Source organism: Saccostrea echinata, unplaced genomic scaffold (assembly GCF_033153115.1).
Source record: "Saccostrea echinata isolate AGI-Se365-2 ecotype Australia unplaced genomic scaffold, CSIRO_AGI_Sech_v1 ptg000030l, whole genome shotgun sequence".
In the NCBI taxonomy this organism is placed as follows: Eukaryota; Metazoa; Mollusca; class Bivalvia; order Ostreida; family Ostreidae; genus Saccostrea; species Saccostrea echinata.
Genome location: NW_026889779.1, coordinates 4,049,472 through 4,193,650, shown reverse-complemented (window position 1 = coordinate 4,193,650; position 144,179 = coordinate 4,049,472). Strand labels below are relative to the sequence as shown.

The following is a 144,179-nucleotide window of genomic DNA, read 5'->3' as shown; positions in this document are numbered from 1 at the left end:
GCTTGACTTGGGTCTTAATTTTACACTTTCTTTTTAATTTGTAGAACTAAAAATAGCGCTTCGGAGGCATGACAATGATTTTTAAGAATCAACGCACCACCTAACCATCCCCTTTGGTTTTGATTGTGTTCATTTTGTTGGTGATGTCCCCGTTACGTCAATTTTAAGTCCTCGTAACGTATCTCTCGTCATCGTGTTCACACTGCGTCCGTAAGGTCTTCTCTTTGTTTTGCATTACAATCTCGATGGTTGTTTCAATCAGCAATGCGGACAGATCTTTAGTCAGATGATGTCGGGAAATTGTGAGAGGCGTGCAAGAGGCGTCGTCATTGGCGGTAAATGATGTCCATTTTGGAACTACCGCCAGTTATACATGCACGCCGTATGGTGACTGTAACAACATATCAATCCTTATATTTGTTATCAGTGTATTACTTATTTAACTTTAATTATTCCTGTCACAATTTATTTTATAGGTAAAGAAACATATACTTTGTTGTTTTATTATTATTTTTTGCTGTATTTTTTCCACATCAATTGTTCGTGAGCAAATAGACTCAACTGTTTTCAGTTTAGACATTTATTCCAGCTCTTTGTTATTTTTGTTCTTGTAGAGTCAAGTAACATCTTGTTATGTTGTTATATATTATATTTGACATATCGTCTTAATTGGACGATGAAAAATGTATTTTGCTTGCCATATGATCATTGTTTTCGCAGGTACATTAATTTATTTCTTACCATCGGACGTTACTTGTGCCCTTTCATGTCACCCAGATTCACCTGTATTTATTACGTCCATCTCGCTAAGGAGGTTGTGGTTTTGTTTGTTAGACATTCTTCACGTGCTCAAGGTCTCCATGTTTTCATATATCTAAATATATATATTTTTTCACAATTTTTCTTCTGCTTTGATAAATGATTCCAATAAATATGTATAAACCAAATATTTTTTGTTATTGAGTGATATTTTAGCTTTTCACAGTTCTATAAATAACTAATATACCAGGCATTAAAATTGTTGCAATTTCATTTAAAGAAAATATTTTATAACTAGATTACAATAAACAAAATAGCTTTTCAAAATAGCGATTTCGAAATGCAATATCTCTTTTACATTCAGTAAGTGAATAAATAATTATCAATAAAATTAATGACTTGTACAACAGTCTATCCGAACAAGACTTCTAAAGTTTCCATAAACATTTGCAAACTATTCCACCTATTTGGAAAATGACAGCTATGTTCATCTTCTGTATCAACAAGGCGTCCGTTTTAAGAATAAATTACTCTATAACACACGTTACTCTACTACACGATGACCCCTTGTTGTCAACTGACCAAGATTTAGTGACCGAGTGCTGGTCATTTCAAGACGCTAATATAGCAGTGATATATTAAGTATAAATATTTCTTCTGTTGTTCACCAAAACCGAATATTTGTGATTTTATAAAATCAAAGCATTTTGAATGCATACTGCAAATTTAAGATCATAATCCTATGTTGCGAAAGGAACCGTGTACGTGTGCATTTAATTGAAAATCGTTAGACTGGACTAATTGAAACTTTAGGGTTAATTTCTCATCTGCTTTAGATTCATCCAAATGAAGGTTTATCACGCCCAGCTGATAAAACAATTTATGTTTTAATGGATGAAAAATCTTGTTAACCGGATAGTGGGGGTTACTTTAAAAATGCATGGCATATTTACGACAAAGTACGAATCAATTGTTGTGTTAGTTTTCTTAAATACTATCAAATAAAAATTATTTGATATAATTCATATTGAAAATGTAGAGCTTTGCAGGTCTATGTCAATCAGCGGAAGAAATAATACAGGACCATAATATGTTGGTAATCGGGGCATAGGAGGTGCCAGAAAGTCTAGCTAACTTGGTTAAAATTACGAATGACATATTATTTCTTTCTTTCTCAAGACTCCTCCCAGAATTTTAAAATACCTTCCAAATCCTTGAACCTTTGTATATTTATGCATGGACAGTATATAAAAAAATAACGGCAATGGTTGTAACAAAATAACAAAATAAAGAAAACGGCGGGTCCTTTATTGAGTACTTATTAAACTGGTAATGAGATTCTATCTCTATCTATATGTACTCAAAATATGCATAAAAATTGTCTGAGTCTCTCAGATTTGGATTTGATGTCTTCATGGCATTTGTTAAAGAATGAAAGTTTCAGACAATGACCTCACCTCTCTAGCTAGCTATAGATCCACACAAGCTCCACAAGGCAAAGTAAAAACAATTAAAGAATAGTGGTGTGAACGTATCTTTCTTGAAAAAACATTATTTTTCATTCTTAAGCACGTGTTATGTAGAAGAATCAAAGACCTCCAATGAAGAGAAATTATTTTATTGATTCCTCAAAATCAAGAGTTAAAAAAGCATGTGTTTCAGGAACTAAATCTGTCACAGTTGATATTTTTAACGCATACACCATTGATAAATTATGCTTGGGTGCTTCAATACTACAAGTATTTAAATTTGTTTGTAAGGTAGTGTTTACAGATATATCAAATCACCATTATGCATTTCTAAAATTTGTATATTTATCGCAAAATATTATATATTTTTTTTAGATAAAACTCTTTTTTTCTTCACATACGACCCACCCTGGAATCTTGAACACAACAAGACGAAGCTTTAAAACAATTATTGTACATAAGATGTTTCAAATCATCCCTAGGCGGTGACAGGTTATCACCGTAGACATGAAATAAAATCATATGCAACTGTAGTGTCAGTAAAGAATGTTCCGGTGCGTCATGACATTCTGGGGAGCATTTAGAGGAGACATAGACAAAAGAAATGATAAGTTAACGTCTAGTGAATTCTTCGGTTTACACGTATTGAACCCTCTACAGAATGGTTTTTATACAATTATTGTTACTGATAAATATTTTTCACATATTCTGATATCCGATATATATTTCAGTGTCCAAAAGTCTAAAAGCATAGTGTATTGTTTTTCCTACCAGATAAAAAGACAAGAAAATATATTCTCTGAAATATTCTTTGACGGGGAAAATATCTTAAATTACAGATTGCCCAGGTGTTTTTTTTGTTGTTGTTGTTGTTGTTGTTGTTGTTGTTTTGTTTTTGTTTTTTGTTTTTTGTTTTTTTTGTTTTTTTTTTGGTTTTTTTTTGTTTGTTTGTTTGTTTTTTTTTGGTGATTAATGCCTATGAATAACTATTTATAAATGTTATGAACATACCTTAAAATATTTCAACATATTGTATTTCTTAAATTGTATAAATACAATTTTCATAGTTGAATCTTTTTTTTTTAATTACTTAGGGCATAATTCATCACGAAAAATTTATCTGACCTATTTAGGTTCAATGAATTGTCGTATTTACATGTGTCAGTATGTTGTAAACATCTCTGATTCTTGACTTCTTAAATCTTGATTTCTCTCTTAGGGCCACAGCTTATAATTGTCAAAAAGCGTTTTTGTATCAAATAATTGATTTATTTTTCAATTACTAATCGTCAATTCAAGAGCCATGGCACTCTCGAACGAGATATAACTGAGGGATTAAGGAAAAGCGTCATTTGAAAATTTGAAAAAAGTTGATAAAGAAGCGAAAAACATTTACAAATACACAATTTAAAATATTTGGAAATACAAGTTTTATCTTTTCAAATTTATCAAAAACCATGTCAAAGAAGTATTATAAGGATGAAAGAAGAGCTTTAGTTTGTATGAATTTCCATACATGGTATTTCAAAAATTACTTCCGCTATTATCCTCATTAAAGACGATATAAAAAAAATGATAATAGAGGGAGCCGTTGTTTCAACTATTAATAAACTGCTTTGTTGACTTATTCCTATAAAAATTTCTCTTTTTTATGTTACTATGTATGTTTTTTTCTGTGTTTGTTGTGGAATTCTCCACTATACGTTTTTATATCTCCAATTAACCTAAATCCAAAAATGTCTGAGAAATATACATGTTGTAAATATAAATTGTTGTAGCTAATTCGTAGTGAAAGGAGGAATTACAAACTCGCTTCAACATGAATGAATGTCAATATTAGCTATAAATAAACTGCTACAACAATTCTAAAGGCAGAAATGTCCATAGAAAAACTAAATGAAGTTTGATATAGATTTGATATTTCTTATCCACGAAATCATATAAACGTTTACAATTAAAACTATGGTAAATTATGGAAATATTTTTCTTTTAATATAAAGAGTCCTTTTTAATTCATAAACCACGTGGTTGTAACATTGCAGAAAAAAAACATGATTCGCATGGGCGAATTAATTCTTTTTGCCATGGTTGCAACCTTTCATCCCTGTATAAATAAATAGACATTTTATTGTTTATATCTGTATAATTTATTCACATAAAGTGGATGAAAGAATGTAAAAATACTATATCATCGATGCATTATTCTTTAATCATTTTAAAACGATTTTGTTACAGGAATTAATGCTTGCATCAATTTTTCGAAAGGAACAACAATTCGATGAAAGAAATCAACATTTAATTATGGATATATTGAACTGAAATTATATGATTAAATTTAAATAGCCCCCCCCCCCCCCCCCAAAAAAATATAGTTGTCTGCATATATCGAATTGATAAGCACAATAAATCGATTGAAAAATGCAAAAAAAATTAATTTTGTGGGCATTAATTGAATCATTAATTGCTCTCTTCAGCATTGAATTATCATTAATTTTAATTGTTGATGTCATGAATTTATTTGAAGATAGTAACAATTCAATTATTGTGCATCAATTCAGTAAATTGAAAAATAATATCAGCAATTAAATTAATAAGCGCAACAATTCAGAATTAATTAATTGATTGATTGATTGATTGTATGTTGTTTTACGTCCCGTTCAAGAATTTTTCACTCATGAAGGGCTTCAAATTTTGACCTTTACTCGGCACTCAGTTCCAATGAGCAGTGAGGGTTCTTGCCAACGCCTGTCGTGACACGGGGTCTCGGTTTTTAAGGTCTCATCCGAAGGCCCCGCAACTTTCACTTCAAAATGCCTAGCGCTTGACGAAGGAACAGTTGCTACTTATTTTTTATCGACTTAGGTCAGTCGCGGCCTTGATTCGAACACACGACCTTCCGATCACCCAGCGAGCGCCCTACCGACTGAGCTACCGTTACGGTCAATTCAGAATTGAAGATTTAAATTAGTTTCTTGAAGAGATCTCTGATTGAATTGTTGCACACATCGAATGAATTGATGATATCTTCAAATAATTAAAGACTAGATGAAATCCCGCGCAAGCGCGGGGAATTGAATTTATACCACTACCGACAGAAAATATATTGTAGTTCTCTATTGACAGCCTACCGGCTTATAGCAGGAAAAAATACTTTGTTCAGCATGCAGGAATAAATACTTTGTTCAAAATCCCGCATGAAGTAGATTTACCTGTCCAATCCCCCCCCCCCCCCAACAACCCCCCTTTTTTTGTTTTATTTATTTATTTATTTATTTTTAAACTTGAAAAATAGCAATTTCATTAATTGACGTTTATTGTGAAACCTGTTATACTGTGTTATGGATATTGTACTTCAGATGCTCTTATTTCATTTCCGTCAAGGATAAAAGCAACGAATATGAACATTTTACTAATAAATTGATGGGGGGGGGGGGGTAAAAATTCACAGGTACTTGGATCTTGGTTTATAAATATGTTTGTACCTTATTGATATGTAAAAATGTACTTTACTTTTTTACCTGTCAATAAGGTACATACATATTTATAAACCAAGTACCTGTGTAAAAATTAGCTTTTATCGCCCTATGAATAGGCTGAGTATTTGATACAAAAGACTAAGCTGCAATAATGTAGCCCTCTCCAATTTTTTTTTTTATTTGATCTGATATTTTCTGGCCTCTCTCTCTCTCTGCCCCTCCCCCCCCCCCTCAAAAAAGGAGCGGGCTACATTATTGCAGCTATAAAAGATTGTATTTAGAAATTAACTGTGCATTGATTAAAGCGCAAAATTTTACATCTTTAATTGTATTTGAACAATACCTTATTCATTAATTTTCTCTTTTCATGTAAGCAAGTACAAATTGTACTTCGGATTCGTTGTCACGATGCGCTCAGTAGGAATATATACAAATTTTATCGATAAATTTATTAGGAAAACCTACTACATACATGTAAATGTAATAGTCTTTCGATATATAATTATATTCACAACTTATAGTGTTATCAGTGATTTACCGTTATTTCAATTATGACCATTTACACGAAAAAGCTTTTCTTCTGGTCATGTAGCTATAATCTCCTCCTTTTTTTTCTTAATATCGGGCTCGATGGTATATGATGTTCTAGAAGCTTCCGTCAATATAAAGATCGGTGAATGACGAAAATATTTTGCACATTTCCCTTTTTAATCGGTTATCACAACTTATTTCTTTTATATCATTTAAATCGAGTTCTAATTGAATAATTCAGTGATGACGTTTTATGTAATAAATAAACGATTGCTTGTTGTCAGTTTCATTAAAAATTGCCAGTAACTTAGATCCGCCAACCGGAAACGCCACCGTACTCACGTTTTAGCTATTTCATGGCTGTTTATAGAAAATGAAAGTAGACTTTTAATTTAATGTTCGATACTAACTATGCGAGTGAAATCTAAATATAGTTTACGGACATCAGCTTGTATCTAGTGTATTGTTAGAGGAGTAAGTAAGAACTCTGGTGCACCCGTTTCGGAGTTTATTTGCAAAATTTATTAATTTATAAGTATAGATTTCTTCAAATATTGTTGTCTTGTACAAATTATCATGCCGGTTGCGACAATATGGTTCAATTATATTGATGCTTTCGATGATATCAAAAATTATATTTTCAGCTATCATGTTCACTAAAGGACTAAACAATGCGTTTTTGTACATAAATTTTATCACCCTTAATTCTAACAAAGCAGATGCATAAACTGCTTTATCCTGCAACTACCCTTTGCTTTGACCTAATAAAGGTAACCTAATAAACAACTTTATTCGGTCAATGCCCTAATAAAGCCTTGTGCATGCATTCCGACGTTCTAAAACACACTGCAATGTTTATGCCATGGCGTCTTTGTTTCAACTGCAGAGATGTGCCTAAATCGGGTTGAAAATAGCTCGTTTCGGAGCTCTGATATAAAAATTTATTGCAGGATAAACAAAATACATGGATATTGTCTTGAAATATAAGCGATATTTGGACTTGGGTCGAAACCTCTATTACGTTTTCTTACCCTCGCCTAAAGATCGCTCATATTCTAAGACACTAACCATGTATTTTATACATATTACATAAATGTACAAGTTACATTGTGAAGAATGGTGCTAATAATAACTTTCTTAACGAACCCTTCAAATTAAACATTCTTCTAAACAATATCTGAGTTACAAAATTCTCAAAATGTTCGCATCACGTATATACTTCGGATGAGACCTATAAACCGAGGTCCCGTGTCGCAGTAGGTGCTGGCACGAAAAAAGATCCCTCAAAGGCCACAAATGCCGAGTACAGGTGTTTTGCAGCCCTCCGACGGTAAGTGGTGGCGTCTCAATATTGGTGAAAATTTCTCAGAGGGACGTTAAACATCAAAACAAAATCTGTAACCGACGACAATATGGGTCATTTGTTAGGTACATTTTGTATCCCCTTCTGCTGGGGGAGGGGGCTTCTTTTAGCAATATTGTCGTCTATGTGAATGTGTACCGATGGACGACAGTATGTTCAGTTAGGGTAGGTACAAATTGTAGTTTACTTTACATTGATGTAAACAGCTGGAGCTACAGATGGCTTTAAAAACCGACTCGAAGTAGTTAAGAAGTATGTTGTGTTAAATGCTTTAGATGACAGTAATATGGTTTTCCTTAGAAAAAAGGAAAAAATATTCAGTCAATATTTATATGTCCAACGTAGCTTGGTTGACACAAAAATTAGATCACTGTATATTATTTAAGTACTGACTACAAAATATCAAGAAAGGAGTTGCACCCTTTAAAAAAATAAATCCTTAGGCTTGCATTAATTAAGCAATTCGGTTTTTTGTTTGTTTGTTTTTTTTTTTTTTTTTTTTTTTTTTTTTTTTTTTTTTGCTTTAAGATGAATCCGAAGGGAAAAAGAAAGAAGTTTTATATCTATATATACACTGTATGTATGTATGTATGTATGTATGTATGTATGTATGTATGTATATATATATATATATATATATATATATATATATATATATATATATATATATATATATATATATATATATATATATATATATATATATAGGATCTCCCATGATTTATAGTTGGATATGATTTTTATCCAACGAGTTGTGTGTTTTTCATCCCCGAGCCTTGGCGAGGGGATAAAAACACACAACGAGTTGGATAAAAGTCATATCCAACTACAAATCATGGGAGATTCTTTTTATCCCATGTTTAATACTTTATAACCAATGTTTTACACTGTTTTTTATAGGAATCCACTTTATTTTACTTCATCACGCTAAAGCAAAAACCATTGTGACACCACAACTGCACTTAACTGTGGGATATGAAAAAAATATCCATGAGTCATATCCACGGGATAAAGGGGTAAACTTTGGATATATATATATATATATATATATATATATATATATATATATATATATATATATATATATATATATATATATATATATATATATATATATATATATATATATATACACGAAGAAAGTTAATTTTGTGTTGCTAAGATTAAATTAGTTAAAATATGTCAAATGTCAACTTAGCAATTTTCGTACATTTGGGAATCCATGGCGGTTGACCAGCAAAAATTCATATCAAAATCAAGACATTTTGTTTGTTGTTTGCTTTAATTAGTTAATTTGAAACAGAGGCATTGAAGGTTCATGGCCAAATAAATTCGGTAAATTGAAATCTAACGTTTTCACTAACATGCTGATAAAACCGCAAATCTGTTTACAGAGGTGGGAAAACAATGGTGGTGTCCTTGGAAAAACACATCAAACACGCTAGTTCAGTCCGTATGACGAATCTGTGCTTAAGTGGGATTGATGGACAGTGAGTATCATTTAATATAATATTTTTTTTTTTACTATTTTTTATTTATTGTGATGGCCACGGTTTCCGGGTTCTCTGCTTTCATCAGCCAGTGCGGGGGAGTGTTGATAATTTGGAGAAAAGAAAATCCACAGTTGTAGATGTCAAAACAAATTATGTTTCTTTGAGAACTTGAGATGACCCAGGGGATGAGAACACACTCGAAAAAGAATATTTTTCTGGGTTAATGTGTTTTACAGTAGACAACTAATTATCATCTTATGAATGGAATGGCAAGGATAGGAATTATGAATCACATATTTCAAAGAAGGCCAAGAAATTTGTAGCAATAGAAATATGTGCGCAGTTAAATTTAATGAATTGAATACAAAAATATTTTAAGTTTTAGAATTAATCTTATAAAAGGATTTTAGTAGAAGCTATTTCTAAATCATTTTTAGATTATTTGTATAAAGTGTAATTTTATCTAACAGAAACCGTTCTGAGTATAAATTTTTCCTCTAAACTCAAAGACTGATAAAAATCAACAAAAATAACATAATAAATTACAATTTTTAATATCATTTGGAGGTGAAATTCGAATCATTAACTTTCAAAAAATGTTATCAAATAAACAAGTTTTTTCTTGCCTTTCTTTACATTGTGCATATCATGTGTCGTTTGTTTTCAACATTCTATTGGAGGCCAATTCTACCCTGAAAATCATCGTGATCTAGTTTATGTACTCATCGAATAGAATTTATGCAATATGAAGAATTCATTCAAATATTTTAGAATAAGGTTGACTCCTTTGTAATTTTTTAACTTAGCAAAAAGGAATTGCCCAAATGTCTCAAATAATTTTTTACGAACATATTTTGCCTCTTAAAAAAATTCTCGTCTTGAAAATGGGAATAGGATTCAATGAAAACTAGACAGGTTTTTAAAATGTATATTGGTATACATTAAAATAAGCAACATCTTTTTACACTCATATGATGTTATTTATGTATTTAATATAGCACTTCTATTCATGACTATTTTAAAACAAATTACGATGGAATAAAAATAAGCCTTACGAGGTCATTCAGTTTAAAGATATCCATCAGTGTGGAATCCTTGCATAAAACAGCAAGTACGTTCCTAAAATGAGATTTTTCTCGTACAAATGTAAAAAAAAAAATTGAGAAAAAGATTGAGTGCATAATAAACAAGATGTATTTGTTAAACACTGTTGCCCCCGTATGGCAGATCATTGCAAAGATTAAAGTTTCTAAATTGCAAGTCAAAGTCCAGGTCAAGGTCAAGAGATCGAATATATTGGTACCCAAAGAAAAGTTTTGTCACAATGAATATACTGTGAAATACGAAAGCCCTTGCAGCAACCATTCAGAAATTATGGTCAAGGTTAAAGTTTTTCAAAAAATAGGTAAAAATAAAGCTCAAGGTAATGAGGTCAAAACATTGGTACACGTACTTTAGGAAACGTCTTGTCATAAGGAATACATCTGTGAAATGTGAAAGCCCTAGAGCATATATAGCGTTCAGAAGTTATGACCAAGGTTAAAGATTTTCAAAAGAAGATCAAACTCCAAGGTCAAAAGGTAAAAACTGTAGGTAAAAAAGAAAGTTCTTTTCACAAGGAAAACACATTTGAAATATGAAAGCCCTAGCTTCAACGATTCAAAAGTTAAGGCCAAGATGAAACTTTATCAAAAGTAGGTCAAACTCAAAGGTCAAGATCAATATTTTTTCTATCCAAAGGAAGACCTTGTCACAAGGAATATACTTGTGATGTATGAAAGACCCAACATCAACTGTTCAAACATTATAGCCGAGGTAAAAGATTTTCAAAAGTAGGTCAAACTCCGAGGTCAAAAGTTCCAAATTGTTTGTGTCCAAAGGAAGGTCTTCCCGCAAGCAATACACTTGTGAAGTGTGAAAGACCCAACATTAACTGTTCAAAAGTTATGACCAGATTAAAGTTTGCTAAAATTTTGCAAACTCCAAGGTCAAGAGGTCAAATATGTCGGTACCCAAAGAAAGGTCTTGTCACAAGAGATACACATGTGGACTATGGAAGCCCTAGCTCCAACAGATCAACAGTGATTGGCAAGGTTAAAGTTTTTGTAGACAAACAGAAGGACAGAGCAAAAGCATAAAATGTTGGTCCAGAATTTTTAACATTTCTTTATTTTTTAGCTGCAAAACTAAGTGACCAAAAAATGAGGTATATTTAAAACTGTTTATCTGGAATGTTTTAAAAACATTATGAAAAAGTTGCATAGAAACAAAAAGGGACAAAGAAACGAAAAAAAATTTAGCAGGCTATTTAGAGGACACTTGTTTCATTTAAAAATAATATATTTGACAACAAGACTAAATATTTTTCGTCCAAATTTAGTTACATGCATGAGAGTACTGAGTACTTTTATGTCACTACTTGGCTTTTTTCGTTCCTGGGCGTTTCTTTTGATTTGGTTTGCCTTGTAGAATCTGGCCATGGACGGATGTATGAGAAAACAAGAACAATGGATAACAAGACAAGCGGTGATCAGAGTATAGGACAAGTAGGAAAATGTAAAACTCGCCAAAGAAAGAAAAGAAACACTCTCTCTCTCTCTCTCTCTCTCACACACACACACACACCCTCACACACACCCTCACACACACACACACACACACTTTACGCATAATGTATCAAGGAAAACAACTTTGCTGCAATTTGTTAACGGTTTACATGTATGACAATTTGACTGCAGTAAAACACGGGAAATCGGAAAGAGTTTTGAACCCGTTCCATGTAACATTTACATACATTATATTATATCAATTATATATATAATTTCATATTTGATATATAGGGTGAATCAACACTATTTTATGCTAAAAACAGCTGTACTAAATGTACGAATTCTATAAATGAAAACAATGCAAACTATTCATTTTCCATCGTAATTTCATAATTAATCGTTTTTTTCAATTTTCTTGTAAAACAGCAACACCAGTCAAAAAGCTACAAAGTATACGATACGAATAAAACGCATGAAACCGTTAAAAGTTGTAAAAGCCAAGATTAAAGTTGGAAAAGCGAGCTTTAAATTTGCAATTACCAACTTAAAAAATTACATGGCACTAATACGCTTCCATACATATGGCACGGGAGGGAGGTATACAAATAATTGACAACTTAAAAAAAAAAGAAAGAAAAGACAGAAAAAAAAATGGTCGCAGTAGCCTAGTGGTAGGGCACTTGCTTCGAGATCGGGAGATCCTGGTTCGAATTTTCGTTCCCGGCCTAGGAGTATAACATAGGTAGTGACTGTTCCTTCGCGAAGCTCCCGGCATTAGGAGGAAAAGTCACAGGTCTTTCGGATATGACCTTGAAAACGTTAAGTCCCGTGTAACCTTAGGTGTTGGCATAATAAAGAACCCTCACAGTTCAGTGGCCCCAAGTGCCAAGTGTAGGTCTAATTTTAAAGCCCTTCAGCGGTATATATTTACATCCAATGAATATTATCATCTTTATTTCTTATGAAAACCACGGTCATTTATCAATCAGTAAACGCCACTAAGCAAGCCCTGTATAGACTTCTTGAGCAGCGGATCTTCCATCAATGAAACATACAATGACATAGATATCAAAAAATTCAATATTTAACATACTTAATTTTAATGACGAAAAAGTGCTACATTTATGGTCGATACAATGACCTTGTCAGCAAATACAATTTATCATTGAGCCAAATGCTGACTGACGTTTTTCATACAAATTGTTAGGCCATTATTTACACACTGAATTGTCGACGGATTTTTCCGTTATTACCCAGTCATGACAAGGAGCACACGGCGGGTGTGACCGGTCGGCAGGGGATGCTCACTCCCCCATGGCACCTGATCCCACCTCTGATGTTTCGAGGTCCGTGTTTGCTCTGCTCCTATTTTGTATTGTTTGATCCGATCCGATTTAGTATCAAATTCTTGTCAGGGTTATAACTTTGTAATAGAAAAACTTAAGCATCTCATATTGGTACAAAAATTCTTTTAGATGGGAATTTATGTCATGATCTTACATGGCCAAGGTTAAGGTCAAAAGCTTACCTGGTTCATATATTAAGTAATTGAAAGACATTTGAAGCGCATATATACGTACTTGGCGAAAAGAATGCCTGACCCTCGACAAGGTCATTTAGTTTAAGTCAAAAAGTGTAAGCTTTCTTCCAAGGAATAACATTGAAAAGTAAGAATAATAGGATATCATACTTGACAACGTTCAGTGATATGCACGAGCCTGAATCAAGGAACATTACATTCAAAATGCTACTCTCCCTACAGTTTTGGTCTGATTTCGCACACAAGTAGACATCATTAAGATACATCATTAAGATACATAAAGCTGCATATCGGATTTTTATATCGATGAACAGTGTTGTTATGGTTACAAAAAATAAAATTCCTGTGAAATAATTAAATACGATATTCCTCCTACAGTTTTAGTCTGATTTCATAATAACTTAAAAATACAAGTAGATTACACAATATATATATAATTCTGTGTATCTGTTTTGGACTTCGTTGAACGGTATTGCCATGGTTACTGACAATAGAAATTTCTGTGAAATACATTCAAAATGCTACTCCTCTTACAGTTTAATTCTGATTTCAATATAACTTGGCACACAAGTAGACTACACTAAGTACATAATTCTGTGAATCGATTTTTGATTTTGATGAACGATGTTGTCATGGTTACTAAAAATAGAAATTTGTGAAATGCTTTCAAAACGCTACTCCTCTTACAGTTTTGTTCTGATTTCAATATAACTTGGCGCACAAGTATTCTACACTAAGATACAATAACTCCTTATATCGGTTTTTGATGTGGATGAACGGTGTTGCCATGGCTACTGAAAATAGAACATTCTATGAAATACTTTCAAAACTCTACTCCTCCTACAGTTTTGGTCTGATTTCATTATAACTTGGCACACAAGGAGATTGCACTTAGCCACATAATTTGTGTGTCTACTTTTTTTATTTTGATGAATGATGTTGGCATGCTTACATATAATAGAAATTTCTGGAAAATTCACCCAAAAGGTTTATCCTTCCACGGTATTAGTCTGATTGCAATAAATCTTGCCACAAAAAGAAACAAACCAAGAATCATTATTCTATTTATTGCTGTTGCAACGTTTCATATCCAAGTGCTACTTTTCTCTTCCTTTATTTTAAGTACAAACCAGTAGAACTACAGTCTCCTCAGAGACTTCTGGTTTTCAAAGTAATGGGATGCAATGTGCAATACTAATAGTCCAAATTTTCAATGAAAAGAAGTTGTAATGTAATATATTACTATCTTTAGGATGCATTCCGTTTAGGGGGATTTTTCAAATGTCATTTCTTTTATTTTGGCGGAATTTGATTAATTAATTTGGGCGAGTTTTAACACTTTATTGTGCGACTTCTTTTGCAGTAAAAGACTGGATAGCAGCAAGCTGACAGAAACAAAAAGCAATCTGTGATACTTGTATTAAAGAAAACTAAATGTAGAAACGGACTAATTTCTATTAAAAGCAAAAAACTGAAGCCAAACAAGTATGCGTCCATGTAAAAGCTATGGGCTATAAATACTCAACCTAAACTTGTACAGTGTCGATTTATACTACACGCCTCAACTGCCTAAATGTGGATAATATTCATGTTGTAATGATATTTTATCATGCTAACCCTTCAGAGTACTTGTATGTAGAATCAGAATGATTTTTAACAAATTAATTTTGTAGATTACTAAGATAAGAAAATTTACGAGTCAAATTTTTATTCAGGAAGCAGTTGTCTATGAAGTCAAAAACGTGTTCTTTAATCTAACTGAGGAATGGTTGTATAAAACAGAGAAAAGTCATATGTTTTAATGATATTTATGCTTAACAAAATTGAGAATTCCAATTTAGAAAAAAGAATTCAAATTAATTTTTTTTAGAATCCACATTGATTTACACCACTCCTTGAATATGTTTTAGCAGATCTGTCTAAAGTTTCTCCTCCACAGCAGTTAATATTTTGGCGAGGAGTAAGGATAGGGTCTTGTTTGAACATTTACTAAACCCTGCAGTATATCTTTGTTTGTCAGGATTTTTTATGAAGATTTAGAATCCGGTATAGGTATGGTAAATCAAACTCACTTAGATTTGAAAAGTTATTTGCTGTACGTATTTAAAACTGAAAGGTGATTTTGTAGAATTTCATCCTCTATAAGGGAACTGTAAATATAGGCTGGATTACCAGATGTAGAATTAAAACCAAGTTTTTCTAAAATGCCGTGGTAATAATGAACCTTACAAACAAAGACTCTATTGTTACAAGCTTTGTTTGACTGGAACCTAAACATATTTTTCATGTAGTCTTTTTAATTCTTTTATCATCATGTAGATACTAGTAGATCGCATTTTGCCCTTTCATTTTCTAAAGCAATTATTTAATCTAAAACGTTTAATCCATTCTGAGAGAGTGCCCAGTTTTCCCCATCATATTTAGCCCATGTTCAATGATACTCCTCAACCGAATTCATAATAGAAATGAAGTTCTCTTGTCATTTGAAAAAATCAGGGCTCCTTGGATTTAGGACCTTATAGAATGATTGTTTTTAGGTCCTCATTTTGAACAATACATACATCACCAGTAATGATGTGTCCAGCTGGACTAATAGTTGAAAGAAGAGGAAGAACAAGAACACTTAGGAGGATTTTGTTTTAGATGGTCAATATCTACGCACTGTAAGGGTCATTTATAATTTGGGATGCAACGGTTTGGGAATATCTGTAGGAATGAAATATATAGAGATAACAAACAGTATTCAAGTTCATAAACAATTAAAACAATACAAATCTGGAGCAGAGCAAACACAGACCTCCAAAAGCATCAGAGGCGGAATCAGATGCCATGGGGGAGTAAGCACCCCCTGTCGACTGGTCAACATTTGTTTGAAGAGGAATTGTCAAAACGTCTCTGGTCGAAAATTTACAATCTTTTAATTTATTAAAGGTCTGTTTTGTTCCAAAACTGGTTATCTGAAGACTTAAATAAGACAAATTCTTTATGATCCTAGGGGCACCACCCATTCTGTGTCCCTGTAGACTCCACAGAGTGACACCTTTTTATACTGGGCCACCGTAGATACATGCTCGGTGGTTTAAATTCACTCCTCCATGGCACCCGATCCTACCTCTGATGTTTTAGAGGTCCGTCTTTGCTCTGCTCCAAAATTTGTATTGTTTAATGGACCTTTGGGCTTAAATACTGCTCGTTATCTCCAAATATTTCATGTAAAAGGACAGAATTAAATTTTTTGAGCAGCAATTTAAATTTTTTTTTCTATTGTAACTTTTTCAAAAATTTGAAGCAAATTGGTAAATATTGATTATTAATATTGCTCGAACAAACACTTGCCGTTACATTCCGATTTTTTTATTTTACCAAAAAAAAATCTGTAAGTGAGGTACATGAATGGGGGCGAAAATTTAAATCAAACACAAATAATTATTTGAATAAATTAATTCATTTGATGCGCGCAACAATTGAAGTAATAATTAAAGTTCTGTTTAATTCTGAATTATTTCACCCATTTATTCTATTGTTGATAGCATTTACTAATTGGTTGAATTGATGCAGGTAATAATTGAACTGTTGCACTCTTCAAATAAGTTGATGATATAAACACTGAATTGTAAAATCATTCCCGCAACATTTTTGACGAAGATTATGCCAAACGTTGGGCTAAATATGAAGAGAAAGATCTGAACATTTTGCCAGAATGGATTGAGTGTTTTACAAATATATTAAAGAATCGTATTAGAAAGTTAAACGATAATAAACGAACCATCTGTCCTTCCGTTTTCACTTATTAGGAGGTGATAAAAGAATTAGAAAGACTACATGAACAATAAGCAATGATTCCAGTAAAAAAGGCTTCTGACAATTTCTTCTTCGTTTGTAAGCCTTATTTTATAACTGTTTTTAGAAGAACTTGGTTTTAATTCTACCTCTGAAAATCCAACATACTCAGAGTTCACTTTCTGAGGATGAAATTCTTCAAAACTACATTTAAATAAAGAACGAGGGCGCTTCTGATTGGCATTCGGCAGGAATCTGGGCGCACTTGAAAAGTGAAAATTTCATTGATCTGTCACATGAAGTTTTAGCATTCTTTTGAAAGAGGAAAGGGAAATAATTTCCCTATATTGTATTTTGAATTGCTAAAAAAGAACTTGAAAGTTGGCTAGATGAGTCATTTGGTACAAAATGTTACATTTTTAAACACGTTTTTCTAAAAATTTGTTATCTCTGGGTCATCTCTCCATGATTTTGAGACTTTATTTGTGTGCATTTTAATTCAAAGAAACTAACAAACATTTGTAAAAAATGGAGAGAAGACCCAGAGACGATAAAAAATGAACTTTTTCCAAAAAAATTCCAGTGTGTAAATGCGGTGCTTCATTATTACTTTAGAAACCTTGGAGTGTGTGTAGCGGTGATAGCTCAGTAATAAGAGTTATCCGTCAAGTGCAATGAAAAAGAACTATTTTTGGTTCGATCCTCGCATGGAGCGTTAATATTTTTTTTAGTACAAACAATCAATATTTTTGTCAGTTTAATTTTATGAACTGATTTATTTTCAAATGGATAAATTCTGGTTCTGTTTCACCGAAAGCGAAAGCAATTCTTTCAACCTACTGATTCTTTAATATATACAAGTATGAACTTGTAATTGCATTTAACTATACCCTACATATGTATTTATTATTTATGTGAAGTGTTACTAAGTTTTAGATGTAGTAAATATTAAGATAAGCGGACTAATATATTAAATTTGGCAAAGTATTTCAAACTAAATGTAAAATTTTCCCATGTGCGTAACTTTGTAAAGTAGCTGTAAAGTATGTCCAGCTGTGGTCAACCGACCAAATCGCAGACATTTAAACTATAAATGTTTCGTACGTCTTATTCCTGCAGATCACACGCCAAACACGCCCGTCTTCTTTAATATTCCAACCAACCTATCTATACTGGATTTCTAATTTTCGTAAAAACAATCTTCCAGAGATACATTGCCGGGTCCAGCAAATGCTCTACTAAGCCTGTATTTTAATACTAAATGTTGTAAAGGAGAAACTTCAGACGTACCGTGCTACAGCATTTTCTAGAAAATTTGGATTCTCAATTTTGAAACTATCTCAAAAACTTTTTTTTGGTCAAGCATATGAGCTTTTATATATTTAGAATATTGAATTGAATTGATACAGACATTGTTTCAAAATTCAAATCGCGTTTGGAAATTTGATATTTTGGATATTTGAAGTTAAATTATAAAGTGTTTTTGTTATTTGAAATTCGAATGTTTGAATCAAAATTCTAAATATCAAAAATCTAAACCGTTTTTAAAGTAGAAATTTAAAAGTTTGATTGATTGATTGATTGTATGTTGTTTTACGTCCCATTCGAGAATTTTTCACTCATATAGAGACGTCACCATATACCGGTGAAGGGCTTCAAATTTTGACCTTTACTCGGCACTCAGGGCCATTGAGCAGTGAGGGATCTTTATCGTGCCAACGCCTGCCGTGACACGGGGCCTCGGTTTTTAAGGTCTCATCCGAAGGACCCGCAACTTTCACTTCAAAGTGCCGAGCGCATGGCGAAAGAACAGTTGCTACCCATTTTATCGACTTGGGTCTGTCGCGGCCGAGATTCGAACTCACGACCTCCCGATCACGGAGCGAGCGCTCTACCGACTGAGCTACCGTGAACGGTTTAAAAGTTTGAAGTAAATTTTGAAATATCAAAATACGAAAAATGGTGTTGCATTTTAGATTGTTAAGCGTAAAGCGTAAAATTCCTGAACATTAGATATATTAAAAACTCAAAAGTTTAAAACACAAAAATCGTTTTGGAAATTTCAATTTTGATTATTTAAGGTAAAAATCTAAAAAATTAAATTTCTAAAACCTGTTTGGAAATATGAAAATTCAGGTTTTTAAACTAAAATGTTCAATTTCAATATACGAAATCAGTTTGAATTTTTAAAATTTAGAAATTTGAACTAATATATTAAAATTCTAAAATGTTAACTCTAAATTATTTTAGAAATTTGAATTGTTATGTGTTATACGGACCCTGTGGCCTTCAACAATAGTCACTTCCATTCATATGCCGACTAGATATATCCCAGTGAACTCGAAGTAAAAGATACCACAGATTCTGCTATATCTTTTTCATATTTGCATGTTTTACTGACATAGACGAAATGGTGTTAACATCTTCCAACTTATTCGATACTCAAGAGCATGCCCTGAGTACGATTAGGTTTTAAACCAAGGCAGGTTACTGACAGATGAATCGATGTTTCAGAGATTTCAACAACCTTGTTTTAAGTCAGCATTTCGTAAATTCTATGGTTGTTACATTGACTTTGTAAGCAAAAACTTGACATATAATGATTAATATATTAAATATTGTATTTTTAAAAGAAATAAGGTTTCATTTTTAAACATCTATCGGGATATACAAGGGCTTTGTGGTAAATTTGATCTCGTACCAACCCGTACTTATATCCCGATAGATGGTTAAAAATGATACTTTATCACTTATATTTACATTTGAGACTTATTTATATTTTATATTTGCCTGTTTATAATTATTAACATGTGAAGTGTTTTATTTTTTAACCACTTCTGTGCCACAGGGCCGATTTTGGGCCGATCACACAGTTGCGTAGAGTGCCACGGGGCCGATTTTGGGCCGATTTGTGACCATGTATTTCTTTTACTTTTATTCACCGTAAATAATTGTTAAACCTTTGCACCTTTCTATTGCATAATACTAAAGTTTTTCATGACTTATTTGTAGAATATCATGAAATTCAGGCAAATATATGGATAAACGGAGTAAAATTCATACCACTGATGACTCCATGAAATTTTTCAGATAAATGAGTTGTTATTCATAATTATCGTTATTGAATATACTCAATAAGATGTATATTGTACACGATTTCATTTCAAATGTATTTTTTCGAACTATTATAAATTCAATTTATGAGGTATACTCGTCTATTTTTGCAGCAACGTTTAGAATCAACGTCATTTTGCGTAAATGACGTCATAATTACGAGTACGTGTAAGCCAAACCTTGAGAAAGGTTCCGAGTTTATCGTTCACCAGTAATTCAGGCCGTTAGATTGATTGATTGTTTGTTTATTGTTTAGCGCCGAGTCGGCAATATTTCAGCCATATTTCGGTGGCAGATCCTTAGAATATTCCACAAATACGACTACGCGAGGAGGGGCGGTTCGGACCCCCCTTTACTTACTTAACTTATATAAATAAATGGCGTCGGACCCTTCAAGAAGCACAGACCACATACGGGAGTGTAAGATATATAATAAAAGTGACTCCCCCCCCCCTCTCTCTCTCTTCGTGAAATAGGATTTTGTGATAAGAGGATTTTTCCCCTTGTAAAAAAATCTAATTCGGGTATAATAGGACATAAGTGATGTGATAGTGTCAAGTTTATTTATTCTATTTTGTTACATATGTAGAAATTGCACATGTAATATTTTAAAAAGAACAAATTAAATATCGTTCCCTGTATTGTCTCGTTTCCTGTTTTCGATTGCATTGTATGTTCGATCTATTTTTTCTGGGTGTTCTAGAACACAGGCATAGAACGTATGCCTATATGCAGAAATTACACGCTGCTTAACTAAAAACACCTAATAATTAAATATATTGTAAAGATAATCAAAGTTAATAAGTTCATAGGTTTATTTTTGCTATAATTTTCGTCTGAAATTCTCATCATTACCAATACTTTTTTTCTGTTTTGTTTTGTATTAACTTTACATTATATATAACTTTTAATAATTTAATTTTGTTTGTATTCTAGCCTCTGATTGGTTAATATCCAAAAAGGAACACAAAATATTTCTGTATAACCTGGTTTGGTATGGGGAACCCCCCCCCCCCCCCCGACAACCAGCTGAATCATTTGTATCCATACAGTCCTCTCATTTCCAGTCCTCGGGATTCATGGAAAATTCCAGATTTAATAAATGTACCTTTAACTTCAAATTTACCACGTGTAAACAAACAACATGGCTACTAGGCCTATGTATCAGTTTTTACCTCCCTTCGCTTCCCATCACTTCCGTTACTACGGTTGTATTATTGAGCGGCAAATTTTAACCAATAAAAAGTAACGAAATTTTACACCCATAGTTATTTAATGATTTTAAAATTAAATTATAAGGAATGACTCTAATTCTTGGCCAAATTATTCGAGTATAACCTGGTTTGGGTCAGTTAACGCTGCTTTATAATCCGCTTCGCGGATTATAAAGCGTAAACTGACCCAAACCAGGTTATACTCGAATAATTTGGCCAAGAATTAGAGTCATTCCTAAAATATTCCATAGATTTTATTTTAGCTCTGTCAGCAAGACGCATGAATACATAAATGTATTACAGTGAAAGGGGTAATCAGATAATTTTGATATCCATGCTTGATGATGTGACTTATATGATCATATTTCTTCCAGAATTTAATGAAAAATAACAACGTAATTTTATTGAAATCTCCTAATGAGGAAATACATGTGCGGCCATGCAATGATTGAAATTGGTCTTATGACAAAATTTTTTTTTTAATTTTATTTGTTTTGTTATTAGGCAAATGATTTTTTTTCTTTGTGTAGGATATCCTAAATATATTCCCTATCAATTTGACCGGAAGTACAGATTATTTTAGATTTTTGCAAAGGAAATTGCACCTCCCTCTGATGATGACTTACAGATCAAGTTAACATGTGTACAAAATACAAAGTGTGGTTATATATTTTGCTGATTTTTTTTTTTTTTTTTTTTTTTTTTTTTTTTTTTTTGAAATCATGCTAATCATGCATCAGGTAATGCTATTTTTGGGACTATGTTCAAGTTCAGTTTATTCAACCCGTACCAAAATTTTGGTACATGGGGTACATTAATAACATATATACATTATATACAAAACTGGTCAGAGGTACATATACAAGACAAAAATCATGACAGAAGATTGAAAAATAAATAAATAAATAAATTATTTAATAAAAGGGAAAAAAAACCAAAACGATTCAATTATTTGAAAATCTAATTAAATCTGTGGTAGAGACTTTTCTTAAGCGCACTCTGGTGAAAACGGAGGGAATGGGGGAGAAGAAAATGAAAAACAAGAAACAAAAACCATAACAAACAAACTGAAAAAAAACAACTACAAACCTCTTTCATTCTGAGGTGATTATTCAGATCATTCTCACTCTTGTTTTTGGCTTCAACACAAAAAGGGGGGGTGTCTTTGAATAAATATATATATATATATATATATATATATATATATATATATATATATAAATTAAATATGTAGCAAATGACTATTACTTAAAACTTGGGTGTATCTCGATCCACTCCCCCCCCCCTTTCCACCTGTTAGTACGTACCTGCAACGAAATACGCGTTTTTAAACATCGCCCTTCTCCTCACAAGCACGTGCAATTTCCACATACATTCGTATCGCACATTTAAGTTCAGTGTTGCATTTTATTTCATTGTTATTACTTTTTTGCATTTCGTTCAACGAATTCTTTCCAACTTCTATCCTTTTCAATCGATCAGTTTTCTATAATTCTGCCTCCACTACACCATACTGATCATGATATAGTCGACATGATTTTCAATATAATATTTTGTTCAAGGTACAAAACAGTGTCTAAGATTTTTAATTTTTTAATCGCAAGTGAAATTCTTAGATTATACCTTCTCTTTGAGTGTTTTTCAAATATATCCGGAAATGCACATTTAAGTTTAAGAAAACATGAATGGAATATGTACATGTACATGTGTGTTCGTGTACCTATGAAAACGAATAAACAACTACAATTTCAGAGAGAGAGAGAGAGAGAGAGTATAAACGCAGTTAATAAAACATAATACAGTTAACACTTGTGGAAGCGTACCTAGGTTTTTTATGACCAAGCTTACAATCATTAATTGTGTTTCCATAGATAATTATTTTTTGTTTAGATACAAAATATGTCGACTTTTGTTTTAGTTTTTCTAACGTGAATGTGTGTGATTTAAATTATAATATAATTTGCTGTTGTAGAAATCTTTACATTTATTTGAAATATTGATTACGCCCAATATTCGGACACTCGGAACAGGGTTGAACCGCACCAATTAAGAACCGGGTCCAAAAAAATTAATGTAATTTTTTCTCTCCTATTAAAAGATTGCAAGTTGTGTAAGCAATTAAAAATTAAATTAAGAGATGAATGGACTTCGTTCGAGTATTGTAAGTTGATAATAAATCCACAAAAGTTTTTTTTTTTTTTTTTTTTTTTTTTTTTTTTTTTTTTACCAAAACTTAAGACAATATATATGAATCTTTAACTTTATTGTACACTTCTACACTTGACCATCCATTAAAAATGCAGTTTTTGTTTAATCTTGTAACAATAGTAGCATGAAATCGGATACGAAGCTTAAGGATTGCAGGTAACCTGGGTTGTAAAATACTAAAAACGTATGTAGGATTCATGGGGCGAGGGTGGGGGTGTTCACTCCTTTTGAAGTTTTCCATTGCATGCAGTTATTAAATTTCTATGTAAAAATAACGAAAAAACCACCCGTAGGAAATACAGAGCCCGCTTAAGAGGTAAGGGGGAGAAAGTCATGTATTTGAAAAAAGAAAGACTTTAAGACCCCCCCCCCGTTCCCCTCCACACACATACACAGAATATTTTTTTCAGGTTTGAGCAGGTTGATTTTTTTTTTCTTTTATGCTTGTCAAAAATTTCCGAGACTGACACGTTGTATCTCCCTCTAGAAAAAAAAATGAACCCGCCCCTGATTTCTGAGAATATTGTAAATTATATACAAGGGCAGGTCGCTCTATGAGGCCAGAGAAGCGCTGTTTTAAAGGTGTTTAATTTTTTTAAAAAAAGAAATTACGCTTTAATTATTCATTTTTTCAAGTTAAAAAAAAGAACATCGGACATCGCACACGTTAAATTTAGTATGTGTATCCACTTCACTTAATAATGTAATTGCTGCATAATGATTTAATATTGGCATTTCTAGCAAAAATCTATGTATATTAATTAACGTTTATGTACTCTATACAGATTGAAAATAAAGTAACAATACTTAAAAGGGTTGAGGTAGGACTCGCACAATTTACTTTGGAAAAGAATAGAGGCATGGAATGCGAGGACTATTCTATTTCCCACTCTAAATTTTCAAAGTTCGTACTAGAAAACAAGTTTTAGAAAAATATGTAGTCAGAAATGTCTTTGACACATTTGATTTGTTATTATTATTTGGCATAAGTTAATGATAGAAATTTTATTTTTAAGTTGTTTAAAGGTATGGTGATTCAGGAAGACAACAAATAAAATCCTGACAGTATTTAATCTCTCTAAAGCACAATTTTTAGCAATTAAATACACGCGTTTTGTTTTAAGTTTTTAATTTTTTGATAAAGGCGTTAACCTCTCTACTCTGCACAGTCTTCTTATCAATGTAGAGTGTCAAACTGGTTTATAAGTAAACGAGTTTGTTGAAGCATATCATTTTTCTTTAGAAAAAAAAAACAATTTTCATACAGAGTATGTTCAGATTCCTTTTTTTTTTTAAACAGCAGGCATATTTTACATTCGTTTTCCGTCATTTACATTGTAAATACATATGCAAAATGGAAACTTAACCCATTCATATTCAGAAATAATTTTTATGGTTTTAATATACCCATTTTCCACTTACATACTTAACAGTAACTTTACCAAAGTATCAATCATTAAGTCATTCAATTAAAAAAAAACGAATAGAGCGTGCAGTCGCGTACGTATTGGAGATGACATTACAGACAACACAGATTACTTTGTATGAGATCATGCGCTAAAACAAGGGATTTTCCTTGCCTTATACGCCCTCATTTGTTAAGAATTATACATAACGCAGGTGCGATTTACGTCATGGATACAACGTAAACCCGCAATATTGTTATTAACGTCACAACTATTGTAACGTCATGTACGTATGACGTTACTTTTTGGCAATTCAAACATTTACGTTGGCAAAGAAAGGGTTAAACTCAACGGCACGTGTTTAATCCATTGATTGCGCGTCAACCCTTTATGACGTCACTGAGAAATTGCGTCGAACGTTTATGACGTGAGGAACCCATGATTATACGGATATAGATATGCATTGCTTTCAATGGTGTTATATAAGGGAAAACATTTGCAAATGTAAATATTTTGTAATATAACCTATCATTGGGTGCTGACTGTAATCGTATATTGACGTGTTTCATACCAATTGTTACACCTTTGTTTTTGTCCCCGCTTTTGCAAAAGCGAGGGGGCATTAAATCTCATTCGTCTGTCAGTCTGTCCGTCAGTCAGTTTGTCTATCAGTCTGTCCGTCTGTCACAAAATCTTTAACTTTGGTCATAACTTTTGAATGAGAAGAGATAGGGCTTTCGTATTTCACGAGTGCTATGATAATTGACCCCGTGACCTTCACTTTCAAGTTTTGCTGACTTTTGAAGGGGTGAAGATAGGGCATTCATACCTGATACGGACATTACCTGTGACAAGCATTTCCAAATTATTCCAAATGCTATAATTTTGCCATAACTGCTATTAATTCAATAATTCATGTCTTTATGTATGATGCATAGACAATACAGGACACACAAACAAGACAGTTACAATATGCCATAAATAATGGCATCCCGTGAACTAAGCCACAGAAAGCGGGGGACCAGATTCTTTGAATTTGCTTGTTTACATTACATTTCTCTGCAACTCAACTCGAGTCAGTCAGTCTGTATTTTACTGGTCCCTGATAGTTCATTTGATGGACAGTTGATTATTTTTAGGTTGACATTAAGTTATTTTCCATGCTCCAGATTCTGTCTTTATTCTTAATTCTTATTTGTCAGTACATTATATTCCTTAGTCATTCCTTAGTCATGCTAACATAATAATTATTTGCTGTCTGTTCTTGTGTTCTTTCCCCTCATTCAATCTAGTGCTGTCTTTACCTGCATATGGGTGAATTAAAAAAAAAATGACCACCAAACTGAATTTTTTTGGCAAAATTCAACTACATATAACATATTTTTCACTTATATCATCATATTGCACATGCATTCTAGTTTAAAATCCTAAAGTGGCAATAGAATAGACAATTGGATGAAAAAGTTTCAGAATTTTTATAAGTAAAATTTCTTTTGAAAAAAGAAAATATCATTAGACCTTAAAAGACTTTCTAAAATACATAATCACAAGAAATTATAGTTTTTTATGCATCAAAATGGTAAAAGGGGTATAAATGATTAAATCTAGACCTTGAATGAGTATCTTCTCTTGTACATGTGACAAAAAATTGGCTTTTTGATTGTTATTTTACATTATTTTTTCAATTCTGGTTTGAAAAGTTTTAATATGAAAAAAATATGAACCAATAAAATTCCCCAAAATTCACTTTTTTGTTCGTTCAAGTCAGTTCTTTAAAAATAAGCCAAAAAAGAATTGTTATATACGAGTTCTCTTACAAAAAATACTAGATTTTGAAGTGACCCTATGTAACATTATTGTGTTGCACTCCTGACATCTGATATGTATTTTACTTAACATTGTTTTAAAAATTATAACACACAATAACCCATTCTTTCTTTGTAAATCAATTTGTCGTGTGGATATTTTTCATCGTTTACAGCAGGTTTTTCATATTTTGAAGACCTTAAAACATGATTATTTTCAAAGTGTTAGATATATAAATTGTATTTCAAATATATGTGAAATGATGAAAACTATTCCCTTAATTGACTGTAAAATTTCTGTAATTTGTTGATAGACATAGTGTTTTGAGCATCAAATAGTATCAAGCATTTGTTTCAACTTATTTTTTTTTAGTAAAGATAGTTAAAAAGCATCAGTAATTATGAAGCAGTTTTGTTGCACTCCTGACTGCAGTAAAGTTTAAAATTAAAACCATAGAATACAAAAATTCATAAAGTGTTGGCAACATCAAGTGGTAATGAAATTGTGCAATACTTATAGTCCAATACTTCATAATTAAAACAGATGAAAGTATTTAAAAATCCCAGTTTATCTGGAATTATACCCTATTTTATGCCAAAAATCTAGCTTAAATGTATATTTAGAAGATAAAATATATTTTAAAGCATATTTTCCTTTAGAAGACAAACACAGTAACCCACCAGAAAAATTCTACTCATCATTTTTTCTTTATTTTTATTCTTATTGGATGATTTATAATTCTAACATATTTGTTGCACTCCTGACCAAAAGCATTGGGGCCTTTAAAGTAGAATTGTGAAGTGAAAATTACATAAGAACTTGTTCTGTTGTTTCAGCGAAGTTGAAGAGGAATTACTTGAATTTTATGACAATGTTTCAGTGTGTTTATTTTTAACGTTCATTAAAAAAATCACAAAAAAGATAAAAACACATCTGAATTGATAAAATTGAAAAAGGAAGGATTTTAATAATAAAACTGTCAATAATTTAGCATTAAATTATATAAAAAGATCATTATTAATTAATGAATACTTCTAAGCATGAATAGAAGTCTTTTCATCACACAACTTGAATCTTTAAAAAAATGTGTTGCACTCCTGACCATAGAAATATGGATCTGAAGCACAGACAGATCCTGTAATTGATAAATCTATTTGGTAAAAATGTTCTTTGTGTCTTTATTTTCCAAAATAAAAATCAGAAAATCATATAATGATAATAGTTTTTTCATGCTTGGGAGCAAAACATCAAATGTTGCACTCCTGACATTTTTGGGTATGCACATATACTTGACTCTCATTAATGCTGCTTGTGATTTATATAACATTTTTAAGTTTTAAAATGTATATCAGTTATTATTTTACACTTCCAAAATTCTTTTTTGTCTTAATTTTCTATCAGAATTTTACAATTGATGTTTTTTTTGGCAACACTACATTTTTTCTGTTGCACTCCTGACATGGTATAACATTTTTTAAACATCAGCCATGACCACAACCTGATTAAACAAAAGTTATAACAGTCCACATTTAAAGCTCAATACTTTGAATATTATCAGGAAAGTCTTTATTTTCAACATGAAGCATTATTTTTTTATTTCACAGATCTCCAAAAATATTGAAATTTCAAAATGTCACAAAAAGGTGTTGCACTCCTGACAATTTTAGCATCATTTTTGGGCATAACTTTTTTGTTAATTGAGATATCAACAAGATATTTGGCAGGTATTTAGACACTACCTAAAGACATATGCTGAGACATAGAAATCTATTTTCATTCCTGTATTTTTAGTGTGGGTAGATAAATATGCGTTTGGTCATTTTTTTTTTTAATTCACCCATATAGTTCCCAGAGAAATCATTCTGATATGTGCTCTGGATTTGCTTCTTTGTCAAGGTACAGAGTGTGGAATGAGCCTCCTGACATTCCATCGTTTATCAAATTTTTGTGAAAGGTAAAAAAGAGAATACATTCAAAAACATTTTGACTGTACACACAAGTACTCCGAAGTTGATATTAAAAAGATGTTTGAGTTTCTGATTGACAATATCTATGGAGTTTTTGGAGTTCAAGTCTTCCAATTATCTTAGGGTATTCACATTCTTGGTGTGTCTTTCAATTCAACATTCAGATACCGGTATATCAACGACGTTTTATCAATTAACAATATTCATTTTCGTTTTTACGTTAATTCGATATATCCCTTTAAAATCAAAATAATAGATACCACAGAGTCTGATACATTTGTTTCATATACAGTATGTATTTTGATATTTTATTAGATAAAGACATTAATTGTAACCTAACAACAAAACTTTATGACAAACGTGATGATTACGACTTTTCTATCGTCAACTTCCCTTGTTTATGTAGCAATATACCCTTATTACATACCCTTATCCATATGGAGTTTATGTCTCCCAGTTGATTCAATACACAAAAGAATGTTCTATGTACAATTTCTTAAACGAGGCAAGCTATTGACAAACAAGTTGAAACAAGAATATCAATAGACCCGTTAAGAGTCAACATCTCGCAATTTTATGGTCGGTACAATGACCTTGTCAGCAAATACAATCTATCGTTAAGTCGAATGCTAACTAAAAAATTTTCATACAAATTGTTAGGCCATTATTTACACACTGAACTGTCTGCGGATTTTTCCGTTTGCCCGATCATGGCAATTAACTAGGCCCAATCTACTTGGTTTGCGCATACGTTTTCACGCAGGTTGTTTCAGACGCGTCACAGTACCCTTGATTGCCGTCACAATTGAATACAAAAACGTCACAGCTAAAATGACGTCAAATTGCGCGAAAATATTTCGCTTTTCTTGCGGCATTCCTGGTAGGTCTTGACCGTGCGTGTTGAAAGCTCACTCATTCTGGCATTCCTATCAATATTTGTATTTTAATAAATAATTTTTTGATTTAAAAAAAACAACTTTGTAACATAATTTCTAAATAGATATTTATAAGTTTTATCTTATTTTATTTTAATTTTTGAGTTTAAAAAAATGCAACCTTAAGTACACAAATTAGTCTCATTTGTTCTAGTTGGTACCTGTAGTGAATTTTTGCAAGATGATAAGGCAGAGTATTGAGTTCTCCTTGAAAATATTTATTTACCAACTTTGTTGATAACCTAAATATGCGTGCAGTAGATTGACTTTTTTAAAAAAAATTCTACGAGTCATTTAAATGCAACCAAGAAGAAATACTTTAGTTTCCTACATATAAATAAACTTTGCAATTTTATTGTTTTATCCCCCCCCCCCTTCCTCTTCTTTTTCCACGTAAAGCAACGTTTTTTTAGACAAAATAACGATTGGAGAAAAAGTTCTTTCATAATGTATGGAGCATTTAATTTTGAGAAGCATATTCCGGTTTTTGTTTCCGGATCATGACAAGGAGCACACGGCGGGTGTGAAGGGTCGGCAGGGGATGCTCACTCCTCCATGGCACCTGATCCAACCTCTAAATTTTGAGGTCCGTGTTTGCTCTGGTCCAAATTTGTATCGTTTCATTGGATTTTTGAGATTGAATACTGTTCCTTATCTTCACATTTCGTATACAACACAACAATCATTTCTTGATATTATGTAAACCTACTGCGACTTATAAAGTATCTTAGATATAGTTTAAAGTCCTATTTCTGAGTTTTGATATGCCCTCTTTTCACTACAATAAAGGCAACCCCAACTTCTCTGTTCATTTTTTAAAGGAGGAATGCATATTGCACAATATATGTGGAAAGCAAAACATTTCACCATTAAGTTTTTTTTTTATTTATTAATTCCATTGTTGTAGTTTTAGCAAATAATTGTGTGTAAACGCATGAAAAATTGTCCATATTTTGAAATTGCCCCCATTCCACTACAATCAAGGCAAGGTAACAGAATTTCAATCTGTTTTTTTCTTAGCATGATACATAAAAATATTTATCAAGAATTCAAAATATTTGCCTGTCCGTTTTCGTAATTTCTAACTAGACTTGGCCTCATTAAGGAGCACAAGGCGGGTGTGACCGGTCCATGGGGTATGCTTACTCCTCCATGGCACCTGATCCCACCTCTGATGATTTTAGAGGTCTGTCTTTGCTCTCCTCCCAGGTTTGTATTGTTTCAATGGAATTTTGAGCTTGATTACAGTTCGTTATCTCTATATTTCATTCAAAAGATGTACAGTAGTAATAATTTACTAAAGATTGCCGGTTACAATAATATAACATTTATGTCGATCTTTTCGATCTCATTTCTAGAGATTATGAATGCAGCCTCCCACTTTTTCATTCTGGTCGCTTCTTAAACCAAGTGATATTTGTCTAATTTGAAGAATTAATTCTGTGTTGAGGATTGAATTTCTTTCAATCAAATGTCATCCTCGTAAGTTTTGTCTTCCTTTTTATGCTTTCTTAGATGTTGTTTTGTGGTGAGCTGAGCATTCTCCTTACTGCTGCCTGTTTAATCTATTTGCTCAAAATGTGCATTCTCGATCAATCTAGGTTCATTGCGCTTTAAAGGTTTTCCCCTATCTTGATATATATTATACATATGTAACTGTGATCGGGGATTTTAAAGATTTTCCTTTTTACTTTCCTGAGATTTTAAAGACTTTTCCTATATACTTTCATGTTATACTTTACGCCATTATTATGGTGCATTCTTAATAATTTCACCAAATTAGAATCAATGCTACTTGGGAGTCAATGTAATAACTGTGACCCTGCTTTTCTTCAGATTATTATAATAATAGAATGTCTCTATATGCATGCATATACGTATGTAAAATGTGCCAAAATTTTAAAAAGAATTGAATATTCACTATAGTAAGAAATTTAGATTTTAATAAAATAAATAATATTTGTAACCCTGCTGTTCTTCAGATTATAAATGATTTTTCATATGTAGTCTTATGTAAAACTTCAACCTGCACACTTTAGAGGCCACGCCCAAACCCAATGAGTGCCATGATTTGAACTAACTTTAAGTCTTCTGTTGGAATTTTGATGGGTATTAATTCTGTTTCTTTGTTAGCTGACCTGTTTCATATTGTAAACAGACAGAATTTATTTAGAAACTCTTATATGAGAAGAAGGAAACTCTTAGTGTGGCCTCCGCAGACGTAGACATATATCAACGATGTCTAATGAATTAACAGTAGATTTTTTCATTCATATGTCACTTGGTATATCCCATTGAACTCGTAATAAAAGACATCGATTTTTAAATAATAGGCTACTGGAAGGCTATTGACAAATATTTAAGTTGATGTTACAGGGCTTTTAACAATCTCGTTTAAAGTCATCATTTCACAAATTCTATGACCGATATTATGACTTTTTTTAGCAAACTCAACTTGTCCTATCGTTTGGTCGCATTAAAACTGACATGTTTCATACCAATTATTATGCCATTGTTTTTATAAACGCTAATTTTGACTACGGATTACTTCGTTTACCTGAGCAATAAAGAAGTCTCCACGGCTGGTATGACCTGCCGACAGGGGATGCTTAAGCACCTGATCCCACCTTCTGTTTTTCCAGGGGCCCATGTCTTCGCCCTGTGCAGGATTCCTATTGTTTGTGGGATCAACGATATGGATCACTATTTATTATCTACACCTTTTTTTTCATTCTGGCTCAGTGGTTCTTGAGATATTTAAGATTCCATCCCACTTTTTCTGAATATTTACAAATTATCTCCCATTGACATAGGATTTGGCCCTTTATCTGAAGAAACTTGAATTTCATTACCCAATGATACTTTATGCAAAGTTTGATTGAAATCAGTCTACTGATTCGACGTTGAGAAGTAAAAAATGTGACAAGTGAATGGATGCCAACCACCAGACAAACAATAGACAAATGTTGATAAAAATAGCTTATTTGACCATTTGACTCAGATGAATTAAAAAAATAGTTCGAACAAACCAAACAGTGGCAAAGGTAACACATTTGAGGAAAAGTTTAGTTGATGATTAAAAACTTTCAGATTTGTGAGAATTAATCGGGTAGGAAACATTGTTCCTCCCAATGTGTTCTGAACCCATTTTTTATCCTTAATTAGTAGGTGTACCTCTTAGAAAGTCGGTGGCAAAACATCACACAGGTCTACCAGACCGATGAAAAAACTCTTGGGTACAGAAAAAGAAACGATAAACAGTGGTTGTCCCAAAACACCTGGAACACCACTGAAGAAAGAACAAAACTAAAAGAGAGCTTAAACATCAAATATGTACAAAAAGGGAACATACAGTGAGAAAGACAAGGAAGTAAAGAAACTAGAGCAAGAAATGACAAACGTAATTTCGTCAATCAACTCGCTGACGAGGCAGAAAATGCTGTCCAGAGAGGAGATCTGAACACCTTATATAAAATAACCAAGGAATTATGTGGTAAAGCAAATCAAATACCACCTGTGAAGGACACTAATGGTAAAATCATTGAAACTGAGAGAGAACAGGTAGCGAGATGGCTTGAACACTCCAAAGAGGTTTTAAATAGACCAGAACCAACTACTATATTTGAGGGTATAGAACAACAGAATGACCTGAATATTAACACCGACCCATCAACAAAAGAGGAAATAGCAAGAGCCATTAACTCCCTGAAATCAGGAAAAGCAGCAGGCATAAATGGGATTCAAGCAGAACTTTTAAAGGTTGACTTGATATCAGCAACCAATGTCTTTCATAACCTACTTAACATCATATGGGCAAAAGAAGTAATTCCAAATGAATGGTCAAAAGGTCTCATTGTGAAACTACCCAAAAGGGGATATTTTGGGAATTATGACAACTGGAGAGGAATAACTCTGTTTTCCATTCCAGGCAAAGTCTTCTGCAGAGTTCTTCTCAAAAGAATTGACAGAGAGTTAGACAATATCCTAAGACAAAAACAGGCGCGCAGGTTTTAGAAAAGAGAAAGGCTGAATCGACCAAATATTCACTCTGAAAAACATCATAGAGCAATCAATTGAATGGAAAACACCACTTTATGTAAAATTTATTGATTTCGAGAAGGCCATTGATAGTATCCATAAAGACACAAAGCATACGGAGTGCCAGAAAAAATCGTAACCCTCCTCAAGTGCTTCTATACACAGTTTGAATGCTCAGTCATACTCAAGAGACAGACTGGTTTTCAGTCAACTCAGGAGTCAGACAGGGGTGCATCATCTCTCCTATCTTATTCTTGGTTGCCATTGACTGGGTAATGAAGAAAACAACACGTGATTGTAAACAAGGCGTAACATGGTTCATTTTCTCCACCTTTGAGGACCTCGACTTAGCTGATGATATTGCTCTTCTGTCATCTCGACAAGATCATATGCAAGTAAAATCACAGACTCAGCCACTATGCCAGTCAAAGTGGTCTGCAGCTTAGCACCAAGAAAACTGAAGAAATGAGGTTCAACAGATCTTCCAAAAATAAACTAGAGGTAGATGAGAATGAAATTAAACAAGTTGATAAATTTGTCTACCTAGGGTCAGTAATTAGTACTGAAGAGCAAACTCAAAAAGATATCAAGAATATACTAGCAAGAGCAAGAACAGCCTTCTACAAATTAAAAACAATCTGGAGATCAAAACAATAAAGCAGGAAAACAAAAGTGAAATTACATAACAGCAACGTGAAATCAATACTATTGTATGGAAGTGAATGTTGGAGGGTTACAAAGGCAGACATGAGATCACTGTCCAGTTTCCACCACAGCTGTCTCCATCAAATCTGTAAATTCTTTTTTCTTCGAATGTCAATCAACTGAAAATGACAAACTCAAAATGTATCATCGATGAGTTAAAACAAAGGAGATTTAGATGGCTAGGACATGTCCTTAGATAGAAGGATAAAAAATTCCAAAAGTCACCCTAAGATGGACACCACTAGGAAAAAGACCAAAGGAAAGACCAAAACCCATGCTCAAAAACGGAATGTCAGAGCAAGATTTTCCGGATTGTTCAACATATTAAACTATATGTTGTTGATTAAGTTTGGATTGTTTTTTAATGAAAAATACGAAATGTGTTAATATGGAGGAAAGAAAATTTCTGATTTTAAATAAATATACTTTATGGAAGGCTGTAATCGCCAAAACGGTAACGATAACTGGCTTAGTGAATATATCGCGGAAAATATATGTAAGCTTCACTATGCCTAAATCCATTGTATGAATCTCTATTATCTCTAAAAAGTAACATTTACTACAGCCTACATTTTGTATATCTATGACTGTATCCTGTGCCTGATATACAACATCTGCGACTGTACCTGTGCTGTACATACACACTACCACTGACTCAACCCGCGCTTGATTAATAACATTCACAACAAAAAATTCTGTGGATTTTCTCCGATTTAGATTTAGACTGAATTCAATCAAAGCGCAATTAACGCTAATCTTTATATTACCCATGACAGTGATACCGAGACAAACGATGTCAGCAGTAATTAGGGAAGGATCCAAAACTTTTACAGATTTAAGTTTAAAGATTTATGTTCAGAGTACAATATGAGCCAGGTCTTTATTTTTTTTTTTTGGGAGGGGGGGGGGGCTGGGAGCATGATTTCAATATCCTACGTGCTCAATAATAATGATGAAATTAAAATTATAGAAAATATATGAGTAAACAATAAACAAAGTAAAATAAAAGAGAAAATTAAAATAAATATTGGAATTACTTTGTAATCCTTAATTTTATGTTAGAAAGTATAAGTACGTCACAATATTATTAATTTCACCCATTTCATTGATCACGCAAGTGGTGTCAATGAAAAACACAGGTTTTTTCTCATAAATATATGTCTTACGATATATACGGGTGGAATGGGCTGATCCACCCGTTTTCAATGTGTTACATATAAACATCTCAAGTGCACCCCAGGAAGTAGCCTCCTATGCCCTGCGTGAAAAAGAATAGATCCTGACAAAAAAAACTTTACTTATTTACAAAGTACATAAAATTTACTAGGCACAGGCATCAAAGTTATAAAAATAGACTGGAAGAACCCCCCCCCCCCCAAAAAAAAAAATAAATTCTCAAAAGAAATAAAAATTAATTTTATATGCATGGAACAATTAACATCTTGACAGGTCGATAACCGTGGTGTGATACCTGAAATATGTAGGGTATGGTATTAAAATAATTGATCATATTTAAGGGAATTAATGCTATAATTATCGATAACATCCGAAGAAAATATTTGTATAAGTAAATATTTTTATTAGATCCACCTCTCTAAGATTCTGTGTACTGTCCAGACAACTCTAGAAATTTTACACCATGACTGTACCGGTGTCTGATTGACAACATCCACGACTGTACCTGTCCAGTACACACACTTTATTCTACATCCATGACTGTACCAGTGCTTATAAACAACATCCATGACTGTACCTGTGCCTTATAAACAACATCCTTGACTGTATCTGTGCCTGTCCAGTACACACACTTTATTCTACATCCATGACTGTACCAGTGCTTATAAACAACATCCATGACTGTACCTGTGCCTTATAAACAGCATCCCTGACTGTACCTGTGCCTTATAAACAACATCCATGACTGTACATGTGCCTTATAAACAACATCCCTGACTGTACCTGTCCAGTACACACACTTTATTCTACATCCCTATAATTGCGAGTACCAAATAAGTGAACTCGCAATTTTATAAGACTACTCGCAATTTTCATATAAAGTTAAATTTATATAAATTAAATACATATAACTTAAGGAAAAAGTAACTACTGTACAGTACACAAAATACAACTACAGTGTGACTTTTATTTAAATTTCTGATTTAAATCAAAAGCATTGTGTTCTGTCATATTATATAATTTTGCTACAGTTTCAATGCAAAAAAAAATCAACTCGCAAGTTTTTGCGAGTTACCTAATTTTTAACTCGCAATTTGGGAATTCTAACTCGCATTTTGCGAGTTGTATATAGTGAATTTCGAACCCTGTGTGCAGTCTAACTCTACATCCCTGACTGTACCTGTGCCTTATAAACAACATCCACAACTGTACATGTGCATATATATATACTTTATTCTACATCCCTGACTGTACCTGTGCCTTAGAAACAACATCCACGACTGTACCTGTCCAGTACACACACTTTATTCTACATCCATGACTGTACCTGTGCCTTATAAACAACATCCACGACTGTACCTGTGCAGTATACATATCTTACTCTACATCCATGACTGTACCTGTGCCTTATAAACAACATCCCTGACTGTACCTGTGCAGTATACACACTTTATTCTACATCCATGACTATACCTGTGCCTTATAAACGACATCCACGACTGTACCTGTACAGTATACACATCTTACTCTACATCCATGACTGTACCTGTGCCTTATAAACAACATCCACGACTGTACCTGTCCAGTACACACACTTTATTCTACATCCCTGACTGTACCTGTGCCTTATAAACAACATCCACGACTGTACCTGTCCAGTACACACACTTTATTCTACATCCCTGACTGTACCTGTGCCTTATAAACAACATCCATAACTGTACATGTACCTGTCCTGACAACTCTAGAAATTTTACACTATGACTGTACCTGTGCCTTATAAACAACATCCACGACTGTACCTGTCCAGTACATACACTTTATTCTACATCCCTGACTGTACCTGTGCCTTATAAACAAAATCCCTGAGTGTACCTGGGCAGTATACACATCTTACTCTACATCCATGACTGTACCTGTGCTTATAAACAACATCCATAACTGTACCTGTCCAGTACACACACTTTATTCTACATCCCTGACTGTACCTGTGCCTTATAAACAACATCCACGAATGTACCTGTGCAGTACACACACTTTATTCTACATCCATGACTGTACCTGTGCCTTATAAACAACATCCACGACTGTACCTGTCCAGTAGATACACATTATTCTACTTCCATGACTGCATCTTGCTTTATTAACAACATCCAAGAAAAGTTATTCAAGGCTCTACTTAAAGTTTGTTCTTTTTCGTTTGTGACCCGAACCCCCTCCCCCAATGCAACCCCCACCCCGTCAAAAAAAATTGAATCATATGCCTGCAAGAAAGCGTGGGATTTAGACTTTTGTTTTTAAGAGGAAATACTCCTTCTTTCGATATACTCCATCCTCGCCTTCACAACTTCTGCCAAGTTTTATTATTATTGTAGAAGAGTTTATAAGTAATGGATTAATTATTTTAAAACCAGTGTCAAAATGTTAACTGCTCATTTAAAACTCTTCTCATAAAGAGGGGGAAGGGTTAGAGAATTTTATAAATTGAAATCGGGCTTTAAACATAACGAGTGAACCAGATTTTCAAATACTCATGGAAATGGATAAATAACCATCAAATCTCTCCGTATGTTTAACTTATGTAAAAGTCAACTGACATATTAGATTCATTGGCAATAAAATGACTATTTTTGCTGCTTTTAGTCTGTAAACATATGTTCTAAACCCTCATCTACCCCCCCCCCCAAACAACTTACTCCCCTGAAACAACAAACAATTGGTATAAATTTGAATTTGTGAAATAACAATTCATAATACTTGAAAAAGGAATTCTTGTTTCAGTGAGGGGGGGGGGGGATAAAAAGATTTTCCGTTGATTTCTATAGAGATGAAGTTTTACCAAAATTATAAACTTATCTCTCTTTGTTTTCCCAAATAAGTTATGTTTTTTATGATAAAATTCACATAAATATTCGGTATATAAATATGAAAAAATCATTCCAATATGTTAACTTTCTAAATTAACTCTGTGATAGGTGGCAGAATTTTACTATCATTCTTGCTATCATATGGTTTATTCAAGCATGCGTATTAAAGCTATTGAGACAAGCCTTCTGCATTAGCAATACTAGTCCCCTACCGGAAAGTGTAATCTGGTTCCCATTAAAAATTGAAAATACTGTAATTCTGTCAAAAAATCATTGAAGCGGAACAGAATGCAAACTTGATCTATAACTCATCAAGATACACTCACATACCAAACATCAACTCAATATCTGCAAACGTTTTTAAAAAAAAAGTGTGGAAAACCCCTAAAAATTAAAAAGGTTGTAATTCCCTCAAAAATCAATGAAGCGGAACGAAATTAAAAACTTGATCTGTAACTCATCAATACACACTAACATATCAAAATCAGCTTATCTGCAAGCGTTTAGAAAAAAATGCGGAAAACCAAGTTGGACAGAGTTACAGAGGGACAGCTAGGCGGACAGACAGACGGACGGACAGACTCAAAGGAAACCTATCGTCCCCTCCGGTTTCAATTTATTTTATTAGTTGTTTATAGAAACCGGAGGGGACGATAGGTTTCCTCTGAGTCTGTCCGTCCGTCTGTCGGTCGGTCAGTCTGTCCCACTTGGTTTTTCCGCACTTTTTTCTAAACGCTTGCAGATATTGAGCTGCTTTTCGGCATGTGAGTGTATCTTGATGAGTTACAGATCAAGTTTGCATTTCGTTACGCTTCAGTGCTTTTTGACGGAATTACGACCTTTTCATTTTTTCAGGGTTTTCCGCAATTTTTTTTCTAAACGCTTGCAGAAATTGAGCTGATTTTTGGTATGTGACTTTACCATGATGAGTTATAGATGAAGTTTTTATTTCGTTCCGCTTCATTGATTTTTGACGGAATTTTGGCATTTTCAATTTTTAACGGGAACCAGATTACACTTGCCGGTAGGGGACTAGTATTGCTAATGCAATACTCTCAAAATGCTTGTTCTTGATGAAAGGGCAGATTAATTACTCTATTTGCATAAATGTACCACAAAATTAGAACTCTTTAGTGTGCAGTGTATAGAGGGCTCTTAAGCACATGAAAAAAAAATTCAACTTTTTCCTCATTTTCCTCTCCTGTTTATGTCATGTTTCATCATTGGCTTATTTCTTAATTCTTTTGAATGCCATTTAAACATTGAATTGTGAAGTGTAGATACATGTAATATTACATGTACTGCAATAATTATTTTCAATAGGTCTTTCTTTGTTAACACGATAAAATGCACTATTCCATCCCAAAATGTTTTCAACTATGAAAACATTTTTACACCTTCTTCTGTGCCAATCCCAAAGTTGCGGGGTATTATTATCATAGTTTACAACTGATTATACGTCAAACGTATACGACAAATGTTTATTAAAATTAATTAAAATTAATAATAATAATTGGCAATGAGTTGACTTATAGCTTTGAGTTTTCCACCTGTACACTGATGTATTCGTGTCTCGAACTTGATTCTAATTGATTTTCATGGTCAGATTTTAACAGTCAATGACACACTTAATGATCAAAATTTGTGAGTGAAAAAAAATTGTTTAAATATTGTTGTTTTTTATGGTAGGATGGTCGAAATACAGTATACAATACGTACCTCTTAAACCCTGAGAAGTTTATTGTGTGTAAATCTTGATTATAAGGCATAGGTACAGTCATAGATGTAGTGTGTGTCATACACAGGTACAGTTGTGGATGTTGTTTATAAGGCACAGGTACAGTCATGGATGTAGAATAAAGTGTGTGTACTGGACAGGTACAGTCGTGGATGTTGTTTATAAGGCACAGGTACAGTCATGGATGTAGAATAAAGTATGTATATATGCACAGGTACAGTTATGGATGTTGTTTATAAGGCACGGGTACAGTCAGGGATGTAGAATAAAGTATGTATATATGCACAGGTACAGTCATGGATGTTGTTTATAAGGCACAGGTACAGTCATGGATGTAGAAAAAGTTGTGTGTATTGGACAGGTACAGTCGTGGATGTTGTTTATAAGGCACAGGTACAGTCATGGATGTAGAAAAAATTGTGTGTACTGGACAGGTACAGTCGTGGATGTTGTCAATCAGACACCGGTACAGTCATGGTGTAAAATTTCTAGAGTTGTCTGGACAGTACAGCAGAATCTTAGAGAGGTGGATCTAATAAAAATATTTACTTATACAAATATTTACTTTGGATGTTATCGATAATTTTAGCATAAATTTCCTTTAAAATGATCAATTATTTTAATACCATACCCTGCATATTTCAGGTATCACACCACGGTTATCGACCAGTCAAGATGTTAATTGTTCCATGCATATAAAATTAATTTTTATTTCTTTTGAGGATTTTTTTTTTTTTGGGGGGGGGGGGGTTCTTCCAGCCTATTTTTACAACTTTGATGCCTGTGCCTAGTAAATTTTATGTACTTTGTAAATAAATAAAGGTGTTTTGTCAGGAACTATTCTTTTTCATATTTAAATCTGTAAAAGTTTTGGATCCTTCCCTAATTACTGCTGACATCGTTTTTCTCGGTATCACTGTCATGGGTAATATAAAGATTAGCGTTAATTGCGCTTTGATTGAATTCAGTTTAAATCTAAATAGGAGAAAATCCACAGAATTTTTTGTTGTGGATGTTATTAATCAAGCGCGGGTTGAGTCAGTGGTAGTGTGTATGTACAGCACAGGTACAGTCGCAGATGTTGTATACCAGGCAGAGGATACAGTTATAGATATACAAAATGTAGGCTGTAGTAAATTTTACTTTTTAGAGATAATAGCGATTCATACAATGGATTTAGGCATAGTCAAGTTTACATATATTTTCCGCGATATATACACTAAGCCAGTTATCGGTACCGTTTTGGCGATTACAGCCTTCCATAAAGTATATTTATTTAAAATCAGAAATTTTCTTTCCTCCATATTAACACATTTCGTATTTTCATTAAAAAACAATCCATACTTAATTAACAATATATAGTTTAATATGTTGAACAATCCGGAAAATCTTGCTCTGACATTCCGTTTTTGATATTAGTGAGCAGGTACAGTCATGGATGTCCGGTACCAGCACTGCCGAGTACAGTTGCGGATGTTAGCTGACAGACCCCACTCCAAATGGACCCAAATGGCGACCCAAATGGACATATATAGACTTTATACCAAAATCAGAATACATTCATAAAAGTACAAGACCTCAAGCATCTAAATACGAATAAAATTATTTATAATTTTTGCATCGTATATAAATATTGTTGAAAATGAAGTGGTGATTTGAATTAAAATAAATCCTGCTGAATGTTTTTTATATTTATTTCAAAACTCCACCAAAATATGCTATAGAAAAATTATTTCCTTTATTCATTATATCACTTCAAGCATAATGTCCAACTAAATTATTTTAAAATAAAGGAGCTTACCAATCGGAAAGAGTTTCACAAAGTTATATTTTTTCTGAGAAAATAGTTAATTCATTAACCAATAATGTTTAGTAAAATGGTTTAACCACTCAAATATTTCGATACAATTGAGAACTTAATGATGAGGCCCATTGGATCCTATAAAAACACTGTCTTTTTCAATTGTGCTTTTTACTTTGGAAGTTATCCTGCCATGCAAAGGTAAGTGCCTTAATTAGTTTAGTTTTAATTTCAATCATTATAATTAATCGAATGTTTTTTTTTCAAGTCAATACTGGATCAATTAAAGGGATTTTATCAAAGTAAGCATAATATCTATTGTCTATTTTTCACCGTGCTTGATCGTTAATTTTTATTTCTCATAGGAGACATTTGTTTATCAAGCAGAGTTTTAAGATATTTCGGTATTTGTGTCAAATAATTTATTTGTAAAAGTAAGTTTCATATCATTTAGGATCTTCCCATTTTACACAATATATAATTATACGAACTATAAAAAAATAGCTTTGTTTTAAAATTATTTCATATACGTTATCTAAATTCAAAATTTCTTAGAATACTATATTGTTTTCCAACAAAAATTTATAACATTATGAATTTTGCATTACAGTACCCACAATGGTGCGTAAACAATCACACAAGAAGAACAAGAGGCCCAAGGGCCTTAACGGTCACCCGAGTGTAATACAACAATTTAGAAGTTAAATACACTGATAGTTGAAGCTTTGTTGCCCTAAAGCAAGAGAAGTAGGAAGATCAGGATCAACAAAATAATTAGTCTAGTATTCAGTATCAACTCATAAATTCAGTTCTAATCTGTCCCCCACTTAACACTATGCATACTATTAACAAACTATTAGTGCTTCTGTACTATTTATAACCCATACTAAGACCTCTAGCATTGACCTCTGTTATGGTCTTTGAAGAACTTTTAATAAGATAAGTTATTTTTGTCTCATTTTTATTTATCTATAACTTACAGGTCTACCTGTTTATTAAAACTAAGAAAGTACTTTTTTAATTATACGATAAACATTCTTGCATAATTATCTTATTCTATTAACCTTTCAAATACATTATTTACAGTGATTAATTATCAAAGGTGAATGGAAAAGGGGAATAACTTCTCTCAGTAGAATACAAATTAATAGAGCCCTGCCCAGGACCAGAATGCTTAGACCAATGGTCCAGATGTTTAAAAATCTGGTAGAAATACGCATACTCATATCATTTAAACTTTTACTCAGTTTGCTTCCAATATGTCCAGAAGCAGAGAAGAATTTCACAGGTACAATGCATTTTCACTACAGATTCAACAAAGCCTTACCCTAACACCAGAACCCAAGACCAAGGGTCAAGAAATTTACAGCATTGGAAGAGTTACCCTCATCTTCATAACTATGGACTTCAAAGAATTAACACTTTTCCACTATATTATCAAATGCCCCCCCCCCCTTCGTTATGCCAGAACCCCTGACCCTAGGACCACAAGATTTAAAAATTCTGTTCGAAGCTCCCATTTTCATCATAGCTAAGCAATTTATTTATCAGCTCAACACAAAGGAGCAGACAGGATTAATTAATGATTAATAGAATTAATGCTTTTTCACTATATAATCAATAGAGCCCCCACCCCCTCCTCAAGAACCCCAAAAACTGAGGCCATATATTTAAAAATTTTGGAAGAGGCATCCTTGCCTATCATAATCATGCACTTAGTTTGTTTATATAATCTCCAGTAGCAGAGAAGAAGATTTTCAAAGAATCAATGCATTTTCACTATATATAATCAATAGAGCCCCGCCCTAACACCAGAACCCCTGACCCAGGGGCCAAGAAATTCACAATTTTTGAAAAGGCATCCTTATGCATCATAACCATGTACTTAGTTTGTTTAAATAATACCCAGGAGCAGAGAAGAAGATTTTCAAAGAATTAAAGCATTTTCACTATATAATCAATAGAGCCCCGCCCTAACACCAGAACCCCTGTCCCAGGGGCCATGGCTTTCACAATTCTGGAAGAGGCCCACCTCCTCATCATAACTATGTACTTAGTTTAACACCTTAATGCGCAGGAGCAGAGGAGAAGATTTTCAAAGAATTAATGCAATTACACCATATAGTCGATAGAGCCCCGCCCTAACACCAGAACCCCTGACCCTGGGGCCATGAAATTCACAATTATGGAAGAGGTACTCTTGCTCATCATAACTATATATTTAGTTACTTTATTTAATATCCAGTAGCAGAGAAGAAGATTTTCAAAGAATTAATGCATTTTCACTATATAATCTATAGAGCCCTGCCCTAACACCAGAACCCCTGACCCTGGGGCCATGAAATTCACAATTTTTGAAAAGGCACTTTTGCTCATCATAACTATGTACTCAGTTACTTTATTTAATACCCAGGAGCAAAGAAGAAGATTTTCAAAGAATTAATGCTTTTTCACTATATAATCTATAGAGCCCTGCCCTAACACCAGAACCCCTGACCCTGGGGCCATGAATTTCACAATTTTGGAAGAGGCACTCTTGTTCATCATAACTATGTACTTAGTTCCTTTATTTAATACCCAGGAGCAGAGAAGAAGATTTTCAAAGAAATAATGCATTTTCACTATATATAATCAATAGAGCCCCGCCCTAACACCAGAACCCCTGACCCTGGGGCCATGAATTTCACAATTTTGGAAGAGGCACTCTTGCTCATCATAACTATGTACTTAGTAACTTTATTTAATACCCAGGAGCAGAGAAGAAGATTTTCAAAGAAATAATGCACTTTCACTATATGATCTATATAGCCCCACCCTGGGGCCAGAACCCCTGACCCTGGGGCCATGAATTTCACAATTTTGATAGAGGGCTCCATGCTTATTACAATGATGCCAACAGTTTGACTGCTTTATGTCCAGGAGTAAAGAAGAAGATTTTTAAAGATTGCATTATTTTTGGTGGTTTTAGCCCCACCCCTCAGGCCCCAGGGGGGCAGGGACCATGAAATTCACAATTTTTGTTCCCCTTCACCCATAGATGCTATATGCCAAAATTGGTTGAAATTGGTTCAGTGATTCCAGAGAAGAAGCTAAAAATGTTCAAAAGTTTACGACCGATTGACGACGAACGACGACAGACAAAAACAGATAGCAATAGGTCACCTGAGTGACTCAGGTGACCTAAAAATGAGTGGCCCTGTAGTGGATGCAGAAAAAACTGTGTCAATTCTTGTGTGTTTTGTGCTGTGTGTAATAAATGGTTTCATAGTGTTTGTGAAAACTTATCACCAGAGGATTTAAAGTTACATTATGCGACACCGGACTAAAGCCTAAAAAAATGTTAGTGTCGAACCCTGCAGGCCATATACTATGGTAGCATTAGCTCATTTGTTTACAGTTCTATTTTCAACACAGCCTATAAATTATAGCTAAATCAGTTTTTATGCAATAATTTAATTATTTACATAACAAACTTAGAGATACAATTTTTCATTGATTTCAAGATGTATTATAAATTTACATTCATTTATTATATACCCAACTGTTTGTCACCAGTTTTACTGTTAAATTCACGCAATCACGTGACAGTGTGATCCGACGTTCCGGATCACCACACTGTGGTTTTCTGAATCCATATCACCCCTCTCTGAAACTGATGACGTAGTACACAGATAAATGACGTTTATATTCTCGCGCATCAAAAAGTTCCTTGACAAAATGGTTTGTTTAATGGATAAAAGTTATGTATATGATCCAAAAAGTTTCCTTTTATTATACTTTGCTAGTTGTAAAGGGGTATATAATAAATTTATCATTATAACAGTAACTTGATCCGAAGTGCCGTATCACGTCTCGTTGACAGGCGCGGATCATCAGATCAAACTCGACGCTTCGCGTCTCGTTTGATCTGATGATCCGCGCCTGTCAACTCGACGTGATACGGCTCTTCGGATCAAGTTACTGTTATAATAATCTATATTTCTCACAATCAAGTCAAGTAATACAATCTCACAATCAAGTCAAGTAATACAATAAACACAAATTCTGTAGAACATTTCTGGTTATTTTACCCAGGCAATCCTGTAGATAATCCGAGATTCCTTTGACTCTAACCCCTGCTTTTATATTTTGAAATGTGCACATGTCAAAATATAAAAGCAGGGGTTAGAGTCAGAGGAATCTCGGATTATCCTGTAGAGTGTCTTTATAAAATTTCTTCAGACTGAGTTTACAACCAAGGTTATTTAATTCTATCACTTTTTTTAAAATTTATTTTAATGATGTTTCTGGCAATAACTAAAAATAAAACTTTTCATTTATTCACTCATCTAATAAGCATTTATATTCAAAACAAATGTTTAAATTTTACAAAAGAGATTGTTCTAATATAATGTGCACGAAATATTTGTAGTCAAATTAGACTTTTAATATTTCTCAGATTGTTCAGTTACTACTGATAAAAGCGCATTGTTGAATTCACAGGTATCAATCTTCTTAAGTTCACATTGAATGCTTAGTGCAAAATGTGCACTTTACAAAAGTTACATGTACATGGATGTGATAAATGTATTTTGTACATAGAACTTTTGAAAAATTAAAACTTAAGGTTAACCTCTTATCTTTTCTATCAATCAGATTGTTTTCTACATACATGTACATGTTCATGTATATGATGTATACTTCAAATGCATGTACACATATCTAAAAAAAAAAAATAAATAAATGTGTTTTGTTACTTACGATGTATATATCCAACTATCCCTTTGAAACACTTGTTGCAAACAGATTTCTGAATAAAAAATCATCTAGACTTGGTCTTTAATGAAAACATTTGAAAGTAAACCTTGTAGAGTTACTTCAAGATGGGAAAAAAGTCTATTCCTTAAAGATGTTAACTTTACTATTATTTTAATATCCAACAAAAAAAACCCCAATAATTGTAATTGCACTAAACCTGCAGTAAAATAGCTTTATAAACCAAAGCAGTCCTTGCATGAAAATACACATGTAGATTTATAAATGCAAAAAGAAAACATGTACAGAGATTTAAGCAAACATTTGAAAACATTATCACTGGAAAAGAACAAATGACAACCATCATTATGCATCTCAGACTTCTATGTGGCAAGGCGTACAGTACCTCCTCAGAATGATTGTCAAAATGACAACTCCTAAAAGACATTTCCTACCCTATCAGGCTGTGGTTTATTGTACAGATCTCACTACAATTTTCTTATGTTGGAAGAGAAGAATATTTTAACATACCTTAATAAACCCAGTAAAACATACTTTAAAAACATACATGTGACTGTGTGATACGTTATATTGTTGATTAAGCATGGATAAGTGTGTATGACTCCCAACAGGTTAAACCACTTTTTGTGTACAAGTATACATATTTTATAGCACTTTATATTTGTGTGCAAGCTATACTTCGGATACAATTTCCAAATGGTATAATTTTTTTGGGGGGGGGGGGGGGGCTACAAAATAGACGAAGGTGGGTTTAGTTCTATACATTACAGACAAACATTAAAATTAAAAAAAAGAATGTTTTTTATCCACTATGTATTGCAATATGCCCATATATAATATTTGCACTATCCTTTCTCATGAAAGAAGTTCTTTAATCATGCTCAGGGTAAAGTATTTTGGTGACATGTTAACTTTATAATAGTGGAAATATATTTGGTTTTCATATAAACATTCAACTTAGGAGGTAATCTTTAGGAGGAACAATGCAGCTAAAACTCTATAAAAAAAAATATTATACATGCATTTACCAACTCAAGAAAAAAAGCATATGAACTAAATAAATCCATGGAATAACATAAAATTGTATCACAGGGAGTAAGAGTTAGAAATAAATAAACTTATAAAGGTTTCATGTCAACACTCTACAAAAGGAATAAATACCTGTATTTTAATATACATGTATGTATGCATGTATCTATATGGAATAAATGTTCAATATACTATGATATGCAAAAAGTGAGGACAAAATCGTCATAATAGCAGAAATTTTGTTAAACAACTAAAGAATAAGATGGAAAACTTCCAAAAGTTCTTAAAGAGTAAGAACATTGCAAATGCCCATCGAATTAGGTACAGGGCATTAGTACATATCATGAATTATTACTTTGTCAATCAATCTCAACATCTTTGACTATAGTCAATATTTGTTCTGAATGATAATACATTTATACACTGTGCACCCAAAACAGAAAAGTTTTAGAACCACAACTCAGCTTTCCAGTGCATCCAATACTTTAATAATTTGTTGTTTGATAACTTTAGTTGCCTCCGGTGCTTGTGGCATTAGAAATCGGTCAATGTCTGTTACTTGAATAACCTCTCCATCAACAGACCCATACTTGAATGTGATAAAGTCTGGGTGTTTTCTTTTGGATGTAATTTTTACAACACTTCCTAAAGCCCGTCTTGCCTGAATATGTGCCATATTTTTCCGGTTTGGAATTTCTCGAAGTACGTACAAATGACTGTCTGTCACCAGAACATAACTACAAAATATATGATAATAGATATTACTTCAAATGATTATTGTTTGCTTTTGGTTTGACTTAAGCCCACCCCCAATATCCAATAAGTCCATAGGACATAATGGACCAAGAGGTATATTTTGTTAGAAAGGCTTGCTGTATGCATTTTGATCAATTGTGTCTTTTAAAGGGAAAAAGATCAGACTTGCTAATCAAATCTTTTATTTACCTTGGAAACATGTATCCATTACCAATGACCTCTTGACATTTACAGGAGTATCTGACATCAGGTTTCTTTAGCCATACTTCCACATTTACAACTTCCTTTCTTTCATCATCAGATGAGTTCCCAGCTTGGTCATCACCTGGCAAGAAAAAATTTTTAAAAATTCAAAAAGGGAAACATACCATAGTAATTCCATAGATTTTCTTACCAAATTCAGTAAAGAATTTTAAAAATTGTTAGAAGGAGTAGCAAGATTTGAATAGCAATAATTTTTTGCAAAGCTGATACATTTTTAAACATGTAATTGTCATTATTATTACAATGAAAGCATATTCTTTTAATTTAACCCATTTCAACTGTCAAAATTTATCTCCCATCCTCTGCACAAATTAATGAATTTTTCTATATCTTAATGTCAGGACAAAAAATTTCCTGATATGATTAATCTTACCGTCATCATCATCACCAATAGAAAAAACATTGGCCATGTTTCTGTATCTCTTGCCCACACGGTCTGTATTACTGACATGCCTGTCCAAATAAAATCCCTCTTGACATTCTAGTTCATAAAGAAGTATTTCATAGTAATTTCAAGAGAAGTAACTCAGAATACAAACAATGATCCAGCACACCCACAGAATAACTTACCTTTCCTGTATTTGATGCTCATTTTTAATGTAGTCTGTTAACTTTTGTTTCATCACAGCTGACTTGCTCTTAACTGTAGAGGTTAATTTTCCAAAAAATGATTCCCCATTTTCCTCCCCCTACAAATTTTAAAAATACAAAGAGAATAAAACAAACATGCAATTAAAAAATGATTTATGTACTACTGGATGACCAAAACAGCCAAAAAAAATCTATTTCCAGTTTAAATTCTACTTACTAACAAAATAATTATGATAACATATATTTCAAAATGGTATGATACAATTATTAATAAAGAAGAAAAAAGGCATGGTTACCTTTTGAGTTCTATGAAAATCTTCCCCATTCTCCATATCACTTGAGCTGTTGCATGCCTCTGGGTTACACACAATACAGTGTTTAGGATTATGACTTGTTAGTCCCTCTGATAATCTGTCCTTTAATATTTCATGTAAACCTGACCATAAAAAGCAAACAATTTCCAAGAATTTATTCATCTTGCCAATAAAGTTAGCAAAAAATTTCAAGAAAGTTATATTTTTGCAAGTAAATATATGTTTGATTAAGAACAATTTTTTCCCCCCCAAAGTTTCAAATTTCCAAATCTGCTTATGGCATAAACCAAGAACTTTACTTAAACATTGAAAATCTTTCTCAATATTGACAATAACCATATTTGGTTACATACTTTGATAGCCTCCCTTGGCAAAACTGACATATTGATAGTGTTTTTGTAGGAAATTGGCTATGACCATATGGACATACTGATCTTCTTCTTCCCGTCCACTGCCGATAAAACAAAGGTGTTCTCCTCCAGCTACTGATCCTGTAAAGTCCAAATGAAATTTAAAACTAGTTCATAGCAGCATAATTACTTACTGTATAAATTCTTTTTTCACTCAGAATTATTTTACACTATTTTCAGGGTTACAAATTTTCCATGGAAATTTGTCACAGCAAACTTAAAGGTCATTAAAGACATATAAAGGCAGTCCAAGAAATCTGTGTAATTTCTACCCATGAATTGAGCAGAAATATTGGTCCCATGGAATTACGACCCCATGGCAAAAGTATGTTTACAGTATCTCCTTTCTGCTCCTAATTCTCTTTTTTTAGGCATTTAATACACGTAAAAGGATATACTATGGGGCCCAATAAATAATCAGAATATTGTTGCACAATGATACACTCTGGAATATGAAAATTTGAAAGGAACTACAGTCAAATCTCATTATCTCAAACATGATGGGACCGAGAAAAATTCAAGATATCAGGAGTAAAATACTTAAAGGATAAGTGGTTGGGACTTCTAAATCACTTCAACATATCCATAATATCCATAATATTCGAGATATCAGTGTTCCAGATATCAAAGTTCAACGGCACATGAAAATTCAACAGAATCAAATTTTAAAGAACATATTTGCACTTTTGAAAGAATTTTAATCCAACAATTACCAATTTGACCATGTACGAAAATTATTAACTTTTCAATTACTGTATAAATCTTTGGTTTTGTTATAGAATAATTCTACATAAAATATTTTTTTATTACACCATTTTGAGTTCACAGTATTTTGTTCAATTTACTATAACACATGTACACTGTAATTCTAATTTAAATATCTTTTTTAATACAGTGTTTATTTCATGATTTAGTTCTGTTGCAAAATTAGGCAGCCTACAGTACTGATCAGTTTGGAGTGTTTGTCCAAGACAAAATAGAAGAAAATGACCTGAGGATATTGACTGTTGTTGTGCTGCAAGCAAAGCCTGCACAGCAGTACTGAACTCTCTGGGATTCTGTAACATCTACAAAACAGCAATAAGCAATTATTAATTGAAATTTCAAATCACTTAACAGTGGAAGATCCTACCACTAGGAATATATTGAAATTGCATTACCAAAACATCACTTTTCGTGAAAATTTAATGAGTCTTAATTTTTCGACAAAGTAATTACATTACTAAAGGAACACATCTGGAGTGTGTTTTAGAAACTTACAAGATTTGCGTCTAGATGGAATGCCGTACGCAGATGCCCACTGTTGTACTGGTCAGCAGGTCGACAATCCACCACAAAATATCGCACACCATCACCCTGTCAACAAGAAAGGGATTCATAATATTTAAGATTACTTTATCTGTTCCTCTTTCAATTGTCTATTTGGAATGCAGCAAAGTTTAAAAACAACACTCTCTTAATTATACTCCTATATAATTATTATGCATATCTTTAACATGTTTAGCATTAGGTGTACTCAGTTCTTAGCTACAGCTTCTTGCATGCTAACACCTGAACAGGTAAATATGTTTACCTACACTGTGTGAAGATATAAAAATATTCCCTACAGGATTCAACTTTTTACTTGTAAAAAATATCACAAGAAGCTGTTAGCCTTACTTGAAATATTACTAATCTCAGGACAGGACTCTATAACTGTGATGTATTAATTTTTTTGAAGTACCATTTCATTTTTTCTTGATGCATATATGTTTGAGCATTAAGATCTAATAAAAAATATTGATGCCAAAGAAGGGGGAAAATAGACCCTTGGCTGTCCAAGAAAATCAGATAATTACCAGTATATCTGTATTTAACCAATATTACTCACTCCTGCTTGGCTGTTGCTCTGAAGAAGTTCTGACACAGAAACTGGTAAACATAATGCCTGTGAAACTTGTAAATCATCCTCCTTTTCTCCTGGGGTCATACTGTTACCAAATAATGGACTCTGGTAATCCTACAGAAAACATTATACAAAGATAACCTTGTTTCATAAAATTTCAATGAACCAGTAAGGAACTCTCACTATATTTACAGTAGCTTTAATGATGGTAAGTAAGTTTTTAGAGTCCTCATATACATGCAGGGTTAGAAACTCCCTAAAATTACAACTCGCAAATAATTGCGAGTACCAAGAAAGTGAACTTGCAATTTTATAAGACTACTCGCAATTTTCATATAAAGTTAAATTAATTTATATAAATTAAATACATGTAACTTAAGGAAAAAGTAACTACTGTACAATACACAAAATACAACTACAGTGTGACTTTTAATTAAATTACTGATTTAAATCAAAAGCATTGTGTTCTGTCATATTATATAATTTTGCTACAGTTTCAATACAAAAAAATCAACTCGCAAGTTTTTGTGAGTTACATAATTTTTAACTCGCAATTTGGGAATTCTAACTCGCGTTTTGCAAGTTGTATATAGTGAATTTTGAACCCTGACATGTATGTACATGTATATGTCCCATGGTTTAAATGTGTTTATATTGCATACCCTTCTGAAAGACTGTGGGGTTTTGGTGGCATAGTACTGTGCTAATGCACAGAAATCCTCAATGTCCTCTGCCTCCAGACCTGAGGGGAAGGATGTCAGCATTTCTGAACAAAGAAAATATCAAAGTTAATGATATTATGCTAAGCAAAAATATCTGTTGTGAACTTCAAAGGAACTATATTAATTTTCTTCCTCTTCATTTATTTACAAGTACCTGTAATTTGCTGCTTTGAATCCACTTCTCCTGCCAAAATTTGATCTCTGAAATGAAATTATGTCACTCGGTTACAGTCAAACCTCCTTATCTCAAACTCAACAGGACCAAGAAAAATCTTTTAAATATCTGGGAATTCAGGATATTCAGAGTAAATACAGCAAAAAATGTAAAGTCTAGTAGTAAAGAGACTTTAGAATGGAGGTATTTTAATGTGCATTCTTATCAGACATGTCAATGACTTGCATTTTTGCTGAAGAAATTTTCTCTTTCTGTTTTAATACATCAATCAAACTCATTATCAAGTTTTACCAGGGTATACTTGACTTGTAAATGTTCCATATTTTGTACCAACCTTGCATTAACTAGGATGACAAGAGCCATAAAAAATGTTAGAAATTGGTCTCCATTTTGAAAGTACACATCCCACATCACCTGTATGACTTGTAGATCACAAGGTGCAGCAAACAAACTTCTGAACTGTAAAAAGAAATCAGGTATTTTCAAAAATAACAACAAAACTTCAACTCTCTCTCTCTCTCTCTCTCTCTGTTCACATGTACATTTAATCTCCAAATTGGTACACTGTATAACTTATTTATAAATGCATATTAAAATGGATAAAGAACCGTAATTAAACAATGATTATTTCAATAACTGTAACTTATATACATGTATTTTTAACTTCCGGTACATGTCATGCATACTAGATTACTAGTGTGCATACAATCAAATTACAGCTTCTCTCACAAGGTCAAGCTTTCATCACATCACTACCCCAGTACATACCCAGAATAAGGCATAGTTGAAAATATTACTTCAGTCACCTTTACCCTTTAATAGCCCAAAAAAGTATTCCCTACATTGTCTGTATCTAAAGTCAATTTCTACGACATAAACATTGTGACACAAACATTTCAGTCCCCCAGATAAATGATCTATAAAGTTGAGATTCAGTACTTTATCTACATAATTATATGTATGTACATAAAATGCCCATGAAATAACACTAATTGGAATATTACTAGCATGTTTCAAACAAGGAATTTTAAAGTTCAATCGTTTCCCAAAATTTTTTATGGCCAAAATTATTGGAAAAATCAAGCAGAAATCAACTGCCATTAAGGGTTTTTTAGTATCCCGTATACCCATCTTCCCTAGCTCTTTTCAAGAGGAGAGGAGCGAATCATCACCCTTGGCTAGCAAAGATGACAGTATACCATGCCCCATCTTAATTTTGATTGCCATTTTGTAGATTTTCCTTTATTAAATAATTCACTTAAATAATCACATCAACAGCTTAACAATTGTCTCCTCTCTTCTTTTTTTTTTTGATCTTTGATTTACTTTAAACGACCCAATCATTTAAGAACTTGGTTGACAATGCCAAACAAACAATTTTTTAATTGTGGCCTAATTTCTCAATACTTGATAAATCAACTTTCATTATCAAACTTAAAGGTTCAGTTTTACATGTATGTAATACCAGTAATTATCAAACTTTTTAAAAGTTCTTTAAATAAATGTGATTGTTTAAAGACAGGCAGATAAGATTAATTTCTTGTGAGTTAAAGATATTTAAATAAGAAAGCTTGATAAACACTCAATCTTTGCTGATCTATACCCATGAATGGCAGTAAAGGTCGGGCATGATTTTCTTTGTGTCCAGAAATGAGCTCAACTCGGGATCATGGTACTGAAGGAGCAAGCGAAACAAATGGAATGGTTTTCCTCCTTTGACACAATCCCTGTAAATTTGAATATAAAATTAATGTCAGAAATAATATTATTTAAGGAATGAAGCTTATTTTAACCTATGTTATACGATATAACATAACTTGGGACAGTTTACGCTTTATAAACCGTGAAGCGATTTATAAAAAAGCGTAAACTGCCCCAAGTTATGTTATATCGTATAAATACGTTAAAATAAGTTTCATTCCTTATAATTTAAATTCAGTGTAGACAATAAGACAATTTTCCTCCCAAAAATGGCTTCAAATTGAGCATATTTTTAAAGGAACATCAAGTGGATTAATACGTTTTTGACGTAACTCATTGTGACGTAGGCAACTTATGTTATATGATATAAATGAAAATCTTTTATCCAATCAAATGACTTGTTACAACTATAATTAAATTATATACAGTTGCATAGTTAATTTTATGTATGATTCATATGAACATATGCCTCATATTCACAGGTAGATGTAATTAGTTTAGCCCTTCTCAATCACTGGAGACAATGCATTATAAAGCACATACAAAAACATGTGCCAAGTATATATACATGTACATGGCACTTAACATCTTCATCTCCCCTCCCTTTAGCATCCCTATCGCAATTGGGAGGGTGAAAATCTAAAAGTTCATCTTTAAATTGGGCCCACAGCTTTTTAAACACAATCTCTGGTCTTTTGACTGTATAAAAGTGCCACCTAGATTCTCTGAAGCAAGTTTGAGGCTAAAAAATCACAAAATACTTTTTGTGTCCAATATTGTTAACACTTAACAGTGCCATGACCTGTATATTCAAGAAGGTTTTTCCTATTGCTTTTATATTCAAGAAGGTTTTTCCTATTGCCACTTTGCATAGATCTCTGTAGCAAGTACGATATAAAAGGTCTAATAGTACTCTTAAAACTAAGTCCACACGTATGCAGAGACTCATTTACATATTACATACATACATACTGGTCAAGCACTAAGTCCCCCCACAACAGTTGTGTGTGTGGGGATGGGGGTGGGGTGGGGTGGGGTGGGGGGGGGGGTAACTAAATTAAAGCTAAAGAGACATATATGTAAATCTACGATTCTAAAGATAAAAGTTGGAGAAAACTTAGTCTGAAGAGTTTACTTATCAAAGGTTGAGACTTTAAAAATACATGTGGTATAGTACCCACAAAATTATTTTTGATATGTTACATGATAGGATACAGGCATGATACTACATGAACAATAGGATACATTCATGAAGCAAAAGGATCCAAGCATGGCAATAGGATAAATGGTCTTCGTGATAAATGCAAAACCTGATAAACAGACATTATGATAAATACAACACCTGATAGGATAAAAAATTGGTAAATAAATTTACAGACAATTACCTTAAAAAAAAGTACAGCACCAAAAATCAGTTCACTATATACATAAATTTGTTACATCATTATATATGTAAAATTTTAAAAGGAATTGTTAAGATTTTTTTTACCGAGGATACAAAAAAACTTTCACAATATCCATAAATTCATTGTGTTTGCACTAAATGAGTTTAAATGTAAACAGAAAACCTGATAAATGCAAAACATGATAATACAATCATAGGTAATCAGAGATTACGAAGCTCATCTCGATGAATGTTATCTATAAGTAAAGGAAATCCCAAGTGGACATCCCAAGATCAATATCCATGCAAGTTTGGTTTCAGTAGGACTTATAGTTACTTGGAAATAGACCTGCTCAAAAAACTTTTAACCTGTTTACTAATCAAAAAATGAGAAAAGCAACATATTACATATTAGTCTTATAGAATACATTAATGATTCTATTGGATACCCACATGATACTATATAGGAATCAGGCCAACAGAACACGACAGAATTGTCAAGAATAACATTGTGTGTACTGTATAGTAGTCTTCAGAAAATTTGAGGTAAAACCAGCAATACTAATAATTTCTTTTTCATTTGTGATAAGTAATTAAAAATTTCAAAATACATTTTGCATCAAATATGTCAATATACCTTGGAATAAACTTGTTGATAATGGAATAGAAGCAGTTATAGAGCTGGGATCTGGTTAATTTAAGTGCCAGCAAGGGTTGTATGACCTCAAGCCATCCGTTGTCTGATATATATTTCTCATTTCTGGATTTCGAAAAGAATGTAATGATGGATTCTAAATCACTGACCACTGAAACTTTGTCCTCCTCCTCATTTCCCAGTTTGTCTTTAAAAACAAAAGAATTGGAAAAACGTGTTTAAAATTTAGAAAAGTATTTTAATATCTATTTGAAATTGTCCATCGTGTCTTAAATCTATAGCAACAGCAATAAAAAGTGTTCTTTATGCAGAAGAAAATGTGTGCCCTTTTTAGATGTTAAATTTAACATGTATACTGTTCACCACACACTTTATTTTACTTCATTTTTCAACACTGTCTCTGCTTCAGGACTGAGGTTTCAAGATGCCTTTTATAATGCACATTTAATATACTTGAGTACAGAATGGTCATACCAACTAGAGCTTTGCAATCTTCTCTAATTAACCCTTGTTCATCAAGATCATACAATCCATCAAATGAATTCAGAGCATCTCCTTTACTCTGCACACTAAGACAAATCTACAAATGAAAAAGTATGAAAATGTTGTAATTAAAGAGATGTACTTTTCAAACTAATGTTTGGCAGTTAAACTCTGCAGAAAACACATTTCTTGAAAAATATTTGAAATCCACATTTCACATAATAGATTTTCCATAAAACTAAAAAGATACAAAAAGAACAGATCAGACACAAGTTAATACCTGCCAAACCTCTGGTCTCAAGTGATCTGGAACAGGTCTACATTTACAAATGTTCTTAAGAGTTCCAAAATCACAACTTTCAACAAGTGCTGTTTCCAAATCTGTTACCCTGCAAAAATATTATATGTAATCAAAAGGATAAAATAATAAAATTGCTTTCTTTCATCTTCAAATAGAAATCTTGTTTCACTTTAGTATACTATTCTGGCTTTGATTTGTTAAATTCTAGTGCTTTCTCCAAGTTTGATCTAAGTCAGTCTTAGTACATGCATTCTACTGGCCAGGTACACATCAGTATATGGTGATGTGACATCTCTACAGTGAAAATTTCTTGGATGGGATGTAAAACAACATAAAATCTATCAATTAATCATTCCTTCCTGTTTTCTAAATCTTCACTTGAATACTAGCTATCACAATAGCATGCTTGATTTTACAAGAAAATAAATTGCTTATGTAAATCATTCAACAAATGCTCCAGGTTTTCTAGTTTAGGAATGAGTTATTTAAATTTCAAAAGAGGTAATATTTTCAAGCTAAACTTTGTAAAATGCATCAAAGATCTACAGCATTTCAAGATTCAATACTCCACATTTGGTGGACTAATCCTTTGGGTAATCCAGTTATTGACATGTTACCTAAAAGGAATTCACCTTGCCTAAGAAAAAACTTATCCCAAACCAGAAGTTTCTGACAAGACTATAGCTCTACTGGTTTGTACTTATAACAAAGGAAGAGAAAAGTAGCACATGGACTTAAACTTTGCAAAATGCAATGATAGAATAATGCAGTCAGAGTAAAACTGTAGAAGGAGTAGCCTTTTAAAAGAATTTTACAGAAATTTTAATTTTAGTAACCATGGCAACACTTCATCAAAATCAAAAACCAATAAAGAGAATTACATATCTCAGTGTAATCTTCTAATGTGGTGACTTATATTGAAATATTGAAATCAGACCTTAACTGTAGAAAGAGTAGCATTATGAGATTATTCAAAGAAATTATTTTTAGTAACCATGGCAACACTGTTCATTGAAATCAAATACTGATATATAGATTTATGTATCTTAGTGTAGTCTACTTGCATTCCAAGTTATACTGAAATCAGACCAAAACTGTAGGAGAAGTAGCATTTTGAAAAACTGTTTACAGACAGACAGACAATGGTCACCTTACTATCGCATAAGTTCTTTTGCAAAAAGAAAGTTATCCCAGGAGCATGAGGACCAACCTCCTCCCTCCTTTATAACCCAGGGCTGTTTGCCTTCACCTCATGAATAATTTTTCTATGACATATTTATGATTTAATTCAAAACATAATTTTAAGTCCACACTGACTGCAAATACATAGAGTAACAAGGTTGGCAACTTCAGCAAATGGTTCTCTAATTTAAAGATAGATACTAACCAAGTCACTGTTCAAAATACATGCTTAATTTATGCACTTTAATACAGCTTATATAATAAACAACACAGTAGATTACAGTGTTTACAGTACACACTTTAAATTTACTGTAAATCACTTTATAATCACAGGAACTTTATTTTCATGTAATTATTTAAGACTGTCTGCTCACAAAACAGTCTGCGCTTAAGTTTTTTGGGTCACACAGGTCATTAGGTCCTGTGTACTTGAGAAACACACAGGACCAAACCTAATGTAACAAAGTGAAACACATGAAAATGCAGAAACAAGGAAACCTTATGATGCGGTTTTAATCACACTCATTTACAAACTAGGATTTGTGCAATAATTTTTTCGGCTCGTTTTTTTTATTTGCCAACAAAATCCATCGACTATGGGTATATTCTCCAACAATTCCTCCGATGCAGGAATTATTTCATATATATCATATTCAAAATCCAATTTAAACAATACAAATTATGAGCAGAGCATATGGACCTCTGAAAAGTGAAAACAGAGGTGGGATAAGGTGCCATGCAGGAGTGAGCATACCCTGTCGATCAGTAAAACCTGCCATGTACTCTTTGTCATGATCAGGTAAATGGGGAAAAATGGCCTAACAATTAGTATGAAAGACGTCAGTCAACATTGGACTTAATTAAATGATAGACTGTATTTTCAAACAAGGTCATTGTATCAACCATAGAATTTGCGAAATGTCGAATTTAAACGAGGTGGTTGATATCACTGTGTCATTAACTTATGTGTATACTCTCTCGACCTCGATTACTTTTTAGCATTTAGATTTGCATATTATACAGAAAATGTTATTATACTAGCACTTATACGTGAGAAAAACGGACAAAATAAACTTTGTTGTACCTAATGAGAAAACTTTGGCAAAACATTTGTCAAAGAGTAAGATAAATGCAGATTAACCTGGGCTTCGATTCGGAAAACTTGTGTGAGTTTTTTTTTCATAAAAATTGTACCTACCGGTAAGTACTTAAAATATTCTTTACTATGAAAACAATTAGTATTCAAGCATTCAATAATATAAATTATTCTTAGAAAATCAGACCACTTAAGTTCAATCTCCTTAGCAACGCATAGAAATTCTTTCCAAACAAAAAGTGCTCTCTTTGGTAATGGAGGTGTTTAGTTCGACGACTATCTTAATTACATCATATTTGTCAAAATCATTTTGTAAATAGATATTGATAGAGCTATGTTGTCAGCAGTGCACATTGTCAATATATTTATATGTTTCGTTTTGTTTACGGATTTATGAGATTGGTCACTGTTCGATATCCTTACAATTTACATTACATGTATTATAGTTTAAAACAAAATCCGACACTTGTTTCCATGTTTGCGATCAAGTGTTAAAAAGAAGTCTCTTTCTGTGACATTCAATTTAACAGTTAGATATATTGATGACCTTTGTCATTAACAATATTTATTTTCATTCAAACATTGATTCGATATGTCCCATTAAACTCAATAAAAGATTCCAAAGATTCTGATACATTACATATTTGGATGTTTTACTCAAGAAAGACAATGATGGTAAACTAACACCTAAGCTTAAAAGATGATAAACGTGATGTCTCCAAATCTATCATCAACTTCCCTTATTTGTGTAGCATTACATCATATTCACCTGCAATTAGGGTTTATGTTGCCAGTGGATTCGAAGATTCATATGAAAAATTTCTAAAACGACTGCGCTGCTGACGAATAAGTATGATAAGGGTATCAACAATTTCCTTAAGGGCCAACATTTTGCAAATTCTATGGTCAATACAATGATCTTGTTAGCAAATACATTTTATGTTGTTAGCTCGAAAGTTGACTGATGTCTTTCATATAAATTGTTAGTTCATTATTTTCTAACTGAACTGTGAACACATTTTCCCTTTATCTGATTAAAACAAAGGATACGTGGCAGAGGTGACCGATCGAAAGATGATGCCTACTCCCCCATGGCACCTGATCTCACCTATGATGTTTTCTGAGGTCCTTGTTTGCTCTGCTCACAATTTGTATTGTTTAATTGGACTTTGAGCATGATTACTGTTTGTTATTTTCTCATTACATTTGATAGAAATTACCCACAATGCAGATTAACTCCGTTACTGTCGAGTACCAACAAATGCAAATTAGATATAGTGACTCATTTTCGATGATTTCGCTCAAAGTGGGGATTAACAGATGCAAAGTAGATTTATATATATATATACAGGAGACAATACTGAAAGTTAAATCAGACAAATTAATTACATCATTTATACATGTACATGTATATTTATTTAACAATAAAATAATATATGTACCTGAAACGGAAAATATAACGTTCATAATAAGAGTAATAATCTGAAAGAAAATTGTGGTTATTAAAAAAAATTGCAATCGATATAACCTCTTTGTGGAAGCAACAGTTCTTGAACTTTTTCGAGAAAGCCTTTTCCAACTAAATAAATTGTATAAAGTAGTTAAAATATCAAAATCATGCACAATCAGATTGCAGAATAAATAACTTTACCCTAGTCTCGAAAAAACTTTACCCTAATCGTAAATAAATAGTCCAGAAACTTTACCCTAATCTGCAGCAAAACTTTGACGTGCATTTTCTGTTTAATTACGCTTAAGTTGAATACAATCTCCAAGCAAGCATATAAAACTGAAGATGCCCGACAGATTGGTGCAAAATAAAGATTTTTGCTAGAAATCACCAATATTTGTACAAGAAAATGTGAAGCGTTTTTGCCTATCGCCATGTTGGACTAGGGTAACGCACTTTACCCTAGTCCATTTCTACACAGTGAAAGAGGAAAATTTGCGCGTTGGACCTCCAATATGGCAACAAACGGGAAATAACTCTTGCTTAATTCAGGCCCATCGAAAACTATCTATATATATAGCCATGCACAATGCATATACGTTAAAATGGACTGAGGATCTTGATTTGGCAACAGAGTAAAATTGTACTTAAAACATGATTGTGACGTAAACCTTTTGTTTGTGTTGTCGATTCTATAGCTTAATGTTGAGCTAACTCCTCAAACAATCCATTAAGTTACCTGTCAGTGTCCATTCTTTTCGGAAAACTGTCCATTCTTTTAAGAATGGACAGTTTTTTCAAAAAGAATGGACAGTTAAAACAAACAGAATGGAGAGTTACAGGTAAACTTTGGAATGTGTTCAAGAGGGAAACAAAAACAAATATATTAAATACTTTTTAATTTACATGTAAATAACAAAAGGAACGCGGAGACCAAAGTTAATCCAGAACACAATGTCTACACAGCATCCATTCGATTTTACTCTTTTAAATTCATGAATGATGCACACTATTTCAATACCCAAAACTTAATTTTCACAAAACTTGAATTTAAATGACACAATTTCACATTTGATTTAAATTTCGGAAAAATCATTCCCTCGAGGAGAATTTATTTTCAGATAGAAGTGCGTCTAATATTAAATCCTCCACCCAGAAAACAGTTTGCACTATGAACACTGCACTGCTGCAGTCAATACATGTATTAATTACGGTAGAAAATAAATAAAAATGAAACATTTCCTGATTTGATTTGAAAAACATTTCAGGTCGAAGATTGGCTCATGGCTAATCCAACACTCAGAACACAATTTGCATCTCACCATTACACTGCTGCAGTTAATATATCCTCAGAAATAGAATTCAAATAAAACATTTCCAGGTTTGATTTGAATTTGATCATCTGTTTCTGTTGTCGAAGTTCATTTTTGGGTCAAAATTTGGCTAGTATTTCTTTTAATCTTCCTTTTCTGTTTCCAGATCCAAATATCACTAATTTTGTGCATATTTTGGTTTATAAGATATTGATTCTGTCATATACTCTCTCCATCACAGGAAAACATGTATACCTTTACAACGCAAACTGTAAACTGATTTTGAAGCATCGCATACTTGTATAAATACTAGTATCCAGCAAAATCCACCTGTAACTGTCCATTCTTAAGACAAAAACCTTTGGTTTTTGCATCTGGAAACACAATGGCTTATTCAACAAATTGCTCTGCATCCCTAGCTTACCTGTGACTGTCCATTCCGTAAACAATGAACTTGCCATTGTATGTGTGCTACCTGTCATTTTGTACATTTTATATTTAATTTTCAAAACAAAGGAAATCATGTTTTAAGTAGGAGAAAGGCCTCAAACTGTCCATTCTGTGAGAGAAAGAACTTATCTCAGGCCTACGGCCCTCGATTAGTTCTTTCTCTCACAGAATGGACAGTTTTCGGCCTTTCTCCTTTACATAAATTCAGTTGACGTAATCAGTCAGGGGTGACACCAAAATTCATCATATTGAAAAATGATTGATAATTGTCATTTCTACTAACTACATGTACATAATATACCAGTAAGTGTTTTTATTATTTTTGTAAATCTGATTTGTTTTCATCATATTTCCATCCCAAGTTAATTCTTCTGACCCATTTACTACAATAATATGATACAATACACTATCCTGCTATGGACCCATGTGTAGAGAAACATCTTGACAAACAATTGAAACCAAAATAAAGTAGTGTGCCATATAAATAATGAGATAATTAAGTGCACCCAGGCCTACCAATTTTATAAAAAATGATGAAATACAGTCATATTTATTTTCAGAAGTAACTCTATATTAATAAACTCCAAATAGTTATGACTGTTTTTCATCATTATTCTACAAAATGATAAATTTTAGTCATTTATATTAAAAATCAATTTTATGACTATATAGAAATCATCATTTTTAAAAATGATTAATTTCAGTCTCACCCCTGACTGGTAATACTGACAATTGTTCGATGGAAAATGTGTTTGTGTTAATTTTTAACATTTTAGATTTGCTAGCCCAATGGGCTAAGGCAGCATTTATGTTTCAACTTTGCGCTATGCTAGTCCGACCTCTAAATTCGGTAGCCCTGGGCGTCGGTAACTGCACATCCCTGTAGGGCTGGGAAATAATACCAATATTCTGGTATATTGCGTTATGTTGACAAAAAATATCATATTGCAACGTTTTAAACCGATGGCACTGTCCGAGATACCAGGAAAATGCTTAGACTCAGAAATTCTATTATAAAATATATAGAAAAGTTGTCAGAAAGGTTTGCAATCATGCCAAACAGTACTAAGACAAAACTTTTGTATGGGTGTATTTAGTTGAATAACTAATTCAATTGACAATGTATCTTTTATTGGTTATTTATCATAGTTATGTACATTCTACATGTCAAAGGAAATTTATATGATAAAAAAAAATACCATTTAACGAGGTTCGCTCCTGAGCTTTTGAGCAGATTTTTATCTTAACCTATATTTCAAAAATTCTGCATAATGTTTTAATTCTTACAATAAATTTGGATTCTACGACGCCAATTTAACTATATTCAGTTTAAACTCCATGATTAAATTCCATACCAAAAGCATTAAGTGGGGAACTATATTTTGTGGCGGAAGGTTTTTATCGAAGAAAATGATCATTTTTTTCTCTTTCGAAGTATTTAAAGTATGCTAAGTTTGGATTCCTATTTTTACATTCAGTGTGCACACAGAGTTATTTTGTGCAGTGGACTGTTTTATATTGGTCCTATATTATCTACTAAATAAATTGTCATGAATTCTATCATCATATTTGATAAATATAGCAAATATATTGTGAAAATGAAGAAAAAAATAGCCCTAATTTAAGTTTTAAATTAGCATTTTTTTAGTAATATCTCAAAATTAACATCACAGACCCCCACTTTTGATTTTCTTTTCTGAATATATACGATACTTTTAACCATTCTTCTTAAATTCAGTAAAATGTCATCACTTTCAAATGATTTTTTTGCTTGTTAAATTTTTAATGCCAGAAAAATGAAAATGCTTGAGTGCAAAAAGTTCAAATAATTGAACATACGCAGTAATTTGAAAATTTCTTCGTTGTCACAATTTTAATGTGTCTATTAGAGATGAAATAAGACTGTTTTTGTTCCCATAATTTATTTGAACAAAAAATATTGGAGGAGAAACTTTAAAAATTGATTTATGTGTAAGAGGTATTTACAGTGCAAAAAGGTCAAACTAAATGCTCTGTAGCGCCAAAAGAAGCGCACTGACCTACATTTTTTGTTTTGATTTTTAATAAAGCTATGCGTATAAATTCTAAAAATATACTTGATAAAAAATTCTCATTACTTTTGATGGCAGGATCCAACCTCCTTAAGTTTTTGTTGAAAATATTGCAAAACATATCTCAATACAGTTAAAAATATCGCAATATGAAATCTCTAGCCAATACCCAGCCCATCATCTCAAGCCACGGTCCGGAGTCCGCATATAGCTCTCTCCTACCCGTGGCTGTTTGATCACAAAAAGAGTTGTAATCTTGAATATTTATGCCTCTATATTGTGAGGTCATGTTCACCCAATGACCATATTTGTTTCCATTTCTTTGAAATCAACAATTGACATCAACAGTATACAAGAAATGTTTCGTATACTGTGATTGGGTATTGAAAGGTCACGTCAAAGTTCATTATCTGACTATGCTTTACTCGCATTGGTCAATATCTTAATGAGCCACAAAATATTTTCTCATTCAACCACGGCCAGAATGGGAGAGGATCGTACATTTTGGCTGTGGTTTGCGATGATGTACCCAGCCCTACACCCCTGGATGTGAGAAAGTAATCTAAAATGGCATTTTTCCTTGTGTTAATTGTTCTAGTTGTTAGTAAATAGTGAATTTTTATGTTTGTTTTTTTAACACCCAAGGGGCAAACCCCTGGCCCGTGGAGAGGGGAGCGAGTCCTGTTGAACGCTACACTTGTAAGACTAATTGAGTAATGACATTTTTTTAATCTTTCTTCAGAGTTAAGAATATTTGGTCATAATTATTCAGTAATTAATGTTGATTTTCTCAGATAACTCACGGTCACATGACCATAACAAATCACTGTCAAAAACTTAAATTTACACATGACTGTTAAGTCATTCTACTTATTTATTTCGAATAATTCTAATTGTTATTGATTTGGTAAAGATGAATCAATGTCTTTGATTTAGTCTGATGAATGTTTAACTCAAAATATTATCAAAAGTCTTGATTAAAATGTTTTACCAGCTTGTATCATCTATTCTGTCGGCCATGTTTCTGACGTGTAGTCGTAAATTGAAATGGTTGAAGTCGTAAAATTATCCATACATTTACAATCCGAGAAATGATATAAAAGTGATTTTGGAATATTTGTCGCGGTGCATCAAAGATCATAAATTACGTAATCTTACATTCAAATATATATTTTTACCCCATTTCCACATGACCGTATAACGGAAACGAGGAACATAAAAAGCGAGAATGAGGTATTGAACCAGGAAGCTGCCCCAGCAAAATGGCGATGGGACCGAAAGATCGCAATCGAAACGCCCAGAGTAAAAATTTTGGGGGAATGATTGGATCTATTCTTCAGGGAGTCTTAGCCACACCTAAACTTGTTGTTGATAAAAAGACTATCGAAAAGTCATGGAAATTAATGGACAAAGTTGTGAAATTGTGTCAACATCCAAGAATGAATTTGAGAAACAGTCCTCCTTTTATTTTGGACCTACTGCCAGACACTTATCAACATCTCCGTTTAATTTACAATAAACATGACGATAAATTAAATACTTTGAATGAAAATGACTACTTCCGGGTGTTTATAGAGAATCTTATGAATAAGTGTAAAGCCACGATAAAACTTTTCAAAGAAGGCAAGGAAAAAATGTTTGACGAAAATTCTCACTACAGACGAAATTTAACTAAGTTATCTCTAGTGTTTTCTCACATGCTTGCAGAGCTTAAAGCAATATATCCAAATGGACAGTTTGCAGGTGACAATTTTCGCATAACAAAAAGTGATGCAGCAGAGTGGTGGAGAAAGTCATTTGGGGATCGGTAAGAGTGAGAAGTTCGTTGTTGCACGTGTTCACAGGGGATCCTTCTGAAATGTTTGAATAATTTTCAGGTGTAGCTTCCCTTAGTTGTAGTAATAAATGCTAACAGAACACATAGCATGTATGCACACTAGTCCATTAAACTTTTTCATCTGTGGCAGTTAGACGGTTCATTCACTGAGGCTGGGTAGTTCAGTTATATTCAGTATTGGAGCACCTGTCTAGAGCTGGGGGCCCTGGCTCAAATTCTTGTCAGGTCTCATGTATTGTTTATTTCCCTTCCATCTGGTCTCATGTCATAGTGGTGAAGGGATGCTGATCCGTAAACCTAGTTTGAGATCTTTCATTGGAAGAAGAGCACATGCAGAATTAGCTGTGACATGCACTGGTGGTGTAATCTGAAACAACCCAGAATATTTTTTAAACATGCAATATCTCAGGGTATTCAGAGTGGGACCCTTGGCTTGAAAAATTCTTAAAACTTCAAGTAATTTGACTTATCTATTATATATACAATTTTTTTTCTGTAAACTTTATCCTTGAAAACCTGTTCATAGACAGCATATTAAATGGCTGAATTCTGAACAGAACTTTTGCATCATACCACCTGAATTCACTCCCCTCAGTCTATATTAACATGATGAGGAAGAAATACAAAAAACTTTTATTAGATGCAGTATTAAAGAGAGTTGGGTTTTTTTAAAGTCTGTCTTCTTGTTTTCCAATTTGATTTCTCATCATAATGACCACTGCCTGTCCACCCTACATTGTTATATTACATGTTATACCTGCACAGTTTGATGTTACAGTATATTGTGTACATATTAAATCAACTTTAGGATACCCTTTTAATTTATGCATAATTAATTTTGTTTTAACAAACATCTTTATATTTTATGCTGGATAGTGAACATTGTGATTATGAATTTTACATGAAGAGTTTGTAGACACATTCAGTGAGCATATCTAATTCTATATTGATTTGATTGAAGAATGGAGATTTATTAGTGAAGTACAATAAAACATGTGACATATTCTCATTAGTCATGGTAGTAGTAGACAGTATAGGTGTGCTGTATAATTGAATAATTCATCCTGTCCATATAAACAGCATCTCAGTTTCGCTGTTTTTGCTTTAGGCCACTGCTTGGTCATTATGAATATATAATGTTTAAAAATAATACTTTGGGGGTAAAGACATAAAAAAATCTTTATTTCCTATTCATTTTCAGTCTTTTTCATAAACTATTTTTTTCCCTTAGGAAATAGGACATGTACTGCACGTTCAATATGTACAAAGTTCTATGTTCATTTTTATATTTAAGTCTGTTTTATCAGGAACATACTGGTTGGTATACCTGTAATAATCAAGATTGTAAGGTAATTGTAAACCTCTGAGTTTGTAACTATCATGTACACAATGTAAAACACTTTTCTATATCTTTAATAAATTAAGTACGACAGTGCACACTTGTGAATTATATAAAGTAAACAAGATTATGTCTAAAAAACAAGGAAGTTGTGTAGATGTCATGTATATCCTGGTATACATACATGTGTGATAATGCTTTTTGTATTCTTTAAAATCAGCAACAAAGCTGTACACTCATATATAGGCCTATTGATCTGGAACAAAATTAATGCATAAATATTCAGATACATGTACCTGTGTACTGGTATTAATAATTTGTCCATGTTTTAGTACAATGGTTCATTCTGAAGTAGTGTGGCCTATATCACGCTTGCCTCTTGACCTGCAGAAATGCAGTGTACTTGTATTGAGATGAAAAGGTAGTTGTTTCAAACAGGTTTTTGCAAACCCTGCTGTCATTTTCTTTTAATTAAGTTTTAAAAATTTAATTGCACAGAATTCAAATTGAAATTTTGACATGACACATTAAATTTGGGGGGGGGGGGGGATTTAAGTTTCCAAATTTGTGTTCCTCCTTTGAAATTGTCAGTGTATGATTAGGATATGCTGTGTCCTTTGATAAAACCTACTTGACTTTTATTTTGACAATTATCACAGTCTCCAACAGAAGCAAATAATTTTGCTTCAGTGACAGTTGTTTTGCAGCTTGATGAATGTTGATTTAAAATAAAATGATGTGAACATATGTATGATTTAGCATAAATCAATATTCTTTTGGTCAGGGCAGGAATAGGATTAAGTACAGGACATAGTCACTTAAACTGTTAAAACTTCAGTAAGAATTAGAGACCTACTTGAAGATAAAGTACATAATTTACAAAATGTCATGAAAAGTGTATTGGTATTTTGTGAACATGGTGAAGCCTCAGACTGCAAGGTTCAGTCATTAAGGAAGAATTCTCAAAGTTTTCAACTGATGAATATTTATATTGAAAATGAACTGTATATAGGCAATATTCAAGTTTTGAGTTTTAAATTTTGGACATTCAACATGTCATAACATGGACAGTTATGCTTGCAAATTGAATAACACACATTAGAGTGTTATGAAAATCTGCGATTCAATGCTTAAATTTAATACATTTTTAAATTTTATGGTAGATTGATAGAATATTGTTTCTTTGAATACTAGTATATGCCTGTTGAAATGATACATGTTGCACTGTACAGATAAATTGAAGGATCAGCTGTGAATATTGTTCAATGTGAGCATCAAATTTGATTTTCACTTTTAATATGATGTTTATGGTGGTCACGTCAAAATAAAAATCATAACATTTTGACCTCCCTGTGTATATTTTGTTTGAATGCTGAAGCTTTTCCACACATTGCATAAGGAAAATATGTGGAATCTAAATATTTTAGAATTATAAGGAAAATATGTGGAATCTAAATATTGTAGAATTGTTTGATCAGAACATCCCCTTTTGATTTTGATAATTAGACTTTTTGTTGAGAAAAACCTTGAATTATTGATAGGTCAACAAGGAAAAAAATAATCTCTTTGGATAATCTCTGCAGTATGTACTTATACATGTACTAGGTAAATTAATTGGTTTATGGTGGTGAGGCCCCAAAGTCCTAAGGCAGTGCACATATTAAAAGAATTATGAATTACTCTGTGGGTTTGTTGGGAGTGGTTGCTCGATCTATACTGTAGCTACTGTTTCAAGGTTACATGTGTATCAAATCTTAACCATGAATGCACTAGATAACTTCCAATCAAGTTTCTGACATAACATGTTCATAATCATGAAGATTCCCATGTAAATTACACTTCCCAGTTTTCAGCAACATAAATTTCAAAGGCAGATGAAGGGGGAGGGGAGGGGTGAACCCCTCATAAGATGTCCGTAAAATTAAACATGAGATACATTTCAAGTACAGATGCAAGGGGAAGGAGAGGGGTGAACCTTCATTAGATGTCTATTTTAAAAGTCACACCTGAATTACATTTCATGTGCTGATGAAGGGGGATGGGAGGGGTGAACCCCCCATAATAGGTCTTCAAAAGTCAGACAAGTCATAAATTTACATTAAAATTTGTATGAAAAAATTTAATGTTTCTTCAGTGAGATTTCTCCAGAGTATTACACACACTTAATAATTCATTGGTTTCTGATGTTGAGGCTACAAATTCTCTAGACAGTGCAATAATTACAGCTGTTAACGATCACTTTCTCTGTGTGGGTTTGTTGGGAGTGGCTGATGTATACTCTTGCAACAATGCATGTATTCCAATGTATTCAAAGTCATTTCAAGAGTGCACCAGATTCTAGTCATAATGATCTTACAATATATGTACCGGTACATAATCATTTAAGATTCATATGTATCTATTACTTAATCAAATACTTCCCACTTTTGAACCAGATACATCATGGGGATGGATGCAGTGGGTAGGAGGTGATGGGGAGATCTTTTTCAGAGTGCAATGACCTCTCCCTCCTTCAGTCTGCCCTCATATCATGACTACATGTATAGATATTATTAAAATTTGATTGATTGATCTATTATGTTAAGATCTTTTGCTTTGAATAAGGAAATATATCATGGATATGTTAAATGTAATTATCATGTGGATGTAAAAAAAAAAAAAAAAAAAAGTCAATTTTTAACTGATGAAAAAATGTACACCAATCCTGTTTTTATGATAGAATCTAGTTCTAGCTAAGTCAGCTTCCTGTGTCAAATTTGGTAGCAGTATGTGGGATTGCACTGAAATTTGAAACAATAAATTTACTTCAATCTTGAGTGTTTTTAATAATCCTTGATCTTTCCCTTCTGATTTGTTGTGAAAATGAGTTGGAAGAAGTAGACTAAGTATATAATTACTAAAATTTAATGATCTGTCTACACATTAACTGATATATACATGTACATTGAAGGGTATGGATTTAAGATATTGTTTTCAAGAATGAAATGGTGTTAGGTAACATAATAAGTCATGCTTTCTCAAGTGCTACATTCACTTGTATAGGACCTATACATATTATTTTTTTTATAATATACATGATATATATAATTATACTTGTAAAAAAAAAATGAATACAGTTGCCCATAATCACAGCATATTGTATGAACTTATATCTATTCTTTTTGTGTTTTTTTCAGAACCATTGTGTCGTGGAAGGTGTTTCGGCAGACTTTGCAGGAGACACACCCAATCAGCTCTCCACTAGAGGCCATGGCATTGAAATCCACTATTGATTTAACCTGTAATGACTACATCTCAGTGTTCGACTTTGATGTATTTACCAGGTACATGTATATAATTGTAATAATTCATTTATACACTTAAATATTGAAAGGAAAATAATTGAATTGAATGTTTTAAGGATAATAATTTTATTGTAATGAAAAGTCAGATCTGAGATTTGTTATAATCTGCTTTTAAAGGAAATGCAAAAATCATGCATAAATTACTGCAGGGCTATTTTCCGATATGACTAACATTACATAAGTATTTAAGATTTTAATATTGAGAGATGTTAAATTTATCTTGATGGAGGGTACTCTTTATTATAGGAACAAATACATATTCTATGAGTGAAAATGAAAGATGATTACAGTCTGTCCCAGTGATCAACATTTCCACCTCAAATGAATTTTGAATTGTCTTGAAAGAATATACCATTAATCATTTTTTGTTACCATTTAACATAATTTTTTTGTATAATTTACAAATCATTTTAGTCAGGTTGGATACCTACAGCTTGTAACAAACAAGTACGACGTGATGTTTCAAAGTCTTTGGAAATTTAAAATGTTAAAGTCTGGCCACTGCTGTCAAGAGCATACGAGAGAATAATAAGTGATGTTTTTGGTACCGTGGGACAGACTATAACATGGCTGTATATAACGAATGTTCAATGTGTTCCTTTTAATTTTTAGACTTTTCCAGCCCTGGGTGAACTTGTTACGAAATTGGAATGTTTTGGCAGTCACGCACCCTGGTTATGTAGCATTTCTAACATACGACGAAGTCAAAGCCAGACTTCAGAAGTATGTAAATAAACCAGGAAGGTATGTACCATGAGCTACAGATGAAGTATGAAAACATAAAATTGCTTACAAATGAAATTGGTGAACAGGAAATGAAAAAAAGAATGTTTTGTTAAAATTTGATAGACTGAATACATTGTCTGCAAGTATATATTTATAGAATATATAGCTAGTATATATATATAGTATGCATTTTAAAAAGAGAGCAATTATTTTCAAGAAAATATATAAAATATCAGACATAGATCTATGTTCTCAGAATAATACTGATACACCTTGTGAACTCTTGGCTGGTAAAATCACTACCAAGCTTGTGAAAAGTTACCTAGCCAAATCAGCATGTGACTTATTGTTATTGACTTAAAAATTGCAATTTGCAACAAGGATAACTTATTTGAAATAAAATGATTACCGTCTAGAGGTACTGCAGTAATTAAAATGAAGATATTTTACAGTTATTGTGCTCAAACGTATTGCATACAGATGATTGGTAAAAAAAAAAAAACAATAAGTGAATTTATTCGTTCAGTGAATCCACCATCTCAAAAGGCTTGTAGTGAAATAAATTTTGCGCAAAATTGTGTATTTCATTATAGTCATAGTGAAATGTTTTAAAGGACAAAGAAAATGAAACATTTTATTTGTAAAAGTTGTATAAATTTTTACAGCATGATATACTTAAAAGATTCTGTTACAGTAATAATTTTTTTAGTGTATCATTCTACATGTATTACTATAAGGTCACTTTTACAGTTATGTCTTTCGCCTGAGCTGTACGAGACTAGGGCAATGGGCCATTGGGTATGTCACAGCAGAGGGCCAAATATTACAGACCATTCCTCAAAACAAGTCCCTGTGTCAGGCCCTTCTAGATGGGCAAAGGGAGGGGTTGTAAGTAAAATCAGTAATTTCTTAATGAAGTGTGCAATTTCAGTAAAAAATGGAAGTCTTTTCCCTGTAGAAAATGTTGAGTTACATTTTTATAGGAATTTAATATAAAGTTAACATTGCAATTGTAAAATTGGATTGTGCATCCAGATAATGATTGAATTTAATGAAACACTATAACATGTACATTTTAGGTTAGAAATTGCTGAACCATTTTTTGAACTTTCCTTTGTATTTGTACAGTCAGATAGTATTGAGGTTAAATTTTAATTGCATACTTTGATGAGAAGGTAATTTCTACAATCATTATTGTATTATTTTATTTTTTCAGCTTCAAATTCCCTGATGGACGCTCCATAAATCCGGACCTGAGTTTCTTGGTACAGGATTGTGAGGAGGACCACATCAAAGTCACCCAGGAGCAGTATGAACTTTACTGTGAGATGGGTTCAACCTTCCAGCTTTGCAAAATATGTGCAGAGAATGATAAAGATATCCGCATAGAGCCCTGTGGCCATCTTCTATGTACACCATGCCTAACACAGTGGCAGGTAATATCATTTGATTTCTCTGTTTATCTCCCTTGAGGCATGGATTATATTTTGTTGCAAGGTGTTCACTGGTAGCAAGTTTTCTGGCATGTTTTAATTTGTGTGTTTAGTGGTTTTGTACCATATTTTCAATACCTGGATTACCGTTTGAAAAAAGTACAGGTATTTTAGATTTCAACAATAAAAAAATTTTTGTGGGATGAAACAAGTGGTTCAATACATGTAAACTGTGATAGGTACCGGTATATACTATTTGAATTTGCTGCATGATGTTTAGAAGCGTAGATCATATATGTGATGTAGTCACTTTCTACCACTATGATCTTGATCTTGAACATTATACTAGCAAACTCTTCATGTATAGATATCTATCATAAGTCATAGATCCAAGTACCAAATCCAAGATGGCAACCTTAGTAACCACTTTGCAATGCAGTATATTAACGTTATCTGGTGTTGCTCTCTCTATCTCTGGAAATTAAATTTATATGTACACATACTGTCTGCTTGACTCTGCCTAACTTTACTTCAAAAATTAAAATTAAAATTGTATTCCAAATCACTTTTTGACTACCTTTTCAAGAGAGAGATATATACAATGTATCCAACACACAAGGACTAGCAACAAGCCTACATACAGTCCAGATATTGTATTTTCAGTACATGTGGAGTGTATGAAATTAATGTCCTTTGTTAACTGTATTCAAACATTGAGTTTTATTGTATACCCAGATTAAATTGTAACATGTGAGGATGTGTTGATTAGGGCAGATTACATGTACAAACACTCTGCTGTATGCAGACAGGAAGATACATATTAAAATGGGATCTATTTTGTTTCTGTGATCGTGTTTCAGAAATTTATTTACAGACACACTAGATGTTTTATTACCGGTATGTTACAATGACTTACCAAACAAGACTGAGATATAAGTATACAGGGAAAAAACACATCACTTGCCTTATCAGCTCGGAGCTACATGATTATTGAGCATGTTTCACAGTTAAAGTATGAAAGGTCAAAAGTCAGTATTATCATATTTCTGAAGCTTTATGGTAATGAAACCCCATAACACCTATAAGTAAGATGGAAGTATAGCATACATGTACTTTTTTCTGTATTAAAATACTATCATTTATGTCGGTCATTTGAAACATATGAAAACTATACAAAGAAAGTGTTTCTATGACCTACAACGTCTTTTCAATGTACATCTCCTTCATTTGGCTAATAAGGCTAAAACACATAATTAAATGCACCAAGTTGATTGGTAAATGAGTGCTATTTAATATATAGTCCATGTACACTAATGGCCATGATACACTGTTCTAGTTAATGTAATAATGCTGGTGACCCAATTTTGTATAATAAAACTTCTGAATTATATGAGTGAAGTGGATACTTCCTATTGGCACACAGTTTGTTGTCTAGTGATACTTTTTTGGGTTTTTTTTTATCAGTTTACACAGTATTATGCTCTGTATAAAAAAAAAGCTTGTGGAATGGAGAGCACAAAGAGATTGTGTTATTATTTGTAGAATGTTGGCAAAACGCTCTCCAAAAAGTTATTTATGTAAATGTACATTGTGCATTTGATTGATGTAGAATGTAGATCTATATAAACATGTTAAATTAAGAGCTTTATAATTTATACAACAGAATTAATTTGGAAAATTCTTATTTACGTGCCCTTTTTTCAATGCACATCATTATGCACTTTTTAAATGTTTTTTCTTATTTTACAATTCATTTTTACAGGACTCTGACGGACAAGGATGTCCATTTTGTCGATGTGAAATTAAAGGAACCGAGCAGGTTGTTGTAGACCCCTTCAACCAACAACATGAAAGGAGACAAACTCATGAAGAGCCCAAGAAAAAGCGATGTTCACGTCACATGTTTGAAGACGACAATGGGGAAGATGTTAGTCCTATCTACACATATTGATTCTGGTTTTATATGCCTATATTTCATTATACCAAAGTCTTGCAATTAAATTTTATATTACAGAACTTTTGAACCCAGACAGATTTTAGTAGGGTCATCCTGGTTGAATGAGTCAAGATTTGTTAAAAATTAGTATGCAATCAGTAAAAAAAAAATCAAAATGATTTAAAAGTTGCTTTAGTGAACTTATGCCCAAGAAGTTGTATAGTCATGTTGAAGGGACTTTCAGACTTTAATTTCATGAAAGCCCCCAACATGGAGCATGTACAAACCCCTCCAACCCCCCACCCCCACCCCCAAAAGTATAATGGAATTTTAACAAATGAACAAATAAAAGTGAACAGTTATTAACAAGTCTGTAAATACAGTAGAATTTTTGGGAGTTATTTCCCTTTCCATGTGTACTAGATTGCTTTTAAAGAGTTCTTATATGATAAACCAGATTTTAAACACACCAAATTAAAAATACACTTATTTAATTGGTTTCATCTCAGCTGTGAGTTTCTTTTTCATTATTCTTGCTACAATGCCCAGAAGTTTGCAAATGTTAGCTGACATAATACTAGTATTTAATTCACACGGTTCCAGATTTTCAATTTTATTGTCTTCTGCACTCAAAGATAATTCAAAAGAATCTACCTAAAAAGATTAAGTAATTCTGGTAAACTTTATTCTTAGTACTATATGTTTATGGTTTGTAGCCTGAAAATTTATAAGAAACCTTCCACCTGCTTGAAATGTTTACTTAAAGACTCGTGTTGTATTGATAGGACTTTGATGGTCTGGGATGTTCATTGTGCCGAGCAGAAATTAAGGCGAAAGAGTCTGTGGAAGTAGACCACCACTTCAGTTCACAGATGACCTCCAGATCGGACTCCTCCAAGGCTCATACCAATAATACCCCTACCACCCATGAGGAACATGATGACTCAGATGTAAGCTATCAATTAATTTTAAAAGAACAGTAAGCTGTGTCTATGCAATATCATGTAAGAAGGTTTGTTTTTAGCTCACCAGAACCAAAGTCTAAAGTAAACTTACCTGGTTGAAGAATGCCCAGTTTCTGGAAACTTTTTATTTCAAATTCTGATGAAAAATGACCAGGCCAGTTTGAACCAAATTTGCCACAATCCATCCTTAGGTGAAGGGGATTTATGTTCATTCAAATGAAGAGCCATGTTCTCATTCAAGGGAAGATTATTAAGAAGTTGTGAAAATATTACTGGGTACCGGTAATTTAAAAAATATATTTCTCAATTAAATTAAGGCAGTTGGGCTAGGATTGGCTCATAACAGAGACAGAGTTTAACATTAAAATATAAAGATTTTTTTTTTTAATCTTCCTCTCAAAAACAGGAAAGCTATATAATATATCCATATTTAAAGCATATTTACAGCAAGCGTCCATATGTAGTGAAAAACAAGTTTGTTCAAGACATACCTCATTACGAGTTTAAAGTTTTACATGGGAATAAATAGAAAAATAAAATCTGTGCAAATATTGTTACCAAAAATAAAATAGCAGAGCCACAGTTAGTCATATTCATAAACAAGCATCTCCATTTAGATTCAAGTTTGCTCCCTTTGGGAATGGGGGGGGGAGGGGTGCATAGGGGCAAAGGTTTACATGGGAATATGTAGAAAAAATCTTTTCAAAAGCAACGCCAAGATGATTCAGGTAAGCCCATGTGAAAGTCAATATAATTTAACTTAGTCTAGAATTTTATACTTTGACTTGAATATTCAGAAATGGATTTTTTTTTTATTTTATTAAAAGGAAAGTGGGCACTTGTCTGTTGCAAGTACATCTTGTTTTTTGCATTTATTTGGGTAGTGCTTTTTAGTGTCAACTGATTTATGTACTTGCATCTATGACTATAAGGGGCATGTTGAAGTTTGAACTCGGAGTCTCTTCCTGTGTTAGAACCTATTAAAGATCGCAAATTTATATGCATGTACTAGATATGTAAACCCTTTCTCTTCTTTTTTCTTCTTTTTTTTGGTTGTTTAATTGATATTTCAATGAAGAGCAGTTGGAACATTTGTGACTTTTTAAAACAAAGAAGTGGTTAGTTGCTTTCTGGGAGGAAAATCTTTTTACTCTAGTCATCAATTGTACAGAATAAAAAGTCTTTAGAATTCATTGTCATTTGACTTTGACTTTATGGGAATTATATATCCTAATTAGATCACTGTGTGCAATTATGTAATTTTGATCTTCACCCTGAACATTCACTACTTATAACCAATAAAAATATCAGTGAAGGAAACATATGTGAAAAATAAATTTAAAATTCAAAGTCTTGCTTTAGGTCATTCAGATTACATTTTCAGTAAAAATACATGTAAATGGTAAATTATCTGAAGAACTTTCGACTGACTGACAACAAGAGTTAGTAAAAAATTGAAATCATACAGTGTAAACATTGTACCTGTGTTACATAAGGTTGTGTCATGATCATCATGTCATTTGTTCAAAGTTGGCCTCACTGGATGATAAAGATACAAATGTAAAATTCTTGTGTATACAGGTTTGTGCAGTAGCTATGTGACAAAGTGCATAACAAGTTCATGGTTCATAAAAAAAAATTTTGACCAGACATGAAAAGGTTTATCATGAATCTGACCAAAGATTAATTTTACACGTGAAGGTGTCTGGAAGAAAAGTTGCCAATTTTTCATTGGACCATGAATTTATCATGTTTATAAGAAAGAAAAATGAGAAATCGGTAAAGTTGACCCAAAGAAGGCTTATAGCGAGAGAGCATGTGCATGGTTCATCTGTGACTATAAATGTCCATGAACATATTTTGTGTTTATGGTTATCATCATTGAGTTAAAGTTCTGATCCTATTATCTATTTAAGAAGAAAATAAACAAAAATAAAAGATAACTCCTAAAAAGTCCCTTTCAGTTTAATACACAGTATACTAAGCACCCCTTTTTTTGTTATCAGTTTGTAACTGAGTGTTTTTGCGCTGTTTTTTCCCAGCATGTTGAAACTGACAGAGATCACCAATGGAAGTGTAATAACCTGCATGCCCAGGTAGTAATAAATCAGTGTCTAAATCATGTAAGTTATTAATGCAGGGGTTCTGTGTTACTTTAGATTTCTTTTTGCACTGGATTCTAGTATTTAACACAGAATAACACATTTTACAACAAGTGGGCCTTATTCTCAATTACAGCTCATACTAACTCTTGTGTAGTTACTTGTGAGAATTATTTATGGTTTTATCTTGACAGTGAGTTTTAGTTTTACTAAATGCACTTTGAAACCAAGAAATACTACTAATCAACTTAATTATTTATTAGTTAATTAGCAAATTAAATGATTTAATAAACATATCATCACAAGCCAAAGGTATTCACTGAGATGAATGAATGTATACCCTTGGCTAGTGATTCTTGATGTAGAATGGGTATATTTTCTGTGATTCAATTTTTTTTGTTGCAATTTTTAAAATCTAACCTTTATACTTTTAGCAATACCATTCAATCAGCTATAGTAAATATAGGTGATAGCATTGAAGACAATCAGGCTTTAGATTCTCAGGCCCTGTTTTTCCAAAAAATGTTGCTGCATTGTGAAAAATGATGCAATTATATACCCTCATGTCAGTAAGTGCTGGTGCATTGGGTATTTGGTAATATATTCTGAAGTGAAGGTGTCATTTGAAAAAAATATTTCATCAATAAAATATTTTTATAAGATATATGTTGCAAAAAATACATGTATATAATATATACAGGTATTTTTTCTTTCCTTTTTTTTTTTTAAAAAATATTTTTAGTTTTTATTGTTTATTTTTGACCAGATGCAGATTTTGTGACACTGAAATTGAATGGCACTATTTCAAATTTGAGAAGCCCAATTTTGCATTTTTTAAAAATTTAAATGAAGATTTATCTCTATATTAAGGAAACATTAAATATGCTATCCCATGATTATGTTGTTATACTTGGTGTATTAATTTTTTGTCATTAAGAAAAGTGACAGGTCACAGAAATAAGAATATCTGAAAATCAGTTATTTAGTACATGGTTGTGCATATCAGTTGTAGCTAGAGCTAAAGTGTTTCAAGAGATAAGTATAATGTTCTAGTGAAATAAAAAGTCTGTGAGTGAAATTGTATTGTAAACTTGGGAAATATTTCTTTAATTTTGTTTTTACAAATCTTTTGAGGATATTCATTCATTGAGATATGAATGAATCTGTAGTAAAAAGTTGTGACTTGCACAGTTTGTTTTGTTTTAACATAATCAAGTATTTACTTAGGAAAGCCAGCTGTGCTTTCTTGTTCCCTATGGCAAAAGTTTTGAATTTGAATATATGCATGTAGTTATTTTCTGTGTTTTACAATATGAGTGCAGTTTTAGGAACAGTGACAGAAGAAGTCTGTGCAGTTTAGTAAAGATGGGAGTGCTTGAGTGATGAATATTCAAATCAAATTCAACTAAAAGGAAAAACAGTATCAGAATGTGTTTCATTCATTGAACTACTGGTATTACTATGATCTTATTGTTGCTTTGACCAGTTGCAAATTAAAAAAAATTTTAAAAAAAATAAAATTCTTCCTTGCCTCATTTAATTCTATAAATTTTGGCCTGAGAATCCAAAGTTGAATGGTTCTGACTTATGGCTAAATAAAAATTTTTTAATGCTAGATTTTGCAGAATGTAAACAACAGTTGAAGTTAGCATTATTTAATATGCTAGCTAAAATGAATAATATCATTTTAAAAATAGAACTGGCTTAGTTTCTGTGATGGCTTAATTTGTTCTAGATTTTAAAGTTTAGTTAAAGAAAATGATTGGCAGAAGAAAAAAAGTAAAAATGGGTGAAGAAAATTATTGGCAAAAGAATGAAAGTAAAAAACTGATGATGTGAATATGGATCATTTTGTAATTGATAACTAATCAATAAACATGATTGTAAAAATGCTGCATGGATATAAAACCTCTTTTTGGTGTGCTGTTATTAACACTTTGTAGTACCGGTGTCTTATTCATTTCCACCATATCCAATTAAGCTAATATATAAAATATTATACTTCAGTCAAGAGAGTCCCCCACAATTCCAAAAAGAGATTTACCCCCACCAGTCCCTCCCAGAAGGTCATCACCAGTGCCATCACCTAGTGTCTCGCCAACTTCATCCCCCAAACCTCCAAGGTAAGGAATAAATATTGTGAATGATTTACTTCAGGTAAATAATCAAGCTGTATGTTTACTCAGTAAATTGCCAAAAGGAATACATTTATCAAGGATATCATCTAAGAGTAGAAAAGCTATCTTCTTTCTTCCACAAGCAATTGGTTGTCACTGATACCATACTTATACATTGTACCATAATTCAGGCGATTTTGGCAATTTCAATATTTTAGAAATATGGAGAGTGAAAACTTTGACAATCTAATAATATTTAGCCCCCGTTCACACATAGACGCCGCTTCTACTACGATCAAAGCGTGGCCGAAAACGTGGCCGATCGTGACAAATCGCAGGAGAAACGAAGTGGAGTCTTTATAAGCGCAGTATGATCGCGGTAGGGTCTTCATGATTGGAGAGCTCTACACTCTCGCCACGCTTATTTTGAACATGCTCAAAACAAGCGTAGCGGGATCGTGGCAAACAAGAATCGGGGTAAAGTCGTAAAAAGAGCGTAGTAGAAGCGCCGTAATCGTACAAGCAGCGCGGAAGCATCTTGGAGAGATCTTCGTGATCGTGGTAAAAGCGTAGTACATTTGGGAACTTATCAAGTATACGCTCCTACAACGCTCCCACTACGTTCTTACTACGTTCCCACTACGATCTCTCTACGTTCCTGACGATCCTACGAAGACCTACAATGACCTTTCGCCGATCATACCACAACCTATCAGGCAGCAGTTTGTTTTATAGCGCTGATATTTGACCAAGCATCATCTGTCAACTACACGTAAAGGGTTAAACTATACTTGACAATCATTTGCAGTTGAGACTTGAACTTTTCACATCTTGTTACAGTTACAATTGAAAATGCCCCATAAACCCTGTGGTAAAGTTTGGACAGAAGTGAAAAATATGTTTCAAACCCAAGATATATATACATCATCGCCAAAATCGTACTAGAAGCGTAATACAATCGTAATATGATTGGCACCACCGTGGCGATATCATCGTACAGTCATCTAGGTCTGCGTAGCGTCGTAGTATGATCTTGAATGTCATAGCGGCAGCGTAGCGTAAACGCAGTAAACGCGGCCGCTGGTCGGCAATGGTCTGCGTAACATCGTAGTAGAAGCGTGTTAGCAGCGCGTTTGACCTAGGGGCATCGTAGTACGGTCGTAATGAAGACCATAATTTGCCAAAATGCTCGTTTTAGACGCCGATCTGCTCCGATCCGCCCCGACCCAAAACTTTTTCAGATCCTGGCTTGATCGGGATGATCCTCGTAAAGTCGCAGCTCTGTGTGAACGGGGGGTTAGCAGTGCTTTTTATTCAAAATGTGAAAGTTGATGAGTGGAAACTTTGATGATTTTTACTTATTTGTCAATTTCGTCAATGTTTCCACTTCATCAAAGTTTCCACTTTTACAGTATGGTGCATATAGTATGAAACCTCAGGTCAGGTAGAGAAGCAAAAGGCAGCAAATTAAATTTCTAAATGGCCTAAATAAATTTATTTCCTGTGAAGCCCATTTACATATTTTTTAACTACTTCAAATTAGGTATTTGTGCATACTTGTAATTATCATTGTTATTGGTATGGATGATGAATGAAAATATATTAAATATTCAGTCAGCATAATTGATGAGAATTAAATTCTTCTAAATCTTCATTGAACATATACAGTTTAAATTGCCTTGTTTGTAGACATCGATATTTTTGTCATTCTACCTACATTCATCATCAGAAACTATAGTCAAAATGTACGATCTTCTCTCATTCTGGCCAAGGTGGAATGAGAAGAGAATATTTCCTAACTCATTAAAATGTTGGCCAATGCAAGTAAAGGATGGTCTGAAAATGAACTCTGATGCGACCTTTCAATACTGAATCACAGTTTACGTAACATTTATTGTTTATTGTTGATTTCAGTTGTGATTGAAACAATTATTTTTATTGGTTGGACATTACATCACACAATAGAGTTGTTATTATATAAGATTACGATACTTTATATGATCAAGCAGAAGTAGGTAGGAGAAAGATATATATTCTGACTCTGGACGATTGCTTGAGATGATGACCTAGATTAGAAACATTAGTTCAATGATCTAACTGTACTTCTGAAAGACAGAAAAATTGTATTAAAGTATATAAACTATGTATACTTATTATTCATTATTTTAAATAACATTTTATTCAAATGAACTATCATGTTATATAAGATAAATTGTCCTGATCGATGCAAAAATAAATTTCTGCTCTGCAATAACAAGAAGAATCACTAATTGTATGGAGAATATGTGTGAAAATGTCTGGTGTATAAAATTGTTATTGTGTTTTTGTCTTGGGAGCGTCATCGAAAGGTACATGTACGTGGTAAATGTCATTGGTATTTCCAGACTATTCATTATAAGATACAATTAACAGTTAATGAAGATTACAAACCCACTCAAACTTTCTAACTCTCCTTCTATAATGCTAAATGTAAACAACTGCACTTAGAAGTACCTCACTATACCTACTCTTTCTCAACCTGAATTTTCATTAATGTACACAAATGTTAATTTGTTTGTTCGTTTTTCTGTGTGGGGTTCATGTTTTCATGAAATTATATAAAAATTTAAGTCCAGGTGACTTGCAATAGCTTTTTGCTATATTTTGTAAATTCTCTTTATTTAGTCGTAGACAATTACCACCAACACCCCCTGTTGATCCATCTCAGATTCCACAGCCAGTGTCAAAGGCTATCTGTACAGACGTGGTAGATGGAGTTGGTTAGTATACAATATTTGAAATTGTCCTTTTTACCTGTCATGTATTTACATGCTTTTATTAAAACATTTTTGATACTTTTCATTTTCAATCTGTGTATGAAATTATCTCTTTAAAATTAGTTGTTTTATAATTATACCAGTATTAACTGTATATATATATATATATATATATATATATATATATATATATATATATATATATATATATATATATATATATATATTCCAGACATGATATATACAGTGAAACTTGTCTAATGCAGTTTTTGTAAGCCATTAAAAGTCATTTGCAGCAAATTCAATTGTTTTACATGTTCTCTAATCTGGAATGTTGCCTTATCTGGTTAATTTCTTTGGAACCAGTGGTGTCCGGATTAGACAAGTTTTACTGTATATTCCAATCATATACAATACACCTTTTTAGCTCACCTGAGCTATAAACTCAAATGAGCTTTTCTGATTACTTATTGTCAAGCATTTGTCTGTCTGACCACCTGTCTGTCTCTGTAAACTTTACAGTGATTTTTTAGTTTAAAAAGCTATAAAGAAATCTTCACCCAAAGAGCAAGGTAATGTTAGTCATGCTGATATTGAAAAACCCCAATGTTTTGTGAATTTAAGTTATGTTGAGTCATGACCCCTTGTTGCTAGGATGGGATATTTCTGAAGTCTGATAATGGAAAAAAGAAACAGAAGGTCTGAGCTGCCTCTGGTGAGCGTTGTGGCCCATAGGGCTTATGTTTTTAAAATTGTATATTCAATGTATATGTAAACATATTTGTAAGATACTCCCTTAGCATTTCTTTTTTTTCTCTCTCTTTTTTTTTTGGTATTATATTAAATTGATAATACATGTAATTACTACTGCATACTCCTTGCACCATATTTGTATTTGACTGTATCATGACCTCCCATTGCATCAATGGCTGGTATCCACATCATTTGTACAAATTCTTATATTATCTGAGTACCATTAGAAAAGGTTTTTTCCCATATTTCAAATTTTAGTTCCTTTCCCCCACAGAGTGCTTTTTTAATTTGTATATGGTATAAATCATACAATTACTTTTAAAAACTGGCCCAAATTCCCTGAATTTGATGTTATGAAGAAGATTTATAACATTCCTTTTCTTTGCAATTTGATGGCCTGATCAGAATTACGATTTGTGTTACATTTGGTGATGGTGTGGTCCTTTTGTTCATACTTTCAGCTCGCAATCACACAGGTAATAACCCACTTTACTTTGTAGCCAAGTTCAATAGTATTTCTAGAGGATAAAGTTAGAAAAATATGCTTTAATGAAAGACCAGCATAATTTGTTCACTTGGGTAAACATCAATTATATCATTTCTTTTAAGAGACTGAATTACTAAGGCAGTCCAACTTGTTATCTCCCTTCCTTGCACTGAATGGCTTCACAATATATAACTTATTTAGAATTATACATATAGCACTAGATGCGCTTACCCCTCCCTTTTTATTTCATAAATGTATTTGTCACACATACTGCTTTCTGTTGACAGAACATTGTATATATCATTTTACTCCCACTTAATTTACCAGATGTCAAGGATATCCTTAGCACTGAAAATATATGTTAATATTATCAGAGTGGATAATTGGTTCTTTTGCAGAATTTAAGTCAAGGATGAGTGGAAAGATATTTAATCATGTAAAGGGGTTAAATATATATCTGGAAATTATGAATTTGAAATGTTCATTGATGCAGCATATGGGTACATCAACTAAGTAGTAAACTGTTAAAATGCAACATAATTTATATGTATTAAAAAGTTAAATAAATGATAAGAGGATATGATGGAAGTGCATGCCTGAGTATGTGATCATTTGATCTTCTACATATTCATCAAATAATTAACTCATCAATAAATGATATCCTAAAATATTATATTCGTACATTATAATAGTTTTATCATTGGATAGTTTGATATCATGTGTCAAATTATAGAAATGCAGATAGACCAGGTCTTTCTAATTATAAATTTTTAAAAAAGACTCTAGATTTTTAAAGCAATTCCAGTTTAAATTAGGGCTGGATCCTAAGTAGTGCACTGCATTAAAACAGAGAATCATTCAACCATGCAAAGTGATGCAGGTTGTTTTGACCTGAATTTTGGAAATTAATGGCTACAAATATCCATTTTGTGTTGTTCATGTCAATACACATATACCTTACACACTCAGACCCAGAGTATCTCCAGACTTTGCCACCTATGTTTTATTATGACATTTTGTATAATGAATATATATACATTTACATGTATTAAGTTCCAGTAAGACATGATGACCTAATTTCCTGATTGGAATATGCCATATGCCATTGCAATGCATTTCAATTCACCAAGTTTCAGTTTTCAAAATTAATTCAGTTCTGTTTTAAATTGAGATGAGAAATGAACACTGATCTGTTACAACTCACTTTGTTATCTAATATTTCTTTCATCTTTGAGAAGAAGATCAAAAAGTTCCTGATTTCTTATTCTTGAAACTTCAGCATTTTGAAATTCGTCAGACTGAGAATTCTTTACAACTTTTATTCATACTTGTTACATTGGATTTTTTTTTAAATGCATGTAACAGTCTGATAATAGATTTGCTCTCCACTAAGTTGATATCTCTGTTTGCTGACTGACTGTCTGTATGTTTGTCTGTGCTCTTTCTTTAGGGATATCCTATGCTGAACTTAGATATGATGTTCCTTCCAATATTAATTCAGTTTGTTCTGAATCTACTGCAACTGTGAACTCCTCTGAATGTAAACGTCTAGCTAATGAAAACAATGAGGCGGACTCAGCTATTCATAAAGGAGGTATGCTTTTCTGCTTGGTGATTTCTTATCATTCGTCATGATGTCTTAAAATTTTGGGTTTCTTCATAGGCATAGGTATGGCCAAAAATTTTGTAACCCAGCCAATATATATAGTTTTTCTCCAAAAATATCATGATAATATTGTTATATTTTTATGCTCACAATTTTTACTATGATTTCAAATGAATTTCCATAATTTTTCTAACAAATAACTTCCCTTTTTTTCTTTGTATATTGATAAAGCATGTTTTGATGCTAGGATGCCTTTGTTTTCCTGTGTTACAACATTTTTTACAGTGCAGGTAATTGACATGTATATACTAGGTTGTATACCAATAAAATCGCACATCCCTTTTTTTTCAACTTGCAATGTAGCTGTAAGAGCTGAGACAAATTTTAGTCTTCAAATTTAATTTAGTTTTTATGCCCCAACCATAAAATGGCCAGGGCATATAGTGTTACCCTGTTCTGTCATTCTGTCACCATTGACTTTACATTCATTATCTCGGCAACACTTGCACACATTTAACTCAAATTTGACATATGGATAGGTCATTGAAATACGCAGCCTCACAGGTCAACTTTTATTATTTTGTAATGGTCCAATGATTTTTGACAGAGTTATCCCTCATGAACTTAAAAAAAAATAAGAAATTTTCAGTTTCCGCTCTCTAACTTTTGAAGGGATGTATGTATAAGGTTGAAATATGCAGGTATTTTACCAGAAAATACAGGTCAAATTCGAATTTGGTCCAGTGATTTTTGACAGAGTTATCCCTCTAGAATTTAGAAAAAATAAGAAATTTTCAGTTTCTGCTCTCTTACTTTGGAAACAAATTTAAAATTAAATATGGCATTTGAAATTTTGGCTGTCTGCAGGGGCATTCATGGCGTTAGAACACATGTAGTTTGATTTGTGTTGTTGATTTTATTTTTAATCTTTTGATCTTTATAAACAAAGAGAATGGTGTATTTAATACCCTCATCAAAAATATAGAACATTGAGGAAAAATTGCCTTGTCCATGCTTCCATGCATTATTATGAGCTTAATAAGTATGTATATGAAGCTAAAACAAAAGCATTTGATAACTATATTTGACACAAAGTTGCTTATTGTATTTTAATTGTGATAAAGTTTGTGATCTTAATTAGAGGTAATACAAGTAAATAATATTGTATACTACAGCGTATATTATACAAAGATTGTTGAGGCTCATAACTTATTTGTAGCTGTTAGGAATGTCAACAAATAATTATTCATTTGTAGATATAATATAGTAGATTATCAGTGATTACTATATAGTATTCAATTGTTTGATTCTACAAAAGAATTATTAAATTAGGTAATGAAAGATTATTTATCTGAGATTCCTCTGATTCTAACCCTCACTTTTATAATTTGACTTGTGCAGACATGTCAAATTAAAAAAAATTGGGGATTTGAGTCAGAATCTTGAATTAGTTGTTATATTAACAGGAACAGTTTATCAGTTTGCTTCTTTACAGAGTATTTATATACTGTATACAGGGAAATTTTTGCCCTCATTTTGCCCCTTTCGCCCTAGTTATAGGTGGGCGAATTTAAAACAGGGCGAATGAATTCAAAGAAAACTTCCTTTACTAGAAATATGCTTATTGGTTACTGTTTCTCCAATAAATGTGGTGAAGTGTATAAATAATGTAAACTTTTGCAAATTATCACCATCATGAACCTGTGAATGTTAAGAAATCAATTAAGAAAAATTGGCCCCCACAGTGAAAAAAATGTGATACAAATGATTGGCCATCACAATGAAATAAATGTGATACAAATTAGATATAAAACAGTATAAATTAAACTGATTTCGAAGTATTCCTGTTAGCTCTTAGCAGAGAAACCTTCAAATATTATCAGAATTGAGAACATGCAATTAACAGTAAACTAAATCAGAAGCTTCTCTAAAGTTTTGTCAATAAAAAACAATGAAATGTAGAAATTGTATAACACCAAGGTAATTCAAATCAGTGAAATTTTAATTAAGAAATGAGGTTTTAATTGTAAGATCTCTTGGGATATGGAAAGCCCAAAGGGCTTTATGGTCAGATTTGATCCGGTAGTAACCTGTATATTCAATATCTCTGTAGATGTTTAAAAGTGATACTTGCTACTTATTTTTACATTTATGACTATATCATAATAAGTATTTGTGCGGTTATACTCTTAAACCCAGGAAATGTATTATTTTTCAAACCTCAACTGTGTTAACTTGAATGTTGAACACACTACAGTCCTTTATTATGTCTCTAAGAAATTACGTCAAACATTTATGACATCACAATGAATTTGTGGTTAGGTGACAAACCTGTATGATATGCATTGCTCAAATTGTGTTGTATATAAGGAAACATTTGGATATATTGACTGTCTTGGAGGTTTGTTCTACATTTTACAATGTACATTAATTCCTGTATCTTCAAAAGCAATTGTTCAGGGTTTCTTTTAGTCACATATTCTAATGTGCAAATGTTAAGGTTAGTCATGTGTACGTCATTTTTCATTATGCATTTTCTTCATTTGATTTTTATCAAAATACAGTACATCTACTAGATTATGAAATGCAAATTGCAGTGCCTGTGATCTTTAAATCTTCAGCAAAACCAAACAAGATTGCTTTTTGGGAATGGACTTAAAGCTTGCTTATCTTGCTTTTGCTTTAGCTTACTCTGACATATTTGCATTTACAGGTACAATTTTCTCTGTCACAGGTAACAGCAAACCCCCACTAAGGCGAGCTCCCACTGAATATGACTTGCCTCCCTTGCCAGCACCAAGAAAACCACAGGGAGAAAAGTGAGTAGTAAAGCTATTATACTTATCAATTGTACAAGCGTTGTCCTGAAATTCCGTAGACGGAGATCATATCTTTTTCAGAAATAAATGTATCTGTGTAAAATTTTCTGGGTGGATAAAGTGTGTTGTTGGTTGACAAATTCGAAGTTTAAACATGATTAGTTGGTTGATAAATTCGAAGTTTATACATGATTAGTTGGTTAATAAATTCGAAGTTTAAACATGATTAATTGAAAATAATTAGAGTGATATATATAAGAATCATAGTTTTATCATTCCCTAATCATAGTTTTATCATTCCCTAACACCCGGAGCAATCTCTGACATAATAATATGATAAGCATCACTCTTTCAGAATTTTGGGGGGAAATACACTTATTACTAGAATCAAATTCTTTAATTCATAATAAAGATTCTTGATATAAATGTAAAATATCTCAGTTACTATGATATCAATAAACATTCAAATATACAAAAAAAAAAGTATGTACCGTCACATGTACGCTCATAATCAAATAATAATTTTAAAAATCTTATGTTTCTGTGGGTTTTTGGTCTGTCTTCTCTAATGGAGTTGCACCTATTCTTTGGCTGCTTGGTCTCTTTGTTAGTGTCAATTTTTTTGCATACTTTGAAAAACTTTCAGTCATTTTCATATTCTAAGGACCAGAAAACATGTTGATGTGCAACAAACCTTTATGACTTATGCCCTCTTATGCCAGACAAGGAAATATTTTATTTAAATAGGATTCAAATGTGTAATTACACAATGCTTGTCCATAAGTTTATTAGTTATAGTTGGTTTAATCCATGTACAAAGTTTCATTACTGGTAATTTATAATATCGGGTTCCTATAAAACTACGCTTGTCTAACAGGGCTGTGTCAATATATTGTATATCGATACGAACTGATATTCAAGAATGTATCGTAAAAATTTCTTCCAATACGGACAGGCAATTTTTTCTTATAATTCTGTGAAAAAGTTGGGAATTTCCATCACCAAAGATTATATTTACATGTTTTGAATTAAAACTCTTCAATAATGATATTTAAACATTAAGGTGAGACCACATCTTAAATAACTATTACAAAATAAATAGACAACTGTATTTTAACATGTTGGTTTTACAGTCATTACAGTCAGTTTGAATTTGATGTGTATTTTGTAATGTCAGTGAGGCAAGAATTTTGAAATTGGTTATAAAACACTCAGTTTTTATAAAATCTAAGCATTAAATAATCTACAAGACTTTTTTGATAAGACTTATTAAAGAATTCAATTTATTGCATATCGCTTAATAAAATATTGTATCGTATTAAATTATTTTGCTCAGTACACAGCCCTATTGTCTAAGGAATTTTAATTGGGACAACCCTGGTATATAAAGATTCACACATTTCCGTTACAATATGAAAGTGATCTTTCCCATATTTGTCAATGGTCAAGGTACATGTATCAGTTGATAGAAAAAAGTATTGATTCCATGTAAAGATTGTCCAATAAACAATTTCTTCTCATAGATGTAAAGCATGTTATGTGGTCATAATGGCCTTTTGGAATAAGGGATAGATGTCAAGGTCATAAAGAGCATTTTTCAGGTTAAAAAGAAAAATTGATGGTGTGCAAATTTTGATCTCTTTATAGAAAACTGTCTGATCCTCCACCAGAAGAAAAAGATATACAGCTTCCTGTTAGAAACAGATTACGTGAAAATACAGACAGTAATAAAGAAAACAGTGTAGACGAGGTCCAAGTCGATCATTTGGTTGCTAAGGGTTATGACCGCTTACGTGTGGTGGATGCATTGCGAGTGGCCAGAAATAATTTACATATGGCAGAAGAAATCCTTGAAACTTTTGTACGATTATGAGTGTATACTTTTGTTGTTGTTGTTGTACCAAACAGATAAGTGCTCATTTCTATATATTACTTGTACTTAATGCAAGCAGTGTCAATAGAGGCTTGCTTTGGTGCTCCATTCACAGGAAAGACAAGCTGATTGAAATACAGCATCCAGACTTTGCAATTTAAAGACATCAGTGTCTTAACAATATTTTTTTTTTTACAGAAATGTATTGCTTGTGTAACTTAACATTTTTTGTTTTTATTTTATGAGTAATAAGTACTGTACTGTGCTTATTTGTGAAAGAATAGTGTGTGTGTTTTTGTGAAAATGTATATATTTAATTTATATAATTTAAAGAAAAGAGGAAAATATATTGTTCAAAGTATTATTAAATGTATTTTAGATTATATTTCAGCAATTTTAGCCATGCTAAGGAAAATCACAAACAAGCCATGTTTTACTATAAACCTCTACCAAACATTTCCCTTCTTTTATGAGGGGATGAGGGTACAGTTTTAGAAATGTATCTTTTTGCAATGATTTATTTTCTACCTAAAATTTTCCATATGTAAGGACAAATTAATAAAAAAATCTACATATATACTTTCCATAGTGATGAACATTCATTTATTTGTTTTAGTAAAAAAATTTGATCCTGGTTAATTAAATTTACATTAATTTTATCTCAATTACATTAGAAAAGTGGAATCATTAATGTTTGAGGGTTATCTTTACCACCAAATTTACATTCCCCAGGAATGATAACTTTGTCAATGCATTGGTTTATTGATTGGTCTGTATAAGTGAGTTATCCTGAAAATTACTTCTACACAAAGCAGTAAAATTTTGATTGCCCACAAACATTGACCCCTACGAATTAAAATGATTCCACAGTATAACCTGTCTCATTCTTTCAAATTAACATGCAACTGTTTGGGAGATACAGAGGTGATAAGACCGAGTCTGGGCAGCTTTATTTACCAATTCAAGCCAGTAAATGAGATGTACAATTAAGCTTTTTCTTGGCTTTTGTTAAATCTGTGCTTATATGTAGCTTGTACCAGTTTATAGTTTGTCTTTGCTTGTAAATAATATTGTGTACATAAATTTTATCAATGTTTATGGTTTAGAAGTTGGGTATGTATATATTTTTTGACTAGTAGGTCCCAAGGACCACCAAGTAGCTGTATAGGTTATTTTTGTTGCTTTTGTAGCACAGGGTTGACCCCAATAAGTAACCAATGTTCCATGTACTTCGTACCCGAGTCATCTTTTTTTTTTTTTAAATATTTTGTATCCTCCATTTTCTATATCAAGTTCATTTGACTGTCTTCCATTTTCTTTCTTAATTTGTATCTGTCTGCATTGGTTTAATCATTCTTTCCATTTCTGTTGTGTGCAATGAGAATTGAGAAGGGTTGTAGCAATTTGTGTTTTAGTGTGAACAATTATTTCAGTGTGTTGCAGTATGAAACATTGAAAAAAAGCTCACTTGAGCCTTTGGCTCAGGTGAGCTGAGAAGGGTAGCATTTGTCATTTTTTTGTCCCACTATAATACATTCTTGCCACTGAACTATTTTAGTTTTGTTTAGTACAATGCAGGTATAGACATTTCATATATTTAGCTGTGAAGCAGAATCTCAACCTGTACACATCTAGTATTTAGGGAATGGTGAATTACATTTGCCATTGTTACATGCAGCAAATTTTTCTGAAATGATATTGCATTTTTTTTAACACATGGTTTAATTTTTTAATTTGCATTAGCATTTTTTGCCAACAGTCATAATGATTGGTCCAAATTTAAAATATATTCACATGATCAACATTTATATACATGTAGTAACATTTTTGCATTGTACAAACTTAAAAGAGAAATTGCCATTTCATTCAAAAGGTTTTCACTAGGGATGTCAAAATATTTATTTTCCTTAGTCGATTATTCGATTGCATTATTCGAACGATAGTCGAATATATTTGGAACATTTCCTGAAAATAAAATTGTATTTGAAACTTCACTGGTACATGATTTATTCATAATCCTGAAACCCTTTTACTTAAATCTATTTAAAAAGTAACATCAAAATTTAGGCAACGTAACGCGTGGATAGCATGATTATTTGAATTTCAAAACCTAATTTTCCAAAATGTATGATTTCCCCGTCAATAGAATTCATAAATGGGTTTGTACATGCAGTCAGTTTTTATTTGAAGTAAGCAAAGAAAAAAATTCCCAGGAGATATTTTTTTTTTTTAAAGATTATTATGAAAAAAATTGGAGAAGGGGGGGGGGGGGTAATCTCACACTATCCACACGTCAAGTGCCTGTGAAATTGTTAAACAGTTAGATACTGCTTATTCGATTATTGTTTGCTCTGGCTATCAAAATGTCCTTATACAGTTTAAAATGTAAGCGAATTGTTTTGATAATTATCGAAGTGTCAAAACATGTCACACTTATGGTTCTTCCTTGCGCTTGATCAATCTTAAAATAACAAAAAATAATTGGCACATGATATAAAATCAAGTCCAATTTATAATTTTACAAGCAAAGCCTAGTAAATTGGTGGGTAATTAATTACAAAAACAACACAGCAGTTACTGATAAATAATTCCCGCAGTACGCAACTAGTGAAGCACTTATAATTACTGTACTTTCTATACGTACATGGAAAATCAACCGTTTTTTGTTGAGGAAAATTATCTTATCGACTGTCTCTGAGGAAAGACGGTTTCTCAATTTTGTGATGAGAATTCCATCACGTTATCACTCTTTTATTGCATTTATTTAATTATGATAATATTCGAATGTCGTTCCATTATTCGATCGTCGGTCCATTCGAATGATAGTCGAATAGTCGACTATTCGTTGACATCCCTAGTTTTCACATTACTTTTTTTTCACCTGGTTCCAAATTTGGTATTTTTTCTGCTTAATAGTTAAATCATAGTGTTTATTAACATATTCAAAATGAACATACACTCTATACATGTATTTCCAATCAATTTTTAGGTCACCTGAGTCACTCAGGTGACCTATTGCTATCCGTTTTTGTCCGTTGTCGTGCTTCGTGCAATGTGCGTTAACATTTGAACATTTTTAGCTTCTTCTCTAAAACCGCTCAACCAATTTCAACCAAATTTGGCATATAGCATCTATGGGTGAAGGGGAACAAAAATTTGAATTTCATGGTCCCTGCCCCCCTGGGGCCTGAGGGATGGGGCTAAAACCACCAAAATTAATGCAATCTTTAAAAATCTTCTTCTTTACTCCCGGACACCAAGCAGTCAAACTGTTGGCATGAGTGTAATAAGCATTGAGCCCTCTACCAAAATTGTGAAATTCATGGCCCCAGGGTCAGGGGTTCTAGTGCTAGGGCGGGGCTATATAGATCATATAGTGAAAGTGCATTATTTCTTTGAAAATCTTCTTCTCTGCTCCTAGATATTAAATACAGTAATTAAGTACATAGTTATGATGAGCTAGAGTGCCTCTTCCAAAATTAGGAATTTCATGGCCCCAGGGGCAGGGGTTCTGGTGTAAGGGCGGGACTCTATTAATTATATAGTGAAAATGCATTAATTCATTGAAAAATCTTCTTCTCTGCTCCTGGGTATTAAATAAAGTAACTAAGTACGAAGTTATGATGAGCAAGAGTGCCTCTTCCAAGATTGTGAATTTCATGGCCCCAGGGACAGGGGTTCTGGTGTTAGGGCGGGGCTTTATTGATTATATAGTGAAAATGCATTAATTCATTGAAAATCTTCTTCTCTGCTCCTGGGTATTAAATACAGTAACTAAGTACATAGTTATAATGAGTAAGAGTGCCTCTTCCAAAATTGTGAATTTCATGACCCCAGGGGCAGGGGTTCTGGTGTTAAGGCGGGGCTCTATTGATTATATAGTGAAAATGCGTTAATTCTTTGAAAATCTTCTTCTCTGCTCCTGGGTATTAAATAAACTAACTAAGTACACAGTTAGGATGAGCAAGAGTTCCTCTTCCAAAATTGTGAATTTCATGGCCCCTGGGTCAGGGGTTCTGGTGTTAGGGTGGGGCTCTATTTATTATATAGTGAAAATGCATTAATTCTTTGAAAATCTTCTTCTCTACTCCTCAGTATCATTTAAACAAACTAAGTACATTGTTATGATAAGCAAGGATGCCTCTTCCAAAATTGTGAAATTCATGGCCCCGGTGACAGGAGTTCTGGTGCTAGGGCGGGGCTATATAGATCCTATAGTGAAGGTGAATTATTTCTTTGAAAATCTTCTTCTCTGCCCCTGGGTATTGTTTAAACATACTGAGTACATTGATATGATACGCAAGGATGCCTCTTCCAAAATTGTGAATTTTATGACCCCAGGTTTAAGGGTTCTGGTGGGGGGGGGGGGGGGGGGCTTCTATTGATTATAAAGTGAAAAAGCAAAATTTCCTTGAAAATATTCTTTTCTGCTTCTGGTTAAAAAAGCAAAGAAGCTAAGTGTATAGTTATGATGAGCAAGAGTGCTTCTTCCAGAGTAGTGAATTTCATGACCCCTGGGTCAGATGTGATGGTGGGGCTCTTGATAATATAGTGAAAATGCATTAATTCTATTCAAAAATCTTGTTTGCTCCTTAGTGTTAAGCAGATAAACAAAGTGATTAGTTATGATGAGCAAACTTATGGTCCCAGGGTCAGAAGCTCTGGTGTTTCGAGGGGGGGGGGGGGGGCTCTATTGATAATATAATGAATCTGTAGTAAAAATGCATTATTTCTTTAAAAATCTTCTCCGCACCTGGGCATATCTGAGGCAGACAGAGTAAAAGTTTTTATAAGGAAGGGAATTTTTACCAGAATTTTGAAATCTGGACCATTTGGTCAAGTGTTCTGGTCCTGGCCAGGGCTCTATTAGTTTGTATTCTACTGAGAGGAGTTATTCCCCTTTGCCATTTACTTTTGATAATTTATCACTGTAAATAATGTACTTGAAAGGTAAATAGAATAAGAGAATTATGCAAGAACTTTAATTGTATAATACAGAAAGTACTTTTATAGTTTTAATGATCAGATAGACTTGTAAGTAGTAGATAAATAAAAATGAGACAAAAATAACTTGTCTTATTAAATGTTCATCAAGGACCAAGAGAGGCCAATGTAAGAGATTTCAACAAGGGATTAAAATAGTACAGAGTTAATATACTGTATGGTGATAGTGATAAATGGGGAACAGATTAGAACCTAATTTATGAACTGTTAATGAATATTAAGACCAATTATTTTGTTGATCATGATCACCCTATATTTCTTGCTTTTGGGCAACAAAGCTTCACCTTTCAGTTTATTTTATACTCTATGGATCCTCTAAATTGTTGTATTATACTCAGGTGACCATTAAGGCCCTTGGGCCTCTTGTCTCCAGCAGAAATCTAGAATCCCGGTATATAATAGGTTGAACTTCCTTATGGAGAACTTAGTACTACATGTATATGTAAAATATTACAAAGATTCACATCAATAAAGATCTGATGCATGGAATGGGGGTAATTTGTTTCAGGGTTAATATAATTTACCTTGTAATCCAAGACAAGTAATTAAAGCATCATATTTTTAATATCTTCTTTATTAAAAATATGATTTGTAAGATAAAGTCAAGATCTAGTAAAGGAGTTTAAACAGCTTTTGTTGTCAGATCCATTGTAATGTCATTACATAAAGAATTCAAACTTATTTTTTCTCATTCTTTACAGTTATCCTTTAAGTTTTGTGTTTACCAAAAAATTAATATAGACCTTATTTACCCAAGATATGGTATTTATGCATCATTAGAGAAGACTTCATTTCTCAAGTTTTGAGAAACCTATGGAGTGTTTTCATTTACTAGATCTTGACCTAAGTTGATGTATAGAAAAGATACCCAGATATAGATTACTTATATTTGTAAAAATAATGTCTCACAAGTACAGGTAAGCTTTAATTTGATATATCGTCTTTAAAATCACCTACATGTAGATCAGTGAATTTAAGACAATATTTATATTAAGGGATTTTCCACTTTATAGATATTTTTCAATTATGTAAGATATGAAAAATTATTTATTTGATTAAAAGATTGCCTAGATTTGGTGCCTACCAGGCAAATTAAACTGCAGTGTTTTAATGTGCATGTACTTAACAATCTAATATACAGAAGCTCAAAGGTGGGATTTTAAAAGGATGGATGGTTACTTGTTGAAAGTTTCATTTAAAATGTCATTATTGTTAATGTATATATTTAAATGTTTATATTTTTAAATGGCTTGGAAAGTCATATAAAGATAATTTATTCTTACTTTTCCAGAAAATACAGGTTTTTATTCAGGAAGTATTTGAGAATGCTAGAAAAAAGGTTCTATCCATATTTTGTTTGTACATTTTCAATAAATAAAAAAGCTATCCTATGTTAGCATTGATTGAAAGAACAGAGCCTTCACATAAATGATGTTCTGTACTAAATAAGCTTTCAGTCTGCTTTCAACTTTAAGTTCCTTTAGTTAACATTAGAATGTAAAACAAATGTTTTATTGCTGACAGTCAGGCATGCTATTGTGATCTTTGTTTGTTGCAAGTATGTGCAATTAAACCTTTAATCTTGTGATTGGCAAAGTATGTACAATGTGTATGGGACTGTATGAAGATATATTAAGCACATCTTTTTATTAGAAATTTTGTTACTGTATGAGAGAGCCCACATGTATTGTTTCTTCATCGTTATTTGTTCACTATGACATCTGACCAGTCAGGTCCTATTAAAAATAAATGAAAATTGAAAAGAGAGAGTTTGTGTTATTTTATCAAATACATGTGCTAATTCAAAATTGACACATTGAGGACACAAGGAGTGGAAAAGTCATTGAAATCTTTGTACTTAGGAATATGATCATCTTCCTTGCACACTATTTGACTATTATTTGACAAAGCTATAGATAACAAGCATCAATGAAGGAATTTATTTCTCAAATTTGAAGTATATGTAGGCTTCTTTCATTTACTGGATCTTGACCTTAATTTTGTCTCTGAGTCAAGTTTAATTGCAATTGGACAAAAACTGTGGTAAGAGTAACATTTTGTAAGAATTTCACAGATATTTCTATTTTTAGTAACCATGCCAATACCTTTCATCAAAAACCAATACACAGAATTAATGTTTCTTAGTGTAGTCTACTTGTGTACCAAGTTACATTGAAATAAGACCAAAAACTGAAGGAAGAGTATCATTTTGAAGAATTATTTATGGACAGACAGCTAGATCGTCAGGATGGACGACAGACACCTTACTGTACATAACCTCCTCTGGTCTCTTTTAAAATGAGCACTGATAAAAGATATGGAAAAGTATGAAAGCTTTCTTCAGAGTCGATTGACATGAAACTCAAACTTGCTCTATAGGTCATCAATATAAATAGATATAAGCTGAGTTGAATTAACCATGGCCTGTGACAAATAAAACAAAATATATATCCATGTACATGACTTTCACCTCATATTTTTCACTTCAAAATAAAAGTTATTCAAGTACATCTTGTTATACCTATTTACTCTAATTGTACAATAGTTGGTGCATATTCATCAGGCTCCGAAGTAAAGTCCCATTTGAATTTTTGTGTCAAGTAGTCCCGAAACTTTAGTCCTTTTTTCCTAAGTCCACTATCATTTGAAATGTTTTCTAAATTGGAAAAGAACACTTGTAAAGTGGATGTAAGGAAATTATTTTCTGATAAAATATCAACAAAGAAGTCTTCTGGTGTCTCTTGGATGTGAAAATGAAGAACACCAATAAAGTTTGAAAATAATGCAGAGTGTTTTGCCAGTGATTCCTCACTGGAGCACATTACATGAACAAGATTCTTCCATTGTTCAAAGGCATCTAAAACCTGACCAATCAGAAAGCATATAAAGGCAAACTGAATTTCTCCAAGAATTCCCATTTCACTGTCATGGTAACATGAACTTAGTATGCTTTCCAAGACATAACTTGAGTCCATACTGTATTTTGTCATTTCAGCAGGAGAGCTGCCTGGGGGATATTTCAGCTTTGGTATGGGACTAAATCTGATTTTGCTTTCTTCTCGCACTTTCATATCTGGTAACTTGGACTCTGCTTCTTTCAGAGAGGCTGGTTCTGCATTTTCTTCCTGATTCCCTTGAGTGTCATCTTCCATAGACTCAGTTTTATCAATTAAAAGCTTGGCTTTCTTGGCTTGAGAAGATGTGCTCTGGGATCTTCGGGTCTGAGTGTTGCTTACCTCAGACACAAAGTCAGTGACAGAAGATATTGTTTTACTGAGAGGCTGTAACTTGTCCACCAACTCTGGAGTGATAAAGTTGCTGAGAGACACCCATTTCTTGAACCTGCAAAGAGATTTTGTTTTTGTTTTTCACTATTTTAAAATTGTATTCTTGATGAAATTTTAAGTGTTCATGAGTATTTATTTTGCCAAATACATCCCATTTCTATCATTATTCATCTAATTACTGATTGTGCCCCCTATTACTTAGCAAAAATATCTGAGGAAAGGGGCAAACAGACCATTAAATGAAAATGCTACATACTTGTCATAAGGGTAAGGGCCTAAAAATCTGTCTAGTTCTTTCAGATTGTCCTGAATGCGTTGAACATCAACAGCACTGACATTGTCCTCTGTCAAATCTGATTTAAAAAAAGAGAATTTTCAGTTAAGTTCTGATAAAATTGTTCGATAGCATGGATTTTTAATAGGGATGTCAGATCGGTCAATTTTTGATAATCGGTTACTCGAACATTTTTCCGATCGAGTACCCGGGTACTCGGTAAAACTGTAAAATTAATACAAGTGTGTTAATTTTCTTGAGCCAAGCTCTGTCAAACCCCAAAGCTGTTTTTATCACATTTATAAACGTATTTAAACATAGATTCCAACGGAAATGATTTTTTGGTACTAAATTTATTTATCAAATGAATATAAACGACACAATTTATACCAAAAAAATTACAAATGGTTTACAGTTCTTGTTTAGGATCTATCTGAGCAACGCAAAAGGAGGACAATCTGTTATGCAGATTTGTGATGATTAAATTAGGGAAAGAGAAAGAAGGACGTTGCTGGGATCGCTAGTCTAATATTTTTTTCATATGTTGGTTGTTTCCACGGTATACACTAAACCTACTATGCAAACTGACTTTCAACATTTTTTTAAAATCTTTCATTCTTTCTAACTTTGGAAGTGGGAAATGGCATTTCTATGCATGTCTAATTTCACTGTCGTATATTAACTAAATAATTTAAAAATGATTTGAAGATAACAGACCATACTTAAACGATGTACAATGAAAACAATTATTGAAGCCATTCAAAAATTAAGGACCGCAATAGGTGAGAACAGCTGGGTGATTGGTCACTAATTACCGTATATACCCAGCCACAGGCGATAACGCGTGTTTTACAGATGTAGATGACGACATGTTATTTACTGTATGCATTATTTAAGTTATTTTTTGATAAAGTTTTGATGAAAATATATACTTTGAAATAAGAAAAATATACATCCGAGTAAACGAGTACCATTTTTAGTATTCGATACTCGGACGTTCGATCGAGTACCCGGTTAACCGGGTACTCGTTGACATCCCTAATTTTTACCACAGTCAACAATTTGTATGTTATCAGGTATGTGCAGATACCATCTTTGATTCCATCCCATTTTCTAACAATGACTCCTTTCTGTTGGAAGTTGATGAAAGAACCACTTCTTGGACATACTTCTCCTGTCTGTCTGTCTCTAGCACTGAAAAGAAAATAATCTGATGCAAGTACATTTTCATTTTCAAAATATGTGAAGTTTCACCAAGACTTGGACATCATTGCTACAAATACTGGCATCCCCACCAACTCAATTTATATGATGAATTTTAGAGTGTATATTCTTGGACATGAAATCCATACCTGCAGTAAACAAAGTGGATTCCTGGTGGGATCATTTTAACCCCCTTGAACTTTTCTCCCACTGTCCAAGAGGAGTAATCAATTCCAAATTCTGTCCCCTCTGGAACATCCAAACACACCAGTGTTGCCCCTTCATGGAAAAGAACCTGAGCTGTCTCCTGATCCATGTCAAGAGTAGCCTACAATAGAAACATTAAAATACATGTACATATTGATAAAAAAAGAGGTCATAAAATGAAGATCTTGTCAGGCTTCATAAAATTTAAAATCAAATTTTTGGGAAAAGATTTCGTAAAGAAAGGGTGCTTACAGATTTCTAATATTTTAATTCAACAACTTATTATGTTCCCCAAACAAAGTTTTGGAACCTATTGTTTAGGTGGTGTAGACAAGATGAGGTGGTTGAATTAGCAAGAAAGCATGCATGTGTGCTTTGCTCTGACTGGCTGACACTAAAATCTCAATAACCTTCTTGCTTTTTGACGAAATACTTTTAAATTTAAAACATGGTCATACATAAGGAGGTTCTACATTATGATATATATGAGATATTTTGAAAACGCTCGCATGCACACGTGTTGCAATTTATTGGTTTAAACTTTAAATGGCTTTAACTTTCTTAGTTTTCAGTAAAACAGGACGAAATTCAGAAAATAGATAGGTATAATGGGTTCCTACATTGTACTACTATCAAAATTGAATGCAAGTGCATGCATGCACATGTGCTGGGCTCTGATTTGCTAATACTTATATGGCTTTATCTCTAAGAGTTTTCAATAGAAATGTTTGAGATTTCTTACGTACATGTAGGTCTTTATTGTGTCGAGTCTTCTTAAAAGGAAGACATGTGAAATATCTAGAAAACATGGGCATGTGCATGCTCTGAAATCTGATTGGCTAATACTCAAAGGACTATACCGGCTTCGTTTTTAGGTCACCTGAGTCACTCAGGTGACCTATTGCTATCTGTTTTCGTCCGTCGTCGTGCGTCATGTGTTAACATTTGAACATTTTCAGCTTCTTCTCTAAAACCGCTCAACCAATTTCAGCCAATTTTAGCATATGGCATCTATGTGTTAAGCGGAACAAAATTTATGAATATCATGGTCCCTGCCCCCCTGGGGCCTGAGGGGTGGGGCTAAAACCACCAAAATTAATGCAATCTTTAAAAATCTTCTTCTTTACTCCTGGACACCAAGCAGTCAAACTGTTGGCATGATTGTAATAAGCATTGAGCCATCTACCAAAATTGTGAAATTCATGGCCCCAGGGTCAGGGGTTCTGGTGCTAGGGCGGGGCTATATAGATCATATAGTGAAAGTGCATTATTTCTTTGAAAATCTTCTTCTCTACTCCTGGGTATTATTGAAACAAATTAAATACATAGTTATGATAAGCAAGAGTGACTCTACCTAAATTGTGAAATTCATAGCCCGAGGGTTCAGGGGTTCTGGTTCGGGGGGGGGGGGGGGGCAGATAGATCATATAGTGAAAGTGCATTATTTCTTTGAAAATCTTCTTCTCTACTCCTGGGTATTATTGAAACAAATTGAATACATAGTTATGATAAGCAAGAGTGACTCTACCAAAATTGTGAAATTCATGGCCCCAGGGTCAGGGGTTCTGGTGCTAGGGCGGGGCTATATAGATCATATAGTGAAAGTGCATTATTTCTTTGAAAATCTTCTTCTCTACTCCTGAGTATTATTGAAACAAATTAAATACATAGTTATGATAAGCAAGAGTGATTCTACCAAAATTGTGAAATTCATAGCCCCAGGGTCAGGGGTTCTGGTGCTAGGGCGGGGCTATATAGATCATATAGTGAAAGTGCATTATTTCTTTGAAAATCTTCTTCTCTACTCCTGGGTATTACAGGGTTCTCATTAACGCAAGAATCTGCGTCCTAGACGCAGCAAAATTACTTGGGACGCAAGGTTCTTAAAATCGATGCGTCCGCGGATTCATGATCGGACGCGTCCTCGTTAGCGAGAAAATTCGGGTAATTTCAAAAACGGGGAATTTAGATGTTAGGATTTGTCAAAGAAATATTTAATCGAAACCTTCCTGTGACTATCATAAAGTTCATCCAAGAAATAACTTTTCTTGTACTTATTTCTCTTTTTTTTTTTTTTAACAGGGATTGATCATAATTAAGATACTTCATGTTTATTAGTCCATAGTCATAATAATGTTGCATGTCAAACTCCGACAGCTGTAAACACACTGCAGCTTCTTCTTTTTTTTTTTTAAAAAAAAAAACACTTTTGAATCTTGAGTGTCTACATGTAGAAACCATAATTACTGCTTGTATACACAATGCGGCTTGATTATCTTGTGAATTTCACCCAGTGCAGACTACTGACAGGATTAGTTACGCCTCATTGCACATGACACCTGTGATTGTATACAGTCAACTTTCGGGTACTAGTTGATTATGCAACAGTTAATTTTAGCTTTATAAACACCAAGTTAATTTTTATGGCAACTGATTACGCGTGTATTTTAGAATGTTGCTTGAATGCATTACCAGTTTACATGGTTTATATACTTGAATATGTTAATATTGCGTAAACAAACTGATAAAATGATAAAGATTTTTATTGATGTTTGGATGGAAGGATACTGCAATAATTTAGTTGGGACTCAACATAATTATTCTGGGACCATCAAATTTAGCTGGGATGCAACCTTCTCAGAAATCTTGAGTCCTGGGACTCAAGTTGGCAAAATCCTAGTGAGAACCCTGGTATTATTTAAACAAATTAAATACATAGTTATGATAAGCAAGGGTAGTGAATTTCATGACCCCTGGATCAGGGGTTCTGATGTTAGGGCCGGGCTCTATTTATTATATAGTGAAAATGCATTAATGCTTTAAAAATCTTCTTTTCTGCTCCTGAGTATTTTTAAAACAAACAAGTAAGTACATTGTTATGATAAGACATGATGCCTTTTCCAAAATTGTGAAATTCATGGTCCCAGGGTCAGGGGTTCTGGTTCTAGGGTGGGGCTATATAGATCCTATAGTGAAGGTGAATTTTTTCTTTGAAAATCTTCTTCTCTGCCCCTGGGTAATAATTAAACAAACTAAGTACATTGTTATGATATGCAAGGATGCCTCTTCCAAAATTCTGAATTTCATGGCCCCAGGGTCAAGGGTTCTAGTTCAAAGGTTGGGGTGGGGGGCTCTATTGATTATATAGTGAATTTCTTTGAAAATATTCTTTTCTGCTTCTGGTTAAAAAGCAAAGAAGCTAAGTATATAGTTACGATGAGCAAGAGTGCTTCTTCCAGAGTAGTGAATTGCATGACCCCGGGTCAGATGTGCTGGTGTAAGGGTGGGGCTCTTGATAACATATTGAAAATGCATTAATTCTATTAAATAATTCTGTCTGCTCCTTAGTGTTAAGCAGATAAACAAAGTGATTACTTATGATGAGCAAACGTCTGGTTCCAGGGTGAGAGACTCTAGTGTTTCTTGGTGGGGAGGGGGGGGGGGAGGGGGTTCTATTGATAATTTAGTGAATCTGTAGTAAAAATGCATTACTTCTTTAAAAATCTTCTCTGCACCTGGGCATATCAGAGGCTAAAAGATTAAAAGTTTTAATAAGGAAGGGTATTTTTACCAGATTTTTGAACATCTGAACCATTTGGTCAAGTGTTCTGGTCCTGGCCAGGGCTCTATTAATTTGTATTCTACTGAGAAGAGTTATTCCCCTTTGCCGTTTACTTTTGATGATTAATCACTGTAAACAATGTACATGAAAGGTTAATAGAATAAGAGAATTATGCAAGAATTTTTATTGTATTATACAAAAAGTATTTTCAAGTTTTAATGATCAGGTAGACTTGTAAGTAATAGATAAATAAAAATGGAACAAAAATAACTTGTCTTATTAAATGTTCATCAAAGACCAAGAGAGGCCAATGTAAGAAATTTCAACAAGGAATTAAAATAGCATAGAAGCACTGATAGTTTTTTGATATACTATATGATGATAGTGATAAATAGGGAACAGATTAGAACCTTATTTATAAACTGTCAATGAATACTAGATTAATTATTTTGTTGATCCTGATCACCCTATTTTTAGCTCACTTGAGTCACTCAGGTGACCTATTGCTATCCGTTCTCATCCGTCGGCGTGCGTTGTGTGTTAACATTTGAACATTTTTAGCTTCTTCTCTGAAACCGCTGAACCAATTTCAACCAAATTTGGCATATAGCATCTATGGGTGAAGGAAACAAAAACTGTGAATTTCATGGTCCCTGCCCCCCTGGGGCCTGAGGGGTGGGGCTAAAACCACTAAAAATAATGCAATCTTTAAAAATCTTCTTCTTTACTCCTGGACATCAAGCAGTCAAACTGTTGGTATCATTGTAATAAGCATTGAGCCCTCTACTAAAATTGTGAAATTCAATTGTGTAAGGGCGGGGCTCTATTGATTATATAGTGAAAATGCATTAATTCTTTGAAAATCTTCTTCTCTGCCACTGGGTATTAAATAAAGTAACTAAGTACATAGTTATGATGAGCAAGAGTGCCTCTTCCAAAATTGTGAAATTCATGGCCCCAGGGTTAGGGGTTCTGGTGTAAGGGTGGGGCTCTATTGATTATATAGTGAAAATGCATTAATTCTTTGAAAATCTTCTTCTCTGCTCCTGGGTATTAAATAAAGTAACCAAGTACATAAGTTATGATGAGCAAGAGTGCCTCTTCCAAAATTGTGAATTTCATGGCCCCAGGGTCTGGGGTTCTGGTGTTAGGGTGGGGCTCTATTGACTATATTGTGAAAATGCATTAATTCTTTGAAAATCTTCTTCTCTGCTTCTGGGTATTAAATAAAGTAACTAAGAACATAGTTATGATGAGCATGGCTGCCTTTTCAGAAATTGTGAATTTCATGGCTCCTGGGTCAGGGGTTCAGGTGTCTTTAGGAATACTACTATACGCGAGAATGATAATTTTGCGAGCACACTACCTCACATAATTACGCGAAAATAAAGTTCTCTGTTTTCTAATGAAAAGTATTTCTAAATATTGTAATTTTGAATCTGTTTGCCAACTTCATTTACATGTAGTTACCCGGTAACCATTTCATGTCCCGTTGTGTATTATAATAAGTCCAGTGTCACAGCAGAATGCCCCCCATGAACATTTTTAGTATAAAGAGAAACTTGCTCGCAGTTGAAATGTACTCAGTTTTACTGTGAATTTTATGTAGCCCTTCTAGGGTTAATAAAATTACTAACTCAGCCTTCAAATCGACAAAGATTGCAATGCAATTCTCTTTGAAATAATTACATATTGTGTCATATAAATGCAATAGGAATCTGGGTGATATGCCCACATCCTCACTATTTAAATAATATGTACAACAGATATGCAAATACACCAAATAGGCTCCTGGGGCCTGATTTACAAAAGAACTTATGACTATGACCAAAATTTAATTCTGCTAATAACTTTCTAATCTACATTAAATAGAAAATGGTTTTAATGTTTTTAAAAGGTATGTGGAAAGATACTTTAACACTAGTAATTTTGAACAGAATAATTAATTTTGCAAAATCTTACAATCAACTGAAGTTTTTGGTCTTAGTCATAAGTTCTTTTGTAAAACGGGCCCCTGCATGATCATGGCAGAGTCAAGTGATTTGAGGTACAAGGCTGATGGAAGATTTTCATTTTGAAATGCCAACATTCATACAAAAATATTATGAAGACTTTCACAATAATACGTCTTTAACATTTTTCATTCATGTTTTCAAAAAATCTCAGACTCTAAAAGTTGACTCCGAACTCCAATCCAAGCAATTATAATTAATTACACTGTGCTTCAATGAAATACACATAAACAAATCTGAAGAAGAAAGGCTTTTAAAATGAGAAGGCTTGAACTTTTGTGGAATCTGTAATGTTAGAATCTGAAGGTCAGTATCAGCATGGTGGGTTGGCTCATTATAATTTTATTTATATTTCCAAAGACAGAGGTTGGTTGTGCATACATCTATTTATAGCGAATTTCCTCTGCACTATCAAATATGACTAACTTGATTCAGCAAAATTGAAAAAAAAACACAATTAAAAAACAAATACAGACAAAATCTCATTAATACGCCTTGCCAGATCAAGTATAATCCATGTATCACCGCTTACCATGACTATATTTACAATATTCACAAAACGGCATGCAAACGTTTGTAAACAATCTTGGGTATTTCGCACCGATTTGTTTCGCTCTCGGAGTTCGTCCCATGATATTTCATACCATGACAGACTCAAAATATCCCATAGTCACATAAGAAATTTCATACGTATTATAAACGTTTCTGTTTTCCATTCTGTATATATACTATAGTAAATGAACATTACATACTATATCTATTTATATATATATATGAGAAAACAACATAGTACAATATAGGAATATTACAGTCATTGTACATATACTATTTGTATACATTTTATGCATCATAAAAGTTGACAGCTAACTCTCTGTTCAATATACAATTGTTTGTTTTGTTCTGTTTATTGTTATTTATGACTATGATTTCGGACATTGTTCATCTTTATGCTCCACTGTGGGCCCAAATTGGTTGAATAATATTCTATTCTATTCTATTCTACAGTGTTTACGGTAGATCCGGATCAGTTTTCATTTATACATTGGTAGTGAAAATTAATAACGAGATTAATATAAATATTTACGTACTGTTGAGAGCCCATTCTCGTACCTTTCATATAAAATGAGATTTATTAATTTATTACTCGGCTTTCGTAAGTAACCGAAGTGTATTCAACAACTAAAATTACGACAGTTTCGGATCACTTACGACAGTTGCGGATCACGGTAATTACCATTAGGTTCTCCCCAGCTTGATTGTTTAAAATATATATATTACTATACTATATAGTGTAGTAGATATATATTTTAAACAATTAGGCTGGGGAGTGCCTGTTCTTATTACCAGTAACGGGATGTTTGGCACCGGTGCATGGTTTGCTACATGATGGTTTGCGCCGATTCTCTTTAGCGCTGATATGGTTTGCGAAGTGATGTTTCGTACCGAATACATTAATATGCTTTTTATGTTGATATTTATTATAATATATGTAAATAAATATAAATTTTTTAACAAACATTTTTTTTTCACAGAATGGAATAGAAATTAAACTCTTTATCTAGGCCTTATTTAGAAAGATGAAGAAATAGTAAATTTCAACTGTTATATAAATTTGTTTGTTTGTTTTTTTTTTTATGGGAAATATTTCAATAATTTGTCATTATGTATAATTATGAATATGGATTATGCAGTTAAAGTGTGATAATCATTCATCTTTTAGGGAAAAAAAGTTAAATTAATTTAATATCGAACACCTGATCAGATTCCAACGAACATGACGAACCGGGCCATATCTTAAGATTTAATTTGAAGCTGGTGATATAAAAAAAAAAAAAGATATATATATTGGTGGATTTATTATAACCATGATAACAGAAGTAAATGTGATTTAAATTGAAATAAATATCAGACATGCATGTTTTTCGAAAAATAGATTGAAGTATAGATCGAAGCATTCATGCAGTTCTAACTGATGAATTAAGATTTTTTTTTTTTTAAAAATCGTTTATTAGTTGAATATCACCAACAATTTACAGTGGATTGTAGAGGTTTAAAAAACAATGTACAAAATGATAATTACGGAGTTTACTTTTTCTTTAAGACATAAAAAAAAATTACATAATATTTTTTTCTATACATTGCAAATCCTTTAAAATACGCAGCTCTGACATGTACATGACTGTACGTGTTTGTTGTCAGTATTCTGTGCTGGAATGAGATTGAATAACAAAAGAAATTAAATATTTTATTTTAATTTTATTTTGATAATGTGTTCACCACAAAAAAGTGATCATAAAAAATAATACAGTTAACGTGATTAAACGATGTTTGAGACAATCCTTCTTGCGGAGTGAAGTGATCCGGAACTGCACTAACGGTGGGTTCACGGTGTTTATTTGTTTTAAATATACAGGTTTAATTGATATAAGTTTCTTATATATGGTGAAGTAGAATATATAACAAGTAAACATTTTATGAGGTTCAATCAATTCCTTACTCGTCTTATGTATAACAAAAAGAACAGCTCTTCTTAAAAAGCACGTGTAAAACTGTCAAAACACCGATCTTCCTCTTTGGGGCGCTTTATTTCTGATGCAACTAAGTATCGAAATCGTGCATGGTAAAGTTCGATTTTTTATTGGAAGTAGTAATACCCCCTATTCTTCGCATGTGATATATCGATAATAATTTTTCTTCAACAATTATTTTTAAAAGAATTAATACACAAAAAAGTGATCCGGAACTACCGATGATCCGGAACTACCGTAAGCACTGTATATATATATATATATATATATATATATATATATATATATATATATATATATATATTTCGTTTCCGACATTATTGGCTTTTTGTTGTTGTTTGTTTGTTGTTGTTTTTTTTTTAACTGTTTAAATAAATCATTCTAATATGATAATCAGGAGTTTTACACAGGTCCATGATTTGAAATAAATTTGAATATGCAAGAAAAAAGGCGAATCAAAGAAAAGAAAATTATTCCAAACTACAACAAACTTGAAAAGAAACTACCACATAAAAATTCACAATTAATCTATCTAATATTATCAGTATATAAAACTATCAATGATATCTTCTTTGAGATGGCTGTGTACTGCAATCACTTGGTGATTTACAGGGATTTATCAGCCTATTTTGGGAAACGCCATTTTGGGGAAATTGGGAAAAAATTATCGGCTTTTTGATGAAATTGGGAAAAATTAAAAATGTTGCTTAAATCATGTAATCAGGTGTAATTCATTTAACATTTCAGCATGAACCAAACAGACAATTAAATATGATCCAACTTCATACAGGATCAATTATGAATAACATAGCTAGTACAGACTAATAAAAGTAAAATTGACTTCAATGAGTATAAAGTGTTTATACAACTTAGGGTAGTACATGTGTATATGAGATTCTAATTTAGGTCATTACAGAATCTGTTTCTGGAGATTATAAACCTCCTGCAAAAAATTATACTAAGTACACATTTTCTCAAAGTCCTCTTTTAATATGTATTAACGCATTGAAAATAAATTTTTCTATTTGAAATATTACCTACAGTCCTTACCATTCACTCGTAGATCAATTGAGTAGGTAGAAATAACTTAGTAAATCTATATAATTACACAATATCACCATTTTCAGAAAAACGGAGGAAATTCGGATTAAAAGTTGGCGATGTTTTTACAGTGTTTTTAAACATGTGTCATGACTGTAGCTTTGCTAAATGAGTTAAATAGATGAAAATTACAGACAATCTGACAATTTTACTTTGTGTTTTCCCAAGATAATTAAATATAAAAGCATTGTTAACCAATTGGGAAAATAAACTGCCAAACTGGGAAAAACTGAACTCATTTTCAATTGGGAATGGGGCCGAATTTCGGCCCCTGAGAAGGTACTGATAAATCCCTGATTTATAATAAATATTTAAAAAAAAACATTTTTGTGACGTCATCTTTTGTTGTACCATAGTTAGATGTGATTTCTTAAATTTTGTTAAAAGTGTAGATTATCTGTACATAACTCACATTTTTCTAGAAACTCCGCCCATCAAGCCAGGACAAAAGAGCATTTTAAGAACCAAGTCATATTTTTGAAATCGAACAACCATCTGGACTATAGATACACCAAATTCAAGAGCAAAAAAAAAAAATACAAATCATAGAAAGCATTAGATGATCATTATCAATTGAAAACTTGGATTTTAGACTTTGACTTTCCTTGACAAATGAAAAAAAAAGTGCAAAATCGCTTGCTTATTTTTTTTCTTCATTTTTTTTTCTAAAAATATTCTCATGGCCAGTGACCCATTACCATAGTATTGGTATTGATACTGTTGGTATTTCTTAAATGATTCCAATATCGTTCTATTTATAATCAAACAAGAACATTTGGTACATAAATTTAAAAACGTACTTGAATTTCTTCTAATCTTTCATTGCATCTATAGATAGTTTTCAGTAGGCCCAAATTAGCAAGAGTTACATGTATTTCCCGTTGGCTACCATATTGGAGGTCAACATGCTCATATTCCTTCATTATTCAACCAACTTTAACTTTTTATACTGGCCATTGTAGGGTAGAAAGCATTGTTTTTCTGAAAAATATACATTTGTTAAAGCTTCCTCAATTTCATAATTTTTATTCTATAAAGATTTTTCCCCAAATATTTCTGCTAAACCCTCATAGATTTGGTAAGACAAAGAGGAAAAATTACCAGGTTGACTACCAAGATGGCCGTGAAGGGAAATACCTCGGAGAGAAAATATGTCATATGAAAACTATCTATTCTAAATAAACAAATTCCTTTACATTTTTAAATGTGAACTGAATGTCTCATATGAAATATTGTAGAAGAATCCGTGGCACCGATCTTAAATTTCATAAAGTCACCGTTCATTACTATTCATTTCACAACAATATAATACATGGATTATTCACAGAACCTTGGGAACACAAAAGAAGAATCAGATGCATGCATTTCCTTCCACACAACCATTGGCTTTTTTGCTATTATGAACATCTATTTTTACACCTTTAACTATTCCGCTTACCAAATTTTAATTAATTCTGTGATGTAATTCTGTATTTTTGTATTTTCGTTCGGTGGTTTGTGACCATTTGCCCATTCAGTCCCGCGTTGTTTGAGCGAGTGTCGATCTTCGTTGCTTTATATTTAAAGAGTGGCTTGAGTAAAATCCCACAGAATCTGTGCACAATGGACAAACTGTTTGTTGTAAATTAAATAAAAAAATATCTGAAATAATATTCCAATTTCACCAAAAGAAAACAAAAATCAAGCTTAAAGAATGGTTGGAGTAAAATCCTTCAAATCCCATTGTTTTACACAATTGATACACAATTAATATCCGAATTTCACAGTTGAAAACTAAGCTGAATTTTGAATTTTGGTGTTCTCAATTAATGGCATTGTCACAATACCTGAATTTGAAGAAGTCGTTGTTTTAAAATGTACGCCTTCATCCGTGGTTTTGCGTTGTAAAATGAATAAATTGCCAAGAATTTAATAGAAAAAAGAAATATGGATGTAACGAACAGTACTCAAGCATAAAGTCCATTTAAACAATACAAATGGGGAGCAGAGGAAACACGAACCTCCAAAAACATCAGAGGTGGGATCAGGTACCATGGAAGAGTGAGCATCCCCTGCCGACCGGTCACACCCGCAGTGTTTTCTTTGTCATGATCGGGGAAAACGGGAAAATCCGTCGACAATTCAGTGTGTAAATAATGGCCTAACAATATCAGATTCTACGACAAACTGTGTAGTATTATTACAACTGAAATGAAAGAAAAATACCATTTTTGAAGCATCTCCCCCCCCCCCTCCCCCCCCCCCAAAAAAAAAACACGAAAACGACTGAAGTACAATAAAGAATACTGGAATCACGAACTCTCAGAACTATGAAAAAAGTTAAATAAAAGTGAAAAATACCTCCGTAAAGATTTCACAAGAGAAATTAAAGACGTGATTTTAGCCTTAAACATTGAAACACTTAATACAGAGAATACATTGAAACACTTAATACAGAGAATTCAAGTGCCTTCTGGAAGGAATTACAAATTTAAACTCGGACCGAAAAGAAATGTCAGCATTCCGATGGAACATGTGAATGATGATGGAAATATTCTATATGAGGACCGAGTCTTACAAAATTGGGAGTCTGCATTCAAGAATCTATAAAATAACCCAAATGGAAATTGTGACGATGTATTCTACAATCAAGCTTTTCCATATAAACAAATCCAGGAAGGCAACTCATTGGATCCATTATTTATATCGAAAAAAATGTTGAACAAAACTGAAGTGAGTAAAGTTATTTCCTATTTAAAAAACAGAAAGAGCCCAGGAATCGATCAAATCTGTAATGAAGTTCTCAAAAATAACTCCGTTTCTAAAGTGCTACATGTGTTATTTATGTTCTGTTATGAAACTGGTAGAGTCCCTTCTATTTGGAGTCACCTTTCACGGTAGCAGTCGGTAGAGCGCTCGCTCCGTGATCGGGAGGTCGTGAGATCGAATCTCTGCCGCGACTGACCTAAGTCGATAAAAAATGCGTAGCAACTGTTCCTTCGCCATGCGCTCGGCACTTTGAAGTGAAAGTTGCGGGTCCTTTGAATGAGACCTTAAAAACCGAGGCCCCATGTCACGGCAGGCGTTGACAGATAGAGGACCCTCACTCCTCAATGGCCCTGAGTGCCGAGTAAAGGTCAAAATTTGAAGCTCTTCACCGGTATATGGTGACGTCTCTATATGAGTGAAAAATTCTCGAGTCACCGAAATCCTATCGTCCATTTCCAAAAGGCAATTGACACAAGAATGCCATTGAACTACAGAGAAATCAGCTTAATTATTATCAGTCATTGCAAAATGCTATAGTTCAGTTTTAAACAACAGAATACAGCGATATCTAGAAGATAATGGAATAATCTCTGACACACAGGATGGGCCGTCACGGTAGCTCAATCGGTAGAGCGTTCGCTCCGTAATCGGAAGGTCGTGAGTTCGAATCTCTGCCGCGACTGACCTAAGTCGATAAAAAAATTGGAAGGAACTGTTCCTTCGCGAAGCGCTCGGCACTTTGAAGTGAAAGTTGCGGGTCTTCGGATGAGACCTTAAAAACCGAGGCCCCGTGTCACAGCAGGCGTTGGCATGATAAAGAACCCTCACTGCTCAATGACCCTGAGTGCCCAGTGAAGGTCCAAGTTTGAAGCCCTTCACCGGTATATGGTGACGTCTCTATATGAGTGAAAAATTCTCGAATGGGACATTAAACAACATACAATCAATCAATCAACCAATGAAACGATACAAACTTTGAGCAGAGCCAACACCACCTCAAAATTTAGAGTTGGGATCAGGTGCCACGGAGGGGTGAGCATCCCCTGCCGACCAGTCACACCCGCCGTGTTCTCCTTGTCATGATCGGGAAACAAAAAACCGGAAAAATCCGTAGACAAGTGTAGCGGGTATTCCCGGCAATGATGGAAAACACACTTGTAGCTTTTTAAATTTTACATTTTATTATGGTGACATGTCTAGTTGATGATAAATGGATAATGGAAAATGGACTAATGGACTAATGGAATAATGGAAAATGGATAATGGAATAATGGAAAATGGATAATGGAATAATGGAAATGTCCTGCAATATACAAAATGCGTCATAAAAATATGTACAAACAATATATCAATTATCTAACATTCTGATCATAAAAATATAACAAATTATCTGTCTTCCCTTGAACAATTATTTATCATATTTATCAATTTAACTCGATATGTTCTATATAAGGGAGTTAACTCTTACAACATAATTACTCTTAACAGTCTTGTGAAGAGTTATCTTTCTTTTATGTTTCTGTACAAATCATAAAAAAATATATATACAGATAGACATACCAATTTATGGAACTGAACTTTCTCCAAAGCAATAATTTAATTCTTTACTTATGGTGTTACCTATGTACAATAAATAAAATAATCAGGATTTGTTCTTTACAAATACCTTTCTCATAATCAATAGATATTCAAATTAGTTTAATCACCAAAATATCCACATCAAAATATTTCTAAGTATATATACAAATTAATTAATAAGAAAACTCCATCAGATTTATCTACATCTGATTATACAGACAGATAATTCAATATGTTAACATTTAAAAGTGAAATATTATGTTTTTTCCACCTATTTCACATAAATTATGGAAAACATATCTTAAGGCATAAAAAGATAAAAACTTACATTTTCAGGAACTGTCTTAGGTCTTTGAATAAAGTAAGTTAGCAGCAATATAACTATGTCTTCTCCATTCTAAGTCTTGAGCTAATTCTGAATAAAACTCAGTACCCCACAAAGACTAAACTTTCAACCAATGAAATCTAACCATTTCAAAATCTGACCAATAGATGTGTGTGTGGTCATGTAAAAGTATATGTACAGGTGTGGATCCAAAAGGGGTGTATAACTATGTCACTAAATACCCATGTTAGTAAAGAATGAACAGAATGAAACTTTAATAGAAAACTTATCATTTATGCATTTATAACATATTTAATAGTTTATTTAGTTTATTTAATTTATACTAAGTATCTAATATTTATTTTATTTCATTTAAAATCATTTCAACTTTTATAATTCTTAATAAAAGTACCTCTACTACAAACTCCCCCCCATTAGAAAATGACGTCCCCGTCATTTCTCTAATGGACTTACTGACTGTATTTTGTTCTGTTCCTGCGATTCTTCTCGTTTACTGGAATATCTGAAATAAAAATAAATATGTACAATTAAAATCAGATTAGCTTTTCTTTAAAATATCCAGCATGGTTTGAACTATGTCATTCTCATATGACTTCATTTCTGAGGCTGCTTTCAAACGATGTAGATAATCGCATTTCTTCATCCATTCATCTTGATGCTGTTGCTGTGCTAAGACATATTCCTGGGGGTTTAACCAATCAGGTTTTCTTCTCTCCCTAGTACTCCTCCTCGGTAACACTGGTACAGGTTCTTGTTCTTTATCTTCAGATCTAGGACTTACATCAGCTATAGCATGTTCTTGCTGTTGCTCTGCCTCTATCTGTACTGGCTGTTGCTCTGTTGCTTTCTCCTCTGCATCATGATGCTGTATTTCTTCCTCTGCTTCTCTTTCCTGTCTCTGTTCTCTCTGGTCCACAGTTTGCTCTCTAGGGCTCTGTACAGTCTGCTCTCTAGGGCTCTGTACTCTCTGCTCTCTAGGGCTCTGTACTGTCTGGTCTTTTGATCTCTGTACTCTCTGCTTTCCTGAGTGCTTACCAACATCTTCTGAGACGTTAACCTCAGGAATCCTTGGTACCGGTACTGGGATAAATTCTATTTCTGACTCTTCATCAGAACTAACTTCTCTTTCATCTTCTAATTCTTTAGTCTCTGGTGTTTTCTCTTGAACCTGTTCTTGTTTTTTCCATGTTTGCCTTGTCCTGGGTTTAGGAGTAGGTTTGGAAAGTGATGTTGATGATTCTTCTAAATTGGTTTCATATGAATCTAGATGTCCAATAGGGAGTAGTAGGTTTCTGTGTAATGTCCGGGTTTTTCCTTTTGATGTTTCTTTTTGTACTTTATAAACTGGAATTTCTAAGTTTGGTTGGTCAATAACTAGGTAAGGTTCTTCTTCCCACTTATCTGCTATTTTGTGTTTCCCATCAAACGCTACAATCTTTACTAATACTCTGTCTCCTATCTGTATTTCTGCATTTGTAGTTCTCCTATCATAACTTTCTTTCTGTCTTTCCTGTGATTTCTTTGTTATCTTGTTTACTAGTTCATAAGCTGCTTTCATGTTTTCTTTCAAGTTACTGATGTACTTAGATACTGATTTCTTTTCTTCTTTCTTCAAGCCAAACTCTATGTCTATAGGTAATTTTGGTTCACGTCCAAACATAAGGAAATATGGGGAAACTCCTGTTGACTCATTCTTGATGCAGTTGTATGCATGTACTAATGGGTTAATGTACAGCTTCCAGTTCTGTTTCTGTGATGGTTTCAGGGTTCCTAGCATGTTAAGTAAAGTTCTATTATATCTTTCACATTGTCCGTTACCCATAGCATGGTAAGGAGTTGTCCTTGACTTTTTCATTCCTGTGATCTGGCATAATTCTTTTATGATTTGGCTCTCAAAATTAGCTCCCTGGTCTGAGTGTATTCTGGTTGGAATTCCGTAGTAAGTGATGAAATTGTTGTACAATGCCTCTGCTGTTGTCTTTGCAGTCATGTTGCGAGTTGGAACCGCATGCGCAAAACGAGTAAAGTGGTCTGTTATGACGAGTACATGTTGATATCCTCCTTTACTCATCTCTAATGTCAAGAAATCCATGCAGACCAGTTCTAGTGGATAAGATGAATTGATGTTAACCAGTGGTGCCTTTTGATTTGTTGCCTTCCTATGCACACATCTGTTACAGTTCTTTATCCAGTTTTCAATGTCTTGGTGCATTCCTACCCAATAAAATCTGTCTTTCACTAGAGATGATGTTCTTTCTCTTCCTGGATGTCCAAATTTGTTATGTAATTCCATCAAAATTTTGTCTTTGAATCTTCTTGGTATTACCAATTGTTGATTAGAGTTGTCGAATGAAGTTGTTTCCCTGTAAAGAATATTATTGATTAGTCTAAGTTTGTTGAAATTCCTAACTAATGCTTGTGAGTCAGGCTGAAATGGCAAATCCTCAAGTCTAGGTTTCTTTTGCAGCTTTACATAATGGATCCATGATCTAAGAGTTGGATCATTTCTCTGAACATTGTACCAATCAATCTGCTGGTCGATGACATCCTGTTGAGAAAAATTTTGATCAAAAATTGAGGTATCTAAAGACAAAGATGTTACAAGTGGCTCTGCATGAACTGCTTTACAAACTGCTTTGATGGAATCTGTAGAAATAGATTCAAAATCATTATTAGTAGGTCTTCTTGATAGAGCATCTGCATCTTGGTTCTGATTTCCAGGCCTGTAAATAATATTGAAATCATAAACAGATAAAGCTGCTAGCCACCTATGTCCTGCAGCGTCAAGTCTCGCTGTTGTCAGTACGTATGTCAGAGGATTGTTGTCCGTCAATACTGTAAATTTATGTCCATAAAGATAGTCATGAAATTTTTCACAAATGGACCATTTCAAAGCTAAGAACTCTAATTTGTGTGCTGCATAGTTTTTCTCAGTAGGACTTAGACTGCGACTTGCGTAGCTGATAACTCTTTTTCTTCCTTGTTGTTCCTGATACAACACAGCTCCAAGTCCTAACTTGCTGGCATCCGTGTGTAATTCAAAAGGTAGGTTGTAATCTGCAAATCCAAGAATTGGAGGTTCTGTTAAACATTTCTTAAGGTGTTGGAAGGCTTCTTTCTGTTCTATTCCCCATTTGAATTCCTTTGTTGCATGTTTTCCTTTCTTTTCCTTTTTGATATTTGATTTTGGCATCATTTCTGTCAAGGGTTTTGAGATTTTACTAAAATTTGGAATAAATCTCCTATAATACCCGATGAAACCAATAAACTTTCTTATTTCTTCTGGTGTACTAGGAGTTGGCCAATCTAAGACTTTTTGCACCTTTTCTGGATCCGTTTCTATGCCTTCTTCTGAAACAATGTGGCCTACATACTTAACCTTCTTCATAAATAGGTTGCACTTCTTTGGTGATAGTTTCAGGCCTGATTCTCTAAGTTTATCAAATACTAGTTGTAATCTGTGAATGTGCTCTTCATAAGATCTCGAGAAAATGATCAAGTCGTCAAGAAAAATAAAACAAATATTCAAATGTAGGTCTCCTAGACAGCTCTCCATCAACCGTTGGTATGTTGCTGGGCTGTTTGATAGTCCAAATGGAAGTTTGTTAAATTCATAAAAACCGAGAGGTCCCACGGTGAAAGCTGTTCGTTCTTTATGTTCTTCTAAGATCTCAACTTGGTGGTAGCCAGACTTCATGTCCAAAACTGAGAAATACTTATTTCCTGAAAGTGCATTAAGAATTTCTTCTATCCGTGGCAATGCATAGGCATCTTTCTTTGTTCTTTGGTTCAGTTGTCTATAATCTACACACATTCTTAGTTTGTTGTCCTTTTTTCTGACTATTACTACATTACTTGAGAATGGTGAACTTGATTTTCTTATGATGTTGGAATTTAGCAGCATCTGTAAATGGTTTCTGATTTCTTCAAACATAGCAGGTGGTATTCGCCTCGTTCTCTGCTTGAAAGGTTGTTCATCTAATAAATCTATTCTGTGCTTCACGGTGTCATTAAACCCGATATCAGTCTCGCCTTTTGAAAATATATCCTTGTAATCTCTGAGTAGTTCATGTACTTCCTGTATCTGACTAGATGATAAGTTGTCAGTAGAAATTTTCACTTCCTGCAAATGAGTTATCTCCTCCTGTTGTAAATGTTGAGGCTGTTCTGTGATGGATACTGGGTGAAGCTCACAAAGTATTGCCTTTGGATTAACAGTCACTGTTCTTGTTGTTAAGTTGCTAATATTAACTGGTATGATTTGATTTTCTCTGAAGTTGAAGTTCACCACAGAAGGTTCAATGTCAAGATCAGTTGGAATTCTGGAGTATGTTGTTGATTGCAGTAATGCACAGGTTGTGTGGTATGGGATCTTCTTATCTGCATACCCATTAATGACTACTTGACTATTTGGAAGGATGGTGATTGTCTGTTGTTCAGCTGATTTTACTATGGCTAATCTAAAATTCTGCTTCATCAGTGTTTTTTCTCTCAACTGTAAACTTCTAAAAGCTAAAAACCATGGTGTTTGTAGTGCTGTTTCCTGTAAGAACTTCTCTCCATACTGTTGATGTGTGTTGTTGAGAAATAAATTGATGATGTTGGTTCCTAATAATATTGGAGTTGTTTTGCTGTAATTTGAATCTGGTATAATCAAGAAAAGGCACGGTAAAGGATGACATCTGGGAATTCCTATAGGCTGGATTTCTATTTCAATATACCCTAGGTAAGAGAGAGAATTTCCATCTGCACACTCAATGTTGATGAAATCTTGTATTGGATGAATAGGATTTTCTTGCAGATTGTTATCATAAAATGATTTTGAAATTGTGGATACAGTTGATCCTGTGTCTAGTAAGGCTTTAGCTTTAATCTGTGAAATCAGAATTTCTGTCTCAGTTGATTCACCAATTAATTTTGGCTGGTACATGGGGCTCTGTAGTCTTCGACCTATCGTCGGCCCCTTGCCGAAGGTCGGTATCCGTTTAAATTTCCTCTTGAATGGTCGACTCTAACTCTACATCCAATTTGGAGGTGACCTTGTTGACCGCATCTCCAGCATACAACTTCCTCAGATGCTGTGGGTTGAGAAGTCTGAAATCTATTATTCTGTTGCATCTGAGGAGCCTGAAATCTGTAAGACGTTTGACCTCTGAATCTGTTAGGAGCTCTGTATCGTGGAGTGTAATTTCCTCTTGTCATTACTCTGCCTCTGTACTGATCATTTCTCCTTTCTCTCTTCATCTCCTCTAACTCTGTAGATAGTCTGTTTACTATACATCTTAAATCATTTGTATCCTCCTGTTTTCTTTCCACAGTAACTCTCTTTGATGGAAGAGGCTTTGACTGTTTTTCAGATTCAGTTCTTTTCTCTTTGTCCTGCTCGAGTACTCTCATTGCCATTCGTAACTCATCAAAATCAAGATATTTGTCATGTAAATGGCCTGATATATCTTTAAGACTAGGCTTCATTCCATTCCAGAACATGTTTCTTAACATTTCATTTTCATCACCTTGTTTTACTTGCCCTCGCATGACAGCTTTACTCAATAAATCTTCCAGTCTACATCCCCATGTTGAGATATCCTCACTTTCTCCCTGCTTCGCACTGTAGAAGTTGGCAAGCAATGTTTCTTTTTCCTCAACAATGCCATAAATACTGTCTAGTTTGTTTAAAATTTCCTCCACTGTTGCATTAGGCCCTAGACGCATAAGCACTCTACTTGCTGGAGAACGCAATGATCTCCTGATTGCTAAACAAATAATATTTTCTGAAAAACCATTTGCTTGTAAACACTTTACCTCATATCTCCATTGATCGTATAAAACATCACCCTTTTTGTCACCTGCAAACCCTGATATTTTAGGGACACCACTTAAGGGAATGTGGGTTGAGGAAGTGGTCAGGGTAAGGTCACGGGCAAATGGACCAGGCTTGGGAGGGGTAAGGTCATTGGCAAAGGGGTTAGGACTGGGAGGGACAAGGAATGGGTTAGGACTAGAAGGGGCAAGGTCATGGTCAATACTAGGACTAGCATGAACAGACGGACTGGGTAATTCCTTCTTTAAGGATTCAGCATATTTCAAAACCCAGTTTTTAAATTCTTCAGGAGTACTACCTTCAGGCTTGATGTCTAATGCCTGAAATGTAGACGACAAATCAGACATTTCTGTTTCTGTAAGCTCTGCCATGATGGTAATAAATAATAAATACCAAATCATGCAGATATTTGACTAATCAATGCAAAAATTGCAATTGTATACCATGCAAGTAAAAAAATGACAACTCAAAGAAACCGACGCGCATCTAACTGACAGATGAAACAAATAAACCGACGCGTTGATTGACTGTCAATAAACTCTTGTTTGATTTAAATTGTTTTAAACAATTTACATTTTGCAATAAACACACAAAATGTTACACGATTTTAAACCATGTTTATAATTTTTTTTTTTTTAAATGGAAAGTATCAGAAGCTAATGATGTTAGTAGCTTAACACTAAACTAAGTGGACACCATGACAGACAAACTTCTGATCAGATTCTGTATTTCTAATGTTTGAGATTAATGTGAGAACAAATGTGGTTTTGTATTCACTATATAAACTCAAATTCACTGTATACCTAAACTCTCAACTGCACTAATGTATGACAATCACACCTACCCGAATTTCCTCTATACACTATCCAACACAACCTGCTAACTGTAACTGTGTCAGTCCGTTTTCTCTTGTCTGAGTCAAAATATTTTAAATATTTGTTCTAAATAATTGTTATAATAATGAATGAATAATAATATGGAAAAAAAAATCAACAATGTGAAACGGCCGAAAAATCTGTCTTTGTTTTTAACAACACGTGTTTTCAAACTCTGAACTCTTTAACTGGCCAGGCAATATTGTATCAAAAGTAAATATTCTCTGCACTTAATATAGTATCTTGTTGAATAAATAAGTAAACAACCACTAAATATAATGTTAATCAAATAAATTTACTTTAATCCAGCGTTGTTATGGTCTGTGGCCTGCACGTGAATGTCAATAGAGAAAATTCGAATGAATTACTCACAGTCACTGATCAGTGTCACAAAAGCGCTTGGTTGATCGGATATTTCCGGAATTAGGCCTACCAGTCTAGTTGCTCATCTATGGAATGGATTTTACGTTGGGCGCCATTTTGTAGCGGGTATTCCCGGCAATGATGGAAAACACACTTGTAGCTTTTTAAATTTTACATTTTATTATGGTGACATGTCTAGTTGATGATAAATGGATAATGGAAAATGGACTAATGGACTAATGGAATAATGGAAAATGGATAATGGAATAATGGAAAATGGATAATGGAATAATGGAAATGTCCTGCAATATACAAAATGCGTCATAAAAATATGTACAAACAATATATCAATTATCTAACATTCTGATCATAAAAATATAACAAATTATCTGTCTTCCCTTGAACAATTATTTATCATATTTATCAATTTAACTCGATATGTTCTATATAAGGGAGTTAACTCTTACAACATAATTACTCTTAACAGTCTTGTGAAGAGTTATCTTTCTTTTATGTTTCTGTACAAATCATAAAAAAAATATATATACAGATAGACATACCAATTTATGGAACTGAACTTTCTCCAAAGCAATAATTTAATTCTTTACTTATGGTGTTACCTATGTACAATAAATAAAATAATCAGGATTTGTTCTTTACAAATACCTTTCTCATAATCAATAGATATTCAAATTAGTTTAATCACCAAAATATCCACATCAAAATATTTCTAAGTATATATACAAATTAATTAATAAGAAAACTCCATCAGATTTATCTACATCTGATTATACAGACAGATAATTCAATATGTTAACATTTAAAAGTGAAATATTATGTTTTTTTCCACCTATTTCACATAAATTATGGAAAACATATCTTAAGGCATAAAAAGATAAAAACTTACATTTTCAGGAACTGTCTTAGGTCTTTGAATAAAGTAAGTTAGCAGCAATATAACTATGTCTTCTCCATTCTAAGTCTTGAGCTAATTCTGAATAAAACTCAGTACCCCACAAAGACTAAACTTTCAACCAATGAAATCTAACCATTTCAAAATCTGACCAATAGATGTGTGTGTGGTCATGTAAAAGTATATGTACAGGTGTGGATCCAAAAGGGGTGTATAACTATGTCACTAAATACCCATGTTAGTAAAGAATGAACAGAATGAAACTTTAATAGAAAACTTATCATTTATGCATTTATAACATATTTAATAGTTTATTTAGTTTATTTAATTTATACTAAGTATCTAATATTTATTTTATTTCATTTAAAATCATTTCAACTTTTATAATTCTTAATAAAAGTACCTCTACTACACAAGTTCAGTGTATAAATAATGGCCTAACAATTAGTATGAAAATCGTCAGTCAGCATTTGACTTAATGAAAGGTTGTATGTGCTGACAAGGCCTTTGTATCGACCGAAACACTTGCGAAATGATGACTTCAAACGAGACTGTTGATATCTTTGTTTCGTCAACTTGTTTGTCAATAACTTGCCTCGTTTTAGAAATTTTCATACGTAGAGCATGCTCTTGCTTATCGAATCAACTTGGAGACGAAAAACCCATATGCAGGTGATTCAATACTAATGACAATATGGCCAAAAATCTTTTTAATGCAAAGAAAAGTTTAATGGTAATTGGTTAATATTTTTAATACCAGTGTTAAATAGTTAATTACTCTTAATTACAACTCTTTTTATAAGGGGGTGGGGGAGAGAGGGGTAGACGATGTTTTCCATTGAAATCGGGATTTAAAGCATCACCGGATTTTAAAATATTCTTGGATATGGATAAATTTCCCATAAATCTTTTCTTAGTTTAACATGCAAAATTAAATATAAACGATTGATAAAAAAAACTATGTTTTAGTTGTGAACCCCTCTGGAATTGGTTTTTTGTCTGTAGGCAAATGCCCCCCCCCCCCCCCCCCGGTGGAATAACAAAAGCTTTGGTAAGAGTTTGATAAACAACAATTCTAAAAACATGTAAAAATAGATACATAATGGCAGTATGGAAAACACCTTCCATTAAAAACTACCACAACTGATTCCATGGTATCTCCTTGACACCTGTGACAAGTTTTAGCTGCAGCTGGACGAACTGCTCTCTGATCACTTGTGCAGATTTGTACCTTCCAACCATAAAATGCTCTTTTGACTTTTGTTACAGGTGTTCATTTTTTAAAATTAATTTTTGATGTATAAAATTTCTGCCATTCTTTCTACAGCTTTCTCCTATAATGTCATTGTCAAATAATACCCATAGTATATCAGATTGTGTTGAATTGATAGAAACGTTTGAGACACTCTTAAGGAGGGATTCTTCTCATAAGAACACTTATTTCTTATATTTAAAAATCAATGAAATTTTCACAGAATCAAGAAGACAATATCACTTAGTGATGGTATCAGTTGGATTAAATTTGACCGTTTTATATTAGAGGCAAGGTCAGGTCAAGGTCAGTACCTTTTCCCTGTACATTAAGAATTAAAAAAATACTGTTTCCAATCATACGATGCCTACTTCCATTTCAATAAATTAAATGTTTTTCTTTTTGCATAAAGAGATATTACCATATTGGGTCTATAAGATGATATTACCAAATTGACATAAATAACTTAAATAAAATGGGATGTTGGCTAATCCGAATTTTCTCTACTTTTCTTAAAATTTTAAGATATTTTAGTTATTTTTATATGCTTCCTATATTTAGATTTTTCTTATTTTCACATATGGTAAAGTTGTCACATAAATATACAAAATGATATAAAAACAAAAAGTTTTGACCGTTTACTAAGAGAGAAAAAACACTTTTTACCAATTTTTGGCTCAAATCTGAACTTAGATTGGAAGCTTTTAAAAGCTAACATAATTGTAGTTTGTTTGGAAAATCATATTTATTTGATATATTTTAAAACTTTAGTTCCTTATCATTAATTTAACTTACATTTAAAACTTTTCTCCAAGTCTTTGATTGTGTAAAAATTATAACTAAATTCATTTTTCTACAATTATTTTGAGAGGCAGAAAAGAAGATATTTTCATAAGCCGCCATTCCGCCAAAAAATATAGTCCCTGATAGATTTCAAACTCAGTTTACCATTTCTATTTAAAGTTGTACATTTTTGATGAGGAAAGAAAAATATGATCTTTTAATTCTCTTGCATCTAAATATATACAACATATAAGCAAATATACTTTGAATATTTCATCTAGTCAGAAACCAGACAAGAATCCCTCCTTAAGAAAACCAGAGGCACCATTTGATAATCCATCTTCAACATCTATTTTGACAGAAATTTCACATCTCAAATTTTTGCATACTAGTAATAGTAAGGTTTTCTCTAGCCCCATTGTCTTACTTGTGTCTTCTGGTATACTTTTCTTTACCTTTTCTTTTATATCCTTATCAACATCTCTTATCAACATCTCCTATGATATAGTCATTAGCTTATAAAGTAAATTTTTCTTGATGTAAAAGAGTAAATATTCTTGAATTGAAGCTTCTAACATCTTGTGTGGAGCTAACATAATCTTGTTGAGTTTCACCTTTGTTGATTTTTCTTTCCTTTAAGATAACAATGTTTTTTCTGTATATTTGCATTCACGAATGCGATTCAGAATAGAAGCAAATTTCTTTGAATCACTCTGACGCACTATTTGATTTAACCGAGAAACCTTAAAGTTGTCTGTCCACAGGTTTGTTGCTAGTGGTCCATAATCTTCCTTGTGATTCTCAAATATCCAGCCATCAAAATCTGGTTTTAGTTTCCCCACAGTCAAAACAGAAATACCCCAAAATATCTTATTTGTTGTAAACGCAAATGAATATATTGAAACATCCTGTTTCCAACCATTGAAATTTCATCAATAATGATTTTTACTTTTTGGAATTTACATCTTAAAGTGTTTAGACGGTCGCTTTTCAGTGGTTTATAAGAGAATCCCTGGTTTGTTGGTATTTGGAATAGATTATGGATGGTGTTGCCATTAATAAGAAAAGCTGCTGACAGAACCTTTGGCTCATCAAGATTACTTCCAGGTTGGTTATTAAAGTGACGGTTAAGAACCTGGTAAATGGACTTAACAACTACTGTTTTGCCAACTCCAGCCCCACCCGTTAGGAAAGCATAAACTGGTTTATTTTCACTTTTCATGTGATGAAGAATTTCAATGAAAAAAGGTACTGTTCTTTGTTTAAAGATTGGACCAGTGGAAAATATTCATCGTCTTTCATATATTTTGATACTATTTCTTGCAAATCATTCACAGTAATTTTTGGAAATGTAACATTTAAAGAACCATCATAGGAAGAATATTCCAAAATTTCTCTTGTAACTTCATTGATGTCTTCCTTGTCATAAGCTTCTGAGCAAGGAACAACGATGTTCCATCGACTTTTTTAAATGTCTTCCATTCCGTCACGGTAGCTCAGTCGGTAGAGCACTCGCTGCGTGATCGGAAGGTCGTGTGTTCGAATCACTGCCGCGACTGACCTAAGTCGATTAAAAATAGGTAGCAAATGTTCCTTCGCCAAGCGCTCGGCACTTTGAAGTGAAAGTTGCGGGTCTTTCGTTTGATGTTAAAAACCGAGGCCCACTGTCACGGTGGGCGTTGGCACGATAAATGACCCTCACTGCTCAATGACCCTAAGTGCCGAGTAGAGGTCTAAATTTGAAGCCCTTCACCGTTATATGGTGACGTCTCTATATGAGTGAATAGTTCTCGATCGGGACGTAAAACAACACACAATCAATCTAAGATATCTGAACTATCAAGAAGGTCAGCAAATCTCCGATAGAATGTTTCACTTTGTCCAATAATTCTTTTCTCTAACCTATATGGATGATACAAAAACAAGCATTCACGGTTAAAATTTTCTGGATCATTCTTTTCATTGATTCCCACACAGAGTATCACAGCTTGTTGTCGTATCTTTGTCACAGATGTATATTTGACCCTTTTTGTTTTAGCTTGATGGCATTCTTCAGTTTGATCCATATCATTTTCTTCTCTTTCATTATCACTTAAATCTTGAAGTTCGATACATAATCAGCCAAACATATGTTTTCCATCTCTTTTGGTCTATCCTTGTATCTGGTAATGTTGGTTTCTTCATGATCAATGTCAGTTGACTCATCTGGTAGGCTTTGAATTTGTTCTGTACCCTTTAACATAATTTTTGTTTTCATTTTCTGGAGATTTATTGATAAAGATTACTTCTCGTGATGACTTTCTTAAAGGCATTAAATTCTTTTCTTTTTTTCATATTGACTAAACATTTTTTTAATGTGTTCCCAGTTCTTTTTGTATTGCTCTTTGTCTTTTTCAGGTATGCTATCATCTATGGATTCAGGATGCATGTTTCATTCATAGGAGCCTGGGCTAAGGAAAATTAAATCGGCAGTCATTTGTGTTCCTTTTCTTGCATGTTCTGCCATGGTCGTGGCATTGGTATTGCACTATTTTTTCTATTCCACTGTTCTTTGCACATGAGACATGTGAATTGATAAAATTCACAGTATCACTTAATTCACTTTCTCCATATTTTTGAGCACTTTGTATCCAAAGCACCATGTAATTATGTGGGGAACCTCGCAATTTGAAATTCGACTTTATAATCTTCCACTTTTCCAACAGGGCAGATGAAAGACTTCAGTACCTGGTTGATGAAAATTTGAAACTGATGATCAAAATGCCTAGCACAAGTTACTGGGTCTTTTCTAAGCAGTTCTGCTTTCTTAAAAAAGCTGAGCAATTTTACATCATCTTCAAAATATCTTTTCTTCTCAGCTGTCCGTCCTAATATTTGTAATAAATGTGTCCAGTGAGTTTCAGCTGCAGAGAATGATGTAAACCAAGTTGGAGTGCCAAGTTGCCTGTTGAGTGCAAAAAATGTCTTCTTTCTTTTTTTTTTTCTTTCTCCCAGTATGAAGGAGAACGAATTCGAAATCCTTCATCTAGTCTGCAGAGTTTTTCAAGGTTTTCAGAATGTTTTTCAAAATTTAAAAAATTTAGCAACCCTTCTAGCCATATTTCGTAGCTCTAATCTACTGTCACTGTATGTAATCTTTACTTCCCGCTGTCTGTTTTCTGGTCTAGCATGTCCATAAAATATTTTGGAAAACTCATCTCTTCAGCATTTTTTCAAAGAAAATGTAGTATTACCTTCACCTGGAGCAAATGTAATAAATTTTGCTCTCTCAGTATCAAGATCCTGAGGTTGAACAAGGGTGTCAAGAGTACCACAAGGTAAATCCTCTTTTGGTACTTCATTCCAGCCATCCTTTTTGTGTTCTTCTTTCTCAGTATAATCTGATTCCAGTTCTTTACACTTCCAAGAGTCCTTATAAATATTACTGTTAGACCTTAACCGTTCTACTGCTTTGATGACTTTTTCAAGTCTGACTGTTTGATAGTGAACATGATGCTTATACGAAATTCTTTTTTTTAGGTTTCATGGATATTGTAAAATTTTCCTCAAGTACTCGTGGTAATTTTGCTACTGTTTGATTCAAATTTGAAGGGATATTGACTCATTTGTTTTCCTCATGGGAACTCATGGAGCTGCATGAATAGGATCCTCAGGGATACTAATTTTTGTTCCACTTCGTCAAATCTACCTCGGTTGGTATATCTGTAAAGCACATCCCATTACATTTGGAGCATGGTGGTAGTTTGTCATTAGCAACATATCTACAGCAGGTCTGGCATATCCATTCTTTTCCATCAAAACTTTTTAAAGAATTCAATATTGTAAATCTTAAGTTTTCAGATACCGGCAAACTTGAAGCTAGCCTTACACCATCTCTATACCACATCTGGAAGCAACATTGTTTATGATTTCGTTCTTTCTGTCCGTCTGAACCGTCACGGTAACTCAGTCGGTACAGCGCTCGCTCCGTGATCGGAAGGTCGTGTGTTCGAATCACGGTAGGTGTTGGAACGATAAAGAACCCTCACTGCTCAATGGCCCTGAGTGCCGAGTAAAGGTCTAAATTTGAAGCCCTTCAGCGGTATATGGTGACGTTTCTATATGAGTGAAAGGGGGAGTTTCGATAAGACCGTTTTTCGGCCCATCACGAAATTTTATGAAATTTTGATATTTTGTAGAAAAACTCCTTATCTTCCTAAAAATATGAAAATAATTTATGTTACGCATTTTCCGGTCACTTGATAATTGAATTTTTAAGTATACCCCCTTTCGTATATTTTTGGAGTAGACATTTTGATAGGGGAAAGTGGATTTTTTTAACCGTCAAAATCGGAAATGAAATAGGATAGATATGAATAAAGACATAAATTAACCAATTTCAGCAATTTTTTTTTACGGAAAATAGTATTTATCTTATGCGAATGTTTTATTAAGGTGCGATATTTTTCTGGTGTGTTAAATGTTACTTTTCTTTAAAAGAGGATGAATTGAACTTATAAAACGTGAACATATATAGAAAGTTTTAACATCATAATTAATCAACAGTTTATACATAAACTTTATAATCAATGTTTATCATTTTCCCATACGAAAAATGCAAATGAAAAGATATGTAGACATGAGATAGGTAAACGTAAAAACGTCATATACAGGTATATATATGCAATACATTTTCATCAATGAGGTTATACAACTACATGTTTTATAAAAATATACCTTAATATCATAAAATTGAAATTAAATAAAATGTTTTAAAATAAAAATGACTAAAAAATAAATGCAACTTTATATACATACATAAATTTAAAAAAATATTTAAAAGCATCATATTGCTACGTAAGCCAGTACATTGTAGATGCAAGGTAAGAAAAATATTTTATCTGCCGGCCGCCACATAATTATTCCGCGGCCGCTAGAAAAATATATCTGGCGGCTGCCAAATAGTTTTCCTGTGGTCACCACATAAATAACTGTCGGCGACCAGAAACTTATCTGGCGGCCGCCACATAAATAACTAGAAGCCGAAAAATAAGTTTCTTGCGATGTAGACATGTAATCTAATGAAACATAAATTTAAAATTATGAGGTAAAGACCTTATGAAGTGAATTTTTGTATAAAGTGTAGATTAGATCTTTGCTAATAAGGCATGGAACTCCCAGATTTGACTACAAACAGAAGTTGTAGATGTCCTTAAAGGCAGAGATTATAAGCACCGCCTTCAAAAATACCTAATCTGTGTACCTCTGTCAGTCAAGTGCATTAACGTATATCATTGGGTGCTACAACTTGATTGGCAAAAACACTACAACTTTATCTGGAGGCCGCCAGATATTTCAATGGCAGGCGCTAGAAACTTATCTGGCAGCCGCCAGATAATATATTTTTTTTAACTTAGCACCTACCGGCTTCAGTATATTGCAATGAATTTGATAATATGAATAATATTAATTACAGTCAAAAATATTTTATCATGATACATAATATGTGAATAGCCAAATGATGGAAAAAATCTATAATACATTGAGTGTTTCCTTTTCATTATGAAACTTAGAAGTATATTTGCCCACATAGATCTGCATTATGTTTTTAGCATAACTGAGAGAATCCCAGCCAGGACTAAGTTCATCTCACTTCCCAACTCTCCACAGATGCTTAAGTTGCTTCACCAACTCTAGTCACTTCTCATTTAGAGAGTTTTAGAATTCATTATATATGATTTCCTAGACCAGAGTGCAGTTCGAAATATATGTGTAAACGCCAAAGATGTGTGTTTAATCCTAAATCAGGCAGACATAATATGCGCCTAGACATCCAGACTTAAAACAATCTACGTTCCCTATGTCAACCACACGGAAATATATGGGCGCTTCTCTAGCATGTTGGAGCGTGGATTTCTATACAAGAAAGTCAAAAATATTTATATTTTGACTTTCTTGTAAGTATGCATGATAAAAAACGTTAAGGAATGGACATGCTCTAAAACATTTTTTGTTCAGTCAGTCGGAAAATGTAAGAAAGATCCAGCATCTGAACCATGCCTGGTAGTGTGCAATCCTATATGCAACATCAGTGTAAGTTTGGTCACGATAAGGCTTATAGTCTCATAAGAATGAGACCTGCTTCAAAATCTTTAATCTGCTCACTCATTAAGGAAATGTAGGTCATATCCAGCATCTGAAGCATTCTAGTAGCGTGCATCCGTGGATGTATTATGAATCAAGTCTGGTCAACAAGTGCTTACAGCTGCTCTGCTCCAAAAACTTAAACCTTCTCTTAAAACATTTACCTGGACATTCTTTGGCTAAAAAATCCAGCATCTGAAACCTGACTGATGGCAAGTAAACATGCTAGATCAGGTGACTTTTAATAATATAGGGCATAGGTATACTTGAAAAAAAAAATCTGCTTCAAAAACTTTTTCCTGGAACACCAGTGCCTACGGTATTACAAAAGCTCCCCCAGCTTCGAGGAGGTGAGCTAAAATGTGACGTTAACGTTATACGTTGGCGACAAAAAAGTATCGAAATGAAGATAGGATACGATAATGTTTTCTACTGTTAATATGATCGATAGTCTTCTTTGATTTAAAACAATATGCTACTTTTGGCTTAGTATTTTAACACAGAGTCAGATCAAGAAACCAGGAGCTTCTAATTTTAGATATGCAAATTTTATGCAATTTTCAATTTTTAGATATGAAGTGCACACGCGACACTCATCATATTTCAAGAAATTAGTGTGCACTGTATATTTAATTACTGAACAAATTTAGGTGAGTGTCCCTCATGCACTTCATATTTTAAACATTGATTTCTTAATGCCACCCTCTTATATTTTCCCATAAGCCTAATGTTAACGGATTTGAGGGTACATCTAAGTATGTATCAGCTACGGTGTGAATTCATCTCATATTAACTTTTGAAATATAAATAACAAAAGTTAACATATTTATCTTGAATTCTAAACTAGTTTTGAAAAAATAAATTGAAATTTATTTTTATGAAAAAAAGTGGGCCGCTAAGCGGTCTTATCGAAACTCCCCCTTTCTCGAACGAGACGTAAAACAACAATCAATGTCTGTCTGTACGTGATTGAGGAGCGTTTTGCCGCATTCTCCTTTTCTCTTTATTCAGTATTAACTCTTATGTGTAGTTTTGATTTCGTTCTCTCTGTCTGTTTGTGATAAAGGAGCGTTTTGCCGCATTCTCCTTTTCCCTTTTTTCAGTATAAGTCTTGTATGCTTTTTATTATTTCGTTCTCTATGTCAGTTCGTGATAGAGGAAAGTCTTGCTTTACTCTCCTTTTCCCTTTCCTCACTTTACGTGCGTATAACCTGCATATGTAAACATGCATTCTTCTTTCTTGTCTCTGAGTTGCGCTTTGCCATGTTTTCAATAATGCGCTGTTCATTGCTTTCCCTCTTCTATTGTATATAGAGTTTTTCCTTCAGTCTGTTTATCAAAGATGATTTGTTTTCGCTTGTTTTCCTTTTCTCGGTACCCGGTGTCTATTCTTTGAATTTTTTTCCTTTCCCACTCTTTTTTTTCTGTTTGTTGTTGTTGTTTAACGTCCCTCTCCAGAATTTTTCACTCATATGGAGACGCCACCACTTGCCGGTGGTGAGCTGCAAATTTTGACCTATACTCGGCACTCAGGCCATTGAGCAGTGAGGGATCTTTTTCGTGCCAGCACCTACTGCGACACGGGACCTCGGTTTATACGGTCCCATCCGAAAGACTAGTCTAAACGTCCCACAGTGGGATTCGAACCTGCGACGTAAGGATCAACTCCTTACTCCGCGACTCTAGAGCAGACGCTCTAACCAATGCACCAAGCGGGCGACCTTTTTCTGGTACTGTGCACTATGGATTCACTATTTTCAGAATCGACTCTTCTTTGTTATACCCCCGCTCCGAAGGAGAGGGGGGTATACTGTTTTACCATTGTGTGTATACTACATCATAATGATTTAGATTTTTGTAATAAAGTTACATGTTTCCAGCATGCGGATGAAATTCTGGTTTAATAAATTGCCCTGATAATTTTACCCAATCCCACCTTTGTCCACTTTTGGTATATGTGTATTACAGTCTGAAGAAGATGTACCATAGCAAAAATTTCAACTTGAGCTACCCATATTTTGTTTTTATCCATTTTGGTCTTTCTTATGTAGTCACTTATGATGATACGATATCCCCCCCCCCCCCAAAAAAAAAGTTTCCATCTGGAATTGTAGAGTATAACCAGATGTTGCTCATTGCTTAATGGAAAAAAGAGTACATTATTTGTAGAGGTGTAACAATACAGCCATACATCGATCGTATTGATCGCCTATCGTATCGCCATGCAGGTATCGTGATACAGATAATTTTTATTGTTTTGTTTGAAACTTCTACATACAACCAAACACATTTTAATGTTTTAAAATGGCTGAAAAGGGGTAGCAAAGAAAAAATACAATATCAAGACTAAAAGTCCACCTTTTTTAACTTTGGTCAGGCGTATCAAGATATTTTTTTTATATTTTCTATAACTGTGGAGGTTAGCAAAGAATAATATGTTAAGATAACGGTCAGTTCAATTGTTGACAGCTGTATCATGATACATGTTGTATCGCACGACCGTATTGTGATATGTATCGTATCATTAGGTAGCTTGCGATACTCGGGCTTAATAATTTGGTTGTCAATGGAAAAAAATGCACACAGGTGACGCTGCCAGTCAATGGATATTGGTTAAAAATCAGAATAGATGGTTCACTTTAAATGTGTTCAACTTTGCTGGTTTAGTTGCAAGGGACTTCTGCTTGTTTTCCACTTTTTCAACATTGATATAATGTTATAATGTTCTTCATCTGGATTCAAGAATAGGCTCTGTTTGCAACATTTATGCTGTTTAACCTTTTGAAAAGAATTTTAAAAGACATTACATATTATACAATATGGGCAATTGTGTTTCTGAAGATTTGCTTCACTTGTGTAAATCCTTGTACATGGTTATATTTATGTATAGGTGCTGAGAGAAATTTGAATTTATGCCTTTGCAAATTATATTTTGAGCATAAGACCTTTCCACACGATTCACACTTTGCACATTGGTGTTTTTAAAGCCAATTTTTGTTTTTATATGGCTTTCCACCTTTTTCGCACGTGAAATCTGCTTCATTTCCTATGTAGTTCTGTGAGGACGTAATTGATTATCTTCTGAAGGAGATAATGAAGGACTCAAAACTATCTTTCTTAATTAATTTGCCTACTTATACATAAATTATATATAGATTCATTTTAATTGTTGATCCATAGTTTCTAATTTATTCTGAATCTTTAGAAGGTGTAGAAGAACCTCAAATAACACACTCTGTGATTCTTCTACTTCTTTTATTTGTGTACCAGTAGGACATGAATCATCTGCATCTTCAAAAATATCATCTTGGGTAAAGTTTTGTAGCTCTGACTGAATTTCATCCAATTTTAATTTTAGTGAGGCCATCTCAAGTTTACATTTCTTGAGCTGAGGCTCTGTTGCCTCCAGTTTTCCTTTCAATGAAGTATTTTCTTGGATTTTTTTTCTTGTTTAGCATTGACTTTTTCAATGTCTTGTTCGATTTTCTTTAGTTTAAAAGACATGCATCTGCTGATGGCCTTGACTTTTCTGGCTGTAGTCTGTAAATCTGCCTCCTAATCCTTATCCCCTCTCTTTATTTTCAGTACGCATCCCAGAATGAGAAGTTCTGACTCGGAAATTACATTTAATTTTTTTCTCACATCTTCTAATATTTTCTTTGCTTCTTCCATTTTGTTCTGAAAGGAGAATTATATCTTAAAAATATATACATTTTTGGGGTTATTTAATTTGAACCTTCCAAAATGAACTGTATATAGGGATGTATAGTAATCATGATTTTCAATCACAGTGTCTTTCTATAAAATTGATAGTTTTCATGATTGTCAATCACATCACGCTTTCTATAAAATTTTACTGGGGAAAAAGCTCATCGTAGGCACAGATATTATTTGGTATGATTAATAGGTTTATTTTAATTCCTATCCAGTATCCATGTGGCACAAATTGTAATGTTCATTTCTGGAACATATCTTCACATATATTTGGGAGTTGTGCTCAAAACAAAGTTCCTAGGACCCAATTATATAACAGTATTGAAGTCAAGGTTATTTGAGCAAGGTCAAATTGGCCAAGATTGAAAATGTAAACTCTCCTGCATGGGCCATAATAAGTCTGCAAAAAGGAGGGATTGTAGAAGCTTGTACATGTGTATCAACTACTTGACATAAAGATTTTGGATCAGTTTTGAGATTTTTGTCTTTGCCTTGCATAATTTCGTAAAAAAGACTAAAACTTAACATATGCTGCTTGTGAACTTGTCATCACCCTCGGAACCAGTGTCTTTTAAAAGGACACAGTGTCTTAAGCTTGTATGCGTTCAATGTTTGGACTTCAGAAGCTCAAATTTGTCAGACTTGTTATTTATGACCAAACTGAATGTGTTGTAACAAACCTTTTAAATATGGTCACGTACGTGATCGGAAGATCATGTGTTCGAATCACGGCCGCGACTGACCCAAGTCGATTAAAAAAACTGGTAGCAACTGTTCCTTCGCCAAGCGCTCGGCACTTAGAAGTGAAAGTTGTGGGTCTTTCGGATGAGACCTTAAAAGCCAAGGCTGCGTGTCACGGTAGGCGTTGGCACGATAAAGAACCATCACTGCTCAATGGCCCTGAGTGCCGAGTAAAGGTCTAAAATTGAAGCCCTTCACCAGTATATGGTGACGTCTCTATATGAGTAAAAAATTCCCGAACGGGACGAAAAACAACATATAATCAATCATGAAATATGTTCATGATATGGTGCTAAAATGAACAAGTGGTAACATTTTTATTTCGATGTTGATTTTCCCCTTTTCATTTTTTTTTTGAGGTATTTCTTGTGTTGAATGGTAGTGGTTCCTTTTAGACAGTCTTAGTTAAAGATGGGAAGAAATCAAGAGTTTTCTTTTATATGTTATAAGATGTTGATGGCACATTGTTTCAAATAGATATGTGAAAAATAAAAACATGTACTTACCTTTTCTGCTTCTTTTACAGTCTGGTTCAATTTGATGAAAAATCAAAACTGTGTTGATTTTTGTTTTCTTCAGATTTTTTTAAACATAGATAAACAGATATGAATTCATGAATGAAGGCAAATGCTGATATATGAAATGTGATAATATCCAGAATAATCCACAATTTTTGTAAACAATGCTTTTCCAGACTAAGCTTCTAATTTTCGTATTAAAGAAATATAATTTAAACATCTAGAATTTTCTAATAATGCCTTCCAGCAATTTGTCCACATAAAGGTTAAATGATCACTGCTCATACATATCAGTCAAGCTTCATTAACCTCAATATTTATCATTTATAGAATTCTATGAAAAAAATACTTATAACCTATCAACCTGATTATTCGATTCCCTCCACTTTCAAGGCAATACTACCCAAATGATAGATTTTCAAATATTTCCAATGTCATACGATTTTCAATGTTGATAGCAATGAGAGAACAAAGATGACATAACATAATCTGATGGCTGATTAAATTAACAAATCTTCTACACCCACCTAAACTGATGGGAAATATATGTATAATTACATATAATTTAATTTTGTTTGTATTCTAGCCTCTGATTGGTTAATATCCAAAAAGGAACACAAATTATTTCTGTATAACCTGGTTTGGTATGGGGACACCCCCCCCCCCCCCCCGACAACCAGCTGAATCATCTATATGCATACAATCCTCTCATTTCCAGTCCTCGGGATTCATGGAAAATTCCAGATTTAATAAATATACCTTTAACTTCAAACAATAATTCGATCTTACCACATGTAAACAAGCTGCTAGGACTATGTATCAGTTTTTACCTCCCCTCGCTTCCCATCACTTCCGTTACTACTGCTGTATTATTTAGCGGCAAATTTGAAGTAATAAAAAGCAACGAAATTTTACACCCATATTTATTTAATGATTTTAAAATTAAATTATAAGGAATGACTCTAATTCTTGGCCAAATTATTCGAGTATAACCTGGTTTGGGTCAGTTTACGCTGTTTTATAATCCGCTGCTGTTTTATAATCCGCTTCGCGGATTATAAAGCGTAAACTGACCCAAACCAGGTTATACTCGAATAATTTGGCCAAGAATTAGAGTCATTCCTAAAATATATATATATATAGAGAGAGAGAGATTGTTTTACATGAACATAACATTTGTCGAGGTGAGCTTCGTTATCCTTATTACTTTTTATGCCCCCGGATCGAAAGATCCCGGGGGTATATTGTTTTTGTCCTGTCTGTCTGTTTGTTTGTCTGTCTGTCTGTTGTCAACTTTAACCTTGCCCATAACTTTTGATTGGTTGGAGCTATGACTTTCATATTTCACATGTGTATTCCTTGTGACAAGAACTTTCTTTGGGTACCATCATATTTGACCTTTTGACCTTGACCTTGGAGTTTGACCCACTTTTGCAAAATTTTATGAGACTTTAACCCTGGCCATAACTTCTGAACAGTTGGAGCTTGGGGTTTCAAACTTCACATGTGTATTCTTTGTGACAAGGCCTTCTTTTGGATACCAACCACTTTCACCTTTTGACCTTGACCTTGGACTTTGACCTACTTTTGAAAAACTTTAACCTTGGCCATAACTTTTGAATGGTTGGAGCAAGGGCTTTCATTCTTCACATATGTAATCCTTGTGACAAGACCTTCCTTTGAATACCAACGACTTTGACCTTTTGACCTTGACCTAAGAGTTTGACCTACTTTTGAAAAACTTTAACCTTAGCCATAACTTTTGAATGGTTGATGCTAGGGCTTTCATACTTCACATATGTAATCCTTGTGACAAGACCTTCCTTTGGATACCAACCACTTTGACCTTGACCTAGGAGTTTGACCTACTTTTGAAAAACTTTAACCTTGGCCATAACTTTTGAATGGTTGGTGATAGGGCTTTCATACTTCACATATGTAATCCTTGTGACGAGATCTTCCTTTGGATACCAACCACTTTGACCTTGACTTTTGACTTTTATTTAAAAAACTTTAACCTTCACCATAACTTTTGAACACTTGTATCTAGGTCTTTCAAATTTCACAGGTGTTTTCCTCGAGACAAAATCTTTCTTTGGGTATCAACATTTTTTATCTTTTAGCCTGGATTTTGACTTGCATTTGAGAAACTTTAACCTTCGACATAAGCTACCATACGGGGGCATAGTGTTTCACAAACACATCTTGTTTTTAAATTTATGTTTTTCAGTAAGAAAAAAATATTTGTACAAAATGAAATTAATGTCATGCACCCTCTCTTTTGAAAATGGACCGGTAACGGTAGCCTAGTGGTATGGCGCTCGCTTCGTGATCGGGAGGCTCGGGTTCGATTCTCGTTCGCCGCGCCGCGTCAAATCTCAGACGTACACATATAGGTAGTGACTGTTCCTTCGCCAAGCGCCCGGCACTAGAAGTGAAAGTCACGGGTCTTTTGGATGAGACCTTAAAAACCGAGGTCCTGTGTCACGGTAGGCGTTGACACGATAGAGAACCCTCACTGCTCAATGGCCCTGAGTGCCGAGTATAGGTCTAAATTTGAAGCCCTTCACCGGTATACGGTGACGTCTGTATATGAGTGAACAATTCTCGAACGGGACGTTAAACAACAATCAATCAATCTTTTTAAAATGAAAATATGTTACATATGCTAAAGTTACTTATAGGTCTAATGGGCTGAGTGTAATGTATATATGTTTCTTTTGTATCTACTACTCTATTGGAATATACACACGTCACTATAATAAAATATTTACTTACTTACTTACTATAAGCCTCAAACTAACCATTGTGTCAGATATTAGACTCTCCTCGGCGCCCATACTTGCCTCGGACAGTCTAATAACTGACATGAAAATGGACAGTTTTTATTTCTGTATATCCTGGTTTGGTATGGGGACACCCCCCCCCCCCTTCCCCCTGACAACAAGCTGAATCATCTGTATCCATACAATCCTCTCATTTCCAGTCCTCGGGATTCATGGAAAATTCCAGATTTAATAAATGTACCTTTAACTTCAAACAATAATTACAATAATAATGTAAACAAACAACAAGGCTGCTAGGCCTATGTATCAGTTTTTACCTCCCCTCGCTTCCCATCACTTCCGTTACTACGGTTGTATTATTGAGCGGCAAATTTAAACTAATAAAAAGCAACAAAATTTTACACCCATGGTTATTTAATGATTTTAAAATTAAATTATAAGGAATGACTCTAATTCTTGGCCAAATTATTCGAGTATAACCTGGTTTGGGTCAGTTTACGCTGTTTATAGGTTATACTCGAATAATTTGGCCAAGAATTAGAGTCATTCCTAAAATATTTTTTTAAAAAAAGTGAAAAGGATATAACACCCACATGGCAGCTTAATTCGCCCCAAAAATTAACAAATTGTTCAAAATTATATAATACTATTACTTATATACGAATTTTATGTTTTAAAAAATGCAGCAAAATACGTACCTATATACTTATCTTGGTCTTGGTTTTAATTCTACGTATAGAAATCCAGCTTATAATCACAGTTCACTTTTTAAGGATGAAATTCTTCAAAATCACAATTCAGTCTTCTTAATACTTCTAACAATTCAGTCAACCAAGGTGAGTTCGATCTACCCCACTTATACTGGATTCCTAAACTTCAAAAATATCCTTACAAACAGATAAATTGCCGGGTCTAGCAAATGCTCTCGGTATCCTTAAGAGCAACACTGCTCAAAGACTAAAAAAATCAAACACCCATGTTCTAAATTATGTATCTTAGTGCAGTCTACTTGTGTGCCAAGTTATATTGAAATCAGACCAAAACTGTAGGTGAAGTAGCGTTTTAAGGAATTTCACAGAACTGTAAGAGAGAAATTTCACAGAAATTTGTTTTTAGTAACCATGGCAACACCGTTCATCAAAAACCATGCACTAAATTATGTATCTAAGTGTAGTCTACTTGTGTGCTAAGTTATATTGAAATCAGACCAAAACTGTAGGTGGAGTAGTGTTTTGAAAGACGTTTACCGACAGACGGACAGACAGAAAGACGGACGCCGGGGACCGTCCTATTGCATAAGCTCTTCTGGTCTCTAACCAGTAGAGCTAAAAACAAACAACTTATTCGATACTCAAAAGCATGATCTATGTAGACTAGTTCTCACTAATTCATCTACATTTAACGAGCATTAAATTAGAAGCTTTATATATAAAATGAAATACCTGTGAGTATACACTTAAATTAAAAGCATTTATCTAAAATATAACCAATAATTATCGTAGGAACTACTACCAAAAAAAAGGTCAAAGAAGATGTGAAAAATACAGTCCGACATGTTATAATGCGAAAGGGAGAGAGAGTGGAGGCTGTCCATAGAGAGCTTAAGGTATGTAGTACTCACGTATGTATGTGCGTTTAAGAAGCAGTGAATTAGAAGCATGTATTATCTAAATTGCAACAATATCACAATATACTCTTCCAAAAAAGTTGCTGCAGCGTTATGGTTTTCTATATTAGTCTTTGACCATAACGCTACAGATCCCGTAATGCAAATATGGAACAATCAACAGCGCAAGATTTTCTGCGCACGGTTGGGGATAGCTGCAGAACTGTAGCTCTCTGCTTGAGAAAATTCGGACAGACAAAGCAGAGAGCTACAGATCCAAGCGTTGTAAAAACCTTCGATTTACGCCACCGTTTTTTTGTTTTTGTTTGTTTGTTTGTTTTTTTTTTTTTTGTTGCTCGCTTCGGCTATTATTTCTTGTATTTAATGCTTTCCCCTGCTTTAAAAGTGGTATCCAATAATTATCCATATATTTTACTCCTATTCCTGATACTTTATTTACCTTTCAACGGTCTCAAACAGCCCTTTATGGTTTTGAAATGTCGGTTTAAAAACTTCCCATTCCGACGTCCATGTTATTGGGGGTTGTGCGAAAAGAAGTAATTCAAAGAACATATACTTGTCAAGAAAATGTAAATAAAAATTTCAGGAGGTGTAAATATCATGTTTATTGTCTATAAAGATTAGAATACAACATGTATGTAAAAAAGAAATGAGATAAATAAAACTCGGACGTGTTGTTTCAGGATGACACCAACGTTGATGTCGGAATGCAATTTTTAAACTGATATTACGGCCGCCTGGAACTGTTGAAAGGTAAATAAAGTATCAGGAATAGGAGTAAAATATATGGATAATTATTGGATACCACTTTTAAAGCAGGGAAAAGCATTAAATACAAGAAATAATAGCCGAAGCGAGCGACAAAAAAGCGGCGGCGTAAATCGAAGGTTTTTATAACGCTTGGATCTGTAGCTCTCTGCTTTGTCTGTCCGAATTTTCTCAAACAGAGAGCTACAGTTCTGCAGCTAGGTTGGGGAGAATTTCTTCACTTTCCAGCTACCTGCCATTCCCTAATTCTATATATATCCTATTACCAGCTATATATTTTTGTCCACCAACCCTTTACAGTCGTCTCTACAGACCAATTAACTCGTTTATTTTAAATTTTCTGCTGTCCGACAAAAAATTCAAAACGAGTTTTTTTTTTGGTCTCTATAGAAAACTATAAACGGTTAGGAGGTTGATAAAATATACAGTACAGTTAAATAAAATGTCTAGAATTAGGGAGTGAAAGGTAGTTGGTTGACCAATGTGGAAAGTGGAGAAATTCTCCCCAACCGTGCGCAGAAAATCTTGCGCCGTAAATTGCATCATATTTGCATTACGGGATCTGTAGCGTTATGATAAAAGACTAAAATATAAAACGTTCTGCAGCTACAAAAAAGAAACGCATAATATTTTTTTTAAATGACTAAAATATTGTGGGTATTAAATTTTATATGTTTGAAATTGAACAATGTCAAGCTGTTTTTAAATCAAACTGTTTTTCAAATGAAAGGTCATTTTATGGGACCGTCCAGAATTTTGGCCAAATCTTACTTGATTTCCGCGAATACCATGTTTAAAATCGATAATTTATGTTTTCTGTTGGGACACTTCTCAGGGCCTTAAAAAGGCAGGAGTTCTCGGTGTCGAAATCAGTTTCATCTCCAGACGTACAAATCGATTTTTTGAATGACTATTTTTACAATATCCTATGAGTTAAAATTTCGAGTTTAGATTCAATGATTTGAACTATATATTATAAGATTTCATAGTAAATTTGTCATTTCTTGAATCGAAAACACTAATATTTCCACTTAAACATTAGTTAAATTTCTAATAAACTTTTGACAAAAATATTGTAGATATGATCTAAGAATTGATAAAAGTACAGATATCCTACTCTGAGTCTGAGAAAGAAACAGGGGAAATTGGTCTCTGCTGTGAGATTTCTTCAAAGGAAAATCGGGAAAATCTACTCTAGGGTTCAGATTCCGTGTAGGGGGAGCTGGCTATGGGGGAAATCCTACTCTACAACACCGGTATACTTGATAATTTCTTAAGAAGTTTGTATGCAACCTACATAGAGAATATCAACTAAGATGGGCAGATGGAAGCTACAGATGATGATTGCGATGAAAGTGTTCTTCCTTGGAACCTCTTCCTGTTTAATATCCATTCCTTTTGACACAGCCCAGAGGTAAACACATATTCTTTTATTATCCCCTTAAAGTTTTCTCGAAAATTACCAGTAACATAGCTATTTCACCTCTTTCAGAGAAAATCATTCCAAATGAAAGCGTGTCAATTCCAAAAGCATTGTTCGAGCAGTTTGAGGGATAACCATGTGAATGTCACAGAAAAGGTGTATTTATAATTCAAATTAGTATTATAAATTTTATTTCAAACCTTTTTAACTATGACTGTCTTAAATAACACATTTTTAAATAAAAGTTTTTTTCCTTCAGGAATTCTCCACAAGAAAGAGAGGAGGCGTCAAATTTCCGAAGACCTTTGTACTTAAAAACGTTATGAAAATACTCAGTAAATCTGAGTGACTTAGAATTTTTTTTGGGGGGGGGGGGGGTATTTTTGGAGTCTGACCTTTGATCTTGTGAAATTAATATGCTGATTTAATTATAATTTAATAATAATCAGTGCATGTTAACTATAAAGTATCATAGTGAGTTTTCACGGTAACCACTATCGTTTACTTTAGTATTTCTTGTTACTTACGACCACCGAGTACTCTTAAGGACGTTCGATCCTGAGCTTTTGAGCAGATTTTGGTCTGGAGCTTTATTTCTAAAATTCTGCATTATTTTTAAGTTCTAACATTAAATCTGGATTCTACAATGCAAATTATACTATATCCAATGAAAAAACGCGATTAAATTCCATTCAAATAGGATTAAGTCAGGAACTATATTTTGTGGCGGAAGATTTTTTAGAAGAAAATGATCATTTTTTCCCTTTAGGAATATATACAGTACTGTTAAGTACTGTTAAGTTTAGATTCCTATTTTTCCATGCTGGTTGAACACAGATCTATTTTGTGCATTGAAATGTTTAATGCTGGTTCTAAAATATTAATTAAATCAGTTTTGTTTTTGTGAATTCTATCATCATATTGTGACAAATATAGAAAATATATTCTGAAACTCCAGGAAAAAATTGAGCCAATTTTATCACAAAATTAACAGTTTTTTAGTAAAATCTAAAAAAATAACATCATAGACCTCCACTTTTGGTTGTCTTTTCTGAATATATAAGATAACTCTGATCAATCTACTTAAATTCAGTAAAAGTTTAAGACTTTAAAATATTTTTCTTGCTTGTTAAATTTTTAATGCCCGAAGAATGACATTTTGTGAGTGCAGAAATGTCAAATAATTGATTATGCGAAGCAATTTGAAAATTTTTCTTTGTCACAATTTTAATGTGTCTTTTTTAAGAGAGAATAATAGCATACTTTGTCCCATGATTTATTTTGATAAAAAATATTGGAGGGAAAACATCGAAGATGTTATTTTTGATTAAGACACAAATTCAGTGCAAAAAGGTCATTTTAAATGTACTGTAGCGCCAAAAGAAGCATATTGACCCCCATTGTTTGTTTTGATTTTTAATTAAGCTATGTGTGTACAAGCTAAAAATATACTTGACAAAAAAAGTTTAAGACTTTAAATATCAGGATCCAACGTCGTTAAGAAATGAATTTAATTTTTGAAGATTCATGAGGACATGAACTACGACGTTCCACGCCGGCATATTTCATGAAGCGCGTTAGCGCTTCATGATAAATATGCCGGCGTGAAGCGTTGTAGTTCATGTAC

At 33.2% G+C, this 144,179-nt stretch overlaps 4 protein-coding genes across 8 annotated transcripts in view; 2 read left to right on the top strand and 2 right to left on the bottom strand.

Annotated features, from left to right (window-relative positions):
• The window catches only part of LOC133196230 (uncharacterized), a 1,789-nt gene extending 842 nt beyond the window's left edge, over positions 1–947 (top strand). Inside the window, exon 3 of the mRNA XM_061332141.1 lies at positions 45–947. Within this exon, the coding sequence (XP_061188125.1) occupies positions 45–85 (41 nt within the window). The 3' untranslated portion in view covers positions 86–947. The remainder of the gene's footprint in view (positions 1–44) is intronic.
• Positions 948–47,941: 46,994 nt separating this feature from the next.
• Positions 47,942–65,979, bottom strand: LOC133197121 (TBC1 domain family member 23-like). Its single transcript, XM_061332976.1, has 17 exons — positions 65,894–65,979; positions 57,340–57,448; positions 57,051–57,156; positions 56,559–56,763; positions 54,440–54,563; positions 53,171–53,295; positions 52,816–52,862; positions 52,602–52,705; positions 51,925–52,053; positions 51,315–51,410; positions 51,046–51,121; positions 49,998–50,135; positions 49,627–49,766; positions 49,310–49,428; positions 49,113–49,192; positions 48,665–48,800; positions 47,942–48,456 (listed from the first exon to the last, which is right to left on the bottom strand). Exons 1-17 carry the CDS (start codon positions 65,920–65,922, stop codon positions 48,180–48,182), a joined length of 2,040 nt encoding a protein of 679 aa, XP_061188960.1. The 5' UTR covers positions 65,923–65,979; the 3' UTR covers positions 47,942–48,179.
• A 143-nt stretch (positions 65,980–66,122) lies between these two features.
• Positions 66,123–91,228, top strand: LOC133197120 (E3 ubiquitin-protein ligase CBL-B-like). Of its 5 annotated transcripts, none has more exons than XM_061332973.1 (13): positions 66,123–66,709; positions 71,255–71,401; positions 72,035–72,166; positions 72,899–73,036; positions 73,365–73,584; positions 75,344–75,508; positions 76,303–76,467; positions 80,592–80,707; positions 83,366–83,460; positions 84,672–84,686; positions 86,148–86,291; positions 89,038–89,122; positions 90,770–91,228. In XM_061332973.1, the coding sequence occupies exons 1-13, from the start codon at positions 66,165–66,167 to the stop codon at positions 90,993–90,995; spliced, it is 2,193 nt and encodes a 730-aa protein (XP_061188957.1). In that variant the 5' UTR covers positions 66,123–66,164; the 3' UTR covers positions 90,996–91,228. The 5 variants fall into 5 exon arrangements, with proteins under 5 accessions (XP_061188957.1, XP_061188955.1, XP_061188956.1 ...); XM_061332971.1 differs by having other exon boundaries at positions 89,017–89,122; XM_061332972.1 differs by lacking the exon at positions 84,672–84,686 and having other exon boundaries at positions 89,017–89,122.
• Positions 91,229–98,509: 7,281 nt separating this feature from the next.
• On the bottom strand, positions 98,510–107,122 carry LOC133197119 (protein AAR2 homolog). The gene is made up of 5 exons (XM_061332969.1): positions 107,077–107,122; positions 100,913–101,091; positions 100,651–100,754; positions 99,543–99,639; positions 98,510–99,341 (listed from the first exon to the last, which is right to left on the bottom strand). Exons 1-5 carry the CDS (start codon positions 107,077–107,079, stop codon positions 98,525–98,527), a joined length of 1,200 nt encoding a protein of 399 aa, XP_061188953.1. The 5' UTR covers positions 107,080–107,122; the 3' UTR covers positions 98,510–98,524.
• Positions 107,123–144,179: the final 37,057 nt, after the last annotated feature.

Bases quoted from the DNA above. Each gene is read 5' to 3' on its own strand.
- LOC133197121 (XM_061332976.1), bottom strand. From the start codon at position 65,922: ATGGCCGACAGAATAGATGATACAAGCTG. The intron at 57,449-65,893 runs GTAAAACATTTT...ATATTTTTGCAG, and splicing joins AGAATAGATGATACAAGCTG to GGTAACAGATTTGGAAACAG. The intron at 48,801-49,112 runs GTAAGATTAATC...TTTTCTTGCCAG, and splicing joins TATTGGTGATGATGATGACG to GTGATGACCAAGCTGGGAAC.
- LOC133197120 (XM_061332971.1), top strand. From the start codon at position 66,165: ATGGCGATGGGACCGAAAGATCGCAATCGAAACGCCCAGAGTAAAAAT. The intron at 71,402-72,034 runs GTACATGTATAT...TTTAATTTTTAG, and splicing joins GACTTTGATGTATTTACCAG to ACTTTTCCAGCCCTGGGTGA. The intron at 73,037-73,364 runs GTAAGTAAAATC...TTATTTTTTCAG, and splicing joins GATGGGCAAAGGGAGGGGTT to CTTCAAATTCCCTGATGGAC.
- LOC133197119 (XM_061332969.1), bottom strand. The intron at 100,755-100,912 runs GTATGGATTTCA...TTTTCTTTTCAG, and splicing joins ATCCACTTTGTTTACTGCAG to TGCTAGAGACAGACAGACAG. The intron at 99,640-100,650 runs GTATCTGCACAT...TTTTTAAATCAG, and splicing joins ATGGGATGGAATCAAAGATG to ATTTGACAGAGGACAATGTC.